Source organism: Clarias gariepinus, chromosome 1, assembly GCF_024256425.1.
Source record: "Clarias gariepinus isolate MV-2021 ecotype Netherlands chromosome 1, CGAR_prim_01v2, whole genome shotgun sequence".
Taxonomy (NCBI): domain Eukaryota; kingdom Metazoa; phylum Chordata; class Actinopteri; order Siluriformes; family Clariidae; genus Clarias; species Clarias gariepinus.
This window is the reverse complement of record NC_071100.1, coordinates 36,924,512-37,059,099: the sequence shown is the minus strand read 5'-3', so window position 1 is coordinate 37,059,099 and position 134,588 is coordinate 36,924,512. Positions and strand designations below refer to the sequence as shown.

The 134,588-nt window shown below is 37.9% G+C and overlaps 6 protein-coding genes across 7 annotated transcripts; 3 read left to right on the top strand and 3 right to left on the bottom strand.

The window, feature by feature from the left end:
- Nucleotides 1-17,080: 17,080 nt before the first annotated feature.
- Nucleotides 17,081-22,501, bottom strand: LOC128530352 (transmembrane protein 236). The gene is made up of 4 exons (XM_053504248.1): nt 22,227-22,501; nt 21,750-21,822; nt 18,339-18,462; nt 17,081-17,928 (listed from the first exon to the last, which is right to left on the bottom strand). The coding sequence occupies exons 1-4, from the start codon at nt 22,499-22,501 to the stop codon at nt 17,168-17,170; spliced, it is 1,233 nt and encodes a 410-aa protein (XP_053360223.1). The 3' UTR covers nt 17,081-17,167.
- A 2,796-nt stretch (nt 22,502-25,297) lies between these two features.
- hacd1 (3-hydroxyacyl-CoA dehydratase 1) lies at nt 25,298-38,365 on the top strand. Its single transcript, XM_053498903.1, has 7 exons — nt 25,298-25,470; nt 31,975-32,092; nt 32,322-32,340; nt 32,425-32,513; nt 35,167-35,288; nt 37,163-37,341; nt 37,948-38,365. The coding sequence occupies exons 1-7, from the start codon at nt 25,352-25,354 to the stop codon at nt 38,028-38,030; spliced, it is 729 nt and encodes a 242-aa protein (XP_053354878.1). The 5' UTR covers nt 25,298-25,351; the 3' UTR covers nt 38,031-38,365.
- A 2,349-nt stretch (nt 38,366-40,714) lies between these two features.
- On the bottom strand, nt 40,715-55,170 carry LOC128525567 (collectin-12-like). The gene is made up of 9 exons (XM_053497526.1): nt 54,718-55,170; nt 53,033-53,083; nt 52,512-52,634; nt 50,395-50,481; nt 49,176-50,219; nt 47,528-48,010; nt 41,935-42,080; nt 41,468-41,577; nt 40,715-41,383 (listed from the first exon to the last, which is right to left on the bottom strand). The coding sequence occupies exons 1-9, from the start codon at nt 54,740-54,742 to the stop codon at nt 41,236-41,238; spliced, it is 2,217 nt and encodes a 738-aa protein (XP_053353501.1). The 5' UTR covers nt 54,743-55,170; the 3' UTR covers nt 40,715-41,235.
- Nucleotides 55,171-60,329: 5,159 nt separating this feature from the next.
- On the top strand, nt 60,330-64,924 carry tyms (thymidylate synthetase). Its single transcript, XM_053498866.1, has 7 exons — nt 60,330-60,602; nt 60,826-60,899; nt 62,268-62,442; nt 63,359-63,460; nt 64,111-64,286; nt 64,508-64,579; nt 64,664-64,924. Exons 1-7 carry the CDS (start codon nt 60,401-60,403, stop codon nt 64,799-64,801), a joined length of 939 nt encoding a protein of 312 aa, XP_053354841.1. The 5' UTR covers nt 60,330-60,400; the 3' UTR covers nt 64,802-64,924.
- A 501-nt stretch (nt 64,925-65,425) lies between these two features.
- enosf1 (enolase superfamily member 1) lies at nt 65,426-73,223 on the bottom strand. The gene is made up of 15 exons (XM_053504996.1): nt 73,081-73,223; nt 72,745-72,847; nt 71,457-71,572; nt 71,301-71,387; nt 71,057-71,083; nt 70,849-70,921; nt 70,719-70,757; nt 70,087-70,169; nt 69,872-69,994; nt 68,822-68,956; nt 68,382-68,423; nt 68,162-68,291; nt 67,904-68,003; nt 65,991-66,072; nt 65,426-65,741 (listed from the first exon to the last, which is right to left on the bottom strand). The coding sequence occupies exons 1-15, from the start codon at nt 73,162-73,164 to the stop codon at nt 65,640-65,642; spliced, it is 1,326 nt and encodes a 441-aa protein (XP_053360971.1). The 5' UTR covers nt 73,165-73,223; the 3' UTR covers nt 65,426-65,639.
- An 8,027-nt stretch (nt 73,224-81,250) lies between these two features.
- adcyap1a (adenylate cyclase activating polypeptide 1a) lies at nt 81,251-86,548 on the top strand. Of its 2 annotated transcripts, XM_053497988.1 has the most exons (7): nt 81,256-81,585; nt 81,956-82,039; nt 82,743-82,877; nt 83,177-83,281; nt 84,317-84,448; nt 84,960-85,077; nt 86,112-86,548. In XM_053497988.1, the coding sequence occupies exons 2-7, from the start codon at nt 81,957-81,959 to the stop codon at nt 86,118-86,120; spliced, it is 582 nt and encodes a 193-aa protein (XP_053353963.1). In that variant the 5' UTR covers nt 81,256-81,585; nt 81,956; the 3' UTR covers nt 86,121-86,548. The 2 variants fall into 2 exon arrangements, with proteins under 2 accessions (XP_053353973.1, XP_053353963.1); XM_053497998.1 differs by lacking the exon at nt 83,177-83,281 and having other exon boundaries at nt 81,251-81,585.
- Nucleotides 86,549-134,588: the final 48,040 nt, after the last annotated feature.

Genomic DNA, 134,588 nt, shown 5'->3' with positions numbered 1-134,588 from the left:
AAATGTGTGTCCACCTGTCCTGCAAAGGGCACAACCTTTTTTCTGTCAATATTATCACTTTTAATTTTTATTAAAAATTAATATTCAATAATTCTGCATTTTACTTCAATACCTTCCAGGTCATGTGACCTATTGACTCAAAATCCATTCTAAAATGTGTGTCCACCTGTCCTGCAGAGGGCACAACCTTTTTTCTGTCAATATTATCACTTTGCATATTTATTAATAATTAATATTTAATAATTCTGCATTTTACTTCAATACCTTCCAGGTCATGTGACCTATTGACTCAAAATCTATTCCAAAATGTGTGTCCACCTGTCCTGCAAAGGGCACAACCTTTTTTTGTCAATATTATCACTTTGCATTTTTATTAATAATTAATAGTTAATAATTATGCATTTTACTTCAATACCGTTCAGGTCATAAGACCTATTGACTCAAAATCTATTATATAAGAGGTGTCCACCTGTCCTGCAGAGGGCACAACCTTTTTTTGTCAATATTATCACTTTAAAAATTTTTTTAATAATTAATATTTAATAATTATGCATTTTACTTCAATACCGTTCAGGTCATAAGACCTATTGACTCAAAATCTATTCCAAAATGTGTGTCCACCTGTCCTGCAAAGGGCACAACCTTTTTTTGTCAATATTATCTCTTTGCATATTTATTAATAATTAATATTTAATAATTATGCATTTTACTTCAATACCTTCCAGGTCATGTGACCTATTGACTCAAAATTTATTCCAAAATGTGTGTCCACCTGTCCTGCAAAGGGCACAACCTTTTTTTGTCAATAGTATCACTTTGCATTTTTATTAATAATTAATATTTAATAATTATGCATTTTACTTCAATACCGTTCAGGTCATAAGACCTATTGCCTCAAAATCTATTATATAAGAGGTGTCCACCTGTCCTGCAGAGGGCACAACCTTTTTTTGTCAATATTATCACTTTAAATTTTTTTAAATAATTAATATTTAATAATTATGCATTTTACTTCAATACTGTTCAGGTCATAAGACCTATTGACTCAAAATCTATTCCAAAATGTGTGTCCACCTGTCCTGCAAAGGGCACAACCTTTTTTTTGTCATTATTTTCACTTTAAATTTTTATTAATAATTAATATTTAATAATTATGCATTTTACTTCAATACCGTTCAGGTCATAAGACCTATTGACTCAAAATCTATTCCAAAATGTGTGTCCACCTGTCCTGCAAAGGGCACAACCTTTTTTTGTCAATATTATCACTTTGCATTTTTATTAATAATTAATATTTAATAATTATGCATTTTACTTCAATACCGTTCAGGTCATGTGACCTATTGCCTCAAAATCTATTATATAAGAGGTGTCCACCTGTCCTGCAGAGGGCACAACCTTTTTTTGTCAATATTATCACTTTAAATTGTTTTAAATAATTAATATTTAATAATTCTGCATGTTACTTCAATACCGTTCAGGTCATAAGACCTATTCCCTTAAAATCTATTCTAAAAGGTGTGACTTCTTGTCCTACAGAGGGCACAAACTTTTTTTGTCAATATTATCACTTTTCATATTGAGTAATAATTAATATTTAATAATTATGCATTTTACTTCAATATCTTCCAAGTCATGTGACCTATTGACTCAAAATCCATTCTAAAATGTGTGTCCACCTGTCCTGCAGAGGGCACAACCTTTTTTTGTCAATATTATCACTTAAAAATTTTTTTAATAATTAATATTTAATAATTATGCATTTTACTTCAATACTGTTCAGGTCATAAGACCTATTGACTCAAAATCTATTCCAAAATGTGTGTCCACCTGTCCTGCAAAGGGCACAACCTTTTTTTTGTCAATATTTTCACTTTTAATTTTTATTAATAATTAATATTTAATAATTATGCATTTTACTTCAATACCGTTCAGGTCATAAGACCTATTGACTCAAAATCTATTCCAAAATGTGTGTCCACCTGAGCTGCAGAGGACAAGTGGACACATTAAATTATCAATATTATCACTTACATTTAAGTCACTTATACTTCTTCTTTGTCTTTCGGCTGTTCCCTTTCAGGGGTCGCCACAGCGAATCATCTGCCTCCATCTAACCCTATTCTCTGCATCCTCTTCTCTTACACCAACTAACTTCATGTCCTCTCTAACTGCATCCGTAAATCTTTCTCTAGACCTCCTGCCTGGCAGGTCCAACCTCAGCATCCTTCTACAGATATATTCACAATCTCTCCTCTGAACATGTCCAAACCACCTCAATCTGCCCTCTCTGACTTCATCTCCAAAACATCTAACATGGGTTGTCCCTCTGATGAACTCATTCTTGATCCTATCCATCCTTGTAACTCCCAAAGAGAACCTCAACATCTTCAGCTCTGCTTCCTGTAGCCTCACCGTTTCTCTTGGATTCCTCTCATTCACACACATGTATTCCGTACCTCAGTGGTTAAGGCATTGGACTACGGTTCGGAAGATCCCAGGTTCAAACCCCACAACCACCAAGTTGCCACTGTTGGGCCCTTAAACAAGGCCCTTAACCCTCAACTGCTCAGATGTGTAATGAGATAAAAATGTAAGTCGCTCTGGATAAGAGCGTCTGCCAAATGCCTAAATGTAAATGTAATGTAAATGTCTTGCTCATACTTCTCTGCCACTCCAGACTTCCTCATACAACACCACAGCTTCTCTCTCGGCACCCTGTTGTACGCTTTCTCTAAATCTACAAAGACACAATGCAACTCTTCATTACCTTCTCTGTACTTCTCCACCAGCATCCTCAAAACAAAAACCGCATCTGATGTACTCTTTCTAGGCAAAAAGCCATATTGCTGCTCACAAATGCTCACCTCTGCCCTTAAACTAGCTTCCACTACTCTTTCCCACAGCTTCATTGTCTGGCTCATTAGCTTTATACCTCTATAATTGCCACAGCTTTGCACATCTCCCTTGTTCTTAAAAATCAGCACCAATACACTTCTCCTCCATTCCTCTGAAATCCTCTCACTCTCCAAGATCTTGTTAAACAAACTTGTCAGAAACTCTACTGCCACCTCTCCTAAGCACTTCCATACCTCCACAGGTATGTCATCTGGACCAACAGCCTTTCCACTCTTCATCCTCTTCAATGCCCTTCTTACCTCACTTTTACTAATATTTGCTACTTCCTGTTCCACAACAGTCACCTCTTCTACTCTTTGTTCTCTTTCGTTTTCCTCATTCCTCAACTCCTCAAAGTAATCCTTCCATCTTCCCATCACCCTCCTGGCATCTGTCAGTACATTTCCATCTTTATCTTTAATCACTCTAACCTGCTGCACATCCTTTCCATCTCTATCTCTCTGCCTTGCCAACCTGTACAGATCCACCTCACCCTCCTTACTATCCAATCTAGCATACAAGTACTTATATGCTCTTTGTTTGGCCTTTGCCACCTCTACCTGTACCTTACTCTGCATCTCCCTGTACTCCTGTCTACTCTCTTCAGTCCTCTCAGTGTCCCACTTTTTCTTAGCTAGCCTCTTTCCCTGTATACACTCCTGGACTTCCTCATTCCACCACCAAGTCTCCTTGTCCACTTTTCCCTTACTTGATGATACACCAAGTACCCTCCTACCTGTCTCCCTAATATTGGCTGTAGTTGTCCAGTCAACTAAAAGCACCTCCTGACCACCCATAGCCTGTCTCAACTCTTCCCTGAAGACTACACAACATTCTTTCTTTCTCAGCTTCCACCACTTTGTCCTCTGCTCTGCCTTTGTCCTCTTTACCTTCCTCACCACCAGGGTTATTTTACACACCACCATTCTGTGTTGTCTGACTACACTCTCCCCTATCAACACTTTGCAGTCACTGATCTCTTTCAGATTACAACGTCGACACAAGATGTAGTCGACCTGAGTGCTTCTGCCTCCACTCTTATACTGTATGTCACCCTATTTTCCGGTATTTACTACTGCCATTTCCATCCTCTTTGCAAAGTTCACCACCCTCTACATTCCAGACTTGGGACTGGCACAAGAAGACACTGGGTTGCACCCCCCCCCCTCTGGTTGCACTAAGTCACTTATTCTTATATTTATTAATAACTAAGGTTGAAATACAGTTGCAAGCAATAATAAGCAGGTCCAATCATCTTGCGCAAAAATACATTGGACACAGTGGACACATGCATTTAAAGGAGACATACCAATAACATAATGACATGATTTTAGAATGGGGGGGAATTTTATGTCAAGACCTTCAAAAAGCTCTGGATGCTGAAGAAAAGCATCACACAATAATGTCACTAAATGTGATGTCACTCAATATAATGTCACACAGAAAGTCGCTGCAGCATTGAGGGAATTGGTGATCCCCCCCCCCCCCCCCCAATTTTGCCTTCTGAGAGACACGGCCACTCTAAGAGGTTCTTTTTATACCCAATCATGTTTCCAATTGACCTAATAAGTTGCAAATTGGTCCTCCAGCTGATTCTTATATGTACATTTTACTTTTCCGGCATCTTATTGCTACCTGTCACAACTTTTGGAATATGTAGCTCTCATAAAATCCAAAATGAGCCAATATTTGGCATGACATTTCAAAATGTCTCACTTTCAACATTTGAAATGTTATCTATATTCTATTATGGAATAAATATTTAAATTTAAAACTTCCACTTCATTGCATTCTGTTTTTATTAATAGTTTGTACAGTGTCGCAACATTTTTGGAATCAAGTTTTGGGGTTTTCCATGTATACATGCAAGTGTGCATAAGCTATGCAGCAAAATCTTGTGTAAGGGCCCTGGGAGTTGCATCCTAATGGCAGCAGTTTCTAACCTGTTACTAATGACTTTCAGGGCGTGCTAGAAAAGCAAAAAGACCTGGAGGCTGGAAAAAATCCTTAGAAAAACAACTTCATACACTATGATGTAAAAATAATAATCCTAGTAAAACCTGTGCCAAGTTGTAGTGCGGACAGGGTATTCCGCTGTGGCGACCCCTTGCCGGGAGCAGCCAAAAGACCAACAACGACAACAGAAGAACATAAGACTCCTTCACACACTATGACGACATACAGACGACATATAGTGCTTGGGCCCTAATAAAAAAAAAATTCCTATAAGAAAAAAAAGGGGCCCTTCACACACTAAGACGACAAACTGTAGGGTTGATGTTCATATGCTTGGTTCCTAATAACAATCTTTAGAAGAACAAGATGGCCCTTTACACACTGTAATGTACTGTAATAGGGCTGATGTCATAGTGCTTGGGCCCTAATAATCTGTACATGGGTATTACATTGAGACACCCTAACTTAAGTTAAGCCTTTATTTGTCACATACTGTACATTACTGCGCACAAAAAAATTCTTCACATACCAGAGAGCAGGGTCAGCTATGATATGGCACCCCTGGAGCAGATAGGGTTAAGGGCCTAGCTCAAGGGCTCAACAATGGCAACTTGGTGGAGGTGTGGCTTGATCTACCAACCATCTGATCAGTACTTCAGTTTTGTATGCCTGCAAGTTCCATTATACCGTACAGATGAACCAGCCCTGGTTGCTACTGAAGAAGTTGTGCAAGTACTGCTTGACTACATGTCATTTGCTATAGCCTAAAGAGTGGGCACATCACTATGAAAAGGTTAATCACTGCTACTGCTACTGCAAAAAGACCTGGAAGGTATTGAAGTAAAATGCATAATTATTAAATATTAATTATTAATAAAAATTTAAAGTGATAATATTGACAAAAAAAGGTTGTGCCCTCTGCAGGACAGGTGGACACCTCTTATAGAATAGATTTTGAGGCAATAGGTCTTATGACCTGGACGGTATTAAAGTAAAATGCAGAATTATTGAATATTAATTATTAAAAAAAAATTAAAAGTGATAATATTGACATAAAAAAGGTTGTGCCCTTTGCAGGACAGGTGGACACACATTTTGGAATGGATTTTGAGTCAATAGATCACATGACCTGGAAGGTATTGAAGTAAAATGCAGAATTATTGAATATTAATTTTTAATAAAAATTAAAAGTGATAATATTGACAAAAAAAAGGTTGTGCTCTTTGCAGGACAGGTGGACACACATTTTGGAATAAATTTTGAGTCAATAGGTCACATGACCTGGAAGGTATTGAAGTAAAATGCATAATTATTAAATATTAATTATTAATAAATGTGCAAAGTGATAATATTGACAGAAAAAAGGTTGTGCCCTCTGCAGGACAGGTGGACACACATTTTGGAATAGATTTTGAGTCAATAGGTCACATGACCTGGAAGGTATTGAATAAAATGCATAATTATTAAATATTAATTATTAATAAATGTGCAAAATGATAATATTGACAGAAAAAAGGTTGTGCCCTCTGCAGGACAAGTGGACACATTTTAGAATGGATTTTGAGTCAATAGGTCACATGACATGGAAGGTATTGAAGTAAAATGCATAATTATTAAATATTAATTATTAATAAAAATTTAAAGTGATAATATTGACAAAAAAAGGTTGTGCCCTCTGCAGGACAGGTGGACACCTCTTATAGAATAGATTTTAAGGCAATAGGTCTTATGACCTGAATGGTATTGAAGTAAAATGCAGAATTATTAAATATTAATTATTAATAAAAAATTAAAAGTGATAATATTGACAGAAAAAAGGTTGTGCCCTTTGCAGGACAGGTGGACACACATTTTGGAATAAATTTTGAGTCAATAGGTCACATGACCTGGAAGGTATTGAAGTAAAATGCATAATTATTAAATATTAATTGTTAATCAAAATGAAAAGTCATAATATTGACAAAAAAAGGTTGTGCCTTCTGCAGGACAAGTGGACACACATTTTAGATTAGATTTTGAATCAATAATTCGTTTATTTGTTTTAAATATCAATGTTTATAATATTATTATTATCCGTATTTCAGTCGGACAGTAATTTGCAGACGGTAATTTGCACGCGCAGTAGGCGACGTGCTTTCGCCGGACTCTGTTAGCGAATCCCCGCTACAAATCAGCGAATCGCCGCTACAAATCTGGTCGCCGGAGCTCGAATATCCAACGTCCAACGTCAAACCAACTTCACCGCGGTTTTATACCGGATATTCTTCATTTTTGCCAGACAAATGCAGCCGGTGGATCTACCACGTGACTGTGTTTCACCAATCAGATGTAGAAACAATAATCACATGACTCTGTTGAACCAACCAGCTGCGATAACAATAACCACATGTAGTCACATGACCACACACAAACTTGGTACGTAGATAGTGAATGAAAATATAAAAATAAAAAAGAACAGCTTTATAATGCGATGTCTTCTTTGTCTGCCGAAACAGACAGACATTTCAGCATATAAAAACTCAACATCTAACCTAAGGAAACATGTTGCCGTTAGTTTAGCTGTTTTATTTATCTGTTTATGTTGCAATGTTAACATATAATTAGCAAAAAGCTAGAGGCTAAAACATATAAGTTCCTTACATTTGTTCTGCTGGACACAGTTTATGTCAAAACAGGACTTCTTGTACACATGTTCTAATGTTATTTTCTATCTGCTGAGCCATTTGGAGGGCAACTGAATATATAATATATTTTACACTGAAAATAGTTTACACTCTTTAAACATACATATGTTACCTAAAGTAGGTATTTGTTTCAAAAACTTAATGTTGTGAAAAAAAATGAGATTGGGAAATTTGTGTTTCTTTTTTCCCTAATTTGCTATTTTGCAAAGATATTTATTTTTATTCATTTATTTTATTTTATTTATTTCATTTATTTTATGATTTGGAAATGTCACAATTTGTACATTATTTTATTACATTCTCTGGCTGCTTACATAATTTCTTATGTATTCTACTAATTACTCAGTACTTGAGTAGTCTTTTCACCAGATACTTATTTACTCTTATGTGAGTAATATTTTAAACTATTACTTTTTACTTCTATTTTAGGTACAGCTACTCTTACTTCAGTACAATTTCTGGCTTCTCTAATCACTTCTGTTAATGAATGAACAGAGGTTAAAGTACATACAGTTACAGTCAAAAGTTTGGACACACCAGTCAAGAGTTTGGATAGAAGTTTGGATTTATCAAAACTATAAATAAGACATATGGCATTAGGTAATTAAGTAACAACAGTTGTTATTTTAAGACATGATGGTCAGCTGTTCTGGAATAGTTCTTGCAAGTATTGTGCATTTAAAATCAACCATCAAGCGACCAAGTTCATTTAGTCATAAGACTTTTTACATTTTTACAATAAAGTAAAAATGTACACTATTGGTAGCCACCATTGGCAGTGTTCAACATTCTGTATGTGGGAACTCCCAAGACTGTTGGTCTTAAAAAGCATTCCGTGTGATTACCTCATGAAGCTGGTTGAGAGAAAGCCAAGAGTGTACAAAGCTCTCATCAGAGCTAAATGTGTATACTGTACTTTAAAGAATCTAAAAAATATTAAATATTCCTTAGTTTTAAGGAATAATTTTATGTGTTATTTTATAGTTTTAATACTTTCAATACAGTTTTATGATGTAAAAACTAGTCAAAATAAAGAAAAACCCTTGAAAGAGTAGGTGTGTCTGAACTTTCAACTTGTTTTGTATGTTGTCATGCACAAAAACTATACAGTACATCCTGGCCTTTTATACCAGACATTAAACATAAGGAATAGTTTCTGGTATTTGGTATAATAAGAATAAAAACTGAACATGTAACTTGAGTAGGACTCCTGCTTATTTTTATAAGTTAAGTGGATGAATACCATTTGTCTCTTTTTTTCCCTTTCTTTGTGTGTGTGCTGAAAGAGGCCACAGTAAGTAGGGAATATCATTGCCAGGAAGGGATGTACTTGTCTACAACAACGTTCAGGTATGTGCTACAGGTCAAAGTAACATCCACATGAATTCCAGAACTCAAGATTTGAACACGTTCCAGAGCATCCAACTGCCTCTGCTGGCTGGCTTGCCTTTTTTTTCCAGTGCATCCTGTTGCCATCTCATTGCCAGGTAAGACACTAACATACATACACACACAGATGTTCATATGATGTAAAAGACATGATTCACTACACCTTCCTCTATTGCGCTCTGGTCCAGCTTTGATGGACTGGAGTTAGGCTTGGGCGCGACGACTGGCCTGGATATTATTTGATCAATATAATTCTATATGAGGGTGGTGCTGAAAATAATACAAAGTGGGCATAATTTTTTTTATTTAACTGACATACTGTACTGTAGGCCATGCAAACTACTCAACCTCAATAGACTCAATCGAAAGCAGTGCCATAGTGTCATTGTTGAAGTTAACTCTCGAATCCTCTTTGAAAATCTCCCACACTTGATGGCCATCTACTGCATGGTTTGTCATCAGCGCTGGTTTCCTATTATTTTAACTTTTCACCCGTCTATGCACATTGCCTTTAACTTGATAATCATCAACTGCGACAAAGGAGAAGTATCTTCTTGTAAATGAAAAGTAGTTTTTTATTCTTACCCCTTGTTAGTCATTCATTACTTCAGTGGATATAAACAAGCATGCTGAGATAAAAAAAAAATTGCAACTACTGAGTAAGTTTTAATCCCAAGAAGTATGATTAAAAAAAGAAGTAACTGTTTTTATGTGGTCAGTTGAAAAGTGGCTATTGCATCTGACAAAGAAATTGCAGTCAATGGATTACTGTAAGTAAAAAAAAAGAGAGAGAGAGAGAGAGAGAGACGGAACTGAGAAACATTGCTGTATACTGTATAAGTTAGAATTATAAAAACTGAATTAGTTCTGACAGGAAATGTGTTAAACCTGCCTCTGTTACTGTCCTTGATGCCATTGTGGATTGGGATTTCAACTCCGGAAATGCTACAGTAAAAGATATCTTTTTAATTGCTCCTGGAATATCATCAGGAAATCACATGTCATATACCCCTTCCTTTTATTATTTGTTTTGAGAAGTGACAGCAGTGAACAAAGGTAGAAATATTTGCCTGAGATTAAAAAAAAATTGTTGCAAATTGTTTTGATTCTGAATGAACAAATACGTTAGTGAGTGGTAATGTGTAATTCCTGCACCTACATGTACAATTATAAATATCTGTTCATCCAGGAAAGTATTCACAGTGTTTCACTTATTCCACATTTTTCTGTTACATTTTTATTTTAAAATAGATTCAATTAATTTTTTTCTCTCAAAATTCTACAAACAATACCCCATAATGACAACGTGAAGGAAATTTGTTTGAAAATTTTGCAGATTTATTAAAAATAAAAATAAAACTTACTTGTACATAAGTATTCACAGCCTTTGCCATGACACTCAAAATGGAGCTCAGGTGCATCCTGTGGTAAATTCAGTTGATTGGACATGATTTGGAAAGGCACACACCTGTCTATATATGGTCCCACAGTTAACGGTGCATGTCAGAGCACAAACCAAGCCATGCAGTCCAAATAATTGTTTGTAGACCTCAGAGACAGGACTAAAATATTAAATTAAAAAAATCCTAAATGCATGCTAATTGATTTCTGTATGCATTTTATACATATTGTACGGTTTCTGTATCTTTATTCATAGAAATAAAGCGTTTCAGATATAAAGCAGGAAAACTTTCTACCTTGATGGTATCTACTGTACCAAGTAGTAAAATGCTGGAATAAATGCATTTAGGGTAGCAGGGGATTATATATAAAACTAGTTTTAACTCGCATACCCATGTATGAAAGTCCCAGTCTGACTATGTCAGTATATGTCAATGGATGGATGATATGGAGTAGACCCATTCCTGGAAACAAAAAGGAAGTGCGACAAGATAAATAACTAAGTAGAATTCTTCTGAATATTTCAAACTGTACTGTCAGCATCCTCCTTCCTGAATCTGCATGTCTCTCATGCACAGTGTCATAAACTAGTTCAGTATGTACACATGGAATATCAGCAGGAAATAGGGGGTCAGACCAGACATTAGGAAGAGTCAGCATTTTGCCTGTTCTCGTAAAGCAAATCTAATACCAAAGAAAAAAAAAAGAAGGTGAGAAAAAAAGACCAAAAAAAACTAACCCAGTAACTTTCATACTGCAAAAAATGTCAATGTCATGATAAATCTTGAGTATTGGTTAATTTATCTGATTTATCTGATTTTTAACAGTATTTATTGCACTGACAGTTAAGTATCCATTGAGTTGTCCATAAACTTTTTGTCTTCTTATGTCTTAAGTGATTGAGGGCTACAAAAAATATCATTTCAATTAAAACATCTTAAATATAAATGAATATATGAACTAATATATCTTATGATATAATATATTACATCTTAACATATAATGTTCTAAAAAGTTTAATCTTTTAAAATTATTAATATAAATTATTAAATTATTTGTATATTTTATTTTCAACTAATAATAAACATTTAGTTTACTTCACTGACAAATAATTAACAAAAATTTAAGAGCTAGGTACAATGACAGAGGAGGTAAGTTAGAAAATAAAATCTTCCATTCATTTATTCATTCATTTATTTATGCCAAACTAAATGCTTTTAGTTTTCTGTTTAAATTACATCTATTATAATGCAGTTATTTTAGAGATGAACTTTGAAAAGAGAAAGCGGTATAAGGAAAAATATGCACCTACTTTATGTGCAATTTTTACCATATTTCTTAGGCATTCTTTGTTTTTTGTGTTGCTATATGAAAAGAGGAAGAATGATAGAAGAGTTAAGATGGGTGAAGCAGAGTATTGAGCAATTTAAGGGTGTGTACACACTTGACACATTTGGTCAGATTAAAATGAACTCTGGTGCAAGTTGATTTTCACTGGTCGACTCTGTATTTGTGACGTATTTCTGAGGTAAGGGCATGGTTTAGACGAGCATCGAATGAAAAAAAGTCCTACCTATGTGATGTTAAACTGCAAAATTAAACGTTGATGATAATTTGCAGACAAGAACATGCACTATGAGCAGCGTATGAGAGCACAGGAGCACACCTGATAGCCCACTGGCGTCTAGTTGCAAAACAAAAACATTAGTTGCAGTGCTTTTTATTTGCCATCTGGAGCCACGTTTGTGTTAATACGTCACATTGCATTTTCACGATTTTCAGCTGGGTGGTAAAGATACTACCATATATAATCCTCATTCCTTCTGTTGTGTCTTTTGGTATGATGTTGAAAATGCCAATGTGAACGGTAACCGAACCAGGGTTTTATGCTAAAGAACTCAAATTAAATTATTTTGAACCAAAAGAACCAAACTACAAGTGTGAACACAGCCTAAGTGTACAAAGGAAAGACATGGGTGTGCATCTAAAGAGGAGATGCACTCAGTTCAACATATTACAATTTTTTTTCAAGTCAAATGAGATTATAAATACCCAATATTGGTGTTTCTGCATTGGCTTGTGAAAGATTTAGACAGGGATTTGAGTGTTAGTAATATATCTACACCATTCAGTTTAAATAAAAGAAAACCCTGAGAATTCGGTGCACAAGTTGTTATATATTACAACTCTTTTGAATTTGAATTATTATTGGAACACTCATTTTTGCAACAAGTTACTTATGATTTAAGGTTATGCAAAGGTTCGAGATTAAATTAAGTTATTGTCCTTTCTGTATTATTCCACCCACATCATGCCTATACACCAGCTTCACCAGCAGCAATGCACAACAGTTGGTTTTGGGGTATGCTGCATGGCCAATTATACATCATCATCAAAATAAAAAAAAAACCTTTCCTCCAGAAGACTGCATGTTTTGTCCATGTGGTCAGCTGTAATCTTTAGTCAAGCTTGAAGGTGTGGGTTTTGGAGCAGGGGTTTCTTCCTTGGACGGCAGCCTTTCAGTCCATATTGATGCAAAACTCACTTGACTGTAGATAGTGACACCAGAAGCTTCCAGTTCATGGCATTTCTGTGCCTTAGTGGTTGGGTTATTGGGTTGTTTCTGACCATCAAAAACAATTTCCTCTCAGCTCAGGGTGACATAACTAAATTTTAATTAAAGTAACTAAATAACTAAAGTAAAATAACTTTTACTTATACACAAACCTTTAGAAACTGACTCTTGGAATCTGCGGTTATTTGCAAATGGCCCCAAGAGACAGAGTGGATGTGTCTACAATCTACAGTCTTCTTTCTCAGACTTTTCCACTGAACTGTACGTTTGGTCAATCAAATGAGCATTTTGAAGCCCTTTTGTGTTAGCACAGCAAAGCTACCAGCTGTAATCAGTCATGATCACTAGCAGGAAAGAGAGGCTTTTTCAGGAAATTTCAGGACGTACAGTAAGATTTAATGTATAGACCAGGTAGGTGTGTGTATGTTTTGATGTATGAACTAAACATTGTTTTCCAAATTTTGGGGCATTAAAGATGCATGTTTTATCATTATTCCTAATAAAGGACCAAATCAAATATTACCATGACATTTGTGAGGAGTGTATTGTATGTAAACCTCTGTCATACACTTACATAAAGGATTATTAGGAACACCTGTTCAATTTCTCATTAATGCAATTATCTAATCAACCGATCACATGGCAGTTGCTTCAATGCATTTAGGGGTGTGGTCCTGGTCAAGACAATCTCCTGAACTCACACTGAATGTCAGAATGGGAAAGAAAGGTGATTTAAGCAATTTTGAGCGTGGCATAGTTGTTGGTGCCAGACGGGCCGGTCTGAGTATTTCACAATCTGCTCAGTTACTGGGATTTTGGTCAATGGTGTGAAAAGGGAAAAACATCCAGTATGTGGCAGTCCTGTGGGCAAAAATGCCTTGTTGATGCTAGAGGTCAGAGGAGAATGGGCCGACTGATTCAAGCTGATAGAAGAGCAACTTTGACTAAAATAACCACTCGTTATAACCGAGATATGCAGCAAAGCATTTGTAAAGCCACAACACGCACAACCTTGAGGCGGATGGGCTACAACAGCAGAAGACCCCACCGGGTACCACTTATCTCCACTAGAAATAGGAAAAAGAGGCTACAATTTGCACGAGCTCACCAAAATTGGACAGTTGAAGACTGGAAAAATGTTGCCTGGTCTGATGAGTCTCGATTTCTGTTGAAACATTCAAAAGGTAGAATCAGAATTTGGCGTAAACAGAATGAGAACATGGATCCATCATGCCTTGTTACCACTGTGCAGGCTGGTGGTGGTGGTGTAATGGTGTGGGGGATGTTTTCTTGGCACACTTTAGGCCCTTAGTGTCAATTGGGCATCGTTTACATGCCACGGGCTACCTGAGCATTGTTTCTGACCATGTCCATCCCTTTATGACCACCATGTACCCATTCTCTGATGGCTACTTCCAGCAGGATAATGCACCATGTCACAAAGCTCGAATCATTTCAAATTGGTTTCTTGAACATGACAATGAGTTTACTGTACTAAAATGGCCCCCACAGTCACCAGATCTCAAAACAATAAAGCATCTTTGGGATGTGGTGGAACGGGAGCTTCGTGCCCTGGATGTGCGTCCCACAAATCTCCATCAACTGCAAGATGCTATCCTATCAATATGGGCCAACATTTCTAAAGAATGCTTTCAGCTCCTTGTTAAATCAATGCCATGTAGAATTAAGGCAGTTCTGAAGGCGAAAGGGGGTCAAACATCGTATTAGTATGGTGTTCCTAATAATCCTTTAGGTGAGTGTATATTTGTTCTTTATTCATGTTTTTATTTATTTATTTATTCCTTTATCCCCAGACAAAAAGCCTAAGTAGGAAAAAGAACAAATCTTTACTGCTGTTAGTAATTACAGTTTGTTTATCAAATGTAAGAAATATCCTAACAATATAAAATAATGAATGTAAAAATGTTAAAACATTTCACAATTTTAAGCATAGAGGCAGATTCTATTCATCCACTTTATGAATATAAACCTCACAAGCACTTCTTCATTCACTTGAGACTTTTGCTGATTTTTAAGGTATCCATCCTACAGATTCAACAGACAAAATGCCTTTAGAATTGTTTTAGAGCTTTTAAGGTATAGCGCCATCATCTGGTCATTGATGGCATTTTTAAAGATTAATTATTTCATTTTTGCAATATAGTTGTTTCTAAGGCAGTGGTGCTTAAACTAATTCCTGAAAAACCACTGCCCTGCATATAGCCCATGCATTGTTGTTTTTTTGCCTTTTAGTAATCTATCCTTTCTCCAATATAATTTTGTCCATATTTCTAAACAATACAAATATTTCTAAACAAACTGTACATGTACTTTATTACATAAGAAAATAAACATTTCAATGTAGGCAACAGAGGCATCAACCAGTTCCCTCAAACAGCTAGGGATGGTATGCAGAGTCTTCTGGAGTGTGCGAGACTTTGTCCTGTACAGCTCCTGCTTTGCACAGTAAAAAAATCACATGGAGTGAGACTTGGTCTTCTTACAGTCCATTCATGAGGTCCACGTTGTCTTAGCCAATGTCCTGGGCTAACCATGCATGCGCAGTAAGAGCAAAATGGGGTGATGCTCCAGTTATACTACATAGTCTATGATGTTTTTTTCAAAATATTTAGTTATAGAGTGCTTTATGTGTTATCCACTCAAGAGAAGAGTTTCCTTTACAACAGATGTAACCCAGTTTATTATAGCAGGTCATAATGTTCCCTCTGAGATGCCAACATTCAGTAGAAAAAAAAGAACTCTTACTGACATCTGCATTAAAACAGGAAAATACAGAGGAAACAACTTAAAAGGAAGTGTGTGACCTGCTTTTGGGAATGACCTCTGTTTTATGGCCCCAATACAGGACACAGTAAAACAGGAAAATCATCTACACACTACCACAGCACTTTCTGTCTTTACATAGTGCTTCCTCCTGTCAGATTTCTATTATCACAATGAATAATTGCATTTGTGCTCGAACATGAACCCACAAGGGGATAACATTTTAAACATATCATCCAGTTGTCATTGAGCATTGCACGTCAGTCATGTTAAATATTTATTAATACATTAGGGCATTTTGGGTTCTGCTGTGTGTATTTAAACCTTTTTTAAATGTCTCTTTATTAATAAATATAACACCAAAGCTGCCATTGAGGATATTTTCAGTAAACCTGTAGTCATAGGAATGGCACTAACCTATAATGTTTATGAGTTGAACAGTATGCAAGATTCACAGTCTCTATTCATGATTACACCTTTATACCTTATGTTGTTGTTGTTATTGTTAATCTTTATGCTGCTCTCGTCGATGGGTCGCCACAGCAGACCATCAATCCGCACAACAACTTTTACACCTTCCAGATGCAACCCTCCCATTTTTATTCAGGCTTGGGACTGGCACTGCATGCAGTGGGTGGGTTGTATGGGGTGTGGCAACCCCAAAAACGGTATGGCTCAAACCTGGATCCTCAGATCCCCAAACCAACAACTAGAGCCTTATACTGTACCCTATACCAGCTTTTTAAATGTTTTATTTTTTTGAATATCACACAGAGGCAGACCTGCCTGGAGTGAGTTCCAGCAGTGATGTAATATTACATCACCTAAATAGTGTGATGTAATATTAGCAAAAAGACACCATAATGGACATGAACTGAAGTTCTGAACTGAACATCCATTTGTGTGTGTTGAGGTGGGGTAAGGGGAGAGGCGTATTACTTATGAGGCAAGAAAAAGTTATTATCTTATTTTGCCTACTCAATATGAGCATTTATGTGCAATCCATTTTTCATGAAACATTTTCAGCTTGCATTTTACTATTGGTACATACTTTTCATCTTTTGGCCTATTGGCTAAAACATGCCAAATGCAAAACATTTTTTATGAATAGCAAGGCATGTATACACATTTAATCTACATGACAATTAAGATTAAATAACATGAAATAAGAAATAATTAAATCCACTTGATATGTCAAAGTGCAGAAGGTGAGCCGTCCTATTAACACAGGTCTAATGGCACTGACAATTTCTCATTGTCATGCAATGAATTATGCATCAAGGAGTAGTAAAATATTTTAAGAGGATGTATGTGCTTTTTTGTTAATGAGAAAATACTCAACATTATTGCATCTTAACAAACTAATCCAGATTCATTTCTAATCCCGCCTCGCTGTGGTTCAGATGTAATATAACACATCATAATATCATAATTTTCCTCTGCTATTCAGTTTACTGTATTTTGTTAATCACTAGGCATGTTAAAACATCCTCTCCGTGTTGAAAAGTTTAAGCTTGGTCATGAAGTTGAAGTAGATGTAAGCCAAACACACCAAGAAGTTCTTCATAACGAATATGACTGGTGTGACAAAACCAAAAATGGCTAGAAGGGCCACTCTTAAAATCAGGAAGGGGAGATCCTGTAAAGCGACCCCCAGTGTTGAGAGAAGTGAATTGTGAGGCATTAGAACCAATCGCAGCATTGAAAGAAAGCAGAAGAAGTACACTGGTGAAGCCCAACCCGAGAAGTAGACAGTGGTGTGATTTACAACTCGCAGCATTTCTGCTGTGTCCAACCAGAACAAAAAACTATCTGCAAAGGCCTCAGCGCGTACATCACTTGCCAGTAAAAAACTGAGTGGCCCTGTGTATGCAGTGGCATACTGAGAAGTTCCTAAGGGTAGGCCAGTGCTTGGACAAACGCCAGGTAAAATATATGGTTCCCCCTGGTTATTGTCCGACCGTGCTGGTCCAACTGCTCCATTGCTGGGCACAGCTGGGCCTACCATGTTGGCTGGAATTAGTCCACTTGTAGGCAACCCAGCGACCATTACATTGCCTGAGATCCCTGTAACTGCAGTTGTTCCAGGTAATCTTGAAGTGGATCCATTGGCTGCTCTTGTTCCATTCTGTGTAGTACTTGCTGCTGGAAGAGATGGTCCAGCTGCATTACTGGCTATTGGCATCATCAGCTCAGTGTGACTAAGGGTTGGGATGTCTGCATTTCGATGTAATTCATTAGCTGTACACACACACACACACACATATATAAATATTGGTTTGTTTATCCTGTGTTCAAAGATAGAAATAATTAACCACTTAAGTATTAATATTAGTAACATTAATATGTACTAATTACAGTAAGAATGTCGAAATACAGTCTTTTGCATCGTGATGCATAACACAAAGAATGCTAAACAGAAACTCTAAGTTTCATGAGTGGAAAGATGTTTCAATTTAGAATTGTGATATAATAAAATCATATATATACAGTATATATATAAAATCTAATAATAGATCAGGAGTAGATGAATTCACCAATGTGAATTGCACAACAATCAACATGCAAAAAAAATGTAATATTTTCAATGGTAATCTTTTTTTTTTTGCGTTCATGCTAATAAAAAAAAAAGACAAGAAAACTGTTTTTACCACGGCCAGTAAGTCTACAATGTCGGATTCGTTCCACAATATCAATGAGGATGAGTGAAAATAGGACCAAAGACACAGGGAGTTCAGTAAATGTATCAAATTGCATATCATTTCTAATCTGCACCTAGAAAAGGGGCAGAACGAAAGACATAAAACACATTTAATACACATAAAGCCATGAGTTAAAATAATATTTCTTAAAATATAACTGTGAGAACTATGCGAATACTTAGTCCCTATTCAAATCCAGGTGTAGCAAGCAGGACTGATAAAGCCAGGTGGTCTATGCGCAATGTAAATAGCCACTGTGCCACTGTTACATGGGCCAAACTACAGTATGGCCTCAAACTCACCCTCTGTATATTTCTCTTTAGCTAAGTGGAAATTATTCTTAGCTATTTGTGGACACCTGAATGTTCGAAAACCTCAAGGTTTTTGTGCCATGCTGAAGCTAGGTCAGAATTACACTGTATAATTAATCTGTGGACACCTGACCATTATACCCAATAGTTGAATGTTGAACATTCACTTTAAAAGTTAGTCCCCTTTTGCTGCAATAACAGTGTGCAAATTTTAGGAAGGCTTTCCACTTGTTTTTGCCAAATTACTGTGGGAATTTTCTATTCAGCCACAAAAGCATTATTGAAGCCAGGCATTGATGTCAGGGCAAAAAGCCCAGCACACAGATGGCATGCCAATTCATCCCAAAAGTGTTCAGTGAGCTTGAGGTCAGTGCTCTGCGCAGACTGTACCAAATTTGCAAACTTTGGCAAACCATTTCTTTATGGAATCTACAGTACCTATACATAGTAGATCATGTTTTCTGGGTCCTTCCTCAGGCAACAGCATGCAAAGATTTTCTGAATACTTTCAGAATTGTAGCAACAGTTTGAGAAAGGCATGATGGTCAGGTGGAAATAAATGACATTTGGTCATTTTGTACTGTATATGTTGGAGGATATGCCATTTAAAAAACTGATGGATGTTAAACTAAGTGATGCATGTAGCACAATAAATGGTCACAGAGGTCTAGTTTTTAAGAATTGGGTAGAAGATGAAAGAAACAAGGTCACCACTGCTGTGTGGCTAAAATGCAAATAGTAGGTGTGCAGCCAAATGCGTCTATTTCTTTTTTTTTTTTTTAATAAGGTCTCTAATGCTAGAGCTGAGGTGACAGCAGAGGAAGGAGAAGTGTAGAATCAGTAGAAGTGGAAGAAACAAACATTGATTCAAATTCAAATTTTGTTTGTCACATACACAGTCATACACCTCACCATATGCATTGAAATGCTTAGATTCTCGGATTATCAGTTCACTTTTTGTCATGATCAGTTACAATTTCTGAAATAGTTTACTTAGCTGATCGCTGATGCAACAGATTGGATTAGAGTCATCCTCAGTTTTCCTCACTGCTCGTAAAATAAGGTTTATAACTTAAACATTAGGTACTCTTAAGACTGCTTGTCTTGATGAGAATAAATTGTATTCTGCATGCAATGCGGGCAAATGTAATGAAGGACTTTTAATTACCACTTCATAGGCCAAGTGACACAGGGAAAACAAGTCAAAACCATAACGATTTTTAAGAAAGGTTTGTAAAAATTTCATTGCATTAACACATACCACTGACAGCTAACAGAACGTCCATTCATGAAGGTTTAGTGACAGAGGAAAGACGGCTATCAAGAACTTCAACTTTTACTTTAGATGTATTGCTAATTTTTTAGGAAAAGTTTCTAAAATGGATGGATGGATGGATAGCTAGCACACAGACAGACAGACGGACAGACAAACTTTATTGGTCCCGTAAGGAAAATTACTGTGTTGCTGCAGGTAAAACACTAACAGTACTTGGGGATGAGGGAATGTATACAGTATTGCAGAGTATCTTACAAACTGGCAAAGTAAGAAAAAGAGAAGACATGCCTTAAGTGTTAATTATACTTAGTGTTAAGAGCTAAATCAACTTATGGGCCTAGCAAAACATCTAAACTGTTTGGTATTTCTATCCTTGTGTCAATGTTTTACCCTACTGAGAAATTAAAACATTCGCCATGCATGGAGATACAGTACACCACACACACACAGACACACAAGCATGCGCTCTCACACACATTAATCATCAAACCCATCTCCCCCTAAAAAATGTCTGGTCAAACTTTTTCACAAAACACACAAGGACACTCATCTGTTGTAAACATTCCTAAACTGCGATCTGCTATTATGCTATTAACTATTACCCTCCATCTCCACCTGAAGGTTTTCACATCTCACACAAATAGACACAACACACACTTACAGTACAGTACTCACTCCAATGGCTCGGGCTCTTATCCTCAGGTGACACTGTTCTGTCTCCTTTCTTCTTCTTGTTGGTGGTTGTTTTCACATAAGAACGAACTACTTAGTGTAAAGATTTAACAGCATCTGCTATTATCACATCAAGACAATCATAGTACTGTACCTGCTTTTTAAGCCAGGGTCCTCATTTTATAAGCAATTGTAAAAAAAAAATTAACCAATTAAATCTACCAATCTGTTGCATCAGTGATCAGCTAAGCAAGCCATTCCAGTACTTAAAATAATCATGTGACAAAGTGCACTGATTAGTTCAAGGATCAACATTTGTTTCTTACACTATTACTAATCGTTCAACACTGCTCCTTCATCTGCTGTTACCTCAGCTCTAGAATTAAAGACCTTTTTAAAAATAGACATATTCCTACAAGAAGTGCAGATACAACATCAGAATTAGATGAACAGTCAAAAAAGGTGGCTAAGATGTAAGCACCAATAAACAGTTTTAACATACCCCTAAGCCATAAAAAGGTCATAAAAATGATAAAAAGTGAGTTATAAAGTCTCTTTTATATGATGCATTGAGTTAATTTAAACTTAAAATTGTAGTATGTAGTGTAGTCAAAAGAAACAAGTGAAGATAGGCCAGTAGAGGCCTATATGAAAACTATATGAAGCAGTTCTGTTTCTTTTGCAGCATTTGTAGCTGTTACAGGCATACTTGTTACTTGTTACATCCTATTATGTGCCCAAATAAGGCTGTGGTTTCCCTAAGCAATGATACAATATAATGGTGAAACACCTGGGAACAGAGATCCATTTGCATTTCTCAACCATTACACATTATAGGAGGGTCTCCGAAGAGCACCACGAGGAGTCTGAAACAGCATTAAGGCGTTAATGAATTTAGAGGATTTTATAACACCAAGCAGCTGTTGTGCACAGTTTTTAATAGGGCAGCACTGTGTAAAAGTTGCACTCCTCACTTGCACAGACCCTCTTTAAATTGCCAATATAAACCAGGGATGATCTAAAACTTTAGACAGTTCCACACTTTACCAAACAAAAATACAGATCACTAATAGTGACTATTATCCAACATGCTCTCTTTACCTCGGAACTGGCTATAAGGAATGCAAAAGTGGGTAGTGTGGAGAGGAGCACATAAGCCAGAGCAACAGGTCTCCTAAAGAAAAAGAAATTTTTTTATTCATTTTAATGAAAAAACAGCACAAACAGGGTGGGCGATTATGTACTGTATGTGTAGATTGTGAGAATTTATATGACAATGGCTCTGCAATACAGTAAGAAATGTTGTTAATGACATAGTGATAAATGCATATCTCACAAAAAACAAATACAAATAATAATAATAATAATAATAATAATAAATCAACTGAATTACATATGCTTAAACAAACTTGTAAACACTACCATGCTTCATGGCATAGTTTTAATAGAAAAAACAGCAGCATTTTCATTATCACCTTTTGACTCAAAATAACCATGGTGTGTAATTATGATACTGTACATATAATAGTTAGACACTGATTATGAACAAAGTACACATAAACCTATGAGTGCTCTTACCATTTCTTTCTCCCGACCAGGGCTTTCTTCTTCTTGAACACCATATACTTAATTGGCAGCCACACAACAAGAGCCATGGTTGTCAGGTAGGCAATGCATGAAGACACAATCAACCAGTAAACCATGCTAGAGTATCCACCAGAGGATTGGGTCTGGCCTTTCGCTTGTGCTAGGATAAAGGCAGAGCGCTGCATCACAATGAGAAATGGAACACAGAAGGCGGCAAACTGCAGTACTTCACATATGACAAACTTAATTTTGCTTCCTGAACCCATAATGCAGACAAGAGGCAAAAAAACATAGAGACAAGGTGAGGAAAAAAGGGAGAGGGGGCTGTTGGGAGGAAAAAGCCATGAAAAGGATGCATTGACTCTGAGTACTAGCAAGTTCCAGACATGCGCGCGCACACACACACACACACACACGCACACACACACTAGGGCTAGACCACTGCTTACTCTGCACTCACTCATGTGATAGGTTAGCAGGCCAGGGCCCCACACACACAAACACAATATGAAACTAACTGTGAATAAACAAAACACATAGAATGTTGTTATAATATATATATATATATATATATATATATATATATATATATATATATATATATATATATATTTATTATTATTTTTTTTATATATATATATTTTTTTTTTTCTCTCTCTTTTTGTACAGTCGGTAAATTTGACATAATCTGTACCCTTCTATTTTAGTTGCATTTTATTTTCCTATCTTTTGTTAATATTGTACATATTTCAGCTTACATTGTTTTATCATTTTTATATATTTAAAATTTTTTATTCTTATATTACCTTTATTGGAGAATTCTATTTTTTATTACATTTACTCACAATTTATTTGATCCTAGAGAAATCTTTCAGACTGTTCAGAACGGGCAGACTGTTCAGACCCAGTCTCTGTCTTCTTAAGACGCCGACGAGAGAGAAAAAGAGAGCGTCACGCATCCGTGTAGCGTGTGCTCCCAGGTTAAGTATAAAGTCTAACCAAAAAACACAACCCCTCTCTCTCTCTCTCACATAAATCCTCTGTAAGGGCACAGGCCCTAAGAAGATATTAGTTTTTGTTTCAGTTTCCTGATCCCTGCTTGGTCTCGCATAGACAGCGGAGCCTAGTTTTTGTGTTTTCAGTTTTCTCTATTTCCTTTTAGATTTCTATTTAATAATCCCATGCCCTTTCCAAACAGGAAGGACTTCCCGTGCGTATCATAAGCACTCTCACAAACTCCTATTTCGTTGACCCCATCTAAGGCTCTGTGTTAGGGCTCATATAATCATTAAAACCTCTCATGGTGTGGCTTGGAGAGGGTGCAGGAAATAGTTGAGGGTCATGCAAGAGTGCTTGATAAGCATGATGAAGCCCTGACTATTTTAATTTCAGAGATGCGTGGGATTAATAAGCTAATTTTTAATCGGATCATAAGCACTCTCACAAACTTTTATTTTGTTGACCCCCCTCCAAAGCCCTGCATCAGGGCTCATTTAATCATTAAAACACCTTGTGGTGCAGCTCTTTATCCGTAACAACATCATACTATGTCTTGTTGTTTATATGATGTAAGATTTATTTACAATTTTAACAATTCTTTTTTTAATCCAAATTTTTTCTGTGACTAAGAGTAAGAGTGTAAGAGAAGAACCCACCTGCACACATGCACATAGACATACTGTATATACATGCATCTGCACTAGCACTAGCACAACACACAGCTGGAAAACATTAAAATATATTCATTTTATTCAGTAGATCAAATTTATGTACAAATTCACTATCAGAAAGATGACCAGACTCTTAAGAATATGTCCATTTTTACATGCTTACACGTGGGCTTTTCTCTGTCAGTCTAAAAAAAATCTTAACATCTGATTCTCCTGTTTCACGGCTCACTTAATAAGTATAATTTGAATGATATGTTTTTCCAGTATGGATATATGTATAAATATGGCATGTTGAATGTCTTGGGTATCACTCTGAGCCCATCAACTCACTGTGCTCTTGTTGTATAGCTCCATCATGTGGCCATTGATGGCTTTATATGAAACTACTATAACTTTTGGCCTTTAAATAGAGCCCTTTCTTGATTGAGTTTTAAGAGATGTGTAATTGTAGTTATAAATTAATGTGTATTTTAAAGGGTCTAAAATCTCCCATTGAATATTTTATGTTTATGGATTAAGATTAAGGCTTTTTTTATCAGAAAACCTTTGAGTTTATAGGAAAGAAAATGTGTAATAATAAACATTGCTGCGTACAGTATGTGTACAGTATGGATATATGTAGCAGGACCAAGATTATGTGGGCTGCACTATATTTGGTGGTGTCTTTGCTTAACTCTGATTTCTACTGGGTGGCTGGTGGAGGCTAATTTTAGACGCTACTGTGAAGTACTTTCTCAGACGCCGCCTCCGGCCTTCAAATACTTATCAGCTTACACAGCCAATCACATTTGATAGCTAGTGCATAGAAAATGCTAACTGTAAACTTCATTTGTTTATTTAAAATAGATGGTTAAACCAAAGCCTAAACAAAATAGTTCACGCAACATACATGCATATCCTAGCTATATGATGCAGAACTGTGCAGAGTAGTAGTATAAAAAATTTGTGCTATCAATTCTAATATTTATTACACAATAACCCCATCTGAGTAGGCCAGATATTAGATCTTACAATAGAGACTGGCAGTATCTCACAAAGGATTCAGTATGTTTTTTTTTTTTTGTTTTCAGCTGTGCTCAGCTGTGCTGTGCCTAACAGTTGACTCCAAAATATGTGCATGACCTACTGACCCATAATGCATGCTGGGAAAAGTAGTTTTCAGAAATCAATCCTTCACTTTACTGTAGCCTTGATTTAAAATAATTTAATGTAAAATATATGGGCGAAAGCGGGATGTTTGTTTATTTATTCATTAGGTGAAACAAAATACATTGTTTTCAGATATCTCAGACTTTAAATTTTAGATTCAATTTCCAATTCAAACATCTTATACTTGATGTGAAAATTGTGGAGAAGACATGGACCCGCCCCTTCTCCGTTGATTGACAGCTGCCCTCGTGCGCCGCTCCAGCGTGTGACTCGTTGTCGGTCTCGCGCCCCGGTGCCATGGCGTCCGGAGAGGAGGACGGAGCGCTCGAGGAAAAGGAAACGAACAACAAAAAGCGGACGAAGAGCATTATCGCCACAGCATGGCTCATGTTCTACAATATCGCCATGACGGCGGGGTATGTGAGGATTAAACCTGCTCACTTTAGCGGCTGAAGTGTTTTTTTTTTTTTACCAGCACAAGCTCGCGTTGCTGTTTATAGTTTTGGAAGTCTGTTAGGTTGTAACCGTTTATGGTCAACCTCAATAAACCGCACGGCGAGAGCACTAAAGACCGGACGCGTCGCACTTGAAGTCTATCATTCAGCGGTGTTTGAGTCTGTCGAACAAGCGGTGTGAGGGAATAACCCGGGGTTTTCATTGAGGCCGTCCGCGCGCGCCTCTGTCTTGCCAAATACGGTGTCCGGTGCTGCGCGAGCGTCATTCTCCATCAGTGCAGGGCGCGCGATAAGTTTAGCCGCGCGCTGACACCGGAGCTTCATTCTGACAAAGCGAAAAGTTTCAGAATGCATGTGTTAATAAGGCGTATATGCACCGAATACTCACTGTGGAGTGTCGAAAATGTCTGGAGCTGTAAGGCAGCAATGGTCCCTCTCACTCTCTCTCTCTTTTCAGAGTAGCACAGAGGCAAAACTAAAAATGTAGGCCCGCCAAGTTTGCAGTCGTAAAAGTGCAGGTTGCCAGGTAAATGTCTGCCAAAACACAGTACTGGTGCTGATTTTATTTGTTTTATGTCAAACATATAATACAGAAAACGTGTGTGCCGAAGAAGCTACTTCTGAAGTTTATGCAACATGGAAGTGACCAATCTTGCTTCCCTACAAATTTCATGTTGGTAACTTCAGCCGTTTTAGAGAGCCATGTTTCTTTGAGTATTGATACTTAAATTAAAAAAGCAAAAACCCTGTAGTCTGTTACCTTGTCAAATTCATGTTGCAATATCTTAACAATTTAGCATTTTAGAATAATACACTTTCTCAGGTTTAAGTCTTTTTCATGTAAACTCTAAATTGGCCAAGTTCTATCTGAATGAGAGTTAAGATTGTTAAAAGATTTGGACAAGTTACGGACAATACAAGGGCATGACATTAAAAGGCATGACATAGTATTTAGAATTATTTATGTTTCTTTTTATCTGATAAAAAATATAAATGTGTATGCATTTTTCCAAAAAATAAAGCATGGATCACGAGATAAGAAGCACTAAATATGATGAAAAATGGTGTTATATTATCCTATCTGAAAATTCACTTTTTTACCTAGGTGAGACACTTATTAGCACCAATACCATGTTTTGGCCGCAGTTTTAGGCATTTTTTTACAATACCTTATGGGTCGGGATTGTGGATTTTTTTTTTCAGCACAATTTAGGCAATATGAACTGAGTTTTATTCCAATTTAATTTACTATACAGACATGACCAAGCTAAACAGAGTCACACAGACAAAGATATAACACTGATACATATGATCATCTGGTTTTATGGTTGTTTACATTTTTGCAACGTCATGCGCCAGTAGCAGTAAAATATTCTGCATATTAAAACTAATGAGAACTTTGGTTCTACCTGACATATCAGAAAACCCAAATATACAGTTTGATATCTTAAGCCTCCTCCGTGGACACACTCTGCAGGACTCCTGGATAAGCAGTTTTTATTTTTCATTCATTAACCAGTGCTGTGTTGCTTGCCTGGATCTTTGCTGCTCGAGTTTTAAGGGATTTAAGGGATAAACAGTAGTTTTAAGTAGAACACATATTAACCAAGGAATGTGAAGTGTTCTGAAATTAATATCAGTTGTAATAACTATTTAGAGGCACTTTTTATGGTACAGTAAGTCTAAAATCTAAATAGAACAATCATGTTGAGCATTAAAAAGTAATCTTGCATACTATAAATCAGGGATTCTCAAGTTTAATATTCAAAGGTCCAGATCAGATTTTTATTCAAAGTTAAAGATCCGGAACAGTCGTTGATAAGCAAATGACCTTTTTAAAACTTGCTTACAACTTACAAGCACTTACAATGTACATTCACGCGGTCTGAGACAAAATACATTCAAACCCAGAAAAATGACTGCAATCAGATCCTTGAAACAAAGCAACTCTAACTTTAAAGCAACTTGCACTCAAGTGTCATAAAGACTCAAAATATGTTCCAAGTTAGTGCAAAAGAAATGGTATATTTGCCTGCAGATTGTTGCATTTATTGGTCACTTCTCATTCAAGCATAAAAAAATTAAGAATTTTGCCAGCTGATAAAGGGAAAGAGAAAGAGTGATGCTGATTAGTTGGTTCTTATCACATTACCAGTGGTGCACCTGCAGCATTTTATAAAGTTGGGATGTTTTAGCTTGCTGGAGCATGGACACGGGATAGAAAACACACAAGTGTCTTTCGTGATTGCGTTTGTCCTGCGTCTCCAATTAAAATAACACAATTAAGCTTGCAAAAGATGCAACGTAAATGTCCTGAGAAAGGCCACTGTCTGTATTTAAATAGCTACATAAACTTGGCACAAAAAGGTGTGGTCACTGACTGCATCTGGATTTTGAGAAGCCCTGCTTTATATTTTATATATACTGTACAGAACATTTATATAGCCAAAAGGACACCCGATTATTTATATATAATATAATATAATATAATATAATATATATATATATATATATATATATATATATATATATTATATTATATATAAATAATCGGGTGTATATATATATATATATATATATATATATATATATATATATAAAATAAAATATACATACTGTTGCCATAATGTTGTAAGCACACAATTTATCTAGAATGTATCTGTATGTAAGTGGCCCAAACTTGTTCCAGTATGATTCTAAAAAAGGTTGCAGTGGAAGAACTTAAGTAAAGGCCAGTTTCCACTTTTAATTATTCATGGCACGAATCGCTCTGGTTTCAAAATTGTGGCTTGCCATGGCTCTGATACGCTTTGACGTAATTAGCTGCAGCGCAACAATGAAGCACTATGGCAAAGCTAGAGGTAAATATAGTGGTGCTATGGAAAGGCAAGGAAAAGCCACTTTATAACTTTTTGGCAGGCTAAAACCGTCACCACCTGCATTTGACTAAGCAAATTGTTAAGAACCTTCCATTGGATAATTTCTGCAGTGATTGATATGGTTCACTTGCAACAGGTTATTTAACCCTAACTGATGCAGTGAGTAGCTTCTCATTTCTTAAACAAATGTCATGTGGTCATGACAAAGATGTTACTTTGTTTGAAAAGAGTATCATGCATCATAAGGAGATTGTTCAAACTACTAAAAATTGGGTTAAGAACTGAAACATAAATTATTAAAACCTGTAAGGATAGTGGTGAGCCATCGTCTTTGAGGAACAAATGTAGTCGGAAAAACATCCGGAATGAGTCCGATGTAAGTAAAAACTGTAGAACTTTATTGGGTGAATCTAAGAGCATTTCTACAAAGACAATGTGAACAGAACTCAAGGGATTGGTACTAAACAGCTGTGTTGTCTTAAAAAAAAAAAACTACTCTCAGTAAGGCTAACCTAGGGAAAAAGGCTTTAGTTTTCTAGGGAGCATATAGCCTTTGGAAATGGTTATGTGGTTTGATGAGTCCAGATTCATCCTGTTCCAGAGTGATGGGCGCATTAGGGTAAGAAGAGAGGCGATGGAAGTGATGCAACCATCATGCCTAGTGCCTACCATACTAGCCTGTAAGGGCAGTGTTATGATCTGAGGTTGCTTCTGGTGGTTAGGTTTAGGTTAAGCAATTTTATGTGTAATGGTATTTTTTCCCATGATGGCACAGGCGAATTCCAAAAGGACGATGACAGAATTTACAGGATTCATTGTGAAAGAGTGGTTCAGGTAGCATCAGACATCATTTTTTTTACACATCGTTTGGCCACCACACAGTCCAGATCTTAATCACACTGAGAATCTTCAGGATGTACTACACAGTAGCCCGACTCATTCCATCATTAGTAAGATCTTGGAGTGAAATGAACGTGACTTGTGGACGTGGATGGAAATAAATGTTGTAAACTGGACATCTGTACCTGGCCTTACAGTACTAATGCTTTTGTGGCCAAATTCCCACAGCCACATGGGAACATATGTGTGTAACAAGTTAAGGATGCAGGAACTATAAATAGTATGGTACACAGTACATCTCGAAAAATTGCTTTGATACAGCACTCTGTAAACAGCCATCCTTTCAGCAATGACCTTCTGTGGTTTACCCTCTGTGGAGGGTGTCAGTGATCGTGTTCTGGACATCTGTCAGGTCAGCAGTCTTCCCCTTGCACATACTAAACTAGACCAAGAGATACACAGTATTTATACTGTATAAATAGTAAGTAACTCAAAATTAAATATCCCAATAATTTAAGATACTGGATTTCTGATTTTCATGACCTCTAAGCCGTAATCATCAAAATTAAAACAAGCAACGTGAAAGCTTTCACTTTACATGTAATAAATCTATTAATGAATATATGACAGTTTCACAACTTTTTCAAGATGCACTGTACAGTATATAAAATGTGGAGCTTTAGTGGAACAATATATTTCAAAGATGAGGAAGGATGTACTGTAAGTAAAACACTTTCTACCAATTCAAAATTGAGTGATCCTCATAATTAATAACAGGCCAGCTTGAGCTGGGAAAAAACTTAGATGATACAGGGCTTTGTGGGATCAGCAAGATGCGCTGGAGATAAACCATTTAGATCTTTGAATAGGGCAATTTATTGCAATAATTTTTAATATCATTTAATATCCATGATGAGCTATTAAAACGCTATATATTTTTTATAAACTTAAGGAGAAAAGGTTTTCATTAATTCACTGTTTTTTTTTTATTCAAGGCCCAAAACCGCCATATTGCTGAGCTAACCTCTTCTTTTTTTATTAACGATTTCTTGAACACTTTCTGTACTTATCTTCTCCATTGCGCTCCACACTTCTACTCTTGTTACAAACTGTCATTGGCTAATGTCATGTAGCAGTTATTCATGTTTTACAAAAACTCTTTCATGGGTTTCACGTAAATCCCATTGTTTTTTATTATTATCTATTATCTTTATATAGCTCCTGCAGCTATTGTCTTAGGTTGGCCCATAAAGCATACATCATTGCACCAATTGTTTTCGGGGGTAAGAAGACCCTTCAAAATGTGACAGCCTTAGTCACGCAATGATGTACTGTAATCAGTGTTTAAATGCCACATTCGAAAGATTGAAGCACACCGATGATCTCAATGCATTGCTCTTAAGCAGTCATAAAAAATGATAAAACATTTTTCATCGTTAATGAGAAAGTGTCTATCGCAGTATATATCATTATCATTTAACTGCCCAGGCCTAACTTTAAACCAAATAACGCAGAAACATACAGTGGATGTGGGTAATCGTCTCTCCTGCTGGGTCTTAGTGCGCGATGCTTACTGGAATAATCAACATCCATGCATGATTGTACTGTTTACTATAACACTGTGACCACGTGTGTGTAAAACATATTTTATTTTGTGTTTGTAAGCGCGTGTGTACAGCGCGCGTGTACTGTTTCTTATAACACACGTGTGCGCACGTGTAAAGCAAAAGAAAGTCTCATTAGAAGGTTAAAGATTTATTTTCTCTCTCTCTGTCGTTCTGTGTGCGCGCATGCGTTATTTGACACCATGCCCCTTCACACAAACACACACCCCAGCTCGGCTTCAGACACACACACACACTCTGCTCTACACAGCAACGCTGCTGTCACAATTTTTTACAAAGGTAAAGTGCAGGTTCGTTTGTTTGTTTTACTTTACAGCAGTAATTCTGTTAGTATGCACTCACACGAGTGTCATTAGCGATGTTTCTTGCAAATTTTTTCTGACAAAACAGTCTTTCCGTTAATGTGTGTGTTTGTGTGAAATTCAAATAAGAAAGAAGAAAGGTTTACTGTGTAAGATGAGAAGAGGGAGAAGGAAAGGGTTGATTCCTCCTCTTACTTCACACACACACAAACACACATGTCAGGATTTATTTTTACTTTTTTTTAAAGGTAAAGTGCAGGTTAATTTGTTTTATTTTTACTATATACTTTGTATTAATTAGATTTATGTATTTATTTTTTGGGGCTGTGGAACAAATAATTTGAGTTTCCATTATTTCTTGCTTTAATTTACGAGTGGTTTAAAAACAGAGCCCACTTCCAGAACAAATTATGCTTGTAATCCAAGGTTCCATTGTTTTTGCTTATATAAACAGAGGGTGTAAATCACATGAAAACTATAGTTTAATTGTTCCTGCACAGATTTATGTCATATGGCCCCTTACTTACCTTAATAATTACAAATCAGTTATACACATATGTGCAGAAATAATGCTCAGATAGCTGTCCATGATGAAATGCTGTTTTAAAAAGTTTATTGCAGCCAAGTGAATTCCTGTGAACAACCCTGTGTGTAATATGATCTGAACCTGAATCCCAGGGTTGGAGCATACTGAAATATCTTTTAAAGCATAGACAGCATCTTTAAAAATATTCCTGTGACAACACTGTAATATTAATTACAAAAATGTAAAAATTTATAGATTTATTAAGTATATTTAATTTAATACATGTTGTCTAGGTGGCTGGTGCTGGCTATTGCAATGACTCGCTATTATCTCCAGAACGGCACACATAAGGGCTTGTACAAAAGTATTGCACGGATACTTAAGTTTTTCCAGACCTTCGCTCTTCTGGAGGTAAGCGTTTTCACTTTTGACCCTCGTGTTTCTTTCTCTCTCTCTCTCTGTCATACAACTAGTCAATCATTTTGTTTTAATCCTTCTGTCTCTTCTCTAGTGGACAGAAATGATCACTAGAAGTAATTCTATATTTCATTCTGCCATGTTAGTTTTTTCTCTACTCTTAGTCTTTATTTCACCCTATTGTTTTCTATTCTTTCTGTCTTATCTCCATCTCATATGCCAGGTTGGGCACTGTGCAATTGGTATGTACTTTCCAAAAACACAATAATTTTAATATTTGTTAAATGTTTGTCAAGTAGTTAAACATATGTGTTTCTGTTTTTCAGGACTTGTAAGGACATCTGTGATTGTGACTGGGGTCCAAGTATGCTCTCGAATATTCATGGTTTGGTTCATCACGCATAGTATTAGACAGGTGAGTTCAATCACGTAGTAAACAAGTATGTATGAAATAACAAAGGAGTGGTCACTCTAAATCAGCATTACACTTTAGTACACTCATGGAAAATTTTACCAGGGGGGTTTATGGGATTGACTCACTTTTGGAACCAACCCCCCAGTGGACATTGTTGGTAATGCTGCATTGGTTTAATTTTTAAAAACTGGAGACTGTTGCTTGGTGCTAACACTACAGGTACACATACAGGTGAACCTCGAAAATTAAAAAATATTGTACAAAAGTTCATTTATTTCAGTAATGCAACTTAAAGGGTGAAACTAATATATGAGAGACTCATTACATGCAAAGCAAGATAGTTCAAGCTGTGATTTATCATAATTGAGATAATTATGGCATACAGTTCATAAAAACCCCAAATCCACACTCTCAAAAAATTTGAATATTACATGGAATCAATAAAAAAAGGACTGTATGTAGAACATATCGGACCTCTTAAAAGAATAAGAATACATATGTACTCAGTATTTGGTTTGGGCCCCTTTTGCAGCAATTACTGCCTCATTGTGGTGTGGCATGGAAGCTTTCAGCCTGTGGCACTGCTGAGGTGTTATGGAAGACCAAGCTGCTTCAAAAGCGGCCTTCAGCTCTTCTGCATTGTTCGGTCTCATGCCTCTTATCTTTCTCTTGGTAATGCCCCATAGATTCTCTATGGGGTTTTGGTCAGGCAAGTTTGCTGGCCAATCAAGCACAGTACTCCTATGGTCAGTGCTTTTGGCAGTGTGGGCAGGTGCCAAGTCCTGCTGGAAAATTAATTTCCCATAAAGCTCGTCGGCGGAAGGAAGAATGAAGTGCTCCAAAATCTCCTGGTAGATGACTGCGTTGACCCTGGACTTAATAAAGCACAGTGGACCACCACCAGCAGATGACATGGCTCCTCAAATCAACACTGACTGTGGAAACTTCACACTGGACTTCAAGCATCTTGCAGTGCGTGCCTCACCATTCTTCCTCCAGACTCTGGGTCCTTTGTTACCAAATGAGATGCAAACCTTTGCAGGTTTTATGACTTAATAAGCTAATTAGAGTATTATATTATTAATTAGAATGTTTTAGATGGTCTGGCAAGTGTAAACACTGTTTAACTGTTTATGGGTCATAGTTGAAAGAACGTGTAAACAGACGGACAAAAAAATTAGATAAAGGCAACAAATCAGAATTGGGCATCGATGATACACCTGCAGTGTAAACGAGGCTTTCGAGCCTAGAATATTGAACCTTTTCACAATATTCTAATTTTCTGAGATTGTGGATTTAGAGTTTTCATGAGCTATAAGCCATAATCATCTCAATCATGACAAACCACAGCTTGCACTATCTTGCTTTGCATCTAATGAGTCTATCTCATATATTTTGGGATAAGTTATATTACTGAAATAAATGAACTTTTACATGATATTCAAATTTTTCGAGTTTCACCTGTACATGGTACCATGGTAGATAAGTGGTTAGTACGTGTGTAATTGTATACATATTTAAATTCATAAAATTTAGTACAGGATGTCCACTTTGGTTTGTGTGATTCGAGTGAATACAATCAAGCTTTAACTAGTGCTGCCTTGATTTAACTAGTCTTCAACTAGTCTTAATTAATTCAGATGACTTAAACTTACGTTTTAACATGATTTTCAAAATGTTCTAATCCATATTATAAATGTTCATATATACACAATTTTTTTTTTATCCAAATATAAATCATAATCAAAGTATAAAATATAACTTCAGAGATATGGAATTTGTACAGGTTTGAAATGTCGGATAAGCATGTTTATTTGTAATATAATATAACACTAAGTGGTAATTTTATCGGGTCGGAATTACAGCGATCCGGAGCTCTGCACATTTAACCAATGAAGTTGGAACCAGGACATGCTCGTGTTGTTAGCAACATGATAGGCAGCTAACTGGGATGAGTGAATGAGTATGTTTTCTTTTTTTAAACAGTGAGCTGTATGGTCAATGTTTTAGATATAACAAACAAATATGTCTGTAGGTTTATTCATCTAAAGTTAATAATTTTAAGTAGAGTTATTTCAAGGGCAGAAGTCTTACTTTGTTTACACTACCAGTCAAAAGCTTGGACACACATGAGTCGAGTTCCTATAAGGTTTTAATCAGAGGTGCTTGTAAATTTGTGATTTTTGAGGCTGGTGATTGTAAATTAACTTTATCAGCAGAGGTAAAACTTCCTTTCCTGGGATGGTCTTCATAACAGCCAGTTTCATCATGGTGGTGTTTGGGTTTTGCAAATGTACTTGACAATATTCTTCTTGCAAAAACTGTTTCAAAACAGCTGACCTTGCTGTTGTTGTTGTTGTTGTTAATTAATTAATTACTCAATTCTATGTGTTATTTCAGATTTTTGCAAATTCCAGAATTATTCTAGAATATATAAAACAAAAAACAGAAGGTGTGTCCAAACGTTTGACTGGTACTGTATTTCTGATCGTGTGTCCCTAACAAATAATTTTCTGTATACATCACTGCCTAATAACATAGAAAGAAATGTATAAATATTTTACTGTATAATTGAAAAGACTCTATAATTTGCTCCTGTGTGTTATTTAAAAAGGGAAATGTTTGTTACTACTGTTGTGCTTTAATTCTTTAGGTCCAGAATCAAGAGAGTGTGATCCTGTTTTTGGTGGTGTGGACTGTCACTGAGATCACACGCTACTCCTTCTATACTTTCAGTTTGCTTAACCATCTGCCTTATTTCATCAAATGGGCCAGGTACAAAAACAATGCATGTCAAGTATATTAAATGTAGTTCATTTTGGTCATTTTTAACATACACCCAATAAAAAGTATTAGGGGTGGGAATCTTTTACCATCTCACGATTCAATTCGATTCCGATTCTTGAGGCCACGATTTGATTTAAAATCGATTTTCGATTCAAAAAGATTTCCGATTCAAAATGATTCGATTTTATTCATAATGATTTCTAATCGGGTTTCTGATCATGATCTACTCTCATCTGCTCTGCTATACAGAATGACAAACAGAGACTATCTACTTCCTTTTGGTTTTGCCCAAGTGCTGAGGATGTGCGTGTGCAGTATCTTGTTCAGGCCTCTTGTGGACAACTCCTGTTTAGTTGCTCCTGTTGTTATGTGTTTCTGTTTTTCACACTAGAATGCCTGTCCACTAAAAGCACCTATGCATTGCATCCATAAAATGCTTTGTCCTTTTCGCCAAGACCTTGTTTACTTATCTTGTGTCGCAAAAAGTCCAGATTTTATATATGCAGCTTAGATATAGAAACCTATTATTAACATGTACATTATAGATATAATTAAAATTAACTACTACTAAAGAATCCATAGACAAGTGAAAATAATGGTAACTTTAAAATGACAATATATAAATTCTTTTCTTTTTCTGTATTTTATAATGAAATTAAAGGGAATTATAAACTACTAATATTCTCCCAAGTTCAGAGGTGGGAGACTGTTACGTCTGTATGTTACTTGAAATGTTTTATTGCAGTATACGTTTTACTTTTACTCCGCACAAAAAATATCTGTACTTTTACCTAACCACAGTGGTGTATCATATTTGAAGTGGGAATTTCACCACCTGTTGACTATTATGCATAATTGTGAGACTTGCATAATTTTATACTTGAATTATACTTGAGTAATATTTGCTCTAAGGAATTTCTACCATTACTCATGTACATGATTTTTGTAATTTGCTCACTTCTGCCTAAGTTGTATGATTACTGTACCCAGTAGAGGTCAGCTGTACTGTACATACAGTATAAGGACCTAGCCATTAGTAAATACAGCTGAATTAACTACTGAAACAGTTAAAAGCAAAAGCCAACCTTAAACATCTAAGAAATGGTTCTGTTGACTTTTTGACCATTCTGAAATAATTATATTAAAAAAGGTTTTTGAAGTTTTATCACATCACTGTACATTATCATGCAACTTAAACATTGCAAATATTAGTGTTGATCATTAGAATTTTGTAGCCTCTTGGTATTCAGCTAGCTTACTGAGTTTAGATTTAACTACTAATAACAGCACAAAATCAGTTAATTAATATAGCTCACTAGCTGAAGTAATAATATGAATAACAGTATAATTAGTTCTGTAAGTAGAAGATAACTAACATTACTTTGTTGTGCAGAGCAGTTAGCTGTATGTTAAAAACCCTGCACATTTCTTCACGTTTCAGTTCTGTTTTAAAATCAAGACTAATATGCATGTTAAAATGATAAAATTTCTGCTGAGTCTCATGGTCTGGTATTCAGTTACTGGTAGGCATTGTGATTTAAGATCTGAAACTTATGGTTTCGTTTAACTCATTACAATATTTGACTTGTTAAATTATCACTTACCTACTTCATAAAACAGAACTATAAAATATTATATACTAAACATATAGTATTATACCAGTATACTTGGGTATAATGTTGATTCATATTGTATATAGATTTAATTCCACAAATTTTAGAGTGAACTACATCACAGTTCCTCAGCACAATTTGTGAATCAATTTGTGTAACTTTAAAATGCATTCAGTTGCTTTTGTGGAATTTTTTCCTGAATATAATCTGTGAAAATCTTTAATCTTTTATATTGTTGCTGACTTTCAGATATAACCTGTTCGTTGTCATGTATCCTTTGGGTGTGATCGGTGAACTGATGACCATATATGCTGCTCTGCCTTATGTTCGGAAAGCGGGCATGTACTCTCTACGACTCCCAAACAAATACAACGTCTCCTTTGACTATTACTACTTCCTCATTATTGCAATGCTCTCCTACATCCCACGTAAGATTCATTCACTCATGCTCATTTATACAACTGCCTAAAGTAATTTTGTTCAATTTATAAAAGCTAACAATAGAAGTTTATTTTAGTTGTTGAAACATATCAAGACCTGGGAATGATAATGGTTCAATGGTTCAACTTGGTTTGTGTGTGTTTTATATGTTATTTATATACCAAGTCATTTTATAACTTTATCAAGGGTCAGAGTTCTACCATCACCATCCTAAAGTCCCACAATAGACCACAACATTGCTTTGTTTGCAGAGTGCAAAAATAAAACCAATTTGGTTTAGAAACCATGAAATCATCTGGATTTGTTCAGTCAGCTTATCAAGTCCTATTTATGGAGTCTAACAACACTCTTAAATGGTCTATTGTGGTGCGTAGAGTTGGTAGGTTTCTATTTCAGCACCACACAGATTTTTTTTAGCATATTTACTTAGTTTGATCACAAAGGGACACCCTGCAAAATATGGATGTAAGACCTAGTTTGAGAACTTTGTGGTCGTCATATTTCAGTTTCAGGTTTATCATTTTTTAACAGTGCTTTTTTCTACTTAAAGACAAATTATCCTTATTTAAATAAATTCTTTGCTTTTTTTTCAGTGTTTCCTCAGTTGTATTTCCACATGCTGCGTCAGAGAAGAAAGGTGCTTCATGGGGAGCTTATAGTAGAGAAGGACGAGTAGAGAAATACCGCACCATACAGATCACCACAGCAATTAATTAATCCTCAAACCTGTATACAACAGAGACGAGTAGATAACATCAGACAGGATGATCAGCAACCCAACATACAAATTGCAACACATTGGAAACGCTCAAGTAGCCAATCTCTACTAAGCGTCCCCTCTTCTGTAGTTGAGAATTGGGTGCTCTTCAACTTGGATGAAAATGCTCCCAGTATTCCTGAACACATCCAAATAATGATCAATTTAAAAGCAGTGAAGCTTTTGGGTGTATTTCATTTGAGTCATCGCAATAACAACTACCACTGGAATAAATGTAATTTATTTGGATCACATTTTTTGTCCCCTCACGTCCTCTTCTATAATTTCTATTATTCTGTTCACCTGTAGTGGATTTAATCTCATCCTGGATTGAACCTCTAGTTATAAGCTTACTTTCACTGGACTCAACCTTATCTGTATTTGGTAATGAAGAAAGGGTAAAATGGTAATTTGCTGATTCCTGTAAATGCCACTTGAAAGTTTTGAGCTGGCTTATTTACAAAGGAAACACCAGCAATATTGGGGCAGAATTAATTAATTAATTTATTTATTTATTTGAAAACGAGTAATTTGGAGGAAAAAAAAGTTTCAACATTTAGATTGATTTTACATTTCTTTACTCATGAGAAACATTTTTCACTAAAGGAAACAAAAGAAAAATGGGATTTGAGGCTACATTTTAAAATAGTCAAACTTGGTGTGTTATGCTAAGGCTGAAACATGATGGGAGTTTGGTTATAATTGATGGCAATGTGGTATATAACCATTTCCCATTAAAACACATCCCCAAGTGTTTTATCCCACCCATGCTATAGCAAGATTTTTTTTAACTGTTGTCTGTCTTATGTTACAGCGGCCAAACAGCCATCCACTTATCAGCTTTTTAATTTTCTTATTCTTTACCTGAATGACAAAGGATTTCAGTTTGCCATTACTGAGATCCAGAAGGTTTACTGAACAAATCACTGACACCAGATTGTTTCAGAACTATGAAACATCTTAAAACAGAAAGGTTTGCCATATCAATCATGTTTCTTTTCTAAATAATATTCTACTTTTATTTGATTATTAGTCCTAGAATTATGTGAAGCATCTGCCAAACAGCCAAACATTTTACAAAAGAGCATTCATTTGTAACCCTATGCTGGGTTTTGCTGTCAGAGAACATGAACATTTTCTAACCAATTAAAATATCAATAAGAATAATAGAACTGAGAAACATAGAGTTAACCAGGCTATGATATAAATTTCAATAAATTTGATCATTAGGATTGTGTGGTAGCAACATTTTGTCCAGTTTTTCATATGATTTTTTTTTAAATGAGCATGGTGTCAGGATGAAGAGACAAATGTTGCAAGCGTGACATATTTCTAAATACTTCAACTGCACTTTGATGCTTGACTTTCTAAAATGTTTACATTAATAACTGGTGTACAAAAATGGTGAGACTTGTTTAACCATCTGACAGGTTAACATGATCTCACTTTGCAAATTTATATACTTCGTTTCGGATTTTTAGGAACTCAAAACTATATAGAGTGAGGCAACAAACCTATTCTAAACGCCGACTAGCTCTGTCAGTCTTTATGGCATGACGTCATGCTGTTGTGTTTTGGTTCATTCCATGTCGCAGTACATTGTGCTGACATCCATCACAGATCTTGTAACCACTAATTCAAAACATACAAAGTCACAGATATACACTTTTCCATGGTTCTGTTTATGAAATAAAAATATAAATGTTCAAAAGCCAGAGCAAATCATTTTGTTTTGAAAAGTTTTCTTTAAATGTACATTTTTATAAACAACCCATTTTGGTCTAAAGTTGTTTTAGTTATACAAAATAATTAAGACAAACATCAGAATAGAAAAACAATCTTGTTGAACCACAGTTTCTAAATAGCATGACATGATTAATTTAATAAAAACACTTAACAAAACCATTTTTTTCATTTACTCTTGGCTTGAAAGACAATTTTAAGATTTGCTTAACATTGTATACCAGTGTAATGTCTCCATATGACTTTACTCACACCATGAAGGTCATTTGATGAATATAACCACCCAGGTTCATACCTTCTATAGTACAGTGGTAAATATATTTTATGAAGTTACTGCGAGTGAAATGTTACATTTCGGCTTTGATTAATTTACAACTTAATGTATGCTGTGATCCAAATTCACTCTAATTCTGACTGAAGTGGCTCCAAGAACTGTGATGATTAGGTCTGGAATTTGAAACCTCCCAAAAATAGCATTAAAAAGATGGCATGGAATTGTTTTTTAATTTAGTTTTTGTCTTTTTTTTTTCTTTTTTTAAGAAAGAGTTGATTAGAGTAGATTCTCACTCTACGGTGCTACTGTTACATAATTTCATTCTTCTGTGCAGCTGAAGAGAAAATGGACTGGAGGTAAAGGCAAAGAATATGAAACAAAGTGGAATGACATTTAAAAATGTGAATAGTTAAAAAAAAAATGAATGTTCATTTAAATAAGTGCACTGCAGGTTGTATTTAATACAAGTGTATTAAATAAACATCAGGATGAACGACTGGAATAAGTAATAAGGGTGAAACAATAAATGAGTATGAAAATGCACTTATGGTGTGGTTTTTAAAAAACTTTAACTGTTTTGCGAAGACCAAATATGATTCATTTATTATGAACTCATTTATTACATACTTTTATTCCATTATTTATTTGTTTATTTGCTTGTTTATAGGTAGAAACTAGGTGTATGTGTGCAAAAAGGGGGTATATACAGTATAATATGTCAGATTAGAATTCATTAATAATACAAAAAAAGCATCATATTGCAAAAATGAATACATGTAATAGTAGAGAATTCCACTGAAATGCACATTCATTTGGTTCTTTACATCTGATTAGCTCACAGCAAAATGTCCATGGCTCCTTAACGATTTGTAACTGACTATGCAGAAATGAAAACATTATGTAATGCCATATTGACATTAGACATGAAATAACTCATCTTTCACCAAACACTGCAGCTTACTACTTCTACTACATGGTCTTTCCACTTTCATCGTACCTGCATCAAGTCTACTTGTCAAACAGAGTCGTCAATCTCTGATCACAAGCCGTGAGGTCTTTTGACCACATTTATCGGTCCATTGGGATGCCCTTCCATTTTCACACACTTCAACTGTTTACTGCTCTCTCACAAATTAACCCGAGCTGGTCATTACAGGGGAAATCGTTCCACTTGCCTCCATAAACAAGGCCTGCACAGTCCTCCCCTTCAGTATTCCCGTGGCCCCAGTTATCAGGCTGACCAGACCTCCAGTTCCTACATGCACAAAAACAATAAAGCCCATCTCCTAAGGCTATATTTGAGGAAAAACCATAAACGCAGACACACAAATACACTTACCTAAAAGTAGGCTCTGAGCCATCCTCCCACAACCAGACGTTCTCTCTCTGTCGATCTGTCAATCCCAACCAAAAATAGCCTCTACCTATTGTGTGGAGCTGTAACCAGACCTGAGGACAAGACATTATACATTATATACTTCTACTGTAACATACAACACCTTTGACCTGGCATATAACAGCCAGGATTCAACATAAACAATGGCCCATATGTACATTTGGCGGGTTGATTGGCCAGTTCAAGCATTTCACATGAGTTATTCTGACACATCAGTACCTTTTTGGACAAATTATTACAATTTTGTATAATTAATACATTTACAATACATGAAAAAAGGTTTTATTTGCCTTCAAAAGCAAACTGATTCTGAAACTGTAGGATCTGAAACCAATATTTAAAAAATTTTTCCTTTTTCTCTGTCTTTTTCCACTCCAAAATATTTCCCCAACTTCGAGTTCTCCTCTCACCTGTTCTTCATTATTATTGATGATGACCATTGATGAAGACATTCCGCTGCACTTTTGTAGAGCGTTGTCAAAAACAAGTTTTTCAGTAGAGAAGAAGTAACAGCTATTCATGAACCTTAGCCAGTCAGCAGGGCAGCCGACTTCACCTATGTAAAACATACACACATAGCTCTTATGTGGGTAGAGTGTATTTACATCAGTGTGTATTTACACAGCTCTTTTTGAAAGCACCATCTAAACAGATTATGTCCAGTGTTTTTGAAAGGAACTAGCAGATTGTGTGGGAATGTGTTTATGTGTCTTGATTATAATGCTTAGTGTGTAATTATGTCTAGCAAGGAAACTTTAAAAAGTGTTTACAATGACCTAACTGTAACTAACACTTAAGCAACAGCTCAATTCAGCTAGGAAAAAAAGAAAGGAAAGAAAACCTGTATCAACTGTGTGGTAACTAACCACAATACTGGGATCCTGACCCAAATTCTTTATTGTTTTTTTTTTTTGGAGACAAAATCCAGAAGAGGAAGAAAATGGGGGATGGAACACGTTGGTTAAAGTTCTGGGTGGCTAATGGTTCATTGCCAGAAAGCATTAAAAGAATGCAAGCTGTCTAAATGCTTTACATTATATGGTCAAAATGGCACCTAAACAACACACCCATATTCTGGCCCAACTCCAAACAGATTACTTAGAATCCTGGAAGCACACAATTGCGCAGAATGTCTTTATGTGGACTATGCTTCAGAACTGCAACTTCATCTGAATGGAACTAAAAGCAACTTATCATGACAATAGCCCTTTTTCTCCAAGGAAAATCCAAATAGACATAGTTTGATTAATCTAAAGGAGTGGTCTCGGCTTTGACCTTAAGTCACCTTTTGGAATGAATAAAATGCAGACCAAAACCACACATTCTCACTTGAGATAACTGCCCAACCTCACCGATTATTTTATGGCTTAATAAACACAGACTCCCACACTTAAGTTGCAAAATCTTGTGAAAGCCTTCCCAGAAAAATGAAGACTGTTACTGTAAAACAGCACAGTGGGATCCTCAATGTCAATGCCCATTGGAAAACGTACTGTGGGCCAGACTGCATAGCTGGGATATAACTGGTATAAGCTTGGTTAGCCCTGCACCCAACAAGTGTGGCAAGGTGACCTAGAATTCTGAAACAACCCCAATTCTGAAGCAATGTCCTGAGACCTGCTTAAAAGATAAGACCTGTAAATTACATGTTGGTGATCATTGAATCGCTGGTTAATTCTGTGTCAAAGGGTTTTTAGCTCGTACCAAATCCAACAGCCAGCAATAAAATTTCACAAAGCAGGCTGTAGCAGTGGGGACATGGTCAAGTGCTGGTCTGTGAAGGAAGTGGGGAGCAGGGGGAGGTAATTGGCAAAGAATTCACATTTCACTGCTGAATATTCTCTTGCAGTGAGCTGTAAAGAGACAAATGGGGGTGAAGCCAAACCCAAGGGACACATATGTCTGAATGTTTTTTTTGTATGTGTGGGTGTGTGCAAAGTGTGAAAGAAAAAATAAAAGAATTTATAATGAAAATTTTGCCAGGCCAAAGTTGCTTAGGTTTTTTTTCCAGGAGAAGATTCAGTTATTTGTAACATGTACCATACAGGACAGTGAAATAATTTTTTCGCATACCCCTGTTGAGAGCTGGGGTCAGATTTCAGGGTCGGCCAGGATACAGCTCCCCTGGAGCAGATAGGGTTTCCTGTGTTTGTCTGTTCCCCCCTCATGTATGTGATTATGGTGCCAGGAGTATGGCATGAATGGGTAAGGTGTTGCCATTCATGCCATACTCCTGGCACCATAATTAGGGGATGTTCACAAGTATCCGCTTATTTCTATTATAATTAAGGAGCTAAATTATAGAATAGTGGTGGTGGTTAGTTCCCATTTAACCCATCCACTGATTTTGTCAACAGATTTGGTTTGGAGTGACTGATGTTTAACAAATTCTGTCCGGACATCACTTTGTGCTAGTGTTGATAGACCATGCAATGAGACTTATGGAAGCAGTGCAACTATGCAACATTTCACCATAAAGTGTTGCTGAGCATGAAAGAAATTCTAACAGATCAAGAAACTGCTTTTATGTCACAAAAACTATGCATACTGTTCAAATTATTGGGGATTACATCAATTCTTACCAGTGTTTACCACCCTAAAATGGATAGACTAGCCTGGAGAACTGACTACATGTACAGTCTGATAATGAGAATCCTGGCTATACAACAAGTGTATCCAGTAATGGGAATTCACACAGAAACACTACCCACATTGAGCTGGGTGCGAGGGCTCTTGAGGACACTGAGGTGGATGGGACTTACTGGGAATCCAAAGAAATGCACAGTTGAGTGGGTGAAAGTTCAGTACGTGAGCTTCCCCTTGACCACAGTGATTGTGGCCTGCCTGAGACCCAAGAAGGGGAAGGCAGTTTATAGGTCTGGCTGGCTATTATTACAGGTTTGTACGTGACCTGTAAAATAGGTAAGACCCCTGAGGCTCCAGTTCTCTCTTTCACTCCCACTTTTACCATATAATGATAAAATGCTTCCTTTGAAAAGGCAACATGAGTTGTAATTTCTCTACTAGAATAACACACTTCCCTATTGAAATGTTTAGTCCGTTCAAGTTATATATGAATATTAAAAATAAAATCACTTAAAATGCACCATACAAAAGCACTGTAAAAAAAAAAAAAAAAAAGTCACCACCTCGATTTAATTATGGAAGCTGTAAAAAGTCTTTCATTGGATAATACCTACCGTGATTCATATGTTTTAGCTGGCAACAGGTTATTTAACGCTAACTCATGCAGTGAGTAGCCTCTCATTTCTTTAATCAACCATGTCAGAACACATAATGTGGCAAAGATACTCTGTTTCAGAAGAGTCAAATTATTGGCCTATTGTTATACTGTAACTACTAAAATTGGGTTGAGAACAGTTGAACACAGTTAAGAACACTTCATTAATACCCTGATGGATAGTGGTGAACCATCATCCTTGATTTAGTGGGGCAAAAACAAACTGAATAATTGTAATATCACTTAAAAGTTAGGTAAAATAAGTAAATGTTGTGATATTTTACAAGCTTATTGAAATGATGATCCACCCAAGAAGGGGTCTAACAAAATATCGTAGTGTGTGTTTTTTTTATTTATTATATTTATTATACAACATTTAGTTCAGACTGAGCAATCTGATTGGACGAGAGACACTGCACGAGTTTTGATGATAGTAACACCACAGGTATCGCTTTTCATCCCAGGTGTTCTACAATCGTGTATTACACTAATTGTTGGTTGGGAGAAAGTAGATCTGTACAGAACTGCCTACCTTAAACCACATTCAAAACCAGTTACTAAAGCATTTAAGCAAGAAAACACATCTTATGACAAGTTATGTCATATATACAGTATATATATATATATATATATATATATACAGTGGTGTGAAAAACTATTTGCCCCCTTCCTGATTTCTTATTCTTTTGCATGTTTGTCACACTTAAATGTTTCTGATCATCAAACACATTTAACTATTAGTCAAAGATAACACAAGTAAACACAAAATGCAGTTTTTAAATGATGGTTTTTATTATTTAGGGAGAAAAAAAATCCAAACTTACATGGCCCTGTGTGAAAAAGTAATTGCCCCCTGAACCTAATAACTGATTGGGCCACCCTTAGCAGCAATAACTGCAATATCGCAAGTGTTTGCGATAACTTGCAACGAGTCTTTTACAGAGCTCTGGAGGAATTTTGGCCCACTCATCTTTGCAGAATTGTTGTAATTCAGCTTTATTTGAGAGTTTTCTAGCATGAACCGCCTTTTTAAGGTCATGCCACAACATCTCAATAGGATTCAGGTCAGGACTTTGACTGGGCCACTCCAAAGTCTTCATTTTGTTTTTCTTCAGCCATTCAGAGGTGGATTTGCTGGTGTGTTTTGGGTCATTGTCCTGCTGCAGCACCCAAGATCACTTCAGCTTGAGTTGACGAACAGATGGCCGGACATTCTCCTTCAGGATTTTTTGGTAGACAGTAGAATTCATGGTTCCATCTATCACAGCAAGCCTTCCAGGTCCTGAAGCAGCAAAACAACCCCAGACCATCACACTACCACCCCCATATTTTACTGTTGGTATGGTGTTCTTTTTCTGAAATGCTGTGTTACTTTTACGCCAGATGTAACGGGACACGCACCTTCCAAAAAGTTAAACTTTTGTCTCGTCGGTCCACAAGGTATTTTCCCAAAAGTCTTGGCAATCATTGAGATGTTTTTTTAGCAAAATTGAGACGAGCCTTGATGTTCTTTTTGCTTAAGTGGTTTGCGCCTTGGAAATCTGCCATGCAGGCCGTTTTTGCCCAGTCTCTTTCTTTTGGTGGAGTCGTGAACACTGACCTTAATTGAGGCAAGTGAGGCCTGCAGTTCTTTAGATGTTGTCCTGGGGTGTTTTGTGGCCTCTCGGATGAGTTGTCTCTGCGCTCTTGGGGTAATTTTGGTCGGCCGGCCACTCCTGGGAAGGTTCACCACTGTTCCATGTTTTTGCCATTTGTGGATGATGGCTCTCACTGTGGTTCGCTGGAGTCCCAAGGCTTTGGAAATGGCTTTATAACCTTTACCAGCCTGATAGATCTCAATTACTTTTGTTCTCATTTTTTCTGAATTTCTTTGGATCTTGGCATAATGTCTAGCTTTTGAGGTGCTTTTGGTCTACTTCTCTGTGTCAGGTAGCTCCTATTTAAGTGATTTCTTGATTGAAACAGGTGTGGCAGTAATCAGGCCTGGGGGTGACTACAGAAATTGAACTTTTAACTGTGATAAACCACAGTTAAGTTATTTTTTAACAAGGGGGGGCAATTACTTTTTCACACAGGGCCATGTAGATTTGGAGTTTTTTTTCTCCCTTAATAACATAATCTTAATTTAAAAACTGCATTTTGTGTTCAATTATGTTATCTTTGCCTAATAGTTAACGGTTTTTGATGATCAGAAACATTTAAGTGTGACAAACATGCAAGAGAATAAGAAATCAGGAAGGGGGCAAATAGTTTTTCACACCACTGTATATATATATATATATATATATATATATATATATATATGTATGTATATATAAGTCATTATAAACTATCAGTGTTCTTTTATTTATGGCTACAAAGCTAACTAGCTCCTAACACAAGGCTGACTTCTAAACCAGTTTCCAGCCCTCATCAAGGACACCACTGTGTGTGACACTGAGATTGTACATAGCGCATTAGCTTTCCATTTTACTCTATTTGGGATTCAAGCCAGAACCAGGAGGTTAACAAAGCTGATATTGTAAAGATTAGGACTTTTGTATCTAATTCAGATGTTAGAGCTAGACGATATGTGTCCAGCTCTAACATTTTAATTAGATACACTAAAACAAAGTAAGATGCAATATTCTGTTTGTACCCACTGATTGGGATTGTACCCACTGTGTGGGATGTACGAAGTATTTACAGTTGGTGCAGCATGTTGCGCAATGAATGCCAAAATCTAATATTTTTACGCAATTTGTCTTGGTGACGTGTCTTACCTGGCAGTGATCTTGTTGCAACCAGCAGTGGAGCACGTTCTGGTGGGACAGGTATCGTTGGTATTGGTGATGCCCTGCCTGGTAATCCTGGTGGTCCTGGAGGTCCCATAGGCCCTGGTAGTCCCATCTGTCCTGGATCCCCTACAGGACCAACTGGTCCACGAATACCTGGGGGCCCATGAGAACCAATGGGCCCTGGATTCCCATCTTTGCCTGGCTGTCCAGGTGTGCCAGGCTCTCCTTTTGTGCCTTGGGGGCCTGCACGGCCTCCTGACCCTCGTAATCCCTTGGGCCCTGGGCTACCTCGAAGCCCTTGCAAACCCGGGACACCTGAAAAACCAAAAGGGCCAGCGCTTCCTTTTTCTCCCTGAGCACCTGGATCACCTGCCTCTCCTTTATCACCTCTCTCACCCTTCTGACCAGGAGGACCAACTGCCCCAGGTGGCCCTTTTTCACCACGGGAACCCCTTGGACCAGGAGGGCCTACAAAACATAAAAGAAGTACTCAACTGGTTGTTCAGACATTTATATATGCAATTGTGTTTTTATGACTGAGTTAAAAATTCATTTTGCTTAGTTGCAAGTTCTTCATTTACAAGTACCAATGTAATGACTGTGACCCCATGTGGGAGCCTCTTCTAATCTTCTAATCACAGAAAAGAGCATCTTCTCCTATCGCTGCTCCCAAAAGGTGCAATAAAACAGTAATATTTCTACACTACTTACTGTATATGTTGCACATTTCTTGTTTGCAAACTGCTCATTTACATATTAAACGAGGACAAACTTGCACTTTGGGACATGGACAATCATCCTGTTGCTGACACACGTATCACCCCAGCATTTCACTGTGTATCATACTGTGTATGGCTGTGTGTGTGCCTACTGAAATTTGAGTTTGAATAGATGTGAATTTTATCTCACACTGCATGTTTAATCATACTGCTGCTGTCATACCCATACACCATATTTTGACACTTCTATACTTCTATACTGTATATTTATATACTGTAGTAATTTAATTCTATTTTATTTTTTTTATTTTTTATTTTTTATTTACAACCTAAATTAAAAAAAATGGGGACATGGTGGCTTAGTGGCCTTGCAGCTCCAGGGTCCGGGTTCGATTCCTGTCTCTAGAGTTTGCATGTTCTCCCATGGTTCTCTCTGGTTTCCTCCTTCAGCTTTCATTTTTGTTTAATATTTACATCTATGGTTTTTTTTTTATTCAAGATGGCACAGTTTGTTCGAATCACTTCTTTTTCGAACGATTAAAAATTAAAAATATCTGTACAGTACATGTGAATGACAGGGGTTTCCTGTACCCAGATGAGTATTTGTTCTTACACTTTCAGGCACCAAAAATTGGGTGGTCTGTCACCAGAATTACCTTGTTTTACATTTAACACATCTAGGTGTAATATATCAGAAAGTAAAAGCAGAAGTTATGATCCACTGCATCGAATTCATCTTTCGAACTCAAACCCAACTGTCTTCAGAGTAAAACAACAAAAGAACTGGCCATGCCATCTTTTTCCGTGCATGATTTTTGGCTATTTTAGTCTATCCAAAATTTTTGGCTATTTTAGGTGCAAACTAATAAAAAGCTGTAATAATGTATGGGTGCCAGGCGTGCATCATTTCATACCCTGCAATACTGTGAAATTGGTGATAAGCTGAGAGTGCTTGGTATCGACAAGCTTCATTTCTTCCATGATAATGGAAAGACTGCTGACTTCTTTGTCCAGCCGAACAGACAGATCATCCTGCTGGGACTTCAGAGCAGACCCTTCTGATTGTGTCTCAACCACAGTTTTGTTCAAATTCAACAGGAAGTCTGAATGTTGTCCCACTGTGTCCGAGCAGCTTCGCAAAGCAGCGAGTTCTCCGTTCACTCCCCCCAGCATCCTCGTCGTATAGCTCACATTGCCTGTGACCCTGTCAACATTTTCTTCTGCTGCATCCAGCCTTTCCTCCATTCTCTCAAAGCGAGCACTCTTTCGACTGCCATAATCCTGCTGCTGTTCCTGTAGCTCTCTCATGTTTGCTGCATTCTCATCGCTGAGTGTGCTAATGTTGAGAATTTGACTGGAGATATTAGCTAACTGCATGTTCACGTCCCCAAGTCCCTGTGTGGTGATCTGAACATGGGTTGATGCATTGAATTCGGCTCTTTCCAGAGTTATGATCTTTTCCCTGATCCAATCCTCAATGCTGCCCACTAGCTGCGTCTCTCTCCGTAGCGCGAGCACATCGCTATACACACCCTGCGTATTCATATCTGCTGCTTCCATTGAACGCTGCAGTGCAGTTGTGATAGTGTCCTGATACATTTGTGTGAAGTTGAGACGATCGATGGCAAGCTGGAGCTGCCGCTGTGCATTGATGTGCATTTGCAAGTCGTGCTGAAGCCGTGCGGTGTCTTCCTGCAGTGTAGGTGTGTTGGCAGCAACGGAAAATAGCGTAGCATTAGCAGAGTGCAGCGCAGCGGCCTGGGCACTTAGCTGCGATTTTAAATTCGCCTGCAGGGAAAGCATTTCTTGTGATGAGGATCGGAGCTGCTGCAGGTTGGCAGCGTTGCTTTTGACGGAGTTAGAGGCTGCAGACAGTTTTTGACGCAATCCTGATAATCCAGAACGAAACATCTGCAGCTCACTGGAAGTGTTCTTCAAATTCATACCAGATTCATCATCTGAGTCAGAGCATAAGGGATAAATAGAAAGAGAAGCTTAACCAAGAGGAAATGACAGAAAGAGTAGAAAGGAAACTTTATTCTAACAAATAAAAATTGAAATAATGAATTGACGAATGGGTTACAGTACATTGCCTCCTCATTTAAAATTTTGTTTGCAGTTGGTATTACTTACCGATCTTTCTTACATCCGTCACCATAGCATTGATTTTTCCCTCATAGCTGTGCACTCCTTTACTAACACCATCCACTTTCTGAACCACTAGAAGAAACATTCAGTTCAACTGAATCATCATCTGGATAATTGGAAACGCTGATTTAACATTTATACAACGATCAGGACTGTGAGTTGAGGGTGAACCGTGTGCTGAAACAGTTCATGGAAAAGCGTAAAAATTTTTGGTGTTTGGATATCTTTAAATAAAATTTGGACCGATACTTTAAGGAAGGTGGAAGTTTCTTAAAGAGAATTATTACTGGTAGTGATGGGAAGTTTGAATCATTTTAGTGACTCGAATAACGGATAATAACGAAGCTTTTTTAAAATCATTTAGTTCATTTTGTTCTTTTGATCAGAAATAAAATAAAATGTTACATTTTCAATAAACAGACCCCCAACACGTTCCAATAACGAAGATATTACAATGCAGCTAAGGACATCTAATGATAAACAGAAAGAGCAGTTCACCTCTCATATCTTCTGGTCTGAGTCGTTCGTTCTTTTGAATCTATTGAACTGTATAGCGTCTATGGGAGTCTATGGGAGTGACAAAAGAACAAATGATTCAGACTAGAAGACTTATTGAGAAGATTCGTTCACTTTCTTCTACTCATTTCTGTTTCCTGTACATAACCTATGGAGGTTTTGCCATGCTTTGCGCATGCGTCCCAGTAGAAAATTAAACTAATCACTCTCCGAGACTACTCGTTCTTCTGAGTCATGTTAAAGATTCGTTCAAAAACAACGATTAGTTCATGAACGACTGGTGACGAGACCTGGAATCAGTACTATGAGCCTGAGATTAAACGGCAGAGTACGGAATAGAAGCTTCCTCAATCACTGACCAAAAAATAGTTAAAAACTGAACCAGCAGCTCGGCTTCTTTAGGGCCAGTTTTGACCATTACCAGGAAAAAGGTTCAACAATCAACAGTGCTCGTTACACTGAGATGCTTATTGGAGAGTTAAAGCCCAAATTTCTAATTAAAAGCAGACGACTGCGATCCAAGGGTGTTGTGATCTTGCGTGACAAGGCACGTTCGTACACTTCTGAAGATGGTGCATTCGTGGCTCGTAGCTCATCCTAAAACATTTTTTAATGTTCGAATATGAAAGCTTGTTGACAGATGGACAAAGTACATTGAACAGCAAAAAGATTATTTTAAAAAAATTATGTATTTGTCTTTTATAAAAATTTTATACATTCTACAGCCATCATTTTTGACTCCCCCTCATACTTTGGTTACTTATTTAAATTAATTCGAGACTTATGAGCTACAGTAAGAGGAAAATTTTTATGCAAACGAATAACTATTCCTACACCAGTATATTGTTTGACAATACCTTTATAATAATGTGTAACACAGGAAAGTAACACAACATCCAGACAGCACTAGAAAGGGATTCATTAAATGTTTATGCTGGCCATGAACAGTACACTATATGGAAGAAGAGAAAGGGCCAAGTTGCAAAAGTGCTAATAGCTTTGATCTTCACTCCAACTACTTGTGGTTTCTCTCTTTCTCTCTTTCTTTCACACACACACACAATAACAGACACTAGCCAACAAATTGTTGTTAAAGAATATTGGAACATCTGGAAACGAGGACAACAGAGAGAAAGGTTTACAGATACAGTTAAGTTGATTACTAACATCTGCCTTGTCTTTGCAAGATCACCCTTAGATATAATTGTAAAGCATTATATATATATATATATATATATATATATATATATACCTAACCCTAACCCTAACCCTATACACACACCCACACACACACAAAGCTGTGGTTACAGCCACTACAAAACAAACAAACCCACTTATGTATCCATGGCAATCAAACAGCACCGAGTCCTTATTCTTGGCTGGAACAGGACCCCACAGAAACTCTGCACATGACCTCATTCACACAGAAACAACCCGAACACGGGCTAATATAAACATGCCAATAAAAACGTTACAGTCCTCCCAAACAAAATACATTGAACAGAGACGAGGTTAAGTTGCTGACATTGTTCAGGAATATCCAAAAGCAAAGAATGATGCTGTGTATGTACTGTACAGTATGTTACCTTTGTAACCCAGGATGGCTACAGCAATGGTGAGGAAGATACAAAGAACATAGAGCAGTCCTATAGCGGTCTTCAACGCCCACTCGCTCTTACACTTAGTACACTGAGTTCCCTCCTGAAAACCTGCAATCAGATGGACAATCATTATAAATCACCTTAATAATAATCTCTATACAGACAAGAAACAAAGACCTTCACAGGCAAGGTGAAACACTGTAATTGAGGACTCTTTTCATGGGGAAACTTATGAGTAGAGAATGCTGTTTCTGCCCTGTACTTCTTATAGAATCAGTGCGCTTCAAAGCTGGTTTGATAATTTTGTGACAACACTGAAAAGCATCAGTTGTCTAAAAGAATTGGAAAGAGGAAATCTTATACAGATTCAAATAAACTTTTGGCAAAGAACCTATACGCATCAGACGGGAATACAATTGCAGTTTCCTAGCAGAGTACATAGCCCTAAGTGCACGTGTGAGGTCTAAAAAATTATAAAGGGGGGGGTGGGGGAAGAAGGCTCCTACCAAATCTCTTGTATCCAAATGATTGGACATCCTCTTCTTCTGTGAACTCGTCTAAAAATGAGAAAGACAGAGAGACACATTACTAATTCAGTTTACATACTGTAGTTACCCATCAGGGCTTTTTTTATTGTTGTTCATTTTGTTGTGTGTTTTTAATTTGTTTGTAATCTTTATGCATACATACATGTGCATGTATGCACTTTATTTACATTATGTTGAGTGTAATCAACCTGCATTATTTATTAATTTATTCCTTTATCTTCTATACCACTTATCTTGTGTACAGGGTCATGGGGGCCTGGAAAATATGACAGAAGCCTTCGAGCATGAGGCGGGGTACACCCCCCGGAGAGGGTGCCAATCTATCGCAGGACACACACTCACTACAACAGGCAATTTGGACTGTTCCCAAATTTGGACTTTTTTGTACTGCGTAATGAAAACCTACCACGTAAGGACCATGCAAACTCCACTCACACAGATATCCCGAGGCAAGAATTGAACTCTAGACCCTGGAGATGCAAGGCCACAATACAGATACAGACATTCAATTATTTGTCACATGTACTTTACAGCACAGTGAAATTATTTCTTCACCTATCACAGTTACAGTGAAAAGCTGAAGTCAGAGCGCAGGGTCAGCCAGGTTACAGCACCCCAGGAGCAGATAGGGTTAAGGGATCAAGGGATCAACAGTGGCAACTTTGCGGTGCTTTCACTCAAACCCCCGACCTTTCATTTAGCGACCCAGGAACCCACAATACCAACCACTACGCCACTATTAAATCATTATTTGCTTTGGCAAAACATGATTTAAAACTTTTACGCCAATAAAGCACTGTCAAACTGATCTGATAGAGAGGCAGATAGAGAGAGATAGACAAAGATTGGTAGAGAGACATCAAAAGAAAAGACAGGCAGAAAGACAGATGAAGAAAAAAAGAGAAGCAGACAGACAGACAGAGTGAGAAAAAGAGGGACAGACAGACAGAGAAAATGACAGACAAAGATTGGTAGAGAGACATCAAAAGAAAAGACAGGCAGAGAGACAGATGGAGAAGAAAAAAAAAGCAGACAGTCAGAGAAAGTGAGAAAAAAAGAGAGACAGACAGATAGACAGGCCCAGTGAGAAAAAGAGAGAGAGAGACTGGGAGACCGAGAGAAAGTGTGTAAAGAGAGAGAGAGAGAGAGAGAGAGAGAGAGACAGACAGACAGACAGTGTGTGGAGAGAGAGAAAGAGACAGACAGACAGACAGACAGATTGTGTGAAGAGAGAGAGAGAGACAGACAGTGTGTGAAGAGAGAGAAACAGACAGACAGACAGACAGACGGAGTGTGTGGAGAGAGAGAGAGAGAGATAGAGAGAGAGAGAGAGAGAGAGAGAGAGAGAGAGACAGATGATCATAAAAACATAATCCGTATCTTATAGACATTGATCAGGAATAGTGATTCCACAATAACAGTACTAGCATGTGTCTCTCGGTGCTCCTGGGTGTGCTCCTGCTGCGCCTGAGTGAGAAAACATCACATGATGAGCTGTCAATTTCAACCAGATGTTCGACAGAGGAGCGCGCGCGCGCGCGCACACACACACGCGCGCACGCTGGCTCGCGCGCACAGACACACGCAAACAAATACGAAATACACGTTCGTAGGTCCTGTGTGTGATATGTCGTGCATCCCACCTTTCATCTCGCTCGACAACACCATGCACTGGATTCAGCAGAAAACTTGAGCTTCTGGAAAACAGTCTCTGTATGAACTTCACTCCAAATCCATGCGTTAAAAAAAATTATAGTAATAATAAACAACAAGAAGAAAAACAAAAATTCCCCGACTTGTGCAACTTGTGAGTTGTCACAGAAACTCTAACAGTGTCTATGCCTGTGTGAGATGTGTGTGTGTGTGTGTGTAAAGTGAGTGCGTCTTTTCTCCCCCTGCGTTACTGCTTGTGCTGGAAAAATAGAAAATGTTTTGAGCGACTATATGAAGAGAAACAATAATCCCCGAGCTGAACTATAACCAGTCCTCTCCTCCGCGAGTGTACTGTGGAAATTTCCAGCGCTTGCGGGCTAACATTAAACTCCGAGCACTTCAGACAGAAAAAAAACGGAGGAATCCTCTTTCACATCACAGGTCCACTAGCACAGAGCTCGCTGTACTGCTAGACAGGGTTGCCAGGTGTGCAAGAAAATACATCAATCCCTTAAAAATTAGTTCTGTGTTCATTATAACCAAGTAAATGGCCAGTATTATGTAGTAAATCGAAACATGAGTCCTAAATAAGTTTACATCCTAAAGTGATCTCGATTTTATTATAGATAAAGTCTTTATAAGATAGCAAATTGGCATAGTGGTTAGCACTGTGGCCTCGCTCCTCCATGGTCCAGGGTTCGATTCCTGCTTCGTAGCTCAGTGGTTAAGGCATTGGCCCACAGTTTAAAAGATCCCAGGTTCAAATCCCACCACCAAGTTGCCACTGTTGGGCCCTTAAGCAAGTCCCTTAACTGCTTGGATGCGTAATGCAATAAAAAAAATTAAGTCACTCTGGATAAGAGTGTCTGCCAAATGTGTAAATGTAGATAAGTTTAGACACTCCTTGTTTACATTTGGTTATAGCTTGAACATAAATGTATAGTCCATTTAACTGAACAACTGTATGTCATTGTCCCGATACATAGCATGGCAGGGTAATCGATTTATTGGCTGAAGTATATCCGACTCCAGTGATATCCATCTTTTATAGTGCTAGTTATTGTTCTATACGCAGTTGACCTATTATGCCACAGACCAAAACAATTGACAAATAAGTTGCAAACTAATAGCATGTCTTACAGTTAAAACATGGACAACTTTACAGATCTGTACTTTCCTACGTACTGTACGCTTCACTTTTCTGACAAATTAGCTTCACACTATACCCCATGTAGTTATGGTATTTTCTAAAAGCAGACAACGTAGGCGTATGCATTTTGCTATACAATTTGTGCAACTTCCAGCTCAGTAAAGGCCATAGCATACTGTATGATTTACAGCATTTTACATACTATGCACAGGATAAGCATTATAAAAGTTGAATAATAAACGATATATATTTTGGTGATTTTTCCCTCCCGTAGGCAGGAGGCATGCTGGCTAAGTGGTGGATAAGATGAAAGGGTTGGTCCCAACAGCATGAAACTTTAGATTGGCAAAGTCAAACAGTTTATGACTTTGTAATTTAATTAAAACTATGTTAGAAGTTAAAATAATTATGCATATTAGTATTTCGAGATATTTCTCCCTGAAAAATCATACATTTCTTTAGGGATTTCTATGGAATACACATAGCAACCAATTCTTCTATTTAAAAAAATCGTTAAAAGTCGTACATCTGGCAACCCTGCAGCGCAACTTCTCGGCACCGCGTCTACGCCATACTGTAGAGACCACGTGACTTCTGAAGCTGCCAAGTGCGCGAAGGTTGAACGGATTTCGGGAGATTGTTCCTTGGCGCGGCGCGACTCGGGATTACATTACCAAACCCCAGTGGAGCGCACAACCACGGGTCAGACATCTGCAAATCATTAGGAAATGTTTCAAAGCGCTGGAACAGAGGCCAAACATCCCGAAAGACATAGGAAATACACATTCTATGAGTGTGGAAATCCAAGCAACCGTGCGTGAGGATACTGTGTGTGTCTCTCTACTCATCTCGTGACATAGACACACACACGCTTACTTTTTTCTGCATTCGATTACATACCAACACTCATATTTTCCTAGATCTGCAAGCAGTTAATCAGCCAAATCAACTGATGAACTGTTTCACAGAGTGTGTGTTCTCTGTGGGTGAATCTTTAAACTGAAGTCAAAATCTTTAAACTGAAATCAGAATCTTTCTTAAAGGTCTTGTTGCACTGCTTCATCACTTCGATAACATTTTGTTGGATTTTCCCCCCCTCTGTTCCCTACTCCTGATAAAAGCACTTTCATCCGTTTTCCATGGCAGCAGTGCACCACATGCACAGGTCTTGGTTTACAAAGTCAACAATTGTGAGCAGAGCTTGATTCAGCCCATATGCATACACACCCAGCTGTGCTAGTCTGAAAAAAATGACAAGTATTCACACACCATGGTTATTATTGTTATTAATATTTTAAAATATTTGAATTTGAACATTTTTTAAACATCTGACACTTAACCATCATAAGCCAATTTAACAATGTGTTTAGTTAAACATATACACTTTGTGGACATCTGACAAACACAGCCACAACTGGAAGCACACAGTTGTCTACTGTAGAATGCTGCAAAATAAAGATTGCAACTAACAAGGCTAAATCTATATTTCAGACATTACAGTGCGTCTTTGCACCAAACAAAATCCATGAAGACGCTGTGTTCCAGGTTCCTCGTGGAACAACTTGAATGACCTCAACAGAGCCTTTGGCTCAACCCTACTGAGCTCCATTGGGAGGAATTACAAAGTAAATGCCTCCTCAGCTGACATCAGTACCTGAGCTCACTAATGCGCTTGTGGGTAAAAAAAATATATATAAAAATGACCAGAAATACATAATAAAATCTAGTACAGTTATAAAACATTTGCAGAAGAGTTAACCCTGTTATAACAGCGGGACTAAATCTCCCAAAAGCCATAAACTATGCTTTAAAAAGCTTAAATTATGTCACAATGTTGCATGCAACTTGCAGAACCCTTAAACAACTTTCTCTTAGGTAGAAGTGGCTGCCAATTTGATGTGATGTAATTGTTCTTATACTGTAGCAGAACATTAAAGGGTGCAGTTTGCTTAAAACAGATGCAGGCCTCAGTAACTAATGTCAGTTTTACAGTGTCAGTGAGTGATGTTGCTTGTCTAGCAACACTGTGAGATGATTTGTGAAACTTTAAAATGGTTAAAAAAGAAAGAGAAAGAAAGATCAACAACACAACCACATCAGGTTCCTGTTGTGTAAGACAGGAACAAGAACTTAGGGCTATTATAGGCACAGACTCACTAAATGAGCAGGCCCAGGTTATCCTATCAAAATCACAATAAATGTGTACATATACAGTATACCTGGCCAAAAATAAAGTCACACATTTTAAGATTTCATTCAATCACATACAATGTGGTGGTCTGTTCATGTGTGGAAAAGATTCCTCATGCTCACAGAATCATTGTTTTTTAATTTGAATCCTGGATTAAGCCTGTGCCATCAGGGAAGAAAAACTCCATACTTTACTGTACTGATGTGATAACCTTGTCATTCAGTACATTCAGATCATCAACTGACTTCATACGACTCTAGAGTGTTAAAATTCACTTATACCACTTTAGCGCTGTTATATCTAGTTAATAATAATTAATCCAGTAAAAATATTTCAATATCTATTGGTGCAGGTGTTTGTTTATGACGAGCAAGTAGCTTATTAGTAGCCTTTTTTATAAATTATATATATACATATATACACACACATACAGGTCCTTCTCAAAAAATAACTGTGATAAAGTTCATTATTTTCTGTAATGTACTGATAAACATTAGACTTTCATATATTTTACATTCGTTACACACAACTGAAGTGATTCAAGCCTTTTAATTGTTTTAATATTGATGATTTTGGCATACAGCTCATGAAAACCCCAAATTCCTATCTCAAAAAATTAGCATATTTCATCCGACCAATAAAAGAAAAGTGTTTTTAATACAAAAAAAGTCAACCTTCAAATAATTATGTTCAGTTATGCACTCAATACTTGGTCGGGAATCCTTTTGCAGAAATGACTGCTTCAATGCGGCGTGGCATGGAGGCAATCACCCTGTGGCACTGCTGAGGTTTTATGGAGGCCCAGGATGCTTCGATAGCGGCCTTAAGCTCATCCAGAGTGTTGGGTCTTGCGTCTCTCAACTTTCTCTTTACAATATCCCACAGATTCTCTATGGGGTTCAGGTCAGGAGAGTTGGCAGGCCAATTGAGCACAGTAATACCATGGTCAGTAAACCATTTACCAGTGGTTTGGCACTGTGAGCAGGTGCCAGGTCGTGCTGAAAAATGAAATCTTCATCTCCATAAAGCTTTTCAGCAGATGGAAGCATGAAGTACTCCAAAATCTCCTGATAGCTAGCTTGATAAAACACAGTGGACCAACACCAGCAGCTGACATGGCACCCCAGACCATCACTGACTGTGGGTACTTGACACTGGACTTCAGGCATTTTGACATTTCCCTCTCCCCAGTCTTCCTCCAGACTCTGGCACCTTGATTTCCCAATGAAAATTTCTGCTTTCATCCGAAATTTGCTTTCATCCGAAAAAAGTACTTTGGACCACTGAGCAACAGTCCAGTGCTGCTTCTCTGTAGCCCAGGTCAGGCGCTTCTGCCGCTGTTTCTGGTTCAAAAGTGGCTTGACCTGGGGAATGCGGCACCTGTAGCCCATTTCCTGCACACACCTGTACACGGTGGCTCTGGATGTTTCTACTCCAGACTCAGTCCACTGCTTCCGCAATGATGGCCTTCTGGACAGCAGTCAGGTCGGCAGTCTTACCCATGATTGTGGTTTTGAGTAATGAACCAGGCTGGGAGTTTTTAAAAGCCTCAGGAATCTTTTGCAGGTGTTTAGAGTTAATTAGTTGATTCAGATGATTAGGTTAATAGCTCGTTTAGAGAACCTTTTCATGATATGCAAATTTTTTGAGATAGGAATTTTGGGTTTTCATGAGCTGTATGCCAAAATCATCAATATTAAAACAGTAAAAGGCTGGAACTCAGTTGTGTGTAATGAATGTAAAATATATGAAATTCTAATGTTTATCAGTACATTACAGAAAATAATTAACTTTATCACAGTATGCTAATTTTTTGAGGACATATATATATATATATATATATATATATATATATATATATATATATATAATGAGGGGTAAAATAATAAATTTTAAGATAAGTGTGTAATAAAAAAGAGTAGATGACTTAAAATGATTTGAAAACTTTTTCGTATGTTTTCATGTGTATATACGGTATAATTTACAGCACATGCTGTAGCTTAGTATTTAAAATAAATTTTTGCCTGTGGATCCAGATTTTTGGGCCACCCTAAATATAAACTGTATATAACATGGACCTTTTGTAATATTGTTGTGTTGGCATAAATTTGCGGGATACAAACGATTAATATAATTATTAAAAATTTACGTAATTACAGTCAGCCAATCAGAATGCTTCCCGCTGTCTGACGTCAACCAGGAAAGCAAAGCAGCAATCTTATTGGATAATACTTCCGCCCCGCCGCGTAGGACAAAAAAAACCCCGCGAGTTTGTTTTAGTCGCTTTCCGCACAAACTAAAGCCGAACATTTGAGCACTTTCCCCTGATACCATGCCTGCCACGAGTGAGATCTGCACGACCGCAGAGGAGCAGCAGAGCGGGCAGGACCCCGCTGTATTCTCGCTGTTCTGCGACGAGCGCGGATATCTCAACCAGATTCAATACATTCTGCAGACAGGAGTGAGGAAGGGCGACCGCACAGGGACAGGAGTTATCTCTGTGTTCGGCCTACAGGCCAGATACAGCCTGCGAGGTGCGTTTACAAAACCGTACAACTTGGAAAGAAAGAAGTTACATTGTGATGGTTTAAATTAAAAGGAAAATTAAGTGTTATTTTTTATTATTATGAGCCACATGGAGTTGATACTTCGTCTGTGCTCCTGCTAAGTCTAAACTCCCGCCCTTTAGCCATAACATGTCCATTATGGGATTTTAATTTTATTATTATTATTATTATTATTATTATTATTATTTAGATCAGTTTCCTCTGCTAACTACCAAGCGTGTTTTCTGGAAGGGGATTTTAGAGGAGCTGTTGTGGTTCATTAAGGTAAGTAAGCATTTCTTCATCACTTATTTGCTTTTGGTTGCCAGACTGCAGTAATATTAGAGAATATGACAATAGGCAGTCTCAGTCAATTAAATATGCGTTATGCATTTATTTCTATAAAGGCGTCCTTCATGAGTTCTCTAGAAATGCACAAGTGTTGTACTAGAGTGCCCCCTAGAGTAGATTTAATTATACATCAAGTCTTTTTCAATGCAAAATACTAATAATAATGTGCATATTGATTTCATGCAAAACTTAGCATATGTGAAATCTAAATCAAAGGAAGGCCCTGTGGCACTTTTACATGGATTGTACGTTACAAATGTTTAAACTGGCCACATAATCTTAAAGGTGCCTCGGGGTTAGTGTGCATGGAGCTGGGTGGTAGTTTTCTCCAGGTACTCTGGTTCCCTCCCACAGTCCAAAGACATGCATGTTAAGAGCCTAATTGGCATATCCATATTGCCACCCTGCCTAGTGCCCCAGTCCCTTGGGATAGGCACCTGGCCTATTTCTGTAAAGGATAAGCGGTATAGAGGATAAGTTAGTAAGTATGGTTCTGAATGATTGTCTGCATTTTGATAATTTTATAGACATACCCCTAATGCATGTTCACAATAGTTATAAACCATTATGAGAAGAAGCTGGATGTTTATAAAGTTGTGACTTCGGTTTTATCTTAAAGATGTTCACTTAAAGAATGCACTTAAAAGGAATGTCAGGACAATCTTTGCTAATAGTGACTGGTTTGAATGTTCACTTTTGTTGAACCACTATAAGTATCGGTGCAGAGCTGTGTGTACATGGCTGCAAATGAAGCAGCTTCAGTAAAAAAAAAAAAAAAAATTAAATCTTAATTAACTTTACCTATTTGACTATTAAGGACCTGCCACCAATCTTTTGTGTTTATCTAGTTACACACGGGTTTTAAAAACATTTTGGTTCAGCGAAAAGGAAAGCTGGAAAAAATGACCACTCCTGATGTTTAACTTTGAGTATAGTACTGTTATGGCTATAGCACCTTTTTAACCCACAAAAGTAGCCAGGCGGTACCAGTTTAGTGTTCTGTTTCATGTTTTGTGGAAGATCGTGTGATGGTACACCCTGATTAAAAAAAAAATAATAAACATGAAACTTGTGGTAAAATGAAAAACCTGTTTTAGCCATTACAGTTTAATTTTGTTAAATGTTCATACAGTATTCATGGCTGAAATTAAGTTGGTGTTATATAGACATACAGTATATAGTCAAACTGGTGTAACTTTGTATGGAATGTTAACATTAGAATACATACACAGTAACTGGTGGCATTATCATGATCTGAATTACCAACAGAGGGCAGCAGTCTAACACGGCTCTTTCTTGTAGGGTTCAACTAATGCAAAAGAGCTTTCAGAGAAGGGTGTGAAGATCTGGGATGCCAACGGCTCGCGGGAGTTTCTTGATAAGAATGGATTCACTGAGCGTGAGGAAGGCGACTTGGGCCCTGTGTACGGCTTCCAATGGAGACATTTTGGAGCAGAGTACAAAGACATGCATAGTGGTGGGTGTTGTCTGTATAAAACCTGTTACAGCATGCATACTTTTTTATTTATTTATTTTTTTACACTGATCAACATTTTCACCACCCTCCTAATATTAAGTTGCCACCAAAACAGTAATGACCTGTGATCACTATTATTTATTGGAACCAGCATTAACCTTTTTCAGTAGCTCTTCAATTGGATCGGACTGCACTGGCCAGCCCTCGCTCCCCATGTTCATCAGTGAAATTTGGCCACCCATGACCCTGTTGCCAGTTCACAGGTTTTCATTCCTTGGATCACTTTTGAATATGTCCTGACCACTGCAGCCTGGGAACATCCAGCAAGAGCTGCTGTTTTGGGGTTGCTCTGACCCAGTTGTCTAGCCATTACAATTTGGCCCTTCTCACAGTAGCTACATTTTCAATATCTTGTTACAGTGGTGGCTGGGATATATTAGGCAGCAAGTGGGATTATTTTCTTGAAGTTGATGTGTTGGAAGAAAAAAATGAGATGGCATAAGGATTTGAGTGACTTTGACAACAAGGGCCAACTTGTCAAAAGACTGGGTCAGGTCTTTTGTGGGATGTTCCAGGTCTGCAGTGGTCAGGACATATGATGATGGTGGTAAAAGGGGGACTCACTCAGTATTAGGGAGGTGGTCATAATGTGTTATGGCTGATCTGTGGTGGAAGTTTTGTGTAGTTTTATAGTATTTGCAGTAGATGAATAAATAAATTGCTATTACTTAACAAACTACCTGTTTGGGTCAAATCACACTATGTTGAGAAAAGTCATTTAATGCTACATTCAGAGAATCTTCATATCAGATGAAACAGCTTATCACTTAATAATAAGAGTGAATATTCAGGAATTAAAACAGAAATGACTTCTTTCTATATTGCACTGTATTTTTATTCTGCCTCTCATTACCAGATTACTCTGGCCAAGGTGTTGACCAGTTACAAAAAGTCATCGACACCATCAAGTCCAATCCTGAGGACAGGAGGATCATCATGTGTGCCTGGAATCCTAAAGGTGCAGATATTGATTAAGCATATCTAATGTCAAAATACCCTTTCTGAATGTATTACAGCATCCCATCCATAGTGCTAATGGCAAAGGCACTTTTTGTATGCACATGCATGTGTAGAAGCACCTGTGAAGACATCACCAAAATTCAGCTTTTGCTACAAACAGGAAGTCCAAAACATTTAGTAGGATTGAGCAGGTTTCCCCAAACATTTCATATGCCCAACACTAGCGGCTTAAACAAATTGCTTTACTCTTTCTTGAGTAACTTTTTCCAGTTTAGTAATGATTTTGGTGGATTTGGCAAATGCAAATCTACTATATTGCGCAGAGGTTAACTAATCGATTTGTATAAACATCCCATTAATGAGTTTCTCTCTATCCAATATACTAGTTTCATTATATTATGCTATTATATACTATTAAATTATTGGATTGCTTTTTGAATTCCTTATAGAAGGAAATGTTGATCTGACTTGATGAATGTAGTCATAGTTTCAGTGAATGCAGTATCATACAGTACATATTCATTAACCATTCATCAAAGGCAGCGTTTAATCTTATCTCATGTGAGTTTTCTACACAGTTTGAGAAAATTGGTTTAGTCAAGATGTTGAAGATCATTATTTCAGTGTGCTCTTCCTCCTTTTTCTCAGATCTGCCCCTGATGGCTCTTCCACCTTGCCATGCTTTGTGCCAATTTTATGTCTCCGATGGTGAGCTGTCATGCCAATTATACCAGCGTTCAGGAGACATTGGCCTGGGTGTCCCCTTCAACATTGCCAGCTATGCCCTACTCACCTACATGATCGCGCATATCACAGGGCTCAAGGTAAATGCACACTGTATATAAATCCTTTAAATCTAGTGTATTTCATCTAAAGTGCCTTAACTAACATTCTAGTTTTCCTTTTTGCAAATTGTTCAGTTTTTGCCTTTACAAGATATTAATCCTTTTGGGCAGTTTATAGCGTCTAATTTGTTACTTTGACTAATAGTTATTGTACTGTGTTATGCATTTTGTTCATTTTATTTATCCTCCATCCTCTTCAGCCTGGTGACTTTGTGCACACTCTTGGTGATGCCCACATCTACCTCAACCACATCGAGCCTCTAAAAGTGCAGGTGAGGTGGATGTTGTTAGTGTTTGCTCGTAACCTACCCATGTATTGGTTTGTTTTTACATTTTCTTTTTTCCCTGCACTGTAGCTTCAGAGGAAGCCACGTCCTTTCCCTAAACTGAAGATCCTTCGCAATGTGGAACGCATTGATGATTTCCGAGCTGAGGATTTTGAGATATGCGACTATGATCCATACCCCACCATCAAGATGCAGATGGCAGTTTAAACAGTATACCCTCATTGTCAATGTTACCAGACTATGTAAATATTTGTATCTGTTTTTTGTAAATTGTTTATATTGTTTTTTTTTAATATAAAACTTAAACAAATAAAAGTAAGTACAAACCAGGGTGCTGAAATTTCTCGTGAATAATGGTGTAAAACCAGTTGACATACTGTATACAGTAGTCATCACATTTTCTCCCTTCAATATGGTGGTGATACTTAAATGGTGTAAACATTCTAAGAAGGCCTTACTGACTGCAGGAGTTCCCATGAACATTTAGTGAATGGAACACATGTTCTTGAAAACTGATGGATAACATGTTGCCAACTTGCGGAAGAGATGAATTGAATTGTGGGAACTGTATGCAATCACCAACACCCCTTGCATTAAAGGCAGTTATTGCCACATCCCCCTATTTTCCTGACATTAACATGTTTTAGGCATTAAAGGAGTTCCTGACAGGCCATTTTTTTTAATGTAATGGAGACAGTCCAATCATGACACAGACATACTGAGAAGTGTAGTGGGGATTAAATAGAAAAATAAAGGTAGTTTTTACTTGTGTAATTGTTTTGGTATACCTCTGGGCTACCACTTATGAATAAGTTCACAATGCAAGAAATGTCAACATGATTGAAGTATAGTTTAATTTCTGATGAAATGAGTAGCAGACGAGTGCAAATCATAGTTATAGTTGCAGTGTCCCTGCCATCAGATTACAAAAGTATCAAACAATTAACCTTTACAGTATTAAGTACTTTAAAAACAATTTTCTGGTTAAAAATTGCAGTTTACTAACTAATCAGTAGTTATTTTGATTATAATAATTGGTGAGTGTTTAAAATAGGTTCTGCCCCAGAATGCCTCTCCACACCTCTCCACGAGGAAACTCGTGTTTCTGCACGGATGACTCCATCATCTCGCATGAGAATCCAGGATCCTAATGAAACCCAAAACAGCTATAAGGAACAATGCAAAGACTTCCTTTGAATATTGAAAATCTTTATGAATAAATCTGCGTACCCTTAAAGAAAAAATAAACTAACAATTTAGGTCTGAATCATGCATGCATTATGCTAACTGCAAATAAATGCCCATCTGTTGTGCATAACAATTTAAAATGCTTTCGTAAATTTTAAGTGGATGACCTGTCAAAAGCATGCTATCTTAAAGTAAAGCATTGACTCACCTTAGGTGGCATGTAGTGTGCATTTCTGATTACCGTAGGACTTTTGAAATGCTCATGAAGGTGGTCAACATATTCACACATCCTTTCAGACAGAAAAGAAAGTATTATACACAACACACAATACACTTAATTTCTTAAGCATTTTTAATGGTGGTAATAAATTTCTTTTTGAATCCGATAAACTATACTGTAGCTACACAGACAGATCCATAAGTATTCTGCCGGTTACATGATTTTTTTGACTTTTGACACTGTACAGAAAAACAACGGAATTAAATTGATGCCCACAAGATGTGATTATAGTGCAGACTTTGAGCTTAGCTAACCCATGCAGCCAGCTGGAGTTTGTATGCATTTTTAAATTTGAATTTGATGTTCGATTGTAGTAGTTCTGTATAAAATATGTAAAGCCAACAAGATTAACTATATTGTTGTAACTAATAGAGTTACAACAATATATTGATTCACAGTATGTTTGGGTTGCAACATACTTTTGCTTCCATATTTTCATACATACATACTTACAACATACAGTACTGTTTTTTTATTTCTTCTTCAAAAAAAAACCCTAAATAAAATGATATTATTTATAAATAAAACATATTAGTTTGGGGTTAATTGTAACAACTAATACTGTATGAGGCAGTGCAAACCAAAATATACATAAAAAACAGACTGAATAGTCTAATGCATTATTATTAGAAAATGTTGGCTCACATGCAGTCAATTGCACATTAATTAGATTACGTTTTTAAAAAAAAAGAAAAAGAGGAAAAGGAAACAATACTTGGTATGGTTAAAAGCTATTTGCACTATTACATTTGAAAATGTAATACAATTGCTTCGATATGGTCTGTTTACTCTGAAGGAACTTGCGTACTAATACTTATTATAGCATGACGTGGCTCTCGAGGGCTTTTTCTAATTCAGAACACGGTTCCAAGAATAAATTGAAAATGGTCTCATTTAAGACAGAGATCATGAGCCAAAATGCATTCTGCAATACATCGTTGTGATTTATTAAAACAAACCAGAAATCAAAAACAAACCAGAAACCAAACCCCTGCAAAACTCTTTAATAAAATCCAGTGTAGCACCACCTGATGTACTGTGATATTTAGATTAACATCATACATAGTTATTAAAGCAATATTAAAGTTATTTGGCATTCTGATTTTCATTTAAATTCAATAGCACTAATTTTTATTAACTGATTTGTCTCGGGCAGCTATAGTGCTTACAGGTTTTGAAGTATTAATATTATTAAAGTATAATAAGCATTAAAATGCTATGTAACTTTGTTGTCTTGCTTAAACTTCCAGTCTACTGGGTGGCAGTGTTGCACCAACCGGCCATAAAATAACAAAAAGAAGAAGCAATACTCGAGCATTTGCAGAAGATGGAAGCACTTTGTATTATCCTCAAAATCTGTGCTATAGGATTATGCAATTTGTCATCGTTGGATCATTATGAATCGATTCTGAATGTGAAACTATTCATATGATAACTGATTTATTAAATTGACCAACAAATCTTTATTAAACTGCACAATCATTTAAACCACACAGCCCACTTAAAACCAGATAATTGCAATAGAATATAGGCTCGTTATTGCATATTTACAGATTACCAGATTTACTTTTATATACATTTATGTTATTTAAAATGTTGTTTTTACTGACGCATGTTAAATCGCTTCATTCTCAACACTACATTAAAAATGATAATTTTACCTAATTATTCAAATAAATGCCAACTTGCATAATTAATTTAAAAAAATGTAGCCCTATTTTTAAGGAAAACTGCCTAATTTTTTATTTTAAGGTATACTGTACTTGACCAAAGATCAATAAGATCAAAGATCAATGGTCCAGGTCTTTATCTTAACTTCATTTAGCAAATAGTTGTCTCACCTGTTGTCCAAGCTAGCGGACACTGAGATATAGTCAAAGAGAATAAGATGCTGAACGAGCTCACAAAGTCCCACTCCACCAGCATGAGGGCATACAGGAACTTGAAAGCAACAAGATTTCACAAATAAAAATAAAAAAATTTAAGAGTCATGGGTTTAATAAGAGCAAAACCACCAAACAAACCATTAAATAATATTTAAACCTTAACTATTAAAAGTCCATTACACATTCTAAACACCACCTTCATGCAGATCTCACCTTTAAACTTAGCAGCCATTAATATGGTGGCCAGGTTTTCATTGACACTGCCAACCCTACAGCTGTCAATCTGAACAAACTGCAGTGCAGAGGCTTGCAGAAACTGCTTAAACATCACCCTGTTATGGCACTGACACACAAACATACACACAATTATTCCTCTGAAACGTAATACACGAGAACAAAATACAAAGCAAAGGGCTAAATCAGACTTGCCAACCTGTTCTCCTGTGGCAACTCCAATACCCAAAGGTGCAAGAGCCTGAATTACAGATATAAATTAGTGCTGCACAATTAATCACATAAAAAATGTAATTGCAGTATGGACCTGTGCAATTATTTAATTGCAAAAGTCTGAAATTTATTACAAGTAATATATTCATAGTCAGGAATACATGTACAGTAGTTTGTCAGAAATTTAAGAATTGATTTAAGAATTTCATAAATTTTATAAATTTAAAATTTCTAAAAAAAAATAAATTTCTTTTGTGCCGATATTTACTGTAATCTTGAATAAATATGATTTTACACAAATAGGTATTTTTTTATTTAAAAAACCCAACATTTTTGTAAGTCATGCATCACTAGTATAAATGGTTAAAATCAATAACAGGCATTTTCTCATTGCTATTCCTAAACATGCTGACACTTATTGACTACCTTTGAGATAGCAGCATGTCCAAGGATGTCATCAGGAGAGGTGGGTTCTTCAATCCACAGTGGACGGAACTCTGCTAATTTGCTTACCCAAGAAATGGCCTCACTGACGTCCCATCTTTGGTTGGCATCAATCATCTAACAATAGCAAGATCACAAGTCACTGAAGTATTTGACAAAAACTCAAGTCTAGACAAAGGTATTATGCAATCTATCCAAACTACATATTCAAAATTTTCACATGGATTCATGGCACTCTTATATGTGCATTTAATTATATAACTGAAACAGTACTTTTTTTCGTTCAGGCCAAAAAAAAAATTAGTTTCATTTGCCATTTGTAAGAACACAGACAAAAATAACATGAAGGCGGGCCAAAAGAGCACGTCAGATAAACGCCACAAGCATCACTACCTTGTCTTGGACATTACCGCTATCTAAATCATAATCCAATAAAATGGCTGGTTCAAATTTCAATGTTCTATGTGGGAAGGGCATATAGTAAATTACATTCTCTAGACAGCTATTGACGAGTAATATTTCTTCGTTGGAACTTTTTCAAGAGTTAAACGTTGAAGTTACGTTTTTTTCTCATTATTTTTTATTTTTTTTTTAAACAGTTTTTACTAGTCATGCTATAGTAGGTTTCATACAGATTCTATTTTTTACCGTTCTCTCTGTATCACATATATGTTATAGGATAATTATAAATCAAATGTATCTAAACACCAAATATAAAAGTTACATATAATGCAATGTTTAAAGAATGTGATGTTTTTTATTTACTGTGAAATCTTCATATTGATTTCTTCAACTTCCTCAGCATTAAAGGCATGCACAACTTTTTTTTTTTAACTATACTATATTATTACTATACTTTAATTATTACTATACTATAACAACCCCAGTGGATATAAACAGATGTCCATGCAAACTAAACAAAGTAATCAAGATTTGATCATTATAAATTGTGATGCAAACAAACAAGTTTAAGAAAAGTCAAAAAGCGTGTAAAACTTGCAAAGAGTAATCAGATTTCACTATTAGACTCACCAATGTTTTTTCTGGGCCGATCATGTTCCGGATGAGTCTACATCTACGTATGTCATCCTGCAAGTCCGCCCCTACCTTCACTTTAAACCTGGTCCATCCTTCACCTAGTGCGGTGGAACACAGCTAGACACACATATACAAGTATAATTAATGCACACGTGCATTTTTTATGATGCAGTGTTTCTCATTAGTCAATGATCAAAACACACACACACCTGTGTGAGCTGTTCATCTGAATATCCTAGCCAGGCACAGGATGTGGTGTAGGCTGGGTACCCTTCCTTTAGCATCTGGTCCTCTACAAGGATCAAAAGGGGTCATAATGTCATTATAAGTGTACCTTGATATGGCGGTATGGTATGGTCTGTATGGTAAGCTTGTAGTTAAAGTCACAAAGAATCCAAAATGCTTTTATGCAGAGGTTTAGACTTTTGTCAGTGCATCTGAATGTACACAAATTTAAATCTACATCACTACACATATTTGCACATTTGTGATTGCGCAACTTTTTTTCAATCCATTGCACATGAACAGTTCCAAATAAATTTTATACAGTTCTTATATAAACTTCCATTGCTTAGAAGTCCAGGGCAAGATAAGACTAGTTTATGAACTTGATCAACATATTTTTAAATTAGTGATACAAGCTGGAAATTTTAAATAGAATGACAGTTCCGTCAGAGGGTGTTTTGTTTCCAAGTTCAGGGTAAGCTGCAAATGATTACAACATTATGCCTACCCTCCATGTGACGTCATGCGCGGTTCTGCTACATTACGCATGTGTGATAACCAGATTCCATTAGATATCCGTTATATCTAAAACTCAATCAGAACATGAGTTTCCTACCTCTCTGCTGCTTTCCCTTGTTAGCTTTTTCCAGGATATCTATTAACAGGAAGAGAGACACAGAGGGAGAGAGAAAGCTTTGTAAGCCAAAATGTTTTGGATAAACATCATTTAATAATAATGACCTCACCTAATGCTTCCTGTTCAGTGAGCGCATCGGTGATGTAAGTGAAATCTATACAGCTGATGAGTTGCTTTGGGTCCTGTAAAAAACAAAACAAAACAAAAAAAACATATATACAAGCCTTCCCGTTACTACTTAATACAGTCATAGAAACAAGGCTGCCACACATTGAAAAGATTTTAAATACTAAGGGTATACTGTAAAATGATTTTACCATGTCCACGAGGAGCTTCCAGAGGGGCTGTGTTAATAAAAATACAGATGGGACAAACTTTTAAAAAAACTTGTTTTAATTAATCAGTTTTTTTTTTGTTAATTGTTATCTGTTAATTGTTATCATGGTGTGCAAGATATCTGCAATAGGCTCACTGATATTGGTAAGAGAGTACAAGAGACTCTACTGCAGACATTAAAAACTAATTTTAAATGGAAATAACGCATCAATTCAAATGTTTTACCTTGCCCTCTGCACGCGCCCACATATCCCAGATGGCATTGAGAATGGCAGCCGTTGCCAGCTGGATGACCCCCTTCTCTGGACCAATCTGGAAGGATGTAAAGTCAGTAACTGTCAGTCTAACTCTCAACATGCCTTTACATGCTTGCTTACTTACCCATCTCATTTGCCCATCATTTGCCAGGAGCCTGTAGAATCCTCTAAAGTCACTCACTATCTCCTCCAGTGTTTTTCCAATCACTAAAGATGACAAGGTCTCTACTGCACACACAACTGCAACGAGACAAGAGGAAGAATCCTGGTGTTAACCTGAACTCTCACAGCACTATTAAAAAGTCCCTATCTGTTTAACCTAATATGAGTTTAGCATTTCGAATGATTTATAATAATAATAATAATAATATTATTATTATTATTATTAACACTGGCCTCAGCAGTTAATGCCTCACAAAAATTAACAATAGATCAACATGTTGATCATAAACTTGGTCTGTATTTTTTTTTTCTTTTAATATTTTCCCCATGTCCTCAGGCTCTCAAGTTTTCAAAATTTTCCTTTCACCTCCCAAAAATACAGGTAAATGTTTATGATACACTGCGATTGCATGACATCCCATTCAGAGTGTACAACGTAACCAGGATAAGCACCAAATCCACTGCAACCATGGCCAGAATAATAAGGAAGGAAGGAAGAAAGGAAGGAAGGAAAGGAGGGACGGAGGAGGAAAAAGTAGACAAAGGATGGAAAGAAAAAGACCGAAGAAAAAAAAGGAAGGAGTAATGAAAATAACGAAGGAAGGAAAGAAAAGAAACAATAAAGTAAGTAAGCAAAGAAAGAAGGAAATAAAGAAAAAAAAGAAGGAGGAATGAAGGAAGGAGAATAAATATATAAAGTGTGTGTCATGTTACACAGAATACACATTATATATAGACATATATTACCCCCCCCCCACCCAAAATAAAAGGTACACACAGTTCAACTGTTATCTGTATCGTTTTACACTTGAATTGACAGCAGTGTCAGTGTGCAGTATTAGGTTTCCTCTATAGATGTCAGTTGTCACACCATCATTGAGGCTGTCATGTGTCATCTGTCATATGACCGTCAGAAGGTAGGGATATATATATATATATATATATATATATATATTTTATTTTATTTTTTATTTTTTACACACACACACACACACACACACACACACACAGACAACATTCATAACTATTTTTTAAGTATTTTTTTTTTATTCACGGCGTCTACATTTTAAATACTAAATAACTAAAACCAAACCAAACTCTTTGTTTTTTATTATTTTGCAAAAAACCGTAATTACCACATGGTGGCGCCTTCTCACAGCCAGAGCCGTAAACGGGAACGTTACAGTCGGTACAATATCACAGCCTACAATTAGTGCAACAATGGCGAGTGTAAAACCGCTGAAGCTCACCGATTTCTGTGCCTCTTCCCACCGTGAACGTCAGACCGAAGCCCTTCAGGCTAGTGTTAGTGTGGAGCGCCACATACGCCGCTGAGTAGTCAGGGTCTGTGTGCTGAAAGAGGTCACATGACACAAACAATAACACAACCCACTGGTCAACACAGTGTCCGAGAAACGTTTACTAATCTCACGTCGACGACGAACGCATTAAAAATGCTCGTAATAACTGATTACAATGAACACAGACAGGTGATAATGCTGACTCTGTTTGAAAGCGGAAGTAAGAAGTTATCTCGCGCTGGAGCCGTTTCTGAATTAAACCCGTTGAGTTTATACGGTACATACCATGGCGTCCGACCCATGGTGCTCCTGAGAGGTGGGAAACCTCACATCGGTCACTGTCAGTTTGGTGATTTCAGCTTTCAACATTTCGCCGTCTTTTGACGAGTATTAACTGCTTTGCGGAAGTAAGTGGACTTGGACCTCATATCCCGCCCACTAAAGGCTATGATTGGTGAGACCACATGTGCCTCAGTTAAGGCAAAAAGTTGACTACATGTATATTGTTGTGAACTTTGTTAAAGCATACAGTCAGAAGTTTGCACACACTTTCGAATTCAATGTTTGTTTTTTGGGGCATTCTGGAACAATACTAGAGATTTTAAAACTGTATATTAGCATGTATTGTGCTTCCTTTTATTTTTGGACATTTTATGTTTAATTTTTTTTAATTTTTTATTTTACATATCAATTCTACTAAGTAGCACTATCGCCTTGCACCTTCAGGGTCTGGGTTCGTTTCCTGGCCAGACTCATGACATGTAGCATTGTAAAGCATTGCTTTACAATGTTGAAAGAAATAAAAACAAAGAAAGGCCATGGAATTGGAAGTTTGAAAATTTATTGTACTTTAGACTGTATTGTGCGGCCTTTTTTTGCCATTTTATGCATTCTGAGTAAAACAATAATCCAGTCAGCTGTCACAATTCATTAATTTATTTATTCTCTATACCACTTATCCAGGGTCATGGGAAGTCTGGATCCTATCCTAGGAGAGTTTGGGCACAAGGCAGGGTACACCTCTGGGCAGAGTGCCAAACCATCGCATGGCACACACATACTCTCTCTCTCTCTCACACACACATACACACACACACACACACACACACACACACACACACACACACACACACACACACACACACACACCCCGAGTTTCGATGCCTTCGGAATAGTTTGACAATGTAGAAAGAAATGCAAGTCAGAAAAGACTATGGAATTAGAAGGTGTGTGCAACCTCTGAGTGTACATTAGCAGTTGTCCCTGAGCTCAGCTAGTCTTTGGCGTACTGTAGATTCAGGGCAGTGAAATTACATTACATTACATAACAATACATATACAAAAATAACCATGTACTAGAAAACAGGTTATATTCAATTCAGTTCAATTAAATTTTATTTCTTTTTGCAAGGCAGCTTTACATTTACTTTTAAATGCATTTTGCCTTATTGCTCTAGAAAGATTAATTAAGACCTGCGAATCTGGTTAACCTGATGATCTGATGGTACAGTATAGTTACCAACTTTATCAGTGGACAAGGAATCAAATCAAATCTAAATTAAACAGTTTCACAGTGAATGCTCGATCACCAGTAGTTTTCTATTTCATCTTTAGTACAAGAAAAATACTTTGATTGGACCCTCTGGGTCCACGGGGTGAACAATGGGGCAGCAGAATATCAGCAAGATATTGAGGGGCTATATTATGAAGGATCTTGTAGACTAAAACAGGAAGCCTAAAATTAACTGGGAAAACTAACTGGTAGCCAGTGCAAAGGAGCCAATATGTCAAAATATATTTGTTATGCATAAATTATATTAACTGATTTAAATGAAGAATAAAAGTGTTAATGAGAATATAAAAATGATTAAGAGCTCATATCAGTTTCCATTCAATGAACAAAAATGAACAAATTATTTGGCCATAATGTGTCCAAAATGTTGGTGCTTTATATCAATTTATTATTCATAAAACTGTTGTATAAAGGCAATTTCCCATGCACAATCATGCTGTTATACTAAATAATGGCAAGGTTGCAATTACCTGCTGATATTCAATATAACTGCACTCTTATGAGTGCAATATTTCTTATGTAATTGCTTTATCCTGGTCATGATTGTGGTGGATCCAGAGCCTACTGTGATAGGAAAATTCCATGGATCGCATGCCTGTTTTATTACAGGGAATGTTGCACACACATTCACTCAAACTGTGATTCAGGTAATGTCTCCTTCATTAGTTAGATAACATTTTGATTTTAGATGGAACGGACTACTTAAAGAATATTATTAATAGGACACAATTTCACACTTACTTGCCTTAATTGTGAAAGTATATGCTCCACTTTTAACAAAGTAAAAATAAAAAGTGGCAGATGTATAGAGGATTCAGAAAGTAGATTTAGACCCCTACACATTTTGCACACTTTTATACTGTATTATAGATTTTTTTAATGGATTAACCTTATCATAGTTAAACCCTTAAATATGACATGTAGACAAATATTTACATCCTTGGCCAAAGAATTTGAAGTTAACATCAGGTGCATACTATTTGCCTTTATTCCCTTTATTATTATTACTACAGTGGAAGACTAACTTTTTAAAAACCTCTATGACCTTTTTTTTAAAGACATAAATCTGGGAATTTAAAACATATAAAGCTTTGATTGACCAGGAATGGAAGAAACTGGAACAACCAGAATTATTCGCAGAACCGGGTATGTATCCAAACTTAGTAACTGGGCTTAAAGCAACCTGGTCACATAGGTAGTCATTCAAACTATCAGAGGTCCTACACAAAGACAAACAACTTTGCCAAGAGAACAATCCCAGAAATACTTAAAGGCAAAATCACAATCAAAACAACATTTAAAGTACTCTGACAATATGAAGAAGTCTGTTCCCTGTATAAACTCTAAGTACTTTGACCAAAAACTAGGTACTCCACATCGACTAGCTAATACTGTTGATATGGTGAGGCATACTGGTTGCGGCATTTTTATTGGCAGGGACAGGGAGACTGGTAAGCATGAAACCTACAGAGCAACTCACAAAATCAGATTGGGATTAAGGCTGTCTTTCAGCATAAAAAATACATATAGCATACAGCCAAGACAATGCTAAACTGACTTTAGGACAAGTTTCCAAAGTTCTTGAGCTGCCCAGTCCAAACGCAGACTGTTGTTGGTCTTTCGGCTGCTCCTGGCAAGGGGTCGCCACAGCCACACAAAAACTTGGCACAGGGTTTTAAACCAGATGCCCTTCCTGATGCACCTGGAACACCTGGTGAGAGGTTCTGTCATTAGGAATGGGTAAAACCCAAATCCAGTTTGCTTGTACAAAATACTGTATTAAGGGGTTCGAAAAAAAAACAAACAGAAAAAAGCGATGCAATTGGCTCTGTCAGCTTTTGTTCGAAAATATTGGCCCCATACAGTATGTTTTGATTTGCTTAAAATGTTCAGTTTTTGAATGAATTCTCATTTTAGAAAACTCTGAGAACAATAAAGTTCTTAGTGTGTGTGCAAACTTCTGACTGGTACTGTATGCTTTAACAAAGTTCACAACAACATACATGTAGTCAACTTTTTGCCTTTACTGAGGCACATGTGGTCTCACCAATCATAGCCTTTAGTGGGCGGGATATGAAGTCCAAGTCCACTTACTTTGCCAAAATGAGTAAAAGTGAGCATAATTTAAAAACGTAAAAAAAAAGAGTAAGATTGACAATATGTTTGACGTTATTTTGTCAAACTTTTAAAAATACTTCCCAAAACCACTGTGTTTTCATCACTGCTCAATTTCTATGGTACATTCTTTTATGCTAAATAACCATTTCGTCACTATTTTCTAATTTACTAAAGAAGGTTCTCTTAATATTCAACTGGAGGTGTTGTGATTGACATTGTTAGCACTGCATGGTTAAGGGATCAAGTCCCACCTTTGTCCCAAGTCCTACTCCAGTTTCCTCACACAGTCCAAACACATCCAGATTAGATTAGGTCTAAATTGCCTGTAGTGTGTGTGTATGTGTGTGTGTGTGTGTGTGTGTGTGTGTGTGTATGTGTGTGTGTGTGTGTGTGTGTGTGGTTGTGTGGTCACTTGTGCCCTGTGATAGATAGACTTGCACCCCATTTCTTTGTATTTTCAGCATAAATTTGTGGTAAGTAAAAATAAGTATAAATTTGTCTGTGGTAAAATAAAACAGTAAATTTGCTGGCAGGCTGTGAAGCTTGTGGTTTCACTACCACACTTAATGGTTTCTTTATACTGTTCATTCTACAGGTTGGTCACTGAATCTATTAATTTAAGACACTCCGATTTCCTGTTCTTACAGGCATTTATCTTATTCATGTGGAAAAATAAACTAAAATGAGCTGAGTGTTTAGGAGAAGGTGGTCTCGAAGGCTTTAAACAAATGCTGGCACCTATTATTATTATTATTATTATTATTATTACTATTATTACTATTATTATTATTATTATTTTGACAAAATGAGTGATTCAGTGGGTAGTACTGCAACCCTACGGCTCCAGGGTCCCTGATTCATTGGTGAATTATCTGAGTTGTAGTCTGCATGGAATACTGCATATTCTTTCTGTGTTCATGTGGGTTTCCTTTATGTTCGCTGGGTTCCCCTCACTATTCAAAATTATACAGAGAAGTGGAATGACTAAATCAAATTGTCCCTAGGTGTGTGTGAGCAATGTCTGTGCACAAGGGGGCCAATTTATAAAACTTTACTTTGCACTTGTGCTCTTAGTGCTATTCAAAATTATTTAGGCTCATTTAATACTATTTACTTTTTAAAAATTTCAGGAAATGATTGAGGAGTATCTCTCACATACTCTCATATCCTATGTCCCTCTAATGGAAAATCACATTTTTATTGTGTGTGAAATGTGCTATGTAGACTGTAGAAGCATTGAACTTGCTTGTTGGATGTAGAAGGACAAGGTCCAGACCAATATACTGTACTGTAGAATAGAAACAAAATGATTGTAGCTAACACTTTTAATGATAAGATGAAGACATAAGTTTTGACACAGATAGGCAAATGAAATCCTTGTATCTCCGAACACGATGTACGGGGCATAGATTATGTTGGCAGCTTGAAGAAAGAAATCACCTTTTTCAATGCTGCAACTGTCTGTATGAGACTGGACCTTCTGCAGAAGTTTCAATAAACCGTTGTTACTTGCTCTTACCCAGTGAACGACTTATTTGTATTTATATTTTCCAGGATTTCACTCACAGTTCCCAACACACAGACACGGGGGTGTAGTATATACGGGCAAAATGTATCATGTTAGTTTAAATGTACAGAGACTGATTTTGTGACAGTTTGTGTGTGTAAACATTGTGCCATCCAACACCACTTAGCTATACTGCATAACTTTAGAGCTGTCACAGTTTCATGTAATGATATTAGTATGTAGTATTTTGTAACAAAATGTTTTTAAAAAGCTAGATATTTAATGTGTGGATGGGATATAATTTAAAACATAAAAATGCAAAATAACAAAGTTTTCCTTCCCATTTTTGTCTAATCTAAACATCAGACTACATCTGCAAAATGACAAGCATGCTGATTTTTTTCTTTGTTTTGTTCTCTTGGTTACCAAATAGTGGTGATGTCATCATAAAGTTGAAGGATAAAATGGTCATGTTCCAGTATTATGATTACTGGCCATGAAGTAATGAATATTTTATAGAGGGGTGTTCAAGGCAAACCAGAAATGTCTTGTGAACGAAGGCATAAAATCGATTTACAGAAGGCATTTATACAAGAATTGTGCAGTGATGAGTCCCTTAACCATGGTAAAACATTTGAATGATGCAAACATTTTAAAGAAGGAGGTATGTTTGTGAATGACAATCCCGGCCCGAGGTGGCTTGGAGCTCACTGCAGTTGTTCCCATGAACATTCAGAGAGTAGAACACCGGAACCTTGAAAATCAACAGATATCATGTCGCCAACTTGTGGTACAGGAAGTCAGCTGGGAGTTATCTCCTGTACAGTCCTGACTTGACTCAAAAATACAGTCCTGACCTCACTCAAAGATATTTTCAAATTTTTGGGCCATTATAGGAGTTCCTAGAAGGCCAGCGTTTCAGACTGGAAGAAGAACATAATAATGACTCCAGTGTACTGAGAAAACTTTCTTACTTAATGGTATCCAAGCACTAAGTGCTGGGATAAGTGCCTTAGTGGAGCAGGGGATTATATTGAGAAATAAAGGTAGTTTTTACTCTCATAACTGTGTTCTGTTAATCTGCACAATAAAAACTCCTGGTTTGACTACTATCTTTTAGATTTTTTTAGTGCAAGCTAATTTTAAAAAAATCAACATAATTTTGACATACATCACACCACTTGGATTTTCTATTCGATTAAAGCATATATATATATATATATATATATATATATATATACAAAATCGATATCAGCAACAATATAATTTTATATAGACAGATTCTATATGTGTAATATATAACTATTTGTCCTCCAAATAATTAAAGAACCCGTCTGTCTTGACCATGTAGCGCGGGAAATTCCGTTCTGCTATCAGCAATGACAAACCACAAAAGAAGAGCCTGTGCTAAAGTTGAGTCGGAGGAGAGAGAGAGAGTTAGAGTGAGAGAGAGAGAGAGAGAGAGAGAGGTGTAAGATCACGGCTTTGCTTGGGATCAAAGCCAAAATACTCTCAATTACAAAATTAAACCTAATTATAAATATTGCACTTAATTAAGCCACACTTCAATTTCTTTAAATTAAAATCTCTCTCTCTCTCTGACCCCTCTTTCCTCACCTCCCTAACGTATTCATACACAACTACAGTTATTTTTGTTTTAGTGAGTGATATTGGGAGAGAGAGAGAGATAGAGAGAGAGAGAGAGAGAGAGAGATTTCACAGCAGATTAGAGTAGCCCATATTATTGCTCATGAAATAGCTCACATTCACAAAATTCTCAGGTAATCTAATCTAGGGCTGTAACAGATTCTATCTGAAACGTCTCCACACAAAACATCCTTCAGTGAATCAAAAACTAATGAAGTAAATACAGTCTTATCAGTTGCATGACAGGACTCCGCCTGTTTACCGCTTCTCCGTTTGAGGTCGTCATGCCGCTGGGATATTGATGGTGACTTCAGTATTAGATTTGGTCTATTTACCGGTGCGGTTTTATTTCGGGGAAGAGCCGCTCACAGAGTTCTCCAGGGATTTACGCAGAATGAGACTCTAGAGTCGGGCTGGTGCTGGAGAACACGATCTGATGCGGCATAATGTTTTATGGATTTTGCAGCTAGGCTATATGATCCAGTCTCACATGTGCAAATCGAAAAAATCTTTACATTGTTAACAGTAACGCCTCCAACGTTTGATATGCACAAGGAGAACTATAGCGCACATGTGTAACGTGTTCAATACCCAGTTTATTACTGCAAAACACTGGATGGCGCGCGCGTTAAAGTAATTTGAACTTGTTTTTTATGAAGAGGATAAAAATGATCGGGGTTTTAACTTTGACTAAAGTTTATTAGTTTATACTCTCACAGTGGGCGAGCAGACTGGTCCTCGTGAGAACTGTAAACAGTATTTAAAACTTAAGACTTATTTAAAGGTCTTTAGGTCGTCGTTACAAACTAAGAACTTTAGTATGAGGACGTTTTGTACTTTGGTATGGGAAGGAAATATTCTTGAAAACGTCTGGGGTGTTTTAGGGTTTTAATGGATCCTGAGGACGTCCCCTGTAGGTCTTTAGTGCTGAAGACGTCCTGCCTGTGTCCACTGAGATAGTACTGTTGAATCTTCGTCACATGGCCATATGACGTAAGAAGCCGAGTGATTCATTCACTTAAGTCTCAGCAGAATAATAAAAAAAGATATTCTGCTCATCAGTTAGAAATTCTTTGAAAAGTTTTACTTTAAATAGGTGTGTAAAAATATGCAGCTTGAACGAAACCAACATGCACATAAACCAAATTCTCACTAAATCCATTCCATCTGCATTTTTACTTGTTTAAATTTTTGTCTTAGATATTCCACACAATCTAAACAAACAAATCTGGAAATACAGTTTGTTGCAGCCCTTTAAAAAATAAAATCCTTAACATCAGCGTCCATAGTGTGGCCTATCACTTAAGTGTTAAGGCCTTTAAGAAGTTCAAAGAAGTCGGTAAATCCAAAAGGTCGAGTTCAGCACTGGGAAGGTGGACAGCTCCGCATGCAGTCACGATGAGTCATTCAGCGTCTACCTGAACCTGCCCACGCCAACCACCACCCAACCCCCCCTGTCGTTGCCCAACCACCACCCCCACCACCACCATACACAAACACACTCATAAAAAAAACAAAGACATATTAGCATTCGCTTATGGTGTCAAATTAGCGTTCCTCTTTTACCCCCAGCCCAAGTAAATCCATGACGAAGAAAGTGCGTCGGTCCTGGAGGAACGAGGTGAGTGACGTCGACGGGGAGTGAAAAGGGCTCGCCTCGCCACAGCAGAATAAAACTCGCACTGCCGCCTGAGACTGAGACATAGGATGCGATCTTTCAGGCGTCCAGAGCAGCGGAGAAATCTGAGTAACGCCTTTATAAGTTTAGAAGTCCTGCGCGCTGCTGGTGGCTGCAGAACAAGGAGCCCGGCAGTGAAGTTTTATAACTGAGAATTGGAGGAGACGCGCCAGATCAGACTGAAAGAGAGAGAGAGAGAGAGAGAGAGAGAGAGATTTCTATCTCGCAGCCTCACCGGACTGCATCCCTCTAATTGCACCGCTGCAGGTATGTCAAAGCCCGACCAGCTTCTAGGTAAAAAAAAAATCATAAAAAAATATCATATTAAATGTGTCGTATAAATGTTTTAATAAATATGCTATTTCATACTGAACTAACTCGATATGCATTGTGTGTTAAGCAAAGTTTGTAACGTTTATTGACCAAAACAGCAATTTATCCCAATATCAAATCGACTTAATTGCTTAACTGGTTCTCTCTGTCAGGACACCTGCTGCGCTTTATCCACACAACTTTAGATCTTTTCCTGACACTTATTAAATTCATTCAAACATGTGCTTGAGCACCTTTTAAAACATTAACCAATGTGTTTGATCTAAGTATGTGATCTTTTATATATATACTTTTCCCCCTGCAGAATGATCATGTCTGGGAGCAGAGGGACTTTAGGCTTCCTCATCTACGCGCTCCTGGTGCAGTGCAGCGCGTCCTCGCCGCTCAGGTAGGACGACACGAAAACGGGCAAAACCTGCGTGATCGGCGGGAAGCATCGGAAAATAACGAAGAAAAAAATATGTATTTATTTATTTGATGAAGTAATATGAGGGACTAACAGAAGACGCGGTCTTGGTTTAGCCACGGCGCATCCTTATGGTCTAAGAGAACGATTTTCTGGACATTCTTTTGGCATTCATCGGTGCAGCCCGTAAAAGTGAAGATCAGTAAATCAGGGGTTTTTATAAACAGATAAGTTAAAAAAAAAAATAGCTTTACTTTCAATTAGGCACTGCGACAGGTTTCTAATCAGCGCGTTATTTTTTAAAGGTAGTAATAAAAACGTGACAAATATAGCTAATTATTAAAAAAAATAATTTTACTAACGTGAGAAAATGAATCACTTAATAAATTAATGATGTAGTCGTGCACGTGTTGTAATTATCTGGTAAATAAATTTGTAATGGAATGATGAAGCGCTGTCATCGCGCGTAATCATTTCTGCAGCTTCCGCAGCTTCCGTTTATTAATATTCACTGTCAGGTTTTGTAGCTTGGCGGACAGAATCGCTTTTTGTTCTATTCTAAGACACATGGTGTCACGGATCAGGTGAATTTGACAAGGAAAGCATATGTGAAAGTAAGAAAAAGAAAAACGATTTGTGGGGAAATCCAGCATCCTGAGATGTAAATGGATGTGGTTTATTGCAGACTGGAGACTGCGGCGTATGATGAAGACGGGACTTCATTAGCAGACTTGGCCTTTGACTCAGAGCAGCTCGCACTCAGAAGCTCCCCATCAGAGACGGACGATGTCTACGAGATCTATTCTCCTTCAGAGAAAAGGTGAAGCCATTTTCATTTCCATCCACCCTTTTGAACATTATTTGTCTCGTCCATAAGAACTATTTTTGTTCATCAGTGTGTAATAGATGTGTTATATAAATGTGTGTTTTGTGTAACCCCTGTATAAAAACCATCCTCCAGCCAATTAAACAGGCTGAACTGAATGAAAGATGCTAAGTTTGGTGAAAGAGCATTGTCTTAGATTTGGAAAGTATGATTGAGTCTTTGTGGTCCAGCATGTCGATCTCAGCGTGCAGTGTGTGTGACAATGTGTGTGTTTTGGCGTTTTGTCACCCCAGAATGGAAAGACATGCAGATGGGATGTTTAATAAAGCCTACAGGCAAAAGCTGGGTCAGTTATCAGCCCGGAAATACCTGGCTACTCTGATGGCAAAACGTGTAGGGTAAGCGCACTCTGTCTCCCTCTCTCCTTCTCTGTCTCTCTGTCCCCACTTTCCTTACCTTCCTAACTTACAAAAAGTTAGGAAGGTAAGGTCTTACAACTGCAATTGTTTGTACTATTTAAGTCTTTTTTGTGGATGCTTAAACTGCCATTCCATGTTTCAGTGTTATCTTTTTGTTCCTGTCTATGTGGATAGTCTGTCCCAATATTTTTTCTTATAGTAAGAAAAAAGAAAGAAAGAACCGGACCTAGGCAAAAATCAAGTTTGTTTTAATCTGCCAGAGAGATTATAAGATAATCAGTGAATACTTTGTGTCTAATTCATAAATGCATTAGGATGATAATTACAGATTATTATAAGGATATAAACCAAACCTCAAAGAAAAAGACTTGATGAATAGAAAAAATATCAGATGATGCAGATCTACAGTTAGATGGCTTTAGCTTCACAAATATTTCTTTGTTTGTAATGGACTTTAGTATGGTTGAAGACTTCATACCAAATCCTTTAATACAACATTTAACATTGTTTCAGTGGAATACTCTACTATAACATTCAATCCTGTAGTATCACCCAACTGCCCACTGAGCACATGTAAGACAACAGGATATATTCAGGCTTGTAGACCTATAGGGTACATCTTCAGGACCAATTAAAATCCTACAAATATAAATATGCCTGATGTCTTCAGGACTCATAGTTCTCAGGACTTCATCTGCTCACATTAAAGCAGCCTTAAAGACTAACTAAAACCCTTTTAAGGAGTACATTTAGTTTATTTCTTGTTTTTCTTTTGTTTAGTTCTGCAGGCAACCCAGGGCTAGTGTATACTGGGATGTGTTAACATAGGGCAGTAGTTGTATGAGCTTTAGGTGTAGTCCAAAAGCCATGCACACAAACACACATGAAGAATAGATAAAATATTTAAGTTCCATAGCCTATTTTTTGCCATATACTGTTTAGTATGAAAGTGTTAATTACTTTTGATAACATGTCTGCTATTCATCTCTCTCTCTCTCTTTCTCTTTGTCTCAGAGGAGGCAGTGCTATGGAGGAGGCAGATGCTCTGGCTAAGCGCCACTCGGACGGTGTGTTCACTGACAGCTACAGCCGCTACCGGAAGCAAATGGCCGTGCGGAAATATCTGGCCGCCGTCCTCGGCAAAAGGTACAGACAGAGAGTTAGAACCAAAGGACGACGATTCGCCTATTTTTAGTGCTTTCAAAACACACAAACCGCCCACAGCCGCTTAATCCACCTTGTTTTGTGCGGTCAGTCAAGAGTGTTGAGATCAAGAGTGTGACCAATGTTTTTTTTTTGAAAACATGTACTTTATGTATGAATATTTTGATAATGACACTGTTTTCTTTCTTTTTTTCTTTCTTTTTGTACTGAAGCACGTCAGAGCGCACAACACTACTTTGTGGACCAATCATTTAGTCTGACCAAATATATTCTATATTTCCTTATTTGTTTTTTAGACCTTAAGTGTATGTGCACTTGGAGGGTATGCTTCCGATAATTTGTTTTTTGTCTTTTAAATATATTAATCTACCATTATGAGTATGAGTAAATAAATTTGTCTTAAAGACAATCATTGCACTGAATGTTACTTCTCTTCTTTTCTTTATTTGCTGGAACTTGAAATTAAGCGTGCAGTCTTCTTTATTTACAACAGCCCTGAAGACTTAGATTTGCACCAATTTCTACAAGACATAGACATTGGGGCGGTTCCAGATGGGGATGAGTTTGAGGCATTTATGAGGAACTGTGAGCAGTTCATTCCCAATTTCCTGGTGAGTGGCTTTGTGGCTCTGGCCCGTACTTTAGCCCTTTACTTTTTGTCGGGATAAGTGCCTCTCACTCTTCCTTCTTTCTCCCGTGATGTTCTCCCCCTCTGCCATCTAGCGCCTAAATTTCACGAGCCAACTCCTTTTCTTTCTCACCTGTTCACACTCTACATGAGTTAAACACATTAACTTTCACACCTTTCTTACTTCGAAAAATAACTCTTGGGTTCCCTTCATGAAGTAAATGTGACCCACTCTCCAGAACACAGTTGTAGACTAGAGGCCTCCTTAGATATGTCTCTTTATCTGAGCTACTACACAACCTCTTTCCTCTTTCTGTAAAAGCATGTCCAAGCACCTGATCTTCCTCACCTCTCTAGCTTCAGACTGGGAGCCTGTGAATGTGTTTACTCATTTATTACAAGCATACTGTTCAGCTTTTATAGATGTGGAGTCTGTGTATGTGTGGAAAATATTTCTCATGAATTTGTGGTTGTGGAAAATTAGATCTATTCTTTTATTCTGTATTTGAGCTCAAATGTTTTTCTCCTGTTGGAAAAACACACTGGGCACGTTAAGATTTACAGATTAAAGTCTTTCCTTAATGACAAAACTGGCCCTGCAACCTGCTCTCATTAATTCTGCATTACTGCATTTTCCATGTTCATCTATCCCTGTGTTCATCTTACTGCTGTGTGTGGAGATGTGATTTGGGACCTTCTGGGGACTTTTCGTGTGTCATGTCTCTTTAGTCGCAAATGTTAATAGCCTTAATCAGGATCTCACTGAGATCCTGAAGTCGTGTGCAGTCTTAATTGCATATAAAAACATATTGCAGTCCATTTGCACATGTTTCTGTTTAGGTATGCGAGTAGATGAGTAAAATCTACGATTTTAGAAAGAATGTGGGGCGTTTGTGGGGCGGGGGGATATTCTTAAAGAACACCAACTCAAGGCTGCAGTGAATGTATGTGTGAAAGTGTAAGAGAGAGGGTGTGAGTGTGAAATCAATGTTTGTTTAATTATGCATTCTCCTGCAGGCTTTGTGACGCAGGAGGGCAGCTTGCAGCTCGGGTGCCTTTGCTTCGACTTAAAAAATGGCCACCAATCTCAGATGGCACGTTAGTGGCCCTCCAATGCTGCACATCACCTGCTCACACTCTTTCCATTTCACTGGATTACATGACTTTCATTCGATTGTCACCTGGCCCACTCTATTTTGTTTGACTTCCTGCACCATTTCCTGTTCTGTCTTAGCCTCACTTTGTGTAGTGTGTGATTGATAGCCAAGTAGAAATCATAGGACACTCACAGTTCTGAAATTCATCCTGTCTGTAACGTTTGAGAGCCCCTGAAGCCTTACTTTAGATGAAACTTAAAGAAATTAATCTATTTCTTGTGTAGATAAATAGTAGATTATTTTAAAAAATGGGAACCGCTAAAGAGATCACTAGTAAAATGTCCAAAAAAAAATAAGGTGTTGTAAGATTTGTATGAATAAATTTTTGTAAACAACAATATCTTGTCTAATCTTTGAAACTTTACGAATTTAAATCATGAACTAAAAATCAAAGAAGCAAGAAATAATATCACACTCATCCAATCACACAATAAATCATATTTATTAAAAGAAAATGGCCAACTTATGTTATTTGGCAGACCATCTGTTGCAACAGGAAGTTCAGCCTAACCATGTCTGATGATCTAATTTATGCATGTACAGCATATGGATGGAATTTCTAGCATAATGCATTCCCCTTAGAGATAAACATCTTAGACAATATATAACATACAGCCATCAACATACTTGAATGTCAGATTAAAGTAGGTATGACTGACATCCATTTTTTTTTTTATAACTGAAGGAATAAACCTCAAAATGGAGGATATTTTTTCTATTCATGGTGCAAAATGAATATTATCAAATATTTCAAAACGGTGAAAGCATGTTTCTATCACTAATAATTCATAAACAATCTTGGGATAATATTTAATTACCAGGAAAACATGAAGCATGAAGGAGGATACAGAAGCCTAACATGTCTTATATATATATATATATATATATATATATATATATATATATATATATATATATATATATATATATATATATATATGGCAAGTTAGCAAGTTAAGTGCAAATTAACAGTAGTGAGCAGTGAGAATTGTGTGGCTGTGATTTGCTCCGGCTCATGCCAAGTAAGTTTCAAAAAAAGTTAAAAAGTTAAAAACTTAAACTAACTCTAACATTAACCATCATACCTTTGTTAGGAAAACAATTCCAAATGTTTAACTGACCCAAGAGCCCAAGTCTGATGAACTTATATCATACAAAAACTACAAGTCTACAAGTCTTTTTCTGTTTTTATTTTGTCCTTAAAATTAATTCTTATCTTTATCTTTAAAGCTGTATTAGCCATAAAAGGTAAAGAGAGCTAGAGAGGAAGAGGTATGTTGTCCTGCACAGGGACCTCTTCAGGTGTAAAGACCCTAGGAGTTCAGGAGAACCTTTTAGTGTCTGTCAGAGTCGATTAAGGTTATAACCACACATATCACTGCATCACAGTGGGGAGAACACATTGAACTTTACCAGAACACACACATACTCACACACACCCCATGGCAAAGTACAGTATATATGCAGTTTTAACAATATTTACAACAATACCCATATCGAGACAAAAACTTTAACTATTTAGTGTTTCATACACTACACAAAATATCAACCATCAATTTTTTAAACATGAATTAAAATTAGTTGAAGTGTATATCTATGTTATGGTTTGGTACAATAGCTTATTTTATATTTCTAACACCATAGTAGTCAACACACACACACACACACACACACACACATATGCAGGAAAACTCAATCAGCCCCCGTTGCCAGGCAACGGCTCCCAGAAGGACATCGTGTCTCTGGGTGTGGCAGTGATGGACGATGCGCTTATGACCTGACTGGATCGAACTGTATGAATTTTTTTCCTAAAAAGAGCCACTACGATGAACATTTGTCTGATACATTTTGTGCATGTCTAGACTACTATCCTTCATATTCCTTCATTTTTTCTTAATTTCTTAATTTTCTTTTCAGCACACACATGCACGCGTGCACACATGCACGCACACACACTTTAAATTCATTACAAAGGACAACGGATTTCCACTGTATTGCAAATGTAACTTGTCAAGATATAAGCTACTCGTGATTTAAGAACTAAGCTGTAGGGAAACAACATATTAGAAGCTAGTTACACTAGAAGCTTATAAAACAATGTTGCTAAGTACATGAGAGTAACTTTGCCAAAACTGGGGAAATCGTTATTTATTGCACAAAGTAAAACCGGCCATAGACAATTTTTTATTACGTTTTCAGCACTAGAAGAATTAATCCTCTTTAAACGTAGTGCAGTCCTGTTATTCTTCACACAGGTCTGAGGCATGCGTACCAATGTATGCTCTCTGTTAATGAGAAGTGTTGAACTGGGTTCTAGATGCTTACCATATATATATATATATATATATATATATATATATATATATATATATTTTTTTTTTTACCATATTTTGATTTTGAATAATAATAAACAGGTTGTTTCCAAGCACTAAATCAAAATATGGTATTATTCTGCATTAAACTATGCTTGGTGAAGAAGCACTGATTCAAAAATATATATCTAACTTAGGAGTAATTCAATTCAATTTTATTTTATTTGTATGGCGCTTTTAACAATTGACATTGTCGCAAAACAGCTTTAGTCACTTGTCACTTGTAGTAGTTACTACTACACTACTACAGTAGTTGTAGCTAACTACTCTCCGACACTGATTACAACAACACTAACACTGACACTACCAGGTAAATAACATGGATTATTAATTATATACCAGTAAATTTCATGACAGGATAATGGGCTCATCTATGCCTGTGGGGGCCGAAAGCTACCCTGTCTGATCTGATCCCACAGAAAATCCAAAGTAGCACAAGTTCCTGAAAAAAGTCAATGCTGGACACAATAGAAAGGTATTTAAACACTTACTGCATCACACCCTGTCGCATACCCTGGGTCTTAGTAGGCAAAAACTTTCAGGCTGTTGATTCAGTCTCCACACTCTTCAGATCGCAGTCCATTCGAGTATCAATGGAATGTGCCAGACAGATAAGACCAATCCATGGAGGTCATTCCCTACAACCCACAGCACCCAAACAATTTCCCACAAACATCCTGGGGCCAAACACCCCGAGGTCTGGTGGAGTCACCAAAGCTGCCCAGGTTGCAATGTAGAACCCTTCACAATACTGGGCTTAATGATCAGGGATGATCATTAGGATGATCAGGGTATTTAAGAAGATTCTTTTTTTTGCTAAGTATTTTAAAATGAGCCTTAAAAATACTAATCGTCCTAAATCAGAACCTAGAAACCTCTGGGCTAAATAAAACATTTATCAGTATAGACAGTGGTGTACAAGTAATGTTGCAATGCTACTGTTTATCTCGGCATTCTCTGGTTGACAGTGTGAATGAGTGTAATCTATTTGCTGTGATGCGCTAGTGTGCAATCCAGGGAGCATTCCCACACCACGTCCAGTATTTCTGGGAAGGACTCCATGACCTTGGCCAGGATAAAGATTATATAGCCAGGTGCTAGGATGTGTGGAAGCTTCTCCTGCTCTAATTCATTGTTTCCCTGACTGTGCTACCCAGTCTGTAAAGCATGAGTAAATACTGTCTTGATGTCTTGATGCCTGTCCTGTCTCATAACTTTAATTAAGATATCTTTTCAAGGGACAACTGACATATGCACTGACATGAGTGGAAAACACGTATTACTTGTAACATGAGTTATACGTAACATCAATGTGACCACCCAAGCGAAATTTTAATGCCTGTGTCACTTGGTGGTGGACAACTTATGTTTTGAGTCTTCTTTGTGGCCATCTGTAACTCTCATTAGCCTGATTTCTTTCAAATAAGTGATTGAATGTTTGTAGGATTTATAACTAAAAATATTTAGGAATACTGTTGATCCAAAAATCTAAATCACAAAGTCACAGCAAGGTCAAATATGTAAAAGAGGTTTGGTTGACTTCCTTGCATATGCCATTCACATTGTATTCTACTTGTTAAATTGGTGCTTATTCCTTTAAAAAGCATATATTCCATAAATAGGGAAGCTATAGCTATGACTTTGACATGTAAGTTGACAAAGCACATGCACATTCTCTGCACACTATCTGCTATAAAACTGGTTTAATTTAATTTACCATTATGTATCACTATTGTGACAGGTTGACCACAGGGTGCCAAAGAACTCTGCACTCTCATAATACAGTACGTTTTTTCCCACCTTTGTGGTGCCCCTCATCACACGGTTTCCCTATAAGCTGTATACCCCATTTTTGTGCCTTTGGTTAAATTTAAACTTGAATTTGACATTGATTTATTACTCATACTTTGCAAATATTTGATTGTGCTATGACATTTTGGATTGAAAAGTTCATTTATCAATCAACAGTTTTTCTATATACCCTAACCCTAACCCTATATATATATTTATGTGATTTGTAAGACTTAAGTAAGCATTAGGACTTTAAAAAGTGAATGGATATTTTATTATAAGTAAGTTTAAATGTTTATTTTGCACATAAATTACAGCAAAGTTTAATTACGTTCTCTTCATAGAGCCCTGGTTGTTAGGAAGTTATGCTCAGAAACAACTGTATGGTCATGTATTATTGAGGGCCTTGCTCAGTAGCAGTGGCCTTGGTGGGACACGAACCCTTGACTTTCTAATCAGTAACCCAGAGCTGTAATCACTAGGCCACCACTACAGTATGTTTGACCTTGATCTTGATCTGTGCCTTATGTATAGTACGGTGCAAAAGTTTTCTGAGGAATGTTTTTTGTTTGTTAAGCCCCACAGTGAATTATAAATCGTTCATGCAAAAAAAAAAGTCTAACTTAAGGCATAAACCAGTGAGAAACAAGTACAGATGATGGTAAATGATTGAGCCAGAACCGGGTGGAACAGACAAGAGTGGGAATGAGGTTGCTGCAGAGGTTGTTCCGGTAAACAACCAATTTTGAAATTGTTACTTTGGGCACTTTGTAGCCTGTTGCGGTAAAACATTTAATCCCATTTCTTTCATTTAATTTCCTTTGGGGATAGGAAGGAGAGGAATGACACAAGACTTTTGCACTGTCCTGTAAGTAAATAAAAACATTTTTTCCATTATTGCTATGCCTCCAAAGAGAGACAAATCTGTTGTGTGCCAACTTGACCACATGCCATATTTTGTCTACTTTAAACATTCATAATGAACAGATTTTTGGAGCCAAAAAAACAACAACAACATTTCCCTGGGATGATGCTCCTCAATAGGACCAGTTTCTCTAGTGATTTAGACTCTGGCTTTAAAACACAACTGAAAGACCTGTATGTCTATTTGCAAATATGTGTTTTGGAAGAGAAAAGATACCAGGGAACAAATTGCTTCAGATGTTCAGCAACTTTAATGAAGTCCATGGAGCATTTTATGTGAAGGCAACGTTTTACAGTTTTACTGATATCCATTGGTGTTTTTAAACTCAGAAAACGTGAACCTAATATAATTCTCTTTTTTAAGGTTTTCTTCCTTTTTATCTCTCAGGGTTTCAGAGCGCTCAACAGAGAATGCTAAGTACTGGAATCTGAAGGGTAAATGCAGACTAGTAGCTGCTTTATATGCTACATAGCAATGTAGTCGTGATGGATCCCTCACTCTCAACATGAATATAGCTAAGGGTGGTCCCAGATCTCAGTACCCTGGAACAACATGGCAGAGCTGGCACTCTAAATGGAAATCCCAGCTGTAGGGGGCACCTTGGTGCTATTAAGTCCTAAAGAGGTACAATAACATTGTATTGTAAATCGTGATCTGAATCTAATAAACAATGATATGTATGACCCTTTTTTTTTTTCTAGTGTAAAGACAGCCCAATGATTTGGAACACTGCCCAATGATGAGAATATGATCACATTAATACTGTTTAGATGTGTATTTTTGAAGTACATTACTTGTTTTTTAGAAGATTATTATGCAACCTGTTACAGTACCCTGATATTACTTCAAATATATAAAAACACTTTTTTCCCCATTTTTTGTGTATTTGCCAAAACGTTTATCATTACACATCAATCAAGATATTACAAAACAGGTAACATGTCCATACAATTAAAAGCTGCTGAATTGAAATTCACTATGCATTTGGCTTTTTAACTGATTTGGCATTTCCTGCTTGTTACTCCTTTTCTGTCATGAAGTCTGGACAACAAGGACAACCTATGGTGTTGTGAGTGTAGTGAGTTCTGAGAGCTGCCATGACTAGTGCGGGGGAAAGAAAGTGAGAGAAGACAGAGAGATGTGGATGAAGAGTCATGGAGACCAAGAGAAAGGTCTCAGTAGACCATTGCTTCAAGGCATTAATTTTTAATTTCGATGAAAGGAAGGGAAGAAAACAAAAAGATCATTTGTTCTCTATCACCTAGTTCTTTTTCTCCTGTGAAATCATCAGCTAAATGAGAACCTAAATCTTTAATGCCTATAGCCATGACTCCTAATGAGTGTGTATGTACGTGTGTGTGTATGTGTGTGTGTGGGCATGTCTTTATATCTTAGTGGGGAGCAAATGTTCCCACAGGCATGGGTTATCTGACAGATTGGACTAAAAAAAAAAAAAAAAAAAAGATACTGATGTTAGTGTTAGGGTTAGATTGATGTTTAGGCTTAATAATTAGCTGCATTAATAACTACTGTATGTCAATATATGTATAGTCCTGGATGTAGATGTGTAAGATGTGAAGGAAAACCTGTTTTTTTTTGTGATTTCACAGAGCTCCAAACATCCGCTTCAGTTATTTTCAGGTCATTAATGTATTTAAACCCTAAGCATTGAGCCAAGCAGTTTGACATGTTATTTTCACCTTTTGTCTGTATCTCCATAAGCACCAAATGGTGTTAGTGTCACACGTACTTTGTGTCACATAGTGACTCAATAATAGGCCTGTGTGTGTGTGTTACTAAATACATGTAGTACTGTGACAAACCTGTGCTAATAAGACACCCTCCCCTCCCACCCAGCCTACAAACACACAGTAACAATCATTCGTAGGTCTAAATGTTCCTCACCACATGACACACTTCTAGATGTAATTGGAGAAATGTCATATAGTGATCTTGTATGTTTGTTTGTGCGTGTGTGGAACAGTAGGTGTAAGGAGTGATTGACAGTCACTAAACAGTTTTTTCTTAAAAATATTTTTTTTCTTGGTCTTTTGAGTGTGTTACTGAAGTGTTAAAATGAATGAGGTGAATGCAATATCAATGAATTCAAGTGAAACTCTCCTGGTTCCTACTAAACCAATTTGCACTTGATTATCACAGCAGGATTCAGACTGCCAGACTGTTAAGAACCTTAAAATAGTCTTTCTTACGTTTTATCAAGTTTATATTCTTAGATTACAAGAGCTGTGAATTATTTAGGTACAGTCTTTTTTCCCCCTTCAGTCATTGATTGCATCGACTGCATGGTTTCTGTCAGAGATATCAGATTTACATTTATTTCCTGCATTGTCAGGTCTGTGTATCAGATCTTCTAGGATATTCAGACATCACTCACGGAAGGTCACAAAACATGAAAGAAAGGACCTGATGGAAAAAGCAACAAAGACTTTTTGTGCAGAAGGACATAGAGTACAGTATATGCTGATGATTTATTCCACATGTATACAAAGCACAGATGTGTTTTAGACAAAGAAAGAGGTACTAGTATACCAGTTTTTTTTTGCAACAGCAAAAAAAAAAAAAAAGATAGAAAGAAAGAAAAAAATTTTTTTTAGCAGCTGCCACCATCTGGTCTTTTCCATAAATAAACATGGGTTCTCAGCGCTTTCATGGGTGCTAGCTACAACTGCCTTGGGTAGTGAAAGTGTGCGTGTGGGTTTTTTCTTTTTTATTATTTTGACTGATGTGTTTTTTCTTTTCTCCCTTCCATCACGTCTAAATTTATACCACACTTTGAGCAGATGCGGGGTCACTATTAGACCGGATAGACAGAACTCAAAAAAAGTTTTAAAGAGCAAGACAAAGAGAGCTAGAGATTGAAAAACATAAAGGTCAAAAGCAAAATTAAGAAGTGATGATATCCTTCCTTCATTTACACGAATATCTCTGAAGCAAAAGGTTGAAAGGATGGTGGGTGTGTGACTGCGTGCGCTTGAACAGGGTGTGATGTCACAGTTGTTAGTCTCCTGTTGGACTTTATTTATGTGGTCACACAGTGCAACATCTGCTATGGTCAGAAGATTTTCACACACATAGACTTTCTTTCTCACTATCTCCCTCCTTTATTTTGTCCTTGGGGACAGGGGTCCAGATGGTAGCTCTACCTACTGCCCACTAATTATATTGACCATTTTTGGGCGATTTATGCTTGGTAATTTCAGCTTATTCTTTTTTTTTTCTTTCATTGTTAGTGGAGATTTAAAGGTTATACATACGTTAAGATGACACAATTTCAGAGGTGATTCATGATTAGTAGAAAAATGCTGAATATTTCATAACAATATCAATATAAATAAATTATTATAGGCTGGTTGAAATAGTACAAAAGAAAATATATCAGTGGATTCCTATAGAAACATAGGAATGTTGTGTCAGACCACAATACCACAATCAGAAGATAGAAATAATGAAGTACGACTATTCTGTCACTGTATTTTAATATTTTAAAAAATATTTTAAATATGCAGTTTGCATGTGCTTGCCGTGCTTGGTGGGTTTCCTCCGTATACTCTGATTTCCTCCCACAGTTCAAAGATTAGGTTAATTGGTGTTCAAAAATTGCTTGTAGTGTGTGAATGAGCATGTGTGTGTATTTGTGAGCCACCAATTTCGTGCCCTAAGTATCCTGGGATATTCACGACCCTACAGTATATAAAGGATAAAGTGGTATAGATGATGACTGAGAGTGAGTGACTTTATTTAAAGAATTTCTGTATTATGGTCTGCCTTTTACTTCAACTTACTACAATTTTCAAAGAAAAACTTGTACTTTAACATTTACAAAGACATTCCATTTTCCTCTTTTATTTACATGAACATTCATTTTTTTTCAGTACACTCCATGTAGGAAAGACACGAGCGAAACAATACCACCAGTCCAAGTTTTTAGATATGACTGGCAGGTCATCATGAAAGCACAGATTGCTAAAGTGATTGACAGTTACCTGGGCAAATGAATGCCACCCACTTGGTCTCTGGGCTGCACATCTTTCTGGTTTCTTTTTCAGGTGTCTCAAACAGGCATACTTGTCAAGGTAAAATTAGAAATGAACCAGCTAAGTTACTGAGCAAAAGGGTTGCAAACTCTTACACGTTTGGTTTATGTTTTATGCCAACAACAATATGTCGTTTTGTGCAATAAACCCATAATGTTTTGGCATATTCTTTATTCTTATTATATAGGCTTGGGGTATGCCCATGATTAATTGCATAGACTACTTGCAATATACAGGGTAGCTAACTAAGCTACCAAAGAAATTAAAAAAATATAAGAATGCTACAGTATACCTGCCGTATGATTAATTAATGGCAAATCTTGTTGCCACTCTCTATTAGATTTTACATTTATGTTATCAACAGCATCAACTACTAATATTGTGTTTAAAATACTTCAGAATCTTTTTTTTAAGTAGCTTGGTCAGATAGATCTCCAGCAAAATCAGAACATAAAAAAAAATTAAAGTGGAACTTTTAGTTGTACTGGAGTACATTTTGAGTTGTACTGGAGTACATTACAAGTACTTCTACTTTTACTTGAGTACTGAGTTTATACTTCTCCCACCTCTGAATCCAATATAGGCCATTTTAACATAAACTTCTTTCGACCCACATATATTAACTATCGGTGACACTGTGTGCAGGCTCCACAGAAAACATTCTGAAATTGTGTCCAGTCTGAAAACTTGGAGAAGTTCATAAGTGGCCTCTTTCTGCAACCTCGCTGTCAGAACACTCAAGTTATTTTTTTCAGCTTGTCACAGGTAGATATTTATCCTGGTGTTTTTTCAGGTTCTTCCAGTTGGTAATCCTTTCTATGTTCTTACTTATTTTTATATTCCTTTATTAAAACTAATAAACCCACGTTAAAGATTCACACTTCCTCCAGATTTTGATCTTGGTTGTGCTCTGTAAAGAAAGGGTTTACAATATGTGCATCTAACTGGCTTCCAATGTGTAACAGTCGGTGAGGTTAGGTGAGAATCCTTATTCTGAAATCAAAACAAAAACCTTAAACAGAATGGATATTTTGCTGTTTGTTTGTGTCTGTGTGTGTCTCTGCCTAAAGAAAAAAGAACAAAAACAAATTAATTCTACACATGCAACCTTATTACCATTAAATCAATAAGACAGTTTAAGTTATAGGTAAACATCCTTGTTTTCTGACCTTGCCTGACCGTCCACCAAACACTAATAATTACACTGACTCAAGTACTGGCAACCAAAATTTGTATTTTGTAATGAATATTAATAGCAATTAACAATTTTATTAGTTTAACTATATATTTCATCTCTTTGGACAAATTCAGCTATAGTGAATTTTACTTTGTACAGCTACTCCATTTTCATTTGTCAGTATAAATGCCAAAGTTTTATTGTTTTTTTATTTCATATCCAGCACAGTGTAAAATACGAGCCCCATGAAAATGAAACAACAAACACCGGTTGAGTTCCTCAGCTTTATTATCCTCGATTTTATTACCTCTTCAACTGTCTCATCTCTTGTAGCTGCTCTGTCATGTCTTACACTCAGAAAAAAAAGAGAATTGTAATGAGGATCGGATTGTGATGGACTAGGCTGTCCTCTGGGATGACAGGATTGTTTCACTGAGTAAGGTTTAATTGCATCTTATGATCTCAAACAGTAAATGTTAGCAAACTAGCCAGAAACAATGAAGGCATTTTAATGGGAGGCAATTAAGTAAACTGTAAGTGTACAACAATAAAAAAAAAACATGTCTCTGTTTCAAATAAAAACAGCAGCTTCTTGATTATTCCTAAACTTCAAATGATTATGGATTATGAAGGGAAAATGTGCTGGTCATAATTAGTGGTGGTATTATGTCTTAAAATTGTATTGCAAAATATTAGGAATGTTAGGCTAGCTGCAATTGTTTTTTTTTTTTTTTTTTACAATTTGGACAGTTTTGAAAGCTCTGGGATATTTTTAGGAAGTGTAAGAAGCTTGCAGTTTTATAGAATAATTTTCTGTCATTTTTGTGGAATATAATGAATAATTTAGATATCAAGCTGTAATGGTGTGGTTAAGGTAGTGTCTGGTTCTGGAATGTTTTAATCCATAACAGTTTACTCAAACAGCTTATGCCAATGCATCTCAGAGTATACAAGCACACGCACTCACACACTACAGGGAATTTGAAAATACTAATTAGCCTACTCTGCCAGTCTTTAAACTGTTGAAGGAAACCGACCAAACACCAAGAGGTGAGACCAAAGCTTCAACCCTCAAGGTGTAAGGCCATAGTGCTAACCCATAAACTGCTTAAATTAGTTTTATCTATTGATTACACTGTTTGACAATTTATTATGTGTATTTTTCCTGTTATAAAACTCCACTTTGGACCTTGTAGCACACAGTTATACTGTTGAAGGGATTTAGTTGTGGTTCTGCTAAATCACCCAAATAAGGATGGGTTCTGTTTTGAGTTTGGATTTAGAATTGTTCTGTAAAGAATAGTTCTCTGTAAAGCTGTTTTGTGATGCAAGGTCTACAGTGAAACAAGTTTTATAAATAAAAATAAATGTAATTGAACTAAATTGAATATTTAAATAGGGAACAGGGGAACCATCAAGGGACAATTTCACCTACCTTTTCCTTAAAATATGGGTAGAATAGTTTTCCACTTTTTTATAAGTAACACTAAAGTTAATCTCGGACACTTAAGGTGTTTTGTAAATTTGCGACTTGCTAACAATTGGAATTTACAAGGAAGGGAAATTTGAAGGAAAATTATTAAGTAAATTTATCTAGACAGCAGAATGGTGAAACATGTTTCATAGCTTCTGGTTTAGTCCAAAAGTCAAGTTATTATCCATGCAAGGTTCTCTCATTGGTTTTGTTGGTTTCTCTTTTCTTGTAGGATCCTCTTGTTTCCCTTCTCTTTACAAAAAAACTGCAAATAGGTGTATCTTTATATAACATGTATCCTTGCACCCAATGTTGCTGAGACGCACTCCACAGCCACTGTGACCCTGAATAGTATATAGCATCTGCCTCAAAATTTGACATGTAGTGCATTTTGAGATGCTTTCCTGCTCACAATGATTGGTTTATTAATTAATGTAGCCTTTCTGTCAGTTCAAATAATTCTGACCATTCATCACTGAGAGCTCCCAGTTCCGTCTGCAGATTTTTTTTCTTTATTTGAGGAAACTCTACAGACTGGCGTTCATGAAAATTCCAGAGAATCAGCACTTACAGAAACTAGAAAAACTACATAACTGGGTAATTAGATGAATATCTATCTGTATGGATGTTCCTAATAAAGTGCTTGGTACCATGTTGTCTTCTTTTGGATCCATTTTTTTGTGTGAAAAAGAGAAGGTGACAAGTTGTTCCCTTGTGCTTCTTTATTTTTATCATCTTTAAATCTTATTAACTGGTATTTACTTAATCTTCTATACCGCTTATCCTGTGTAAAGGGTCATCCCAGGAGATATAAGGCATAAGGCTGGGTACACTCTGGACAGGGTTTAAATACATTACAGGACACACACACACATTACAGGCAATTTGGGACCACCAATTATCCTACAGTAATTTGCATGTCTTTGAAATATAGGAGAAAACTGGAGTATCTGGAGGAAACCCACCAAGCTAAGAGAGAACATACAAACTCCATTTATTCATTCATTCATTCATTCATTCATTCACCCTATTAGATACGATGCTCTTTTAGGACTCCGGCACTAACTATGTTCAATTTGACTTGTACAGAACTCTGACCCTTCCTGATTCTTTCTCTCATACTTTCATTTTCTTCTCCCACCACCCACTTGTCATCTCTCTCTCCCTCTCTGTCCCTATCTCTCTCCCACCCACACATAATCTCTCCACCCCCAGTGTGGATCTTCTTCTCTTCTCACATCATGTCTGAAAGAGTTACATGGCCAAAAGAAACATTATATTATTCATTCATTTTTTTGTTTAATGGTTAAATGGAGTTGACGATCGATATTTTAGAATGATTTTATTTGTGGAACTTAAAGTTAATGCAATAAATGTTTTATTTCATATGCAGTCTATATTTTAAGCTAGTTTAAGCGTTTAACTTTGTTCTGGCTGGTAAATCTTAAAATGTTGGAAAATTTTGTATAAATTGTTTGGTTGAATGTGTTTGTTCAAGTACGTGCCTCTTTCCGTGGATTTCGCATTAAAACAAAGAGAACACAAATAAGCCATGCACCCTCCTTACACACTAACACAAGCTAACACTACAGAGGTGGGGTTCACTATGTACCAAGAAGTCAACAGATGGCAGTGACACCATTGCCTAGCAACCGCTCATCAAACTGTCCTCACACTGTCGCGCAAAAGTCCTCAGATTCACTCAGAGCGCTTATTAATTCCCATTACAGTTTATTTAGACACACAGATTTACAAACTCCTAAACACAACTGAGAGGCCAAGAGCGTGTGTGGGAAAGAGGGAAATGGGGGAAAAAAATGCTGATTGAAAGTAAGGATGCCTGGAAGTGACAAACAGGAGTGAGCAGCAGGAAGTCCCAACCAGTGGAAGAAGGAACAGAGTTAATTAACACTCTAAAAATAGACAGACATATACTGTGTGTGTGTGTGTGTGTGTGTGTGTGTGTGTGTGTGTGTGTGTGTGTATTTTGGCAGTATTTATTTATTCCTTCTTCTTTTTCTTCTTCTTTACTTTAACTTTTAAAAGCTTAAAAACTGGTACTAAGGTTGTTGAAGGTCCTCACAAGGATAGAGAATTGTAAAACAAATGTGTGTGAGTGTGTGTATGTGTGTTCATGTGTGAAGTGACTGATGTCCTGAGAGAACGGAAAGTGAGAGAAAGAGACAACTAAGCCCAAATAAGTGTATGTGTAAAGAGAAAAAAGGGAGTCATGTCATTTCTTATGATACTGTTTGTGTGTGTGTGTGTGTGTGTGTGTGTGTGTACACGAGTGAGTGACTGTATGATTAAATGAGTCAGAGAGTCAGAGATGTCCCAGTCTCCCCTGACAGGTTGCTTGTGTGTGTGTGTGTGTGTGTGTGTGTGCTAGATGGATGAAGTGATGAAAGCAAACCCTTGTTTACACAGCCCTGGTATATATTTCCTCTACAATGCCCTCTGTATTATCAGTCAATTGATAGCATTTGTTTTCGTGTGTATGGACTTTTCTAAGTGTGGCTTGCTGTTGGCAACAATTATCTTGTGCCCTGAATTGATAAAGCCTCTTCGTAGATCATTCATATTGATCCACACAATTAGGCTTAATTCACACACAAAATGAAGCTGCAATTTAAGGCTGTTGTACTGGGAGCAATGCAAAAGTTGCTAATTTAATTGTAGACCATAATTTGTGTTTTATTTAACTTTAAACCTGCTAACTGTTTAGTCTTTATCTGTGACAGAAACTCTTTTAGACGTTTGACGTGAAACAATAAAATACTTGTAGGTTAAACTTTACAATTCTTTATGGCCGTCATCCCTACAGTCACATCACAGCCGTGCTGATATTCAGGACCTGAAGTGTGATATTGCCTTTATACAACAGTTCCACAAACACCGTTTATTGGCAACAAATTCTGTCTTTTGTCTAGGGTTAGAGAGAGAGATTTGAGATTTAGCCGTGTGTTAGAAGCTGGTTAGCTTTGTAGCTCTTTTAAGTCATGAACAAAACAACATTGACACTTCAGAGGCAATTCAGAATGATTTAGAAGTCATTACTAAAAGACGAAGTGTTGTTTAAGATGGCATAGCATTAGCAGAAGTGTTTTCTTATTGAATGTGCTTCTGTGGATTGTTTTCAAAAAAAGTGGGTTTTGGCAGGCAGCTACTCTTCCCTCTTTCTATTACTGCGGACCTTACTGACCTACTTAGTGTAATTAATGACTGTTAGAACCCCTGTGATACAGAGTCGTACATAGACTTGTGGAAAGCCTCTTCTCCAATTAGTTGGAATTAACTGTCGATTAATGTTTAATGCCTCATTAGTAAGGAACTAAGCAGGAATGAATAAGTAGTTATCAAAAAAAATTCTTACTAATTCCATGGGCTATGAACTGCTAGCTAATCAAGTTTTAACTATATGCAGTAATTGATTGAATCTAAAGCCGTAACTATGAAGTCCCACGTTTCTCCTGCAGAACTACAACTTACTTGTGGTTTTTTAAAATAACTACTGATTACATCAAAGTTATAAAGTTGTACAAATTTCATAAAGACAATCTCACTATTTTTTATCCATGTAATGTTTTACATACCTACTCTTTACATACCTATTGTACCCACCATCTTTTTACATACCTACTGTAATTTTAAGCCCAGTTATAACATTTACGCCTACTAGAATTTTTTAGCCAAAATCTCAAATTATTTCCTATTTACTGCTGCCTATCAATATGCAGTGTATGTTGTAACTACTATTCTTCATGCACATGTTACCACTAGAAAATCATTTACAATTTAACTACAAAGAATATTAAACTGAATGATTGACCTCTTAACATTGCTAATTTTATATAACTTTTAGCTACATATCAGCTATTATTATTGTATATTGTATATTGGTTAATTATACATGGTTTATTAATGCAAATTTATCAAAAAGTTCTACTACTTTTATATTATCATACCTTTTGATCAGATGCTTAGAGGTTGATTTCTTACAAATTCTAATGGCCACAAAATTCACTGTATAGGCTAAGAAATGTTATTAATACATAGCCTATTATTAATTTATTAAAGTAATTTAAATAATTAAGTAACATAGTAACATTTTCTACAACCAAAGGAAATTTCTCTTGACAATGTGATTTGAGAAATTATAAAAAATATAAAAAACTTACTACACTAACTAATTAAAGATTTTGTACCATTATAAAAAAAATTCTAGAAGTTGTATCAATGTAATGTACTGTGCAAAAATCTTGAGACACTCCTCATTTCTTCCTATTTTTTTTTTTTGGCAATCTTAAGAAATAATTCTTCAGGCTTCTTGAAGAACTTCTTTAATTCTCATTTTAAGTCCATTTCAGTTCTCTGTAGCTGACAAATTCCACAGGAAAGTTTTTTGTTTGTTTATGAATATGAGCTATTAATATGAATAAAGTGAATGTTTTACTAATGACTGAAGTATTACAGTGTTGTTCATCTAATGAACATGTGGAACAATACAGTAAGGTAAAACACTTAAGTCAGAAACTCATAAGTAATGCCTGACATGTTACTGTGTTTTACTTGAGTTAATTATGATGTATAGGTATTGATATTATGTCTATTTTACCGCAATTAAATTTGTAAACGTCCATAATTCTATTTAACGAGTTTAACATAAACATACATTATTTACTGCTGGTTATTTTTGTTTAACCTTACATTTCTCACTTGTGTGGAACTTTAGCCTTAATTTAATTTTGTTGATGCAGGATTTTTTTTTCTTTCGGTGTAGGTACTGCAGGTGCGTCACATATTCTCCTCCACTCCTCATTTAATTCTCTTCAAATCTACTTGTCCATACCCAGTTTTCATTTTTCATTTCCTTCTTCATTAACATTCCCCCTTTTTCTCCTGGCTACTATATTTCTTGTTGCTCTTCTTTACTTATATTTCCTCTCTATCCTTTCTCCTGTTTGTCAAGCAAGGGAATTCTAAAACAGCAGATAAATTCATAGCAGGTCTCCACACTGCAGGCTAAGTAAAATTGAAAATAAATGTTCAAAAACAAATAACCAAGCCTTAAAGTAAATTAAAGTTTATTTCTCTATACGTACAGATATACAGTATTGCCAGACACAAGTGTTGAAATAACAAATGAGACGTTGTCACACAAGGTTCCATTTTATGGTTTCAAACAAATTAACAAAGTAACAACTTTTTGTGTGAATTGTTAAGGTTTGCCATCATTGTCAAATATGAAATCGTTTTGATCTTACTTCTTGACTAGTTATTTTCCGACTTCCAGTGACTCACTGAATCTTTCCATATAGATAAAAGTTGCAATAAAACAATTCTATTTTACAGCTACTGTCATGTTCTGGTCGTGATGTGAATGTGACAACAATTAAAGCTGTGAAAAGACAAAAATTCTAATATAAATTAAACTTGATTAAATTAAATTTTATTTGTATAACAGTTTTAACAATGGTTATTGTTTTATTATTGCTTCACAGAATCAAAAGAAAGTGTGAAAAATGTGTATAAACCAAAATGATCAGAGAGTTCCTGATGAGCAAGCCGACAGTGGCAGGAAAAAACTCCTTGAGATGACAGGGAACCCATTCTTGTTTGGGTGATAATGAATAGCAGGAATTGTTGTGCAGTTATCCTGTGTGTTTAATATTTCAGTTGGTGTCTTTAAGTTAATGTGGAGTCCAGTTCATTATGTTAGGCTCAGTTAGACTGTAGCAAATTCCAGTCCTGAACTATTTAGCCACTGTAGTTACAAATTTTTAGAGAACAGCTGTCTGCATCTGCCGAGGCCAGAACCATGTGATCTCCAACCAGAAGAGGGGCACCAGGTCGAGTTAGATAGGTCCAGAGGGCAGAGGGGGATCATTGGCAGCTTAGGAGTGGCATGTGTAACCAGAGAGGGTTAGAGAAAGAAGAGAAGAGAAGAGAAGAGAAGAGAAGAGAAGAAGACATAACAGTCAGGTATGGTTTATTCAATTCAATACATATTAAATAAGACACCTTATACAATGAATGAGGTAAATGTATATTTAGTGCAGAGTGCATGCAGGGACTCCAGCAGGACTGACTATGACAGCGTAGCTAAAAGGGAGAGCCAGAAGGAAACACAGACATGAGGGTTCCCTGGGATGTAAAGCAACCAGTCACTTCACCGTCAATAAACCTCAATGTTAAACTTATCTACACAGAGCACATCTGTCCTCTCGAAATGTACTAAAATTGTGAGTGCACTAATTTTTCTGAATTTAAGTAGAAATACACTGTTTATCCTAAGAAAAACACACTAAAATTTTGTTGAACAATTTTTGGTAAATCTTTTTACATTTACTATTGAACATATCTGTGATTTCTATACTGTAGATATTACGCATTTAAGAAATCCCCCATCAATCATGATGCTTTTAGACAATATTTTGTTCTGTAATTTTTTTCGGCACACTTTAGTACTGTCCTTCCAGGTTTTTAATAATGTGTTTAAACCCAAATCCAGTGATTTCAGCGATCCACTTAGGGGTTTTCATTGTTTGATGCAGGCCAATATTTTGACCCTTCTTAAAACACACCAACAAGTTTTTCCCATATGTTTTGCTAATGAGAGGGGATTAAAGTTAAAATAGCAGGTCTAATCTTGACTGTTCATTAAATGCAGCGGGGTCTGCCAAGTTTCTGAACCTACTGTCTGATCCCAATTTTTTCGAAGATGTGATATGTGAAGAAATTATTTACATCAAATTATTTAATATTTCTTATATTCCACATTATGTTTTAGGTTTATAGTTTGGGCTTAGACAAACATTCTGTGTGTAAAAAAACTGGTTCATATGAGATATTCAAAGATAGTCAAAGATAGTCAGTAGAGATGAACTATACAGTACAAGTTAGATTTGCCTATTAAAAGTGATTCTAATTAAAATTCTGTTTACAGTGTTGTTCCAAGTGAACTCTACAAGCTCATTAACAGAAGCCATGGCAGACAGTTAACATCAAACAGAAGAAGATTAATAGCTATTCATCTGGGGACAAATTAAGTCCTAATCAATGACAAAGACTGTATCTTAAAATATTATGAAAACTTATTAAAAATGTTCACAGTGTAAACCACAATGCATGACAATAATTTTATATGTAAAATAATAAGAGTTGATTTAAGATATTTAAAGTTCATATGAGTCCAAATGGGCCACTCTGATTAATAACTGAATTTTCTTGCGTATGGTTTCTAATATGCAACATCTTTTACTTAAACAGGCTACAGACAACAGCTTGCCAAACCACATGATCTGATAAGTTCACAAATTGATAAAGCATTTTAAGTCACTGGTTTATACTACAGCTTTACATATTATTTAACAGTTAGTTAGTAATGCTTAAAAAATCAATGCTGCCTAACATTTTGCGACATGGCATCATGAACAAACCATACTGATTTGATTTCATTTGGTCAATGGTTAAGGCGGTATATGTTTTCTAATCAATTTGTTGTTAAGGATGCGCAATTATCTTTCTTGTCTTTCCAAATTATAATGTATACTCACTTTGCCCCTAATGAAATAATAAAGGTAAAATTTATGTAAAAAATAAATAAATAAATGAATAAATAAATAATAATAATAATAATAATAATAATAATAATAATAATAATAATAATAATTTATGATGCATTGTGCATCAGTGGGGGCACAAATCCTGTACTTAGGTAAAAGCACAGATCCCCTAGGTAAAATATCACCATTTAAGTTGTTACAAAGTAGTTGCATTCAAAGGTTCTTAAGTAGCAAAAATAAAACTATAGTGATTTATTAAAATATTTTAATTTATTATCTTTTTATAAGTAAGAAAGAATGCTATATGTTGCATAATGTAGTAGAGTAGAAAGTACAATATTTAACTTTGAAATTTAGTGTATTTAAAGTAAAAAGTTTTTTTGTCACTACAATTACAATATCTTGTTACAATGGCACTCAGAAGTGGGTGGGACATACCATGCCTACCATACCAAGAGCCGAATTGTGATAAATAAATATAGGTCAAAGCATCTTTAAAAAATGCAACTCTTGTGTTCCCAGTTTGCAGTGACGAAGACCTAACAAAAGTAGTTAAGTAGTTAATTCCTAACAAGGAATTAAAAATGGCTGAGTGATGCACGCAAGGAGTGAAGGCTGGCCTGTGTAGTCTGATCCAATAGAAGAGCTCCTGTAACTCTATTTGCTAAAAAGGTCAATGCTGGTTCCAGTAAAAAGGTGTCAGAACACACAGTGCATTACTGTTTTAGTGACAAAAAGCGGGACCTATTTAATATTAGGAGGGTGGTTTTAATGTTATGATTGATCAGACTGCATACATTTTCTTCTAATATAAATATCTTTCTAATGTATTCAGTCTGAACTTGATGTAACACATCTACATAAGAAATGTTTATAGTTTGAAGATCTTCTTAGCTTATATTTCCAAGGCCCTTTATTGGGTACAGAACTACATTCCATAATCTCATAGCACATCTTCACATATTACCTGACAGTTTCACTGCAGGCACTTAATAATATGTTGAGATCTTATTTTAAATATTCACTTTAGGCAGTGTAGTGAAGGTTCTCTTACAACAATTTATCTTTCTTTTCCTTTCTAAGTCTCTGTCCTTTAAGCTATTGTTATTTTTTTGTAAACTGACGGCTGTACTTTGGAAATACATGAGCAAGATTTATTGCTTTTTATAGCACTTTGTCTCTGATAGATAAGTGTGCACGTTTGTTTGAGTAACTGTGCCAATCCTTCCTCATATTAAAGAGTTATGAGGATTACTATCTTGTAATAATGTTTCTTTCCACATCAAACAGGTTTACAACATTGACAGGTGCATCAAGGTGCATCTCTGGGTTTTTATGTGAGTGTGTGTGTGTCTAAGAAACACGCACTAAAGCTGTAGGCTAATGCATTAAATTAGATTTTTATATTATTCACTGAATTAAATACCATTTAAAACTTTTAACCCAATGAACTAAAAAAACACGGCTTGTATTTATCTTTATAGTACAGAGAAATATGTATGCATGTTTTTTAAATAATAAACTTTTTATTGCACCAGTGTACATACATGTGTACACAAATGAGTTACACAGATTGCAATTTTCAAAGGCAAATGTAATATCCTGTTGGTGTTAAAGGTAATATTTTATGACTTTTGGGAATACTAGATGAGTATGCACTTTTGGGTAATCCAATAAAACGGATTCTCAGTTGATTCAAATGAAATATTGCCTAAATGTCAACGAATTGATGTGTGGATAAGAAATAACCATAGCAGTATATATTTCACTGCCTTACCCTTTAACATACAGTATTTTTATTGTATTTAAGATCATTTTTGACTGGTCTTTTGTTGAAAATTTTTAAACACATTTAATGCATCAAAATCTGTTATAAACAAATCTACAGTTGTCCTAGTAGATAGGACAGATACAGTTAGTCATAAATATTTGTTAAAGTGGTTTTAACGGCCCTGTTTTTTATCTTATTTATCCTCTTCATTACAAAGTGACCAACATCTTGTATGTGAACATCTATACAAACATTTTGTAATATGAAATTGATTTTATGACATCTCATAAATTGTTAAATCTTAAATCTATTTTTGAACCAATTTTTTTTGTAACATTGTTGTTTGCTTGACTTTCAGTGATAATGTAGAAAATAGGAACATACAGTAAATACAGTACTGTGAAAAAGTCTCGAGCCACCATTAATTGTTTGAAATTAAATAAAATGAAATTTAATGGTGTAGATCAAATATAAGAAATGAGAGCAAATGTTTTACTGCCACGAAAAAAAGTCCTTTAAGAAACAGAAAGATGGAGAACCATTCCTTAAGTAGAAGCAAGCTCAAGAGTACTTCCACTGTATATTATTCTATTTTGTAATTATTTCCAATGAATCATTTGTTAAAATGTCTTTTAATGTCTGTAGAACAGCTCAGGGGACACTATTGTTCACATCTTTAAAGTCCATGGCATTTTCTTTTAAAAAGGTGGCCCTTAACTGTAACATCATGCTACACATTTTAGGTTTGAGTGGCATTTATGATTCAGTTCTAGAGTTCAGGGAATGCATGCTGGCGCCCTCTGTCTCCTGCTGCTTCTCCCATAATAGCATTATGTCTCTACAGTCTAGCCCAGTCAAGAAATGTTATTGGATTACGCAAAGGACAATAGGTTCCTTAATCATCATAAACTTTATGCTTTCAAGAAAAACTTGAAAAAAGGAGATCTGTGTGTGTCATATACGAGTCCAAAGAATTGTCAATTGTCTCAATATATAATTTTTTTATAACAGTTCATTAATCAAATTATAAAAATCTGTTTTAGCCATTTGGATCAGCATTTAAATCATCAAAAGTTCTGCTCAAAAGCATCTTCAAAAGATGATTAAATATTTAACACCTCTTATTTTTAAGCAAAATTACCACACATTCAGAGAAAACATTACAATGTTTTTATGTACCAACTCCAAAACAGGCCCTTGTCTCAGGGTTCCACCAAAGTCACACCTCAGGCAAACGAACCTGCCTTTTTGTCCTGATTGTTGAAGGTGGGTGTTCCACTCAAACACTGACTCACTCACTCATCGTCTATACCGCTTTATCCTGTATACAGGATCATGGAAGGCCTGCAGCCTATTTCACACACCAATTAGCCTAACCTGTGGAATGAAACCAGAGGCCCCAGAGGAAACCCACCAAGCCCGGGGAGAACATGCAAACTCCTTGGACACAGACCCTGACCTAAGTATCGAACCAGGCCCTGAAGGTGCAAGGCGACAGTACTAACCGCTAAGGTGTTAGTCCACATAATTTCCTCATACAGTAGTTCTTCACAGTGAATATGAAAAATGTAAAAAAAGTTCCAAATATATTTGACTTCCTATTTCATATATTGTAATATTCAAACCTCTAAAAATATTAGAAGGGTTAGAAGGTTTTTTTTCTTTGCAGAATATAGCATGTCATGATATCATTCAATGATTTTAAAGCCCATTTTTTGGGGGATGATGGTGATCAAGGTTGGTACCAGTCATATAGTATTGCATTATCACTCATTATTATTTTCAGCATTAGTCTTCTAAAAAATTGAATGTATTCTTTTTTGTTCGTTTTTAATTTTATTTATTTTTTCTGATTTTTAAAAAGGGAAAATATAGGATTCTTTTAATTTTATACTGATTTGTGAGTGTTTGAGAAAGTTTGCTACATGTTCTCTACATGTGTTGACTTGGCATTTTTGTAAGAGGAGAAAGGGGTAGCTAGGACAGTACCTGGTGCAATCTGTTCTCTGTGTGAACACAGCAAGAGTTGTGTCTGTATTCGCACTGTTAAGTCAAAACTGATTAAGTTTAGTGTCAGACTCAGTCAAAGATATGGCTTGTCCCCTGTATATGGTTTTCATGCACAGGGTATTTAGATAGAGCCAAGGACACAGAGGTGCCCATTGTGTGTCTGTGGCAGGTGTGTGTGTGTGTGTGTTGGGGGTTGTAGGGGGTGTTGTGTAGTCATAGAGGTAGCATCTCTGCTATTTGAAAATATGGTTCTCTTGGCAGCATCTGGTTATGGACCTCTGACACACTCAAAAGCTGCTGTGTGCATAATAGCTGGGATGAAAGTCTGCATTTCCAAGTAGAAGCATATGGTTCTGTCTCTGAAAAGAGTCTAATGTTCTTTTCAGGTGTGAGCCTTGTGGGCTATGAGACCTTGCCCCTAGCTCGGGTCATACTCAGGACTGATGGAAATAGAGAGTGTGAGAACCGGGGCTGTGGTTAGTGACAAAAAAAAAAAAAAAAAGGTCATGAGCATGAACAGTAAAAGTGAAGTACCCTCCAAGCTGTCTTAACTCCCCCTGACAGGATGTCTGTGAGAGCCTTTCAGTAGAGACACTGCTCTCTAGAAACAAGTCAAGCACCTGAGAACCTTAAAATCATGGGCCCTAGTTGGATTTCTTAGAAGAGATACAGTATGTCAGTCATATCTTACTGGAGGGAGCTCTCAGGATAATAGCATGTTGCACTACAGTACACTCACAGGACTTCATACTTTTCCTACCATTTTCAGTGTAGTTATTGAATCGTACAGTGTATTGAGCCTTAGAAGGGTAAATGCCAAAGTCAGTAATGTTTGTATACTTGAGGGAGTTCTAAATAAGTTCTTACCAGGGAAACATCAAAACTTAACAATTTTACCACTTCATCTTGTGAGACCACTAGGGACATTACACATGCATCTGTGGAAGACATATGGCCAAACCTGAGCTGCTTGTGATTTTTAGCACAAGAAAGCTGGATTCTGCATGAATCCCCCAGGAAGCTGGTCTGAACAGTTGCACAGTGAACTCCATACAAACTTACATTCAACTGCATTCTGTTACTGGTTAAATTTCTGTAGCCAACACAATAGCAATCTTTAGAGTGATACAGTAATTTTATAACCTGCCACTGATGTTTGCTTTCTCCAAAGCAGCTTAAAAGCTCCTGAAAGATGAAAATGTAAACTTAGATAGGTCATTATGATGCCGAAAAATTTTAAACTTGCTGTGGTGCAACCCTTGCTAAAAAAGTCTGGCCTGGATCCCTCTGTTTCGTCAAATTTTAGGCCTATCTCCAAGCTACCTTTTTTGGCCAAACTTCTGGAAAAAATTGTCTATTTGCAACTGCAGCCCTTCCTTGATGAACAGGCAATTTTGGAAGTGTTTCAGTCTGGGTTTAAAACTCGCCATAGCACTGAGTCTGCTCTTTTAAGAGTCTTTAATGACATTTTTTTAGCAACCGACTCCGGAGATTCTGTACTACTTGTGCTTCTAGATTTAACAGCGGCCTTTGACACCATAGATCATGAGATTCTTTTATCCAGGCTGGAACAGTGGGTGGGCATTACAGGCTCAGCCTTGCGGTGGTTTAGGTCCTACCTCTCTGATAGAACCTTCTGTGTTAATATAGATGGTTTCACTTCCAACTCTGCTGCCCTTCCTTGGGGGGTACCACAGGGCTCCATTCTTGGTCCACTTTTATTTTCTTTGTATTTGCTCCCAGTCGGAGCTATTCTCCGGAAATATAACATCTTTCATTTTTATGCAGATGACTGTCAAGTTTACCTCCCATTAAAGCACAATAGTGCATCTTCTGTCAAGCTTCTTTTGGACTGCCTTGTTGATGTTAAAAGGTGGTTGGCTTTTAATTTGTTAAATGTCAATGAGGAAAAGACCGAAGTTATGTTGTTTAGACCAAATGGCTCCCGCAAATCTGCTCGGTTTGACCTCGCCTCCTTGGCCCCATCTGAGAAAGCCTTGATTACAAATTTGGGTATTAAAATGGATCCTACTCTAGAAATGGATAGTCAAGTAAATGCTGTGGTAAAATCCTGTTTTTTCCATTTGAGGCGAGTAGCAAAGATTATGTCTATATTGTCAAGGCGGGACCTGGAATCGGTTGTCCATGCTTTTCTAACCTCTCGTCTTAACTATTGCAATGCTTTGTTCTTTGGAATCAGCCACACCACTATGGCGTGCTTACAGTTGGTGCAAAATGCCACAGCCCATTTTTTAACTGGTATAGGCAGACGAGAGCATATTACCCCAATCTTGGCTTCTCTTCACTGGCTTTCAGTGTATTTTCGAGTCCGTTTTAAAATTATTTTATTTGTATTTAAGTGTTTAAATGGTCTTGCTCCAGCCTATCTGGTGGAATTGTTGCACCCATATGTTCCATCTCACTCTCTCAGGTCTACTGATAAGCTGCTTCTTGAAATTCCAAAAACCCGTTGCAAACTTCGAGGTGATCAGACCTTTTCAGTACCTGCTCCTCAACTATGGAATGAGTTACCCTTACTCATTCGACAAGCTCCATCAGTGGCCGTTTTTAAATCACGGTTAAAAACTCATTTTTACTCTCTGGCCTTCAACTCTGTGTGAAGCATTTTGAGATGTTTTGTGTTTTATATCTTGTTTCTCTTTAGATTATTATTATTTTTATTATGACTATTATTAGTAGTAGTAGATTATTGTGTCGTTATGTTCTTAGTTGTTTCCTTTTCTTGTTACGATCTTTTTAAATTTTAATTTTCTTTTTTTATTTATCAAATTTAACTTTTTATTATAAAATACCCTACTGTATATGTCCTGATTGTTGTCTTTTGTACAGCACTTTGGTCAACTTTGTTGTTGTTTTAAAGTGCTTTAGAAATAAAGTGGTATGGTATGGTATGGTATTATAAATCTCTGAGAAAATTATGGATACGCTTATAATTATATGTTTACATTTAGACACTTCTGATAAAGGCTAGGAAGGATAGCTGGCCAAGAACAACTCTGATTGATTTCAGTAAACATCTGAACATCTGTCTGACAACAAGATTCAGATAAGTCTAGCAATTTAACAGTCAATAAATCAGTAAATCAATCCCATCAATAAGAAATGGAAAGCTGTGAATGAGACAGTAAAAAATATATGCCAAGAAGATCTTGGCTGAAAAAAGGAGTGGATTTCAGCATTGAAAAAATAAGCCAAAGAATTGAAAGCAAACAAGAAAAAAGAAGAAGGCAGCTGTTACCAACAGCTGTAGATGTGTCAAGAAACTTAAGGTTGATGAGACATATGCAGACATTAACAAAAATGTCAACAACCAAAAAACTGACAAAAAAAACTAGGTAGAGGCTTTTGCCACAGAAGCTGTAGACTGAGATTGGTATGGTAATATTAAGGACCTTTAAATCATGCAAGAAATTATCTAGAAAGTTTAGCAACCCAGAGAGATTTATGATGGTCAAGGATGAAACTGCTAATGTCAGGGGCTGGGGGCAGGATTATCATGACCAATTAAAAGTTTGCGACTGTGATCTTTATAAAACGGATTTAAATGCTTTCTAGTAATAAAAAGCTCACGAAATTCATGAAAGCTCGCAAAACCATGTGCTGCTAGCACTCACATTGCTGCTAGCATTGCTGGTAAAGTAGTGAGATAATGACGTGACTCTATCTAATGGAAGTTGCCATTGAACTGGCTTTGATCTGGCACTAACAACTAGCACCTGGTTTATTTTGTGCTGTTGTCAAATCCTCATTCAAATCGCATGAAGCAGCCCTTCCTGTCTCAAGTTCCAGCTCTATTCCTGTCTAGCTCTCATGAAGGGACTACAGAATTGGCCTCTCCTGTCCTGTTCCCTACTCCTAGACAAGTTCCAGCATGGTAAGCACTAACCAGGCATGCACCCTAAGCACCTACCCAGTGGCCACACCAAGATCCAGAAATTCAGAAGGTTCCAGGTCAATGCCTATACCAAGTTCAGCAGTAGCTCACATGCAAAACAGTTCCGGTGTCAAGCACTGTCACTGCTATCAAACCCAGCTTCTACCGTGCTCTCATGTTCAGTTCCAGTTTGGTTTCAGTTTGGTACTGCCATGGTTTATCCTGTGTGTTACAGACATCTGGACTGGGGTTTTCTTAGGTGTCTTAATAAGAAGTTTGTGATCTCCTTTATTTCTGTTTTCACAACTCTCAATTTGATACGGGTGTTACATATTGAGTCCATAATTAGGTCTCTTATAAAGTCCAGTGGTTCTTTGGATTATAGCTTTTGACTGTTGTGATTAAATGTTTCAAATATGATGATATGCAGTAAAATATGTGTGTAATAGAAACTAAAGCAAATCAGATCAAATAGTATTTTTCTGTGTTCTGGTTAAGGGCCTGAATAGCCTGCAGGAAGAAGCTCCTCCTTAATCTGTTTGTATTAGCCTTGAGATGGGGAAGTGTTTCCCTGTTAGCAACAAAGAGAACAATCTTTTGTTAGGGTCAGTCTATTGTTAAGGTCCTTGACTAAATTCCTGTACAGTCCATTATTTAGATCTTTGACAAAATTTCCAGGATTGGTCCTGTCCAACCTGCTGTAAATTTATTGCAGGTCAGGGAGCTCCAATGCCCTCATCTGTGCCCCATAATGCTGTTCTCAAACCAGGTTGAGATGTTTTTGTCAGGATGTTCTCTATGGTGCAGGGGTACCGTTTCACCTTGAAAGGCAGTTTAATGTCCTTCCAGCATCCAAGGTGATAGAGACACTTTTCAGTGGTGAATTAATGTGACAGGACCATGACAGGTATGAACACTGATGGCACCAGAAACTTTCCCCTTTCTCCCTGCTGTCGTAGTTCCTCTCCTGCTTTGTACTGAAGTCCACTATCAACTCCTTTGTCTTGCTGACTTTCATGAGGAGGTTGTTCGACTGGCACCAGTCCTTCAGGTTTTTAATCTCATCCTGGTTGGCCTTCTTGGTGTTGTCAGTGATAATGCAATAAATATAATAAGATACTCAGGACACAACACTGGGAGGCTCTAATACTGTTGGCACTGTTGCCAATGTCTGGCCACAGTGGGAGTGTGGACAGCGTCCCGGTGTTGTACCTGGTGCTGAGTGAAAGCCTCATGCAGTTCACATAGGGCGATGTTCTTATTCGCCTGATGTGAAATATAAACATACTGTACCTGTACATGGAACATACATGGCACCAGTGAGTTCAGCCATGTCTCAGTAAACCAGAGGAGACTACTGTACAATCCCAAATGTACCTCTGGAACTGCACTCTGGCCCTGAGGTCATCGAGATTGTTTTTTAGTGACTGGATGTTTGCTAGCAGGATGTTAGGCAGGGGTGTAACAAAAGACTGTGAAGCTCCTGCGGCACTTTTGCTTTCATTAAGAGCCAGTGCCCAGGATAGTCGCTGCAGTACCAGAGGAGCGACTGTCGATGTTGGCTACAAGTGCGTTTGACCCCCGTCTGCGAACGCACCCAAGCAGCACTGGGCAGGGCCGGTTGGCCAGTCAGCGAAGAGGATAGCTGGTCAAAGTGGCGTGAAAGAGCAGCTGCCCACGTAAGCCCACTCTGCCCGTTGCCATCGCTTGCCATCCTCATGGCAACATGCCAGCTGCGCACTGCCACCAGACCTGTAAGTGCATACTTTCACTATTTTCCTACCCTTTTTTCTTCCTCCCTTCTTTTTTCCCATTTTATAAATAAATTTTACCCATTTCTTGTAAGGTTCTATTTTCCATTCAAGTAAGAACTAAAACATATTAAAAAATCATTCCCAAACAGTAAATTAAGTCAAATTATTTCACATCAACAGTTAAACACAAATTACTTTTATTGAACAAGTGGCATTTCTGGAGTGCTGATATTTGGTGTAACAGCATTTGAACATTTGCCTTACTCTGCTCCAGTCCAAAAATTCAAAATTCAAAATAAATTTTTAATCCCCCCGCCCATTTTTTTTTAGTAAAGAAATCATTTGGGGTATTACTGCATAAAATATTTATACCAATTTTTCCAATTTGTGTCAAAAAGACCAAAATAAATAAATAAATTGCTCTATTGTGCTGCTCTAAGTTAAATAGAACTATGTGTGGCAATATCACACAGTGCACTGTTTAAATCATTTCTTTCTGAACAGCATGTTAAATGCCACTGGCCAATTAGCCTCCTGTGGATAAAACAAGGTATATATACACACACACACACACACACACACACACACTGAAGTACAGTATACTGTTCTCTCTCACCTTTGTTAATGAGATTGGATTAAAATGGACAGAATTATACAGGGCATATGGCACACACGCACACACACACACACACGCACACATACATACGCACATAAACAAGACAGCAGGATTGATTTTTGGAATTGATTCACTTTATTATACTCTTAGGATATTTTTTGTGAACATCCTAACAACCAAACCTCTAAAGCTATTTCAGAAAAGTTGTATTATAACCAGTTTTCACTCTTTTACTGTCTGCTTGTCTAAGTAAATGTGCCATGCATTTCAATCATATATGGGAACATAAGGGTCTTATTAATAATTCATAACAAATGCAGTAAGAATTGTTTTATTATTAAGCTAGCCCTCACTAATCAGTCATTCTATTTTTATTTGTCAAAATATCTTTTCACACAGAGATGAACTTGTGATGACTGTAGTTGGCTGCTTTACCCTTCTCCCAAACTGGGACTTCCTGCATATATTTAGTGACTCATACAGCACATCATATCCCATATCCCATTTGAATCAGGGGAGACATGCTACTAAATCATGGCTGGAAATAATTATTTCCTTCCTTTCCTGCTTCCTTTTTTCCTTCCTTCTTTCCCTTTTTTCCTTCATTTATTTATTTATGTATTCATTCATTTTATTATAATTTCTGGATGCTCCTACGTTAGCCAGTGTTTGATGGCTTGACAAGCATATTTTGATTAAGTCTCTGGAATTTGCTTGGTTTGTGTGTGTTTGATTTTTGGAAAATGTATAGTAAAAAAGTAAGTAAAAAAGTGAAGTGAGTTATTGTGAAAAAAGCAATAAAGAGTTACAGTACTGACCTAAGTCTTTTAGACTTAAACACAAAATGGTTTAGCAGCCTTTTCATGCAAACTTTTCATGCAATTTTTAAAACATTTTTTGGGGGGTGGATTGGCAAAAGAACATTGGTGCCAATCCTCATAAACTGTTATTTATGTCAATGGCAAACACAGCTTAACTATAATACAATAACTTGACAAAAATGTAAACCATAGCATGGCTTAATTATGGGAAAAAAATCCATAAATATTAATATATGTGATTTTAGATTTACAAAGAATGTCAGACAGCAAACACAATTTGCACCCTATGTAATGATGTGCTTTTGTCACTACACATCTAAAGTTTAATTATGAAAATCATATTCCTTTTAGTCAAGGCAAATGGACAACTGATGACGCGTCGCAGCTGGGATACGTGGAAAGTGGGGTGAATCTGTCGCATGGACGAGGGGAGAAGAAGTCGGACCGCGCATGGGTTGATTATCCTAGTTATCGTGAAAGGACCGACGAAACGGGGGGAGAGTTTGCGTGAGAGAGTCTTCAAGGGGATGTCCCTTGTGGCGAGCATGACTCGGTCTCCCACACGGTACTTGGGGGCTTTGATGCGGTGGCGGTCCGCCTGTTTCTTGTAAGAGGAGATGGCACGTAGTAAGGTTCGTCTGGCGCGTAGCCACGTTTGCCTGCAGCGGCGGACGAAGTGTTGGGCTGACGGGGTCTCCACCTCTATTTCTTGGACTGGGAAGAGTGGGGGTTGGTAGCCTAAGCAGCACTGGAACGGGGACAAGCCTGTCGAAGCGGAAGGCAGAGAGTTGTGGGCATATTCGACCCAAGGGAGAAACTTGCTCCAGGTGGTAGAGTCCCGGGTCGTCATGCAGCAGAGAGAGACCTCTAACGCTTGGTTCATGCGCTCAGTCTGTCCGTTGGACTGGGGATGGAAACCTGACGAGAGGCTGGGAGTAGCTCCGACGAGCCTGCAGAACGCACCCCAAAACCGCGAGGTGAACTGAGGGCCCCGGTCTGACACGATGTCTGTGGGAAGGCCATGAAGCCGAAATACATGGAGGACGAGTAGTTCTGCGGTCTCCTTGGCGGATGGCAACTTCGGAAGGGGCACGAGGTCATGATACAGTTGTGTCCGTCGGAAGAGGGTAAGCCGGTGACAAAATCCACCGCAATGTGGGACCAAGGGCGTTGGGGAGCCGGTAGAGGTCTGAGAAGGCCAGGAGTCGGTCGGTTATCCTTCTTACAGCGGGCTTAGATGTCACAGGCTGCCACGAATCTGGGCACGTCCCTCCTCAACGTGGACCACCAGAATCGTTGCTGGACGATGTAGAGAGTTCGAGCAGCGCCTGGGTGACACGATAGCTTGGATCCATGGGCCCACTCCAGAACCTGTGAGCGCAGGCGAGGGGGAACGAAGAGACGGTTGGGTGGGACATCACTAGGTCCGGGCTTCTGGGTCAGGGCCTGCCGAACCTTGCTCTCTATGTCCAGTTTCATGGCGGCGACGAGGCAGTGGGACGGGAGGATAGTATCCTCCGACGTGGGTTCCTGAGAGGGTGAAAACTGGCGTGAGAGGGCGTCTGGCTTGGAATTCCTTGAGCCTGGCCGGTAGGACAGGGTGAAATTAAACCTGGAGAAAAATAGTGACCATCTGGCTTGGCGTGCATTGAGTCTTTTGGCTGTACGTAGATACTCCAGGTTTTTATGGTCGGTCCACACTAGAAATGGGAGCTCAGTCCCCTCTAGCCAGTGTCTCCACTCCTCCAGGGCTAGCTTGATGGCCAAGAGTTCTCGGTCTCCCACGTCATAGTTCTTCTCAGCTGGGGTTAGCCGACGGGAGTAGAATGAGCATGGGTGCATCTTGTTATCCTGGGTGGACCTTTGGGAGAGGATCCCACCAACCCCAGTATTGGAGGCATCAACCTCCACCACAAACTGAAGAGAAGGGTCAGGGATAGTGAGGATGGGAGCAGAGGTGAATCTTTGCTTGAGCCTAGCAAAGGCTTGATCAGCTTCCTTATCCCAGCGGAACCGGGTCTTTGTGGAGGTTAGCGAGGTCAGGGGAGCGGCGATGGTGCTGAAACCTCGTATGAAACGACGGTAGAAGTTGGCAAACCCCAGGAACCGTAGGAGGTCTCCCGTGAGGTTGGTGTGGGCCAGCTAGTGACAGCCTGGACCTTGGCTGGCTCCATCTCCAACATGGACGGGGAGATGACGAACCCCAGGAAGGTGGTGGAGGATGTGTGGAACTCACACTTCTCCGCTTTGACATAGAGGTTATTCTCTAAGAGTCTCTGGAGGACCTGGCGAACGTGGTGACGATGTTTCTCCAATCCTTGGGAGAAAATTAAAATGTCATCCAGGTAAACAAATACAAAGGAGTTGAGGACATCATTAATGAGAGATTGGAAGACGGCGGGGGCGTTAGTGAGGCCGAAGGGGACCACCAGATATTCATAATGTCCCGTAGGGGTGTTAAAGGCTGTCTTCCACTCGTCTCCCTCACGGATGCGGACAAGGTGGTAAGCATTTCTTAGGTCAAGTTTCGTAAACGTGTCGGCCCCCTGGAGCAGTTCGAAGGCAGTCGCCATGAGTGAAAGTGGATAGCGGTTCCTGACGGTAATTTCGTTGAGGCCCCTGTAATCTATGCATGGACGAAGGGACCCGTCTTTTTTTTTTACGAAGAAAAAGCCTGCCCCCGCAGGAGAGGAGGATGGGCGGATGATTCCGGCAGCGAGGGCCTCTGTGATGTAGGTGTTCATGGATTCTCTCTCTTGGCGAGACAAGGAGTACAGTCGGCCTTTGGGCGGAGAGGTGCCGGGGAGAAGGTCGATGGGGCAGTCGTACGGGCGATGAGGAAGAAGCGACATGGCTCGGGTCTTGCTGAAGACCTGCTGGAGGTCGTGATAATGAGCAGGGACGTTGGCGATATCTGGGGTGTACTCGGCCCTGGCGGTGGTTGGAAGTGTAGGGAGTGCAGAGTGAAGACATGACGTGGCGCAAGATGGGCTCCAACCCGTGATTACATGTTTGATCCAGTCAATCTGGGGACTGTGAAGAGCTAGCCACGGAAGACCGAGAACTAAGGCGGCGTGGGACTTGTTAATAACGAAGAAGGAGATCTCCTCAGAGTGGTTCCCAGATGTTCTTAGGGTGAGTGGAAGGGTTCTGTGAGTGATGGCTGGAAGGGGGCTTCCATCTAGAGCTTGGACGGACAGGGGATGATCCAGCGGCGTGCAGGGGATCCGTAACGCCTTGGTCGTCGCAGAGCTGATCAGATTCCGATCAGAGCCGGAGTCGATGAGCGCCTGAATGGGATGAGTCTGGCCACTGATGACTAGGGTTACCGAGAGCAGTGGGCGTGGTTCTGGGAGTTTATCGGGAGGAGTGCCCCCTAGTGGACCGTGCTACGGGCATCTGAAGACGTTGCATTTGGGCGGTGACGTCAGACGCAGGTGCAGAAACGAGGCGTTGTCTGGCCCGGGATGAGTGAGAGCGAGCAGAGCAGAGAATCCGTCAGCGTGGCGCTTGTGCTGGAACGTGAAGATAAGCCGTAGTCGTGAAAGCGCGCGTTGGGTCGTGAGCCGTGAAGTCCGTCAGCGTCGTGACTGTGCCGAGACGTGAAGATAAGCCGTGGTCGTGGGGACGCGCGTTGGGTCGTGAGCCGTGAAGTCCGTCAGCGTGGTGTCTGTGCCGAGACGTGAAGATAAGCCGTAGTCAAGAGAGCGCGCGTTGAGTCGGGAGCCGTGTAATCCGTCAGCGTAGCAATCAAATCAGAATCGAAAGGCGAGGAGGGGGAAAAACGAGAATCGGAAACAAACTTGGCAACGTAAGGGCTATCAAAGTAAACGCGAGAAAACTGGTACAAGAGACACAATAATCTGGCAAGGATCTAGTGCGCTGCGCTTCCTTATAAGCACAGAGAAATCAGCGCTGAATGAGAAACCGGTGTGCAGGCGGGGCGGAGCGGGGGCGTGGAAGTGACATGACAGCGTGGGAAAACAAGGGCGCGTGATGAGGAGCTTGACAGCGTGGGAAAGGAAATGTCAATTGACAAGAGCGGTCTTAGATCAGCGCGGAGCGCTGAGAGCATGACAATACTATACTATACTGTACTATACTATACTGTACTATACTATCCTATACTATACTGTACTACTCAAATTTGCCTCATAAAGCCAGACAATTTGACACTGAGGAACAACTAGCTTAGATTGTCAAAATCATTTTTAATTCATTACACTGTAAAGGAAACCCTTAGTACCAGTGACTGGGAGGACTATGGACCAGAAATGTGGTGCTGGGTTCCAGTATGTTTATCCCTATGCTATGCCAGGACTTTCATGCCCAACAGGATCCACGTCTCACAGGATCCAGACATCACACTTGTATACTGTAGTAATGTTTCAAGGGGGTCAGAGCTGCCTTAGTGGCACAAGGGGGAAACCCACACAAACCTGGGCTTAATGTTTGGGATTAATGTTATGGATAATGATTGTGTGTACTATACATAACAATGCACCTTACTACTTTTTACACCTGAAATTAGTTGCACACACCTGAAGTGCTTTTTGTCATTTTCCAAGCCTTTGTTTATCAATCCAAATAAATCTACAAGTCTACCTTATTCTGAGAATTTTCTTTGAGTTTTAAGTTTGTGCCTACCGATTACTTCTTAATAGCCTATATTTATAAGGAGTTTTTTTTTTTTGCTTTCACTTGAGTACACTTATGCCTGTAACTTCAACTTTTAATTAAACATAAATTTGAAATATTATCTGTTCTTTCACCTGCATGCTATTTCTACTTTTACCACCCCTGTGAATTAGAAAGAAGCCATGAGGAAATGTTTTTCTTTCATCTCTACCACATGGTGTGCAAATAAAAAAAAAAATTAAAGTTAGAAAAACGAAATATTCTTGAACAAATGCAGTATTTGCGTTTTTGCAAGTCAAAATTAAATGCTGCTGTTTATGTTAAGTGGGAGTTTTGAAAGGAATGAAAGCAGTAAGGATGATTTAAAAAGGTTAAGCATATTGTTCTTTGATTCAAGTACTAATAATCATAATAACAATAATAAATAATCAATAAGTGAATGTTCAAAATCTTTAATGTGACAAAAAATTAGAATGGATAAAAAAAATAATAAAACAATACAATTTCTGAATAACAATAAATTTGATTTTTTCATAATTTCAGTTAGCAAAAAAATTAGTTAGAATTTGGTTTGTATTATTTCAGTATAGAGCAGCATTGTGAGAGATAGAGAGAAATAGATGAATGGAGGTTTTGATTTTCTTTTTTTGTTTACACTCCACTACATGAGCAGGTGCGCTGAGTGTGTTTTGTTACATGTATGCAATTACAAGAAAATCCCCTTATGGCCCTGCATCACAAGTCACTCATGTCACAGAATAATAAATATCTGTAATAACACACACACTTAGATGCACATATGCACAAACATTCTTGTATGCCTGCAGGCACATTCACTCACACACACACACACACACACACACACACACACACACACACACCTACACACACACGCACGCACGCACGCACACACACACAGACACATGTGCTAAGCCTTTTTTAAAAAACACAGAATTTATCAGCATGTTCTTTTACATTTAAATTTATTTATTATTATTACCAGATCAATATATTTTTGTTATAGCTTTAAAAAAAACTATTGAAAATACATTATATCTGTCAAGAACTAACCTGGGATGACCAGAAGCCGTAGCTCACCAGAGGTGAAGTGATGAAGGGTTTTAGCTGTGATGTATGAAAGACTGGGTGGATCCGGAGCGCCGCAGGCAGCTGGAGCCGGTAGGTGACAGGGTTAATCCGTAAAGTGATGCGGTATGGTCCGATAAACCTTGGTGATAGTTTTCTTGATTCGGTGTGCAGATGGAGGTTTTTAGTTGATAACCATACCTTGTCACCTACGTGGTACAAACGTCCTGGCGGGTGTTGGCGGCGATGCTGGGTGACGTAGCTGGTGTTGGCTCGTTGGATGGCGAGATTCGCTTGGTTTCACATCCGCCGACACCTGCGGACCAACTGTTGGGCCGATGGTAGGTCAACCTCTGGTTCTTGATGGTTGAAGATTGGAGGATGGAAACCATGGCACACCTCAAATGGGCTTAGGTTGGTGGCTGAGGAGACGTGGAGGTTGTGGGACAGTTCGGCCCATTTGAGGTAGTAGGCCCATGAGCGCTGGCGATCGGAAACAAAACATGTCAGGTAGCGCTCCAGTTGTTGGTTGGTCCGTTCCGTCTGACCATTAGTCTGGGGGTGGTAACCGGATGACAGACTACAGGTGGAATTGATCAGACGGCAGAAGGCCTTCCAGAACCGGGCTGTGAACTGAGGCCCCCTGTTCGAGACGATGTCCTTTGTGAACCCATGCAGTCAGACTACGTGTTCCAAAATCAATTCAGCAGTGTCCTTTGCTGATGGAAGTCTGGCTAGGGCCACCAGGTGCACAGCTTCGGAGAACCGATCAACTATGGTTAATATGGTGTTCTTACCCTCTGAAACCGGCAGGCCCGTGATGAAATCCAGGGCGATGTGCGTCCAGGGCCGTCGAGGAACTGGAAGTGGTTGGAGTTCTCCTGGAGTTGGTTGATTTGTGTCCTTTGCCCTGGCGCACACCGGGCACGCCTGAACGAACTCGAGAACGTCTCTCCTCAAGGAGGGCCACCAATACGCCGGTCCGATGAATGATAGGGTTCGTCGAGCTCCAGAATGTCCGGTTATGATGGATGAATGCCCCCATTGGAAAACCTCCGCTCGCAGATGTTGGGGTACGTGGAGTCGTCCAGGCGACACACCTGCCGGTTCGGTCTCCGCCTCCTGTGCCTGGTGGACCCTGGTCTCCAAATCCCAGTGAAGGGGTGCGAGGATTCGAGATGGAGGGATGACAGGCACGGGTTCCGCCCGGGGGAGATCGTCTTCATATTGGCGTGATAGGACGTCGGCTTTGGTGTTCTTCGACCCCGGGCGGTAAGAAAGATGGAAATTATATTGTTCAAAAAATAACGCCCACCGTGCCTGTCGTGGATTGAGCTGTTTGAGGTTCTTGATGGTGATCAGGTTCTGATGATCGGTCCAGACGATGAATGGCTCATTGGCGCCCTGGAGCCAGTGACACCATTCCTCCAAAGACCACTTTATGCCCAACAGCTCGCAGTCCCCTACCCCGTATCGCTGCTGAGTGGGGTCAAATTTTTTTTTTTTGCAAGGGTGCAGTTTCTGGTCTGGACCTCGCTGTCCGAGACGACGTGTGATGAATGAAGAAACTGCAAGGGTGCAGTTTCTGGTCTGGACCTCGCTAGGAGAGAACTGCGCCGATGCCCACATCTGACGCGTCCACCTCCACAACGAAGGGTTTGCTGGCATCGGGATGAAGAAGAATCGGGGCGGTGGTGAAGCGATGGCAGAGTTCCTTGAAGGCTGAGATGGCAGCTGGGTTGAGCTGAAATGGGTGAGATGAGGGCCTGGTCAATGTGGTTAATGGTGCTGCAACTGTACTGTAGCCCCGGATAAAGCGATGATAGAAATTCGCAAACCCGAGAAACCGCTGAAGCTGTTTGAGTGTCCTGGGTAGGGGCCAGTGACGTACAGCTTCTAGCTTCTGCGGGTCCATGGCCACACCCTGGGGCGAGATGACAAAACCCAGGAACGTGGTAGCGTGCTGGTGAAAAGCACATTTTTCCAGCTTGCAGTACAGTTGGTGAGCGAGCAATCTCTTTAAAACAGCACGTACGTGTTGGATGTGTTCTTCCAGGTGGCGGGAGTAAATGAGGATGTCATCCAGGTAGACGAATACCCATTGGCCCAGCATCTCTCGGAGGACATCATTTATGAATTGTTGGAAGGCCGAGGGTGCGTTGCAGAGACCAAATGGTATGACCAGGCTCTCATAATGTCCGGTGGGTGTGATAAATGCAGTCTTCCACTCATCACCCTCTCTGATGCGCACCAAGTTGTAGGCGCTCCGGAGGTCCAACACGGTGGTGAACACGGTGGCACCAGAGAGGGCGTCCAGGGCTGAGTTGGTGAGTGGTAGTGGATGTCTGTTCTTAATTGTGATGTTGTTTAGCCCCCGATAGTCTACACATGGGCGAAGTTCGTCTCCTTTATTTTTGACGAAGAAGAACCCCGCGGCGGCAGGCGAGGTGGAGGGCCGGATGGTCCCCTCCATCGCCTGCATCTCCGAGGTGGATAACAAGTAGAGATGGCCGCGGGGAGGGAGGGAACCTGGCTGAAGTTCTATCGCCAGGTCGTATGGGCGATGAGGTGGGAGGTGGGTAGCCCGTCTCTTACAAAAAAATTCAGCCAAGTCCCGATAGGCGACAGGGATGGCGTTGGTGTCGACGTCGGGGGCCTCGGACTCCCTGGAACACGTCCCAGTCCGTGCCTGTAGGCAGAGTTTGGTGCAGTTCGGCCCCCACTGGAGAATCCGGTTCTAGGTCCACGAAATGATCGGATCGTGCTGCAACAGCCAGGGATAGCCAAGGATGATGGGTGGTGATGAGATGGACATAAGGTGAAATTGGATCTGCTCCTGGTGCTGGTCTATGGCGAGCGTAATGGGTTGGGTCTGATGGGTGATAGGGCTGGATGATAAGGGCCGACCGTCGACCAAAGTGATTTTTACCGGCTGGGATAACGCCTCAATCTTTACCTCCAAATCTTTGGCATAATTAGAGGCAATGAAGTTACCAGCGGCACCGGAGTCGATGAACGCGGTGCTTCGAACTCGTTTGTGGCCAATTTGGAGGTATACCTGCACCCTGAAGCGTGAGATGGTGGCGTCGGTTGTGGAGGAGAGGTGGAGGGGGCCCGGTGAGTCTCTCCTTGCACTCACCGGGGCTGCGCGTTTCCCGGGTGAATTGGTTAGATTGCTCTGTGGTGTGCCGCCGACCCACAGTAGGCACACAGACCCCCTCGATACCGTTGTTCGCGTTCCGCCACGGTCAGGGAGGCATGTCCTAATTGCATGGGTTCCCCGGCTCCGATGTCAACCACGGCAGGAGGTGGAGATCCGACAGATCCAGTAGTTGGGGTGGTGAAAGCAGTAGGTGGTCGTGGTGTGGTGTAGGAGAAGGTGGGTGCAGGCGGCAGGGTCCTAGGGGCTGGCTTCGGGCGAGAGAGGATGCGCTGATCAATATGGAGGGCGAGCTGGATCATCCCCTCCAGGGTAGCAGAAAGCTCTCGCCCGGCGAGCTCGTCTTTGATGCTTTGAACTCATTATATGAGTGCGCGGTGTCTGAATCTGCCCGGAGAACTGCCGTAGCCCACTCAGCTGCCTGCCCGGATAGCAACGAGACCAGAAGCACGATTCGTAGCCGATCGGTGGAGTACCTGGTGGCATTGAACTCAAACACCAGATCAAAAACACAGCGCTGTTAAAAACACATTACACTTCCCATCCGTGCCATCCCACTTATCCGGGAGTGCCAGAAATACATCAGAAGGAGGAGGGGGGGGGTTGGTGCGGCGACGTGGCCGCCGCGACGGGAGACCGGCTAGCCGCGCCATCCACAGCCGCCAGGAGATCCGCGTTCTCCTGCCGGAGCTCCGCAACCTCGCAGCGCAAGGCCGCGACGTCTTGGAGGACCCGGCGCAGATTAGCGATCTCCCTGGTTAGCATGTTGATGAGCTTGGCGTGCTGATCTACCACATCACAGAGGTGCGTGTAATCCGCTGGGTTCACCGCGGAAGGCTCAGTCATTCTGTCAAGAACTAACCTGGGATGACCAGAAGACGTAGCTTCAGTGGCTAGCCTTTTGTAGCGTGAATGGTAAACACAAACGCGGAAGAACACGAGTAGGCAGGATAATCACGCTTTTTAGTCTAAGGACTCTCACAAATGGGGAGTAAGGGAAAGACACAATCTAACCCGCGTCCTATAAATACACACTCGGTCAGGAAATTAAACCAAGAAGGTGAGTACTCACAGTTCGGTGAACGATTCCGACGTAGCATCGGCGAAACTCAATGACTGAGCGAGGTGCTATGGTTTGTTTACCTCTTTTATACTTCCTGGTTCGCGACCGCTTAACTTCCGGGTCCTAGTGCTGGTCGCGTTTCGAGTGTGCATGACAATATCCAATATCCAATCCACTGAACAATCATCCAATTCTTAATCTATTTGGTTTAATGGGATGTTGGCCCATCCTTTGCAGCTATAACAGCTTTAACTGTTCTTGGAAGGCTTTCCACAATATTTAGGAGTGTGCTTTTCTTCCAGAAGTGCATTTGTGAGGTCAGACACTGATGTTGGAGGAGAATGTGCTCTAATTTATCCAAAAAGTTGTTCTATCGGGTTGAGGTTTGGACTCTGTGCAGGCCGGTCAAGATCTTCCACACCAAACTCGCTCATGCATTTCTTTATGGACCTTGGTGTGCAGGCAAGAGAATACTTGTGACAATATAGTGTGTGTGTGTGTGTGTGTGTGTATTAGTGACAGCAGGCGTCTCTGTGCGGGCGCTTCGCACACCGCATAGGGTGCGGCAATAACGAAGTGCACCTAACAAGGGGGCAGGCCAACAGAACTCACCTGAGCTGAAGGCTGATCAACAATCATGCCTCTCAGCATCCGCACGGCCTTTAAAAAGGCCTCCTGGGCCACTGAGTGGTGCAGCGGTAAAGTGCTCGCCCTATTATCCAGAGATCACTGGTTTCGATTCCCGGGTGATGCTGTAACCTCTCACAGCCGGAGGGCTAGAAAGAGCTGATTCTCTGCCGCGCTCTCTCATAGGGGAGGGGTGAGAGGTACTTAGTGCTCACACATTAAGCACGGCTCTACAGCCAATCAGGGGCGTCTGTGAGCTTACGCACGCGGAAGGAGCGGATAGCGCTGTCCTCCAAATGTGTTACGCCGCCCCCAACGGTGCGTGAGTGAGCAGTATGAAAAGATGCGGTCAGCTGGTGTCACATGGTCCGGAGGAAACATGTCATAATCTTCGGCCCTCCCGACTGAGTGATAGTAGTAGGCTTAATCTGGAAGCCTTCTAGTAATGGGGAGGAATTGGACACGACTAAATTAGGAAGAAAACGCCCCCCCAAAAAAACAAAGTCGTCCTTGACTCCTTCCAGTGAGCAAGAACTTACTCGAGTGCTTCAAAGTCGCGTTCGCCAAGGAAAAAGCTGCCTTCTGTCGCTCACTTGTCTGCTCCACTGTCCTTGCACACCGCACCACCTGCTTACCGCTGCTGGTCTCCACTGGTCTCATTGCCCTATGCGCCTCTGACAGCACTATGCCTGCTAAGGATCGACCCACAGAACAATGGCAAGTCAGCTTTAAAGCCAGTGTTTTGTTGCACATAGCATATTCACTGCATACTTTGCTGCTTTAAATAAGTCTCTTATTAAAGAACCTGCTTCCTGTGTGTTCTGTCTGTGTGCCAGGCCCATTACAATATATTTCACTCACTTATCGTCCATAATGCTTTATCGTGTATTCAGGGTTGTGGGGGGTCTGGAGCCTATCCCAAGAAGCTTAGGGCACGAGGCAGGGTATACCCTGGACAGGGTGCCAATCCATCACAAGGCACAATATATATATTTAATATATATTGTAAAAATTGTATAATATAACCTCTCTGTTATATATTTTACACTTTGATCCATCTTAGCTTTATGCTACTATATAATATATAAGAATAAAACTGCAGTATGTATAAAGAAGGCAGATAACCCCTTACATAAGGAAGCATTAAACAGTTGGAAGATGTATCTATAAATGAGTATGCTCTCTCCCCAACTCTCTCTCCCTATCTCTCTGATCAGATTACTCAGATCAAATGTGTCATAAACATGAGTCAAACACCAACACTATTGTCATTCTAAATTAAATCAGGCAACAAGTAACATGTGACACTGACAGTAGCAACTGACCCAGATAAATAAAAAAGAAATGGCCATAACAGTTAATATTTATCCCTGTATAATAGTCACAAATTAGGGCCATTTTAGGAAGCTGTCACTTAATCTAATTAAAATATTTATCAAAAAAATAAAAAATAAATTGTCCTGACTAAAAATTCAGCAACTGTTGTATGATAGTTAGGTTTAAATCTGTAGATTGCTTACTGGTTAATAAAGCTTATTACAGTTTTTTAAACAATTGCACACATACGTTTTTCAAAACTAACCCAACTTTTTATTGACGCTCAGTTATCACAGCAGAATTCTAAGTGGAATAAACTGTGGACTACTTGTCATTACTTTGAAATAATCTGCATTTATTGACAAGTTTCCTAAATTCTTTTTTATACTTATGAAAACCCCCCTCAAGCAAAACTCAATGCATTAACATCACTTTTGCACAATAACATTTAAAAAAGGTTTAATTAAAGTAAAAAAAATAGCAAAAATAATTGACACTAGTTTGATACATTTCCACAATAATAGGATCAACTATATTGAAAATCATGAAAAAGTAAAAGAATATCGAAGAGGAAGATGAAGAAGAAGAGATTGAAGTACTGTAGGGGTGGTGGAAGACTGCAAAGTCAGATACCAAGATCAGTCATCTCGGATAAAATTCAGGCTATTAGAATTGATCATGTGATAAATCATGATCTCTCCATGAGAATGGCAAGCCCGAGGGTTCAGCCGAATCACCTGACCTAATTTCTTACTAGAAATGTATGTTGGAGAGATTTGGGAATAAGTCTTAGCAGACAATTCTACATTTGCAAATGTCCTTAGTCTTAGAGTGTGTCTCATCACATTTATAGATGACCTCTTTGGGAGGCTTGTCCCAGGTGAGGAAAGGGGCAAGGGAGAAGAAATGTGCTAACATTCATTACTATATGAAACAGTGTGGCATTTCACATTAAAATTGATTGCGTTTGGCAAATGCCATTATTCAGAGGGACTACATAAGTTCTTTAAAGTTTATATAATTAAATATATTCTTATAAGTGGCTTGTGAGTATACAGTAGAAATACATTAATTCTCTTGGTGTTGTGGAGAAGATATCAACATGTGTTTGTAAGGCTAGCAATGTGAGCGGAAAAGAACCATTGATTGTCCAAGCTTACCCTAAAGCTGTGCAAATTGGCAGAAGGTGAGTTGATGAAGTTGTCAAGGGTGATCTTGAGATCCTGATGGGAATCCAGATGAATTATCTGAAATAAATAGCAGTTCAGTTGTGCTGATACGCTGCCATTCATGCCAGATATGCTGAAACCTGAGCGGAAACATGAGCATATGATGGAGGAATAGAGAAGTTGAGTTGAGTGTAATCTGCATAGCAGCATTGAGATTCATGTGAGGACATGACCTCACCAAGCAATCAAGTAAAGAGAGAGACCAAGTATTGAGCCTTGTGGGACACCAGTGGAAAGTTTGCATGGAACAGATGTGGAGCTCCTGCTTGTCACTTCATATGACTGACCTTCCAGATAGGAAGCAAACAAATGGCACACTGTCCCACAGATTCCAACAAACAAACACTGCTGAGACTGGATGATCTAGCAGCATGTAATTTCACAGTGACAGTTAAAAGTTGTGATGTAACAAATAAAGAGATGGTTGATTATAGACACAGTTTTCTAGGTTTTTAGAAAGGAAAAAGACAATTGATATTGGTCAGTTGTTTTTGATGTTTGCTAAATCTGGAGTAAGTTTCTTCAGGTAGGGAGTAAACTTTTTCTCTATAATCAACCATATTTTTATTTGTTACATCACAACCTTTAACACTTTTAAGGATTCAAACCAGGACATTCAACAGAGTTCACACTTTTAACTGTCACTGTAAAATTACATGCTGCTAGATCATCCAGTCTCTCAGCTGTACTTATCCTCTCTGTTCTGTTGAATGCAGCAAGTACAGTAAATGAGCAGATACTGTATTATAGAACCATTGATGAATTGTGCATAGATCTCCTATGATGAAGGTGCATAAATCTTGTGAGATGGTCCTGAGCATTGTGGAAGGGACCAGTGTCCTTACAGAGTGGTTTTTACCTCTTACCTCAATTGTTCTCCCTCAATTCAACATAGAAAGAAATTCTTTTACTTGAGGAGGTGAATGGTATGTGACACCGATGGTACAACAACAGATAGCCAAAATATTGATTATGCATTAAAAAGATTTTTTTTTCTCACAGGACTGCACTGGCTAGCAATGATCCTCATGTTTTTTTTAATTATTATTCTATGTAAAGTTTTCTTATTTTGTTTTGATAATGCAGCATTGGAAATTCTGTTCCATTTTGTTAATTTTGTGTTGACGTTGTGGAATTACAGTACAACTGCATATGCAAATTGATAGCACATAGTTAAACATTGATTGATTACTGATTTATATAAATAAATGTTTCTACTGCAGAAAGCAACAAAGGGACATTCTTATTTTGCATTGAACATTTGGGTTCATGTTAAGACTAATTTTATCTTCTTAAAATAAAAAATATCCATTTGATAAGTGTTTTTTTTTTAGGTTGTTCTGTTAAGTGATCTCGAGTCAGTGTTATGGTAGTTATAGTTGAATGCACTGATTAAAAAAAAAAGTCTGGTGGGCATAGTGCATTTTTCATGCAAGATTAACTGTTCTGAAACAAATGTGTGCAGGAATATCCAATTGTAAATTAATTGTAATAATCAGCACCAGAAAACAATGCAGGTTTGTAAAGGACTTGTAAAAAAAAAAAACAGCATTTTTTCTTTTTTTTATTCTATTTTGAAAAACAAAAATGTATGTGCGTATGGGACTTTTAGGCAATTGTGGGACTTTGACATTTGACATGCTGCCACTCTGCCCGCTGCCCACCGCTCACCAGCCTGTGCCCACATTTTTTCTTTTTTAAATTACCCTTTTTACCGTAAGACCTCGCCTTATTACTGTGCTTTATGGTGCCACCCGTGCAAAAAGGGTCGAACCCATTGCAATGCCAAACTAACATTTTTTAAAAAAACTTATTATTAAACAACAAGTAACATGGTGGCACGAGCTGTAAAATTACTATATACTGTAAACTATCATTATCTACTATAGTTCAATATGCAGTAAGATACTGTTAAAATGTATCAGCTAAAACTGTTTCAGCACCAGAGACAGCCTGCTGAATGAGCTCAACATCTTTTCTTAAAACCTCCAGCTACAGCACAGATAAGAGGCTCACACACACCCGGACCACCCTCTCCCCTCGCTCAACAGGCTCATCAGGCCAGGTATACAAAGCACTGAGTAAGAGCAATCCACGTAAGGCAGCAGGACCAGAAAACAGTCAGTGCACGGTTCCCACCTATTTCAAGAACACAACCACCGTCTCTTTTCTCGTGATGAACTCACCCACCTGTCTAAATAACTACTGTATAGGCCATTAGCACTTACTCCAATCATCATGAAGTGTTTTGAGAGGGTGGTGCCCACTCACATTTAGAATAGCACCCCCTGCAATATGCCTATCAGCCCAAAAGGTCTAGTTCAGATGCTTTTGTCCTCAGCCCTATGGTCTACACTTTTTTACCCATGACTGCATCGTATCTTACAAGGACAACAGGTTTGTAGGATGCATCACTGGTGGGGACGATGCAGCCTATTTTTGCAGTCTGGTTACATGGTGGAAGGATAACAACATCTCCCACAACACAGACAAGACCAAGGTGATAACAGTGGACATGAAAAGGGAGAAAGGATCATGTCAACCACTGTTTATCCACTGTTGGTAGCTGATTCACTATAAACAATATATTAGGATGTCATATAAGGTCTGGAGTTTATCTAGTGTGAATTTTGTCTTTGCTCTAGTGGCAAAGGTGGATTCACTTAGGGTGTACGAACAGTATTAGATTTAGGGTTTATTTATCTTAAAGGAGCAAGACGGTCTAAGGGATTTGAGTAGGATGAGTATTAGTATGATAAGCTTCTCGGTGTTCGAGCAGAACACAGAGGCAAACTAGGACATGAGATTAGTGAGTAGACATGACAAACAAAATGATCTAAAGTGTGTCTTTTCTAATGAGTTGATTCTGATTGAGATAAGATTAAAAAGTTCATGAAAAATAAAAATGACAATTAGTCAGAGAGAGAGAATGATATTTGAATTAATTTATAAATTGCACTTTAAAACAGTTTTATAAATAAATTCTTATATGTCTTATATGTTGTGAAGCTCAGTGTTTATAACAAGGCTGAGAAGCAATGCCTCAGTTAACGGAATTTTTCCAACTTCATGGAGATGCTGTCATTAATTAATTTAAGTAAACTAAATAGGTTATAAGATGACGGTCATACCTCAAAAAGACTTGATTATTTGTTTCCCAATAGAGACTTGATAAGTTCTGTTTAATCGTGTTTACAGCTTAAAACTTACAAATAAGATTTAATAATAATTACAGAAATACTTTCATTTGAAAGTGATTTATTGACAGATTAAGACTAAAAAGAGGCATCAGATCTCCAGTGAGGATCAGCTTGTCCATCATTTAAAATGACTTCTATATTTGTATTTTTCCTTTATAAATATTATTTTGATCTAATATATAGTTATGAAATAAGCCACAAAAATACCAGCATCACTGTGTTTGTAGCTTGTGAAGTCTTTGAGGAACTTTTTTCCCCCCATTACCTGCCTACAGTCTTAAAGGATGTGTAATCTTGTGTTAAGTGTTTCAGGCTCCTGTGCTACATTTTTTAAGCATGGGCAATATAATTGTGCTTTTAAAATAAGATTAAATTATTTGTTACATGTACTTGAATGCACAGTGAATTTTTTTTCTCGCATATCCCAGTTGGAAACTGGGGTCAGAACTCCTGAGACAGATAGGGTTAAGAGTCTTGCTCAAGGACTTAACAATGGAAACCTGACACTGGGGCTTCAACCCTCGACTTTTCGATCAGTAACCGATAGCTTTAACTGTTTGAGCCACCACTGTTGAGCAACAGTGCATTTTTAGAATGACTGATGGTGTCTTATACAGTTAGTATACATATACTGTACATTGCAAATACCATCTGCCTTAAAGGTCATCGGTCAATTCAATTCAATGTGTTGCATGTGTTACAAGTTCAAGTGTGCTATATGTTCATTGGCTTTTCTAAGTGACTGGACTTGACATGCCAGCTTTTGCTTTCCAGAGGCATAATACTGTACCAATTGATGTCATTTAATTTACCTGGTGGTTGTGTTAGTGTTGTGGCTGATGAAGAAGATGGTAATTTTGTTCAGTATAGTTCACTAAGTTTCCAGTAAAACAGAACATTTCAAAATATATTCTAAAACATGGTTGCAAGTTTGCACATTAAAGAGTTATAGTAAACAAATAAGGTCATGGTATGAAATACATCTTTTTTTTTTTTCTTTTTTTTTTTTTTTTACCTTTATTTAACCAAGACAGATTAAGAACAGGTTTCTTATTTACAACTGTGGCCTGGCAAAGGCTGAGCCTTTTGGCGGAAGTAGGGGAACTAATAAAAATAAAACATTTTAACAAATATAAACGAAATTACGAAAAAAGAAAATGAAAGCAAAAACAATAAATAAGTTACATATTTTTTTTATAAATAAATAAAATAATTCTATATATATACACATACACAAACATATACATATACATATATATACATACATATACACATACACATACACATACACATACACACACATATACATACATATATACATACACACATACAAATATACAGTGGTGTGAAAAACTATTTGCCCCCTTCCTGATTTCTTATTCTTTTGCATGTTTGTCACACTTAAATGTTTCTGATCATCAAACACATTTAACTATTAGTCAAAGATAACACAAGTAAACACAAAATGCAGTTTTTAAATGATGGTTTTTATTATTTAGGGAGAAAAAAAATCCAAACTTACATGGCCCTGTGTGAAAAAGTAATTGCCCCCTGAACCTAATAACTGATTGGGCCACCCTTAGCAGCAATAACTGCAATCAAGTGTTTGCGATAACTTGCAACGAGTCTTTTACAGAGCTCTGGAGGAATTTTGGCCCACTCATCTTTGCAGAATTGTTGTAATTCAGCTTTATTTGAGAGTTTTCTAGCATGAACCGCCTTTTTAAGGTCATGCCACAACATCTCAATAGGATTCAGGTCAGGACTTTGACTGGGCCACTCCAAAGTCTT

What these genes read in the sequence shown, in the direction of transcription:
- LOC128530352 (XM_053504248.1), bottom strand. Translation starts at nt 22,501, where the DNA reads ATGGGTTCAGGAAGCAAAATTAAGTTTGTCATATGTGAAGTACTGCAG. An exon ending in CTGGTCGGGAGAAAGAAATG is followed by an intron (nt 21,823 to 22,226) that starts GTAAGAGCACTC and finishes CTTTTTCTTTAG; the next exon opens with GAGACCTGTTGCTCTGGCTT. An exon ending in TCCTTATAGCCAGTTCCGAG is followed by an intron (nt 18,463 to 21,749) that starts GTAAAGAGAGCA and finishes CCCCTTTTCTAG; the next exon opens with GTGCAGATTAGAAATGATAT.
- hacd1 (XM_053498903.1), top strand. Translation starts at nt 25,352, where the DNA reads ATGGCGTCCGGAGAGGAGGACGGAGCGCTCGAGGAAAAGGAAACGAAC. An exon ending in TCACGCATAGTATTAGACAG is followed by an intron (nt 32,514 to 35,166) that starts GTGAGTTCAATC and finishes TTAATTCTTTAG; the next exon opens with GTCCAGAATCAAGAGAGTGT. An exon ending in AATGCTCTCCTACATCCCAC is followed by an intron (nt 37,342 to 37,947) that starts GTAAGATTCATT and finishes CTTTTTTTTCAG; the next exon opens with TGTTTCCTCAGTTGTATTTC.
- LOC128525567 (XM_053497526.1), bottom strand. Translation starts at nt 54,742, where the DNA reads ATGGTGTTGTCGAGCGAGATGAAAG. An exon ending in CAATTTCACAGTATTGCAGG is followed by an intron (nt 48,011 to 49,175) that starts GTATGAAATGAT and finishes TATGTTTTGTAG; the next exon opens with GCCCTCCTGGTCCAAGGGGT. An exon ending in TGCAACAAGATCACTGCCAG is followed by an intron (nt 42,081 to 47,527) that starts GTAAGACACGTC and finishes TGTTTTACATAG; the next exon opens with GTGAAGTCGGCTGCCCTGCT.
- tyms (XM_053498866.1), top strand. Translation starts at nt 60,401, where the DNA reads ATGCCTGCCACGAGTGAGATCTGCACGACCGCAGAGGAGCAGCAGAGC. An exon ending in AGCTGTTGTGGTTCATTAAG is followed by an intron (nt 60,900 to 62,267) that starts GTAAGTAAGCAT and finishes TCTTTCTTGTAG; the next exon opens with GGTTCAACTAATGCAAAAGA. An exon ending in GTGTGCCTGGAATCCTAAAG is followed by an intron (nt 63,461 to 64,110) that starts GTGCAGATATTG and finishes CCTTTTTCTCAG; the next exon opens with ATCTGCCCCTGATGGCTCTT.
- enosf1 (XM_053504996.1), bottom strand. Translation starts at nt 73,164, where the DNA reads ATGTTGAAAGCTGAAATCACCAAACTGACAGTGACCGATGTGAGGTTT. An exon ending in TCGGCCCAGAAAAAACATTG is followed by an intron (nt 68,957 to 69,871) that starts GTGAGTCTAATA and finishes TGCTATTGTTAG; the next exon opens with ATGATTGATGCCAACCAAAG. An exon ending in GACATGCTGCTATCTCAAAG is followed by an intron (nt 68,424 to 68,821) that starts GTAGTCAATAAG and finishes TCTGTAATTCAG; the next exon opens with GCTCTTGCACCTTTGGGTAT.
- adcyap1a (XM_053497988.1), top strand. Translation starts at nt 81,957, where the DNA reads ATGATCATGTCTGGGAGCAGAGGGACTTTAGGCTTCCTCATCTACGCG. An exon ending in TATTCTCCTTCAGAGAAAAG is followed by an intron (nt 82,878 to 83,176) that starts GTGAAGCCATTT and finishes TTGTCACCCCAG; the next exon opens with AATGGAAAGACATGCAGATG. An exon ending in CTGATGGCAAAACGTGTAGG is followed by an intron (nt 83,282 to 84,316) that starts GTAAGCGCACTC and finishes TCTTTGTCTCAG; the next exon opens with AGGAGGCAGTGCTATGGAGG.